At 41.9% G+C, this 128,592-nt stretch overlaps 2 protein-coding genes across 4 annotated transcripts; both read left to right on the forward strand.

Annotated features, from left to right (window-relative positions):
• Window positions 1-17,374: 17,374 nt before the first annotated feature.
• LOC309533173 (cytochrome P450 2J2-like) lies at window positions 17,375-35,230 on the forward strand. Of its 3 annotated transcripts, XM_082224380.1 has the most exons (9): window positions 17,375-17,657; window positions 18,556-18,718; window positions 25,492-25,641; window positions 25,844-26,004; window positions 26,686-26,862; window positions 28,293-28,434; window positions 32,628-32,815; window positions 33,453-33,594; window positions 34,763-35,230. In XM_082224380.1, the coding sequence occupies exons 1-9, from the start codon at window positions 17,490-17,492 to the stop codon at window positions 34,948-34,950; spliced, it is 1,479 nt and encodes a 492-aa protein (XP_082080506.1). In that variant the 5' UTR covers window positions 17,375-17,489; the 3' UTR covers window positions 34,951-35,230. The 3 variants fall into 3 exon arrangements, with proteins under 3 accessions (XP_082080506.1, XP_082080507.1, XP_082080508.1); XM_082224381.1 differs by lacking the exon at window positions 32,628-32,815 and having other exon boundaries at window positions 28,293-28,517; XM_082224382.1 differs by lacking the exons at window positions 17,375-17,657; window positions 18,556-18,718 and adding an exon at window positions 24,838-24,997.
• Window positions 35,231-68,847: 33,617 nt separating this feature from the next.
• LOC309533179 (cytochrome P450 2J2-like) lies at window positions 68,848-100,616 on the forward strand. Its single transcript, XM_082224392.1, has 9 exons — window positions 68,848-69,112; window positions 70,097-70,259; window positions 86,085-86,234; window positions 86,439-86,599; window positions 94,673-94,849; window positions 96,272-96,413; window positions 98,076-98,263; window positions 98,556-98,697; window positions 99,865-100,616. The coding sequence occupies exons 1-9, from the start codon at window positions 68,945-68,947 to the stop codon at window positions 100,050-100,052; spliced, it is 1,479 nt and encodes a 492-aa protein (XP_082080518.1). The 5' UTR covers window positions 68,848-68,944; the 3' UTR covers window positions 100,053-100,616.
• The last annotated feature ends 27,976 nt before the right edge of the window (window positions 100,617-128,592 follow it).

A 128,592-nucleotide genomic window follows, 5' to 3' on the forward strand; every position in this document is an offset into this window, starting at 1 on the left:
GCAGCCAACGATTCAACAGTGGGTCCTGTGTCCAAGATGGGTCAGTATAGCCTCCTGTGCCCTGCAACCCACAGGCCTAGTCAGTGTTTCCTCTGCTTTTGAAACCTTTTACCAACAACTCAGGTCCCATGGTCACTGCGGCCTCTTCCCAAGTAGTGAGTACTTCCGTCCATCAATGAGTAGCTCCTTATTTAGGGTTCCACATTCGGGTAGCAATCCATTTATGCATCCTCACACATAATTACAATCTAAGGATCCCGAGTTTCCAATGACAGATCCTCGGGAGGTAGGGCTCATGTTTACAATTATAACCTGTCTGCCTCTCAGTATACCCCAGACTTTCCCAGTATTCTACAGCATTCACAACCTCAGTCTTTACCGCGGAAGGGGGATCCGAAACATCATCGGAAGAAAAGACGCAGGGGCAACAGGAAGTGGCAGCGGCTGCAGAATAGCACCAGTCTCCAATGATGGCAAGGGCGAAAAGTCTAAGTAAGAAAATCATTAGGCCAAGAAGAGCAAAAGTAAGCTTTCTGATGCCAAGGACGATTCAGGAAGGCTTCCTGCTGCCCACCACCTGCTGGGTTCCGAGCGTCCAGAATTACTGGATGGAGCATATGGGTCCCTATGTGGAAGGAAAGTTTGAAAATTTGAAGCTAAGCGAGTCCCTCACCATGAGGTTTGCTGGGAGTACAACACGGGTGTGTGCCAGGGGCCAAATTGTAAGTATGCGCATGAATGTGAGAAGTGCCTTAGGTAACCACCCAGTCTCTCCAGGTTTTAAAGGTAAACAGCCTTTCCGGTCATCAGGGGGCATTTCCACCAGGGGTCTCGAAAAGCTCACAGACCTGCCAAAAAGAGCAGCCACTAACTGGTATGAATTTGGCCCTTGACTGTGATGTTCTCTTCTGTTAAGCTCTCACCTCTTAGAACCCTTCTTGATAAATACCCTAAAATAGAGGCAGCAAAGTACCCTGGGATAGAGTTTCTCTTATGGCTTCAAGATCCCCGTTTCACTACCCCCAACTCAGGGAACCCCCCCCCCAAACCAAAGAATCAGTTTGGGAAATGCCAGCTATTGCAAAAAAAGAAATTAAAGAAATTTCTGGCCGTGAGGGTGGCCGGCCCCTTCAGGGAGCCACCTATAGCGGGGTTTACTCATTTCACCTTTAGTCATTGTCCCCCCATAGACTCCAGTAGAGTATCCTGTGATCCACAACCTACCCTGCTCTAGAGGTGGCTCAGTCAATGACGCAATACCACAGAAGCCTTGTTCTGTGATGTATGTCTCTTTGAGCTGGCTATAAGCGTATGCGCAGGTTCGGCAGGGGCGCGCTCTTGGCTAAGTGCGACATTTAGTCAACTTTCCGTCTCCTGCCAATTCACCCGGAGGAATTTCTGTGGCTAGGTTTTAGATTTGAGGGGGCTTATTCCATAGACAAATCTATGCTGATAGGGTGCTCAGTAGCTTGTGCAGCCTTTGAGTCATTTAGTGCAATTTTGGACTGGGCTCTTCGCTTTAGAACTGGTTCTGAAGGGGTGACCCATTACCTCGATAACTCTTCCCCGCCCCCATCATTAGTAATAGCCCTGATTGCGCATCTCCTTTAGAGGCTTTCACCTCCCTGGCTGAGGAGCTTGGGGTACCTTTGGTGGCAGACAAAACATAGGGTCCAGTTTTGACCATAACCTATTTTGGGTATAGAATTGGACACAATTGCACAGACATCCCGCCTACCAAGGGCGAGGCTAGCATTATTTCTGCAACTTTTTCCCCTCAAGAAGATCACCCTTGGCCAGGGTCAATTCACGCTTCGGTCACCTCAACTTTGCACGCTGGGTAGTGTCCCCTGGCCGCCCCTTTCGTGGGCGATTGGCTAAGCTGTCAGTGGGACTGCGTGCTTCGCAACACTGGGTGCGCCTCTCTATAGTGGTCAAGTCAGACTTGAAGGTTGGGTTGAAGTTCCTGGAAAAGTACAATGGCATTTGAGTGCTGACGAGTTCAGGAATCACCAGGTATGTGTCGGACTGACAATCAAACGGTTGTCAGTGTCCTGTCAAAGCAATTATCGCACTCTCCTAGATCTGCCCCGGACCTTTGCCCTTTTGGGCTTAGAATTAAACATCTATTTCTCTACCAAATTTACCCCTAGGGTTGACAACGACATCACAGATGCTAAGGCGCAGCAAATTGCCACAGCCATTCCGGGAGCACCTTTGGAGCCTTGGGAACGTTATGTCCTGAAGGGAGTATTAGACTGATCAGCTTGGCAAGGGAGCCTTGGTTCGCCTCCAGGCATCCCAAAGGGCGGGCCCTTGCCCCGTAAAGGATGCTAGAAAATACCTGTGTGTAAGACCAGAATCTAGTGGCCCCTTTTTTCTTGCATTCCGACGGTTCCTCCCTCTCAAAGCAGCAGTTCACGAGGGTCATGCGCAAAGCAATTGCCGCTATCGGACTTCCCCAAGAGGAGTACGCCGCGCACTCCTTTCGCATCGGGGCGGCGATCACCGCCGCCCACATGGGCTTACCGGCTGAAAGAATTATGGACATGGGGCGCTGGAAATCTAACACATTCCAGGGTTATATTCGGAAGCCCTTTAAAAAAAAATAAAAAAAAATAAAATAAAAATAAAAATAAATAATAATAATAATAATAATAATAAAAATTCCCCTTAGCTTTCCCCCGGGCACTCCTCCCGATCTGGTTCTCCGATTCTCTCTTTTCAGGTTATGGTGAGGTTCGCCTGTGGATCCTTGGCCACAGCATCGTATATTGGGCAAAGCGGCGCGCTGAACAAAGGGGCTGGGAGAAAGAGCTACGGCTACCCAGCAGGGTCAAATTGTCATGGATCACCAGGAGGGGCATGCGCTGGGAAGAATTTTTCCCAGTGGTATTCCAAAAAAAAAAAAAAAAAAAAAAAAAAAATCGCTGCTGAGGGCCCACCCAGTGCCCTGGTCATTCAACTGGGAGAGAACGACTTGGCTTATAGGAAAGGGGTGAACTTGATGTGGAGCATTATCAACGACTTGGAATTGCTGAGGGCATCCCATGAAAATATTACAATAATTGGGTCATCCCTGCTTGAAAGGCGATGTTGGCGGGATGCGGAGAAACCCGTGGCCGTGAATAAAGCTAGGAGGATTGTGGAGCGCACGGTGGCACGCAGAGTGGCCGCATGGGGCGGTCGGGTCATTCAGCACCCATGCATACGGTTTGACAAGGAAATGCTTTATCGCTGGGATGGCGTGCATCTATCCGATGCGGGAAATGATATTTGGTTGGCTGATATTTTTCAAGGTGTTAGGGATTGGTTACAGGTCTGAGGGTATTGGCGGCGAGCCGGCTTGCGGCTCGGTGGCGGTAGGCATTGGCCGGGGTATTGTCATGCAGAAGAGGTTGGGGGGGAGGAACGCCATCACCTCCCCCAATGCTTGAAGGGTAGTTCGTTAAAGGACTCCGAGGGGCGACGCCTCGTCCGAAACCTACGGAGGCTAGGGCCTAAAGCGCGCCCCCGAGCGGTAACCCCTCGGGGAGCGCCTAGGGATACGCATCTCGGGTGGCTCCCCCTGTTGGTGTTTAACCCTTCCCGGTCAGACCGGATAGTCGGTTAGGGGCCAATGCCTAAAGCCAATACCCTTCATTTCCTGTAATCAATAAAGTTGTGGCCATTTTCGCCCATTAACTTAAAACGCTGTGTCCGTTGTCTTGATTTATTCCACCTGTGGGGGGGGGAGGGAATAGCCACGCAATGCCCATTCCGACCATCAGGAGGAGGGGGGGTTGCGGGATCACGACCCCCGCCCACACTCACTCTCGCGAGGCTGGCGCCAGCCTCGCGGGAGGCAGGGATTCCCCCATTCTGTATCCCCTGTGGCGCCAGCCAATCGGCTGGCGGCAGGGGCGGGCCTTAGAAAGGCCACTTAAGGTCGGGGCAGCCCTCGGCTTGCCCCCTTTTCACCCCGGAGACGACGCGGTTTCCCACCCACCCGCCCTTTTTGGTTTTGCCACTGACCTTGCTATGGGCTTCGGCTGGTCGCCGCAAGGGGCCTGGTAGGAGTTTTTCCATTTGGCTAATTGGCTGGTTTTGTGAGCCACTTGGTTTTTTCGCCTACCTCGTAGCAAATCGTCACAACTTCCTCGGTGTTGGCGGTAGGCATTGGCCGGGGTATTGTCATGCAGAAGAGGTTGGGGGGGAGGAACGCCATCACCTCCCCCAATGCTTGAAGGGTAGTTCGTTAAAGGACTCCGAGGGGCGACGCCTCGTCCGAAACCTACGGAGGCTAGGGCCTAAAGCGCGCCCCCGAGCGGTAACCCCTCGGGGAGCGCCTAGGGATACGCATCTCGGGTGGCTCCCCCTGTTGGTGTTTAACCCTTCCCGGTCAGACCGGATAGTCGGTTAGGGGCCAATGCCTAAAGCCAATACCCTTCATTTCCTGTAATCAATAAAGTTGTGGCCATTTTCGCCCATTAACTTAAAACGCTGTGTCCGTTGTCTTGATTTATTCCACCTGTGGGGGGGGGAGGGAATAGCCACGCAATGAAGCAGGAGCACATCAGCCTTTCTCAGCAGCAGCTCACGTGTAACTAGAGAAGACAAGAGACAAACAGAACAGGCACCTTTCCATTGCCTCCTCCGCAAGCATTAACTCTTTGTCAGACCATAGTTTAGTTTATTTGCTTGTTTCTTAAATACAATTCTGAGCCTTTTTTCAGCGAAAACGCTTCAAAAAATACAAAATTACTCAACCATCGGATATGAACATATTAACTTTTAAAACATTGGAATTGGTAATATTCTCTAGCCCAGACATGTATCATCTGAATTCCTTGCCATAGATTTGCATGGTGGTGATGCTCCTGCTGTGACCCACCATGGGTCTGAAACCTGACCCAGGACTCTAGCCCAGCCTATGCTAACCTGGTACCCTCCAGATGTTTTGGACTACAATGCCCATCTGCCCCAACCACCATGGCCAATAGTCAGGGATGGTGGGAGTTCTAGTTCAAAAGCATCTGGTGGGCTACAGCTTCCACATCCCTGCACACACAAAGATTGTGGCAAGATCATTTTCTGGCAGTGACTTGTGCATTTACTTGTCTGTCACAGGAGGGCTGGTCACTATGAAGTGTCTCTGCTGCTCTGATCCTAGGCAGAGGCAACATGGCTAGGAGGGAGTAAAACAAATGGGTTGGAATTATGGGAGGGAGGGAGGGAGGGGAGGAGGAGGAGGGGGGAAGATGATAGCAAGAGGACTGCACATAGTGAGAAGCTACAGAGGTGAGGGATACTGAAGCTCGCTTCAGTTGAAATATGCAACTGTGTTTTTTGAACACATCATTCCTCTCCTCTCCTTTGACCCAAATGGTAGCTGGCAAAGCAACATGGAAATATTTTCACCCTATGGATAGGACATCTACCCATTGTAGTACTGTCTGGATTCCAAGCAGTGAAAGAAATGCTCACTGACCACTCTGAAGAGTGAGACAAGCGACCAGAGCCTCCTTTCCTTAGGGCTATGGCAAAAGGAAAGGGTAAGTAGTGAAGAATAAGAATTTCTCCTGGTATTTTCCCAAGAGAAAACATTTAAAGGGCTGTCCAGAACAAAGGTTCTCTATTATTGTTGCACTCAACAGGGAATGGGTTACCTAGAAGCGAACAATTAGGGGTGAGGTCCCTTCAAAGCTTCCCCCTAAAATATTTGAGGGGACCACCAGGCTCCCCCTAAGTTCATGGCAATTGCCACTCTAATGGTTGGGCATGAGCCACATCATGTGATTGATTATGTGAGGTAGGGCTCACTTGCCCCCTTCCCCATATTTTATTCAAGTTGGCACCCCTGATGGATTGCAACTCTGTGGAAATAGCAATTGTGCTGCACTGTGGTGAGATTCAACTGCAGGTAGAAGTTTGTTGCCTGCTGCAATTGTAATGCATATACTATCCTGGCCCTCAGTGCTGAATGAAGAGCTTGAACTCAGAGTTCTTTCTGTTGAAGGCTTTGACGCCTACATCAGATTGGTACTTTGTCAAGGCACAGGTTACAAGGAGTAGCAATTCCTGTTTAAGAGGAGACATGACGAAATTGTCTGACATGACTAATTTAGGTTAGGTTAACAAATTGCCTTTGTTGGCAAGGTGATGTCTTTGCTTTTTAAGATGCTGTCTAGGTTTGTCATTGCTTTTCTCCCAAGAAGCAGGCGTCTTTTAATTTTGTGACTGCTGTCACCATCTGCAGTGATCATGGAGCCCAAGAATGTAAAATCTCTCAATGCCTCCATTTCTTCCCCTACTATTTGCGAGGAGGTGATGGGCGCAGTGGCCATGATCTTCATTTTTTTGATGTTGAGCTTCACTTTCTGCCATCAAGGTTGTGTCATCTGCATATCTGAGGTTGTTGATATTTCTTCTGGCAATCTTAATTCTGTCTTGGGATTCATCCAGCCCAGCCTTTCGCATGGTGAATTCTGCATATAAGTTAAATAAGCAGGGAGACACTATACAGGACAATATACAGTAATTGGTAATTACATTTATTGTGATGATGGGTTTCAAGAGTAACTCTCACTGGTTGAAATCAACAGGGGGGCAGAATTTGTAAACTAATGGGAGGCCAGAGCAAGTAAACTGAGGGGAGTAGAAAAGAGGTGTGTATGTGTTTGTGTACAGCATAGTAACAGCTAACCCTATTGCACCATGTACAAGTCTTTAAGTAAATGTGGGAGGATTATAGAGAGCATAATCCTGTTTAAGAGGAGACATGACGAAATTGTCTGACATGACTAATTTAGGTTCATTAATTCCAATGAATGTACTGTGAGCATGATCTTATTTAAATAAGCCCCAAAGATCCCAAATTTTGTTGTTAGACTTGCTGCTTCTATCACTCCTGTGATTGAATCACAATAGGCTGAGAATCCCCCAACTGTCTCAGGATGTCTATTCCTCATCAACAGAAGCATGTAGAAACCTTTTTGAAATTATGATTTAATCATAGACGTGCATTACAACTCAGTTGCCAGTAATGGAAATAATAATATCAACACCAATCATTCTGTGTAACTTCAAAGAGCAAGAAGGCATGGCAGAAAGCCTGAGGAGCAAGTGCAGGATGATAATTGTTTCTTACCCATGAGAAATGTTTACAAAGAATTGACTAAAAATTTAACTGCTAACAAAATAAGGTTTCGATGGGAGTACCCAGAAGATGTGTCATGTTACTACAAAGGCAAGAAATTTAAAATTAAGAGAGTACAAAAAATGCAGAAATTTGGGAAAAGATACAAGGAGTTGGGGAAGATGGAGAGAGGGAAACAGGAAAGTGAAGAGGACAAACAAGAACAAGAGGGAGAAGAGGGAGATATTTAAGCGTAAATAATAAAATAAAACTGTATTTAATTAAATAAATAAATCAAAATGACAATAAAAATTATATCATGGAATGTTAATGACATGAATAATAAAGCCAAAAGAAATAAAATCGAACATGAGTTAATTTTAAAAATGTAGAAATAATCTGTTTGCAAGAAACGCACGTAACATGGAAACATAATTGAGTCTTAAGGAATAAAAAATTGGGGAATGAATTTATTTCTTCAGATGTGCAAAAGAAGAGAGGAGTTGTTATATATGGCAAGGTTGTCAGGCACAAAGCCAGATTGGTCACCAGAAGTTTTTCACAGGTACCAGGACAGGATTACCATGAAACCTACTTACCCACCATCAAGTATGAGAGCATTAGGTTTCTCTTCAATATTGCTGCAGAGGAGAAACTGCACGTTTCTCATCACGATGTGAACACAGCTTTTTTTTGTACGGGATTTTGGGGGAGGAACTGTACATGCTTCCACCTGATGGAGTGCAGGTACAGAAGGGAATGGTCTGTAAACTACGGAAATCCCTATATGGTCTCAAGCAGAGTGTCAGGTGTTGGAACACAAAACTCACTGATACATTGCTTTCTCTAGGTTTTCACCAAGGAAAAGCTGGTCCATGTGTGTTTGTCAAAGAGGAGGGGCAGAACAAACTGTATTGTTTACGTTTTGTTGATGATTTCCTTTTGTTTTGGAAGAATCAGGCTTTGTACCAAAGCACCCTAGCTCAGCTGAAGGAGCACTTTGACATGAAGGATCTTGGTGAGGTATCCAACTATGTTTCTTTGTAGGTTCAGAAGGACCAAGCAGGTAATTTTCTGGTACACAAAACACAGAAAATTGCAGATGTATTAACCAGGCTGAATTTGGCTGATGCAAACCCAGCAGACACACCGATGGTGACAGGTTACCAGGTAGATAGTACTGCTGAAGCATTTTCTGACACCACACTGTACAGATGCATTCTAGGTAAGCAGTTTTAAAGACTAAGGAAGCTGCTTCTGATCTGGCTGGTGGAAAAGAGAGAAACTGTTTTTCTCCATTATTGTGGCAGACTGTGTGACTGACCTTGACATTCTTTAGCTATGACATCAGAAATAGAAAAGCCCAGACGTGGCTCTAAAGCACTAACACAATTTGAGGAGTCGGTATTGTCAGCGTTTAATGATATTAAAGAAGGATTAGATCGCAACACAGTCGCTATAAATAAATTGGAAAAAAGGATTGATCATTTAAGTACCGATCTTAAAGATGTAAAAGAGGAAATTAATTCACATGATGCAAGATTGACACAACTGGAGAATGTCAGGGTGCAGGATTTGGAATGATTGCTATATGAAAATGAAAATGCAATAGCTTATCTGCAATTGAGTGTGAATGAATCTTATCTGAGATTGAGAGGGCTCCCTTATCTGGATCAGGATCAGGATAAACTCAGATAATCTTTGATAGGATATTTTGTGGAATTCTGGGATCTGGGTGGAGAAAGCTTACAGATTTGGTCCTAAAAAAGAGACTAAAATAACCTACGATTGTATTTTGGTCTTTAAGACTAGGGAACAAAGAGATATCATTCTGGGACATCACTATAAAAAAGGCCTCAAAGTTCTCGATAAATCCATTGTGCTCTTCAAAGAGGTTCCTAGGCATTTTTTGAACCTGAGATCCCAGTATAGGGACCTGACAGATATTCTGAGGAGAAAGAACATCTTTTTTAGGTGGGAATTTCCAGAGGGCCTATCTTTCAAATTTGAAGGAAGAAAGCAAAAGATTAAGAACCTTGAGGAGAAGGATAGATTTATGCAAAAGCACTCGGTAGAACTTGGATTACAAAGCCCACTGTTGCTGGGAACGGAGGCAGTGTCCTCGTAAGTAGACAATATGGCACTGAGAATTTATTTATGGAACGTACATGGCTTGAATTTACTGCAAAAAAGGAGAAAAATTTATCACATTTTGGAAAAACAAAACTTAGATATAACTTGTTTACAGAAAACTCACATTACAAGACTACACAGAAAAATTTTAATAAATAAAAGATTGGGCCAAGAATTTATTTCTTCTGACAAAGTTAAAGAAAGAGGAGTGGTTTTCTACATCAAAGATAAATGGAATCCAAAATTTGCTTTCAAAGATGAGGAAAGAAGATACATAGTAGTTAAAATTTCAGCACAAGGTGAGAAATATTTGTTACTAGGAATCTACACACCTAATGATGGCAAAGCGGAATTTTTTCAAGAACTTGGAAGCAAGTCTGTTGGAATATATGGATTATAAAATTATATTGATGGGGGACTTGAATGGAGTCACATCTAGTTTGATGGATAGAACTCAGAGATCAAAGGTTACGAACTCTGGCAGACTACCGAAGACTTTCTTTGATTTAACTGAAAAGTTTGGTTTGTCAGATATATGGAGAATTAGAAATCCAATGGAAAGAGACTTCACTTTTTTCTCAGATGCAGACCAAGTATTTTTGTGGATAGATTATCTTTGGATATCCAGAGACTTGGTTCCTAAGGTAATAAAAACAGAAATTTGCCCTAAATCTTGCTCGGACCATAATGCAGTTTCTATGGACTTGAAAATGTATGTTCAGGGCTCCTTCAGATGGCGAATGAATGATGATCTGTTGAGAAGTTCATTAATTGTCAATAAGGCCCCCAAAACCCTAAAGGATTATTTTGAATTTAACATGAATCAAGGAACGGAAATAAGGGTGATTTGGGAGGCCAGCAAAGCAGTAATGAGAGGGTTTCTGATACAACAAAATGCAATTAGGAGAAAGTCACAGAATGAGACAAAAGATAAAATTATGGAACAACTGAAAGATAAAGAGAAGAAGCTTAGAGGAAACCCAAAGAATTTGCAGATCCAAAAAGAAATTAAAGCCCTACAGGTTCAATATTCACAGTTAGTAAATCGAGAAATTGAATGGAAGATAAGAAGGATGAGACAAAGAAATTTTGAATCTGCAAATAAATGTGGGAAATTATTAGCCTGGCAACTAAAGAAGAGACAAAAACAAAGTACCATTACAAACATTGTTGCAGAAGGAAAATCTGTAGAGAACCCTGCAGACATTAGAAAATGCTTTTATAAATATTATAAACAACTGTATAAAAAGGATAAAGAAGATATAGGGAAAATCGAGCAATTTATAAAGATTAATGGGATGCAACAGATTCTGAAGGGCAAAAAAAAATCTACTAAAAGGTTTAATTACAAACCAGGAAGTGGAACAGGCAATAAATTCAATGCAACTTGGCAAGACACCAGGACCCGATGGTCTATCAGCGAAATATTATAAGACATTGAAAGAATGGCTCATTCAACCTCTGGTAGAAGTATCTAATTTGATTTTGTGAGGGGGCAAAGCACCTGAAACCTGGAAGCGAGCTTATATTGATTCCTAAACAGGGTCAGGATAGATCCAACATTAAAAACTACAGACCAATCTCCCTACTCAATATGGATTATAAAATTTTTGCAAATATACTGGCCAACAGGCTAAAGAAGGTTTTATCTGAGTATATTCATAAAGACCAGGCAGGATTTCTTTCTTTTTTCTCTTTAAATAATATTTATTAAAAGTTTAAAAATTACAAAAAGAAGTAAAAAAGAAAGAGAAAAAGTAAACAATACAAATCAATACATTACAATACATATAAAAAACAAAAAAACAAAAGGCACAATACATCAAAGCAAAAGCAAAAGCAAAAACAATTAAAAACACATCCAACATTTCCATATCTTTATCTTTCATTAACTTATTTCATCGACCTCCTCACACCTCCCTTTTTGTGTTCTAGTTATTAATTATTTCAGCAAATCCTTTCCATCTTTCACTGTTTTCTGTCATTTAATTGTCTTAATTTATTTTAACCTTATCTTACCATTAAAACCCTAAAACTTATTTATACTTAACTCCTTATAACATTTCTACTAAAGCCGTATAATTTCATTCCAACATTTTTGTAACACTCATTAATTTTACAGTATTTCTCTAAATAAATTTTTAAACTTTTTTCCAAGCTTCTTCCATCATCTCTTCTCCCTGGTCTCGGATTCTGTCAGTCCTTTCTATCAATTCCATATGGTCCATCAACCTGGTGATCTTCTATCCGAGGCTCTTAACTCTTTTCCATGTCCCTTCTGCAGATCTTCTTCATATTTATACATGTACTTTACTTTGTCTTCTGCTGATCTTGTTCTTAACTTCCTTCCTTTGGCACTGAGGAGTAGATCTCGGGGAAACTCCAACCTAAATATGTCTTTATTCCTTCTCGACAGGTCAGCCCATTCTCCATAGTCAGAACTAAAGTCCAAAAGATATTTCAGAGCGTGTTTCAAAATCCCTCCAAAGCTAAAGGCCCCCACAACTCCATCTCCCCCTGACCCAAATCCAGATCCCAAAAGCCAGAACATCCCTGCATAAGGGGATCTATCCAACTTTCCTTCTCCAATCCAAGCGGGACTCCATCCCTCCAAATCTGACTTTCTCTGAATTCAGTAGTAAAAAGCAACAGCTTATGTTCATCAAATTGCCTCTGTAAGGCCGGGGCTCTCTCCACTTGAATTACTTGAGGTTCAACAACAGCTTTCTCCTTCTCCACAGCTTGCCATGTCAAACAGATTCCTGAATCAAATCCTGAGTTGTTTCTGTATAGGTATTCACTTTTTGTTCTAAATCAGTCATTTTTTGTCCCAAATTGTCAATTTTAATAATCATCACATCAGTCTTCTCATGAAGCTGTTCCAATAAAGCACTTGTCTTGCAAAATGCAATCACTAAGCCTTCTTCTGTCAACATTCTTGTCCAAGGTCAATCTCTGATTCTCACGGTCTTTAATCTCTACAGCTGGAAAATTCCCCAGCTCCACTCCTGCAACAGTTACAAGAACTCCCTCTAGGGGAAACAATTTCTATTTGTATCCGTCCTTTTAAACGCATATCCAGCAACAAAGTTAGTTCGATTTTCAGTAACTTTTGCTCCTTTTTAAATGCAAAAGGAAACAATGGAAACAATATATTTCTCTTATTTAACTATCTGTCAACATATGTTTTATTCACAGTCAATGAACTTTCCCAAAACGTAGATCTTATTGGCAGCCCGTTCCCAGGTTCAGAACGGTGGTAATTTATCTTTCTTCACTCTCTCTCCTGCAGGCTTAGGCGATCTAAAATTACCCCCGTCTTCTCCTGCATCCAAGGGGGGTTTAGTAATTTTAACCAATGGAGATTTAATCCTTTACAAAAGGCTTTCCAGACTTTAGTTTGCAATGTCTTTGCTTCAATCTATTTACAAAAGAGGAAGGTGGAATTCCTGTTTGAAACCTTCCTGTTTCGATGCGAAATTAAGATGTTTAAAGATCCAATTTTCCGTTCTACTCACGGGTAGTTGTTTAAAGTCCAATTGTCCACAGGAAAAAGTCAGCGCTCTCCGGCAACAGCAATGCGGCTTCACTCTGTGAAAGAAGCAGTCGATTCGAAGCACCGCACCACTCACCCCACGTCGCTCCGGAACCCCGAAACTGGGTTTCCCCGCGAGTAGGGGAGGCGCAAAAGGTGCCAGCCGAATCCCACGTCCACAGGCTTCTCCCGCCTGTGGTTTTTAGTGGGTCTCCGCCTCACCGTGGTGGTCCTGACCCTGATTTCCACGGAGTGGATTTCTCCCGATCAGAGGAAATCCGCCATTGCCGGAGGCGCTAACCCGGAAGTCTCAAGACCAGACAGGATTTCTGCCTGGAAGACATATGAAAGACAACATTAGAAATGTTGTGGATATTTTGGAAAAGTTAGAAGCAAGAAAGAGATGTAAAGCAATGTTAATGTTTATTGATGCAGAGAAAGCCTTTGACAATGTTTCTTGGAGTTTTATGTTACATAATTTAGAGAGTATGGGGATAGGTCAGGATTTTTTAAATGGTATTAATGCTGAGATAAGATGGCGCCCGGCACACTTCCCCTGTGCTGATGGATGCCTGTGCCGATAGAAAAAACTTGAGCTCTTATTGAAGCTCTTAGCAGAGTTCTGCAGTGGTAGAAAATGTTGTCTTGTGTGTGGATAATAAATCAGACTGAATGCAGGCTTCTTGCTAATCTCTAACAGCCTTTAATGAGAAGAAAAACATCATAAATCAGTCCCGGCGAGAGAGCGGACATTCCTTTTGTCTCTCAGCCAAAAATGAAAGGAAACTCACACACAAAGATTCCCGTATGTGAACCAAACCACGCCTCAGAATGTGAGACGTCACACAGAACTGTTTAACCCTGTAAGTTCTGGTTCTCCTCACAATTAAAGCGATCTATCTAGAACAAAAAGCTAAAATTATTGTAAATAATGTGGTTTCAGAGGAAATTAGAATTGAGAAGGGAACCAGGCAAGGGTACCCCACTTTCCTCTCTGCTGTTTATTTCAGTACTGGAGGTCTTGCTAAGTATGATTAGAAAAGATGAACAAGTTAAAGGTATTACAGTAGGTTCGAAACAATATAAATTAAAAGCCTTTGCTGATGATCTAGTTCTGACATTATAAGATCCAGAATCCAGTGCAGTCAAAGCACTGGAGCTGATACAAGAGTTTGGTCAGGTAGCAGGATTTAAATTAAACAAGAGCAAGACCAAAGTAATTGAGAAAAATCTGGATAATGAAGAAAGGAAACTATTACAAGAAAAAAACGGGCCTAGACTTTGTGAAAAAAAGTTAAATATTTGGGGGTGAACCTGTCTGGAAAAAAATTGAACTTATATAAAGATAATTATGAGAAATTATGGAATGAAATTAAAAGAGATTTAGAGGTATGGTCAAACCTAAAATTGTCGTTAATGGGCCGGATTTCTGTGATTAAGATGAATGTGCTGCCAAAGATGCTTTTCCTGTTTCAAGCCCTCCCAATTATAGATAATACGAAATGCTTTAAAGAATGGCAGAAAGCACTCTCTAGATTTATCTGGCAGGGGAGGAAACCCAGAATTAAATATAAATTACTAACAGATTCTAAAGAAAGAGGTGGATATTCCCTGCCAGATTTAAAAATCTATTTTGAAGCTGCTGCACTTTGTTGGATTAAAGAATGGATGCAATTAGAAGATACAGATCTATTAGATTTGGAGGGATTTGACAATGTGTTCGGTTGTCATGCATATTTATGGTATGACAAGGTAAAGGCCCATAACGCATTTAAAAACCATGTAATTAGGAAATCGTTGTATAATGTTTGAATAAAATATAAAGATCTCTTAGAGAGCCAGTGTGGTGTAGTGGTTAAGAGCGATAGACTCGTAATCTGGGAAACTGGGTTCGCGTCTCCGCTCCTCCACATGCAGCTGCTGGGTGACCTTGGGCCAGTCACACTTCTTTGAAGTCTCTCAGCCCACCTCACAGAGTGTTTGTTGTGGGGGAGGAAGGGAAAGGAGAATGTTAGCCGCTTTGAGACTCCTTTGGGTAGTGATAAAGTGGGATATCAAATCCAAACTCTTCTTAGAAAGAAAGAAAGACGCCCAGATGGCTTTCACCAATGGAGGTAAAGGCCCAGAAAAAATTAAATATGGATACCAAATGGTTGAGATATTATGATTTATTAATAGAAGACGAGGAAGGTTACGAATTAAAACCATTTGATCAAGTTAAAGATAAGCTAAATTGGTTACATTACCACCAGATCAATGAATTATATAAATTGGATAAGAAAAATGGTTTTGCTTTTGAAAAATCTAAGTTGGAGACAGAGTTGTTGGATACTAAAGGTAAAAAATTATCTAAAATGTACAAGCTATTGCTGGAGTGGCATACAAAAGATGAACAAGTTAAATCTGTGATGATAGATTGGGCAAGAGATGTAGGACATAATATAATGTTTGAGGATTGGGAAAGTTTGTGGAAGAAAGGGGTCAAGGTCATGTACTTTGTTAAAGGAAAATATAATGAAAATGATGTATAGATGGTATTTGACTCCTGTAAAATTAGCAAAGATATATCATAATTGTGGCAATTGGAAATGTAAAGAAAAGGAAGGAATTTTTTATCATATGTGGTGGACCTGTCCCAAGGTGGAAGACTTCAGGGAAAAGATTTATAATGAATTGGAAAAAATGTTGAAATATGCATTTATAAAGAAACCAGAGGCCTTCTTGGAATAACAGGTTTGGAATTGCCCAGGAAAGATGATAAATTATTTTTGTATGACACAACTGCTGCTCGTATTTTGTTAGCTAAAAAATGGAAAACCCAAAAATTACCAACAATAGAAGAATGGCAGATGAAGATGATGGATTTTTCGGAGCTAGCCAACCTAACCGGAAGAGTCTGCGACCAGAAGGAGGAGGAGTGTCAGGAAGAATGGAATAAATTTAATGATTATTTAGTTAAATTTGTTAAGTTAAACTAACCGAAAATAGCTTGCAGATACTTAATGGGCTTAGGATTTTATTTATGTTGAGAGATGAATTAATGTTTAACTCTATAAGGTGAAAATCTAAGGATGTTAATTTTTAAGTTAAATTTCATAAAAATTGGGATTTGGAAAACCGTTAAAAGGACATGCAATGAAATTCAACCAAGGGGAAGCGAGGAAGTCACTTGACAAAGTTAATAACTGTAATTTTCAATAAGGCTATGATTTATGTTTGTTTGTCTTGTGTGTGTGTGTGTGTGTGTGTGTTTGTTTGTTTATAATATTGTGAAAACTAATAATTTTTGGGGGGGAAAAAGAGAGGCAGAGATGAGTCAGGCTAGTGAAGGAGCCAGGGTGTCTCCCTCTCCTGCTGCAACATGCTCCCCTCTCGGCAATTCAGTGGAGTTTCATTCCTTTTTTATGGTCTTATCTGATGCTGTTCTTATATTATGTTAGTTCACTTGGCACTCTTGGAGGAAACAGATTTTCTAGATCCATTTCTAATCCAAATTTAAGCCCAGTTTTGGAACACCAACTGCTTGGGTCGCCCTGTATGACAGTGGAAATGAGTCTCTGTTAATTCTCCTTGACCACTCCTTGACTTTCTAGGTCATCAAGACTGCTTCCTCCACCCTTCCCCTCCACTGCACCCACAATTGTTGTCATCATCATAATCATCATTATTAAATTTCTATGCCACCCTACACCCAAAGGTCTCAGGGCAGTTCACATAAAATATCAAATACATTAAATTTTAAAAAAACCAACAACCCAATAACACCCCCCCAAAAAAAGATCCAGCATTTTTCAAAAGGGTATAAGATATAGATCAAGTCAGGTAAAGGCCTGGTTGGAAAGGAATGTTTTTGCCTGGCGCCTAAAGGTGTATAACTGAACATGGGTGGGGATCCAATAGAAGTTGGCACCTACACTTCTTACCTATTGTTTCCCTAAACTATTTTAATATCAGCAAACATTTTCTTCTATTTTGAGACAGAAGCCTTGACAAATAAAGAATATTCAGAATCTTGGTGTAAATCATGATTTTTTATAAGGAGTTAAATTATTCAGGAGTGTTATTCTTTCACTTACAAGCAGGCACCATACATTTGCGTGAGTCCTCACTCTCCCAGATGAGCCCCCTGAGAGAGGGGGGAGGGAGGGAGAGGGAGAGAATGAGAATGTACACATGCACACTTGGCTTTTCCTAAGAGTGTGGGTAAAAGTTGGATCCAGTACATATAGATCATAAAGAGGAAGCAGGAAAGACTATCACTCTTTCAAATTCCTCCTCCAGCTCTATGCACTCTTCAAGGGAGAAAAGAGGTAATCGGTATGATCCAGCGGGGCTTTTCTCATATTCATTTTTTATTTTATGAATATTTGGTACAAAATTCTTTCCCAAACATTTGTGTCACAAAATCAGTCTTAAGATAGCTTGGATTCTAATTACAATTCATCAAACACCCTCTCATTTGCATGACCCATATAGGAATGATTATAGTGTTCAGTTGTATTACATGACTTGCAATCACATTCCAAGGCTATTACCACATGGTATCACACCCATTGTTGCTTATTTGTTTTCAGTAACTGAGCATATATAAGCAGAGAGTACTGCTGATGTCTCTGAGGAAAGCAAAAAGCCCTTAGAGAAAGAGAGTTGAACCTGACCAGGCAACCTAGAAAGAATTAAGGAGAAAGAGACAGCAAGAGAAGGATGGAGATATGGGCACTTTTGATTGCTCTGCTGGTGGTTCTTCTGATTCTGAACTTCAAGAAACTGCTCTGGTCAAACAGACATTACCCTCCAGGCCCTCTTAAGCTTCCTCTCATTGGATCCTTGTGGATCCTTGGATTGAAGATTCATGAAGATACTTTCATTAAGGTACTTACATCTTAGTTATAATTCAGTCTGATTTCAGCAATTGCTTTATCTATTTCCCTCAACAATTGTGATATTTCAGCTTAAACAATAGCATCAAATGGTAAATGATAAACGCCATAAGCCTCCTTTGTAAGAAACTGCAATATATACAAATAATAGGGATAATACAAAGAATATTATTATTAATACTGAAAAGCACCCTCAAAGAAAGAATGGTTTATGAAAATCTTGGAATATGCAAAAATGGCAAAAATTGATAAAATATACTGATTTAGAATCTTGTAAAGAAGATTGGAAAACATTTGCAGCCTATATAAAAAGTTATTTCCCATATGTAAAGACCACAGCATGGTTTGAAGTGTAAGAAAACAGCAGAATATATTAAGAAACATGTTGGAGAGGATGAAATTAGATACGATGGAACTTTAAAATGCAATTGTATGTAATTCAAGTTATAAACAAGATGTTGGGTGAGTGGGAAGTCACTTGTTTTGTTGAATTGGAATATAATTGTTGTGCAACAATTATAACTTTCTAAATGGAAAAAAGAATAAAATATTATATTTTTAAAAAGACTGACCACATAGGTCCTCAGCATTCATTCATGGCAGCCTCTCAACATGGAATTAACCTGCAGGTGCTATTCAATTTCTTAAGCCTGGTGTCAGTGATGTTGCTTCACTGACAGGGAATGAGAATGCAGGCATAGAGAGCAAACATATAAGAGTGGTATGAAGAGGGAAGGGAGAAGCAGCAGGGAGCAGCCATAACTTGAGCTCTGGACATATGGAAGAATCTACAGAGGTGAGGGAGACTGAAGCTCTTGTATTAAGTTGAAATATCCAACTGCAGGTTTTGAACACATCTTTCCTCTCCTCTCTTTTGACCCTAATGGTAGTTGGCAAAGCAACATGGAGATATTTTCACCCTATGGATGGGACACCAACCCATGGTAGTACTGTCTGGATTCCAAGCAGTGAAAGATGCACTCACTGACCACTCTGAAGAATTAGACGAGCGACCACAGACTCCTTTCCTTAGGGCTATGGCAAAAGGAAAGGGTAAGTAGTGAAGAATAAGAATTTTTCCTAGTATTTTCCCAAGAGACAATGTTTAAAGGGCTGTCCAGAGCAAAGGTTCTCTATTATTATTGCACTCAACAGGAAATGGGTTACCTAGGAGTGAACAACTAGGGGCTGAGGTCATTTCAGTGCCCCCCTAAAATATTTGAGGGGACCACCAGGCTCCCTCTAAGTTCATGACAATTGCCATTCTAATGGTAGGCGTGAGCCGCATAATAATAATAATAATAATAATAATAATAATAATAATAATAAATATTATTTATACTCCACCCTCCCCAGCCAACACCAGATATAAAATAATTGGTTGAACTACAACTTAAAAAACAAGATTAAAATACAACATTAAAATGCAGCCTCGTTTCAGCAGAAACTCAGAAAGGGATTACACCCAAGGATTACACCCAAACTCTTAACAGAAGGCAATGGCACTAATTGGGCCCCTGCAAGAGAAGGGAGTTGGTCCCTCATCCCCATGCCATCATGATCCAGCCATAGGACCTCTGTCTTCGAAGGATTTAGTTTCAAACGGCTCCCACAAAACCATCCAGCCACAGTTTCCAAACATCTGGTCAGTGTGTCCGGGGCCGAGTCGGTGTGGCCATCCATCAGCAGATAGCGCTGAGTGTCATCAGCATATTGGTGACAACCCAGCCCAAAGCTCCAGACAATCTGGGCAAGGGGGCGCATAAAGATGTTAAAAAGCATCGGGGAGAGGATTGCGCCCTGTGGCACTCCACACCAAGGAGTGGCGTGACAAAATCTTCCTCCCTGGCGCCACCCTCTGTCCCTGGTCAGAGATAAAAGAGCACAGCTATGCCCTGTATCCCCACATCGGCGAGGCAGTCGTCCAGAAGATCATGATCAACCTTGTTGAAGGCTGCTGACAAATCTAAGAGAATCAGCGATCCCGACCCACCTCAATCCAGTTTTCTATGGAGATCATCTGTTAGGGCAACCAGAGCCGTCTCGGTACCAAAACCAGGATGGAACCCGGACTGAAATGGATCTAAAGCCAATGTTTCCTCCAGAAACCTACCAAGCTGTTCACAAAAGAAGACTCTACACATGGACATCACCAGATGGGCAGCATCAAAATCAGATTGATTATATTCTCAGCAGCCAAAGATGGAGAAGCTCTATACAGTCAGCAAAAACAAGACCCAGAGCTGACTGTGGCTCAGATTATCAGCTTCTTATAGCAAAATTCAAGCTTAATGAAGAAAGTAGGAAACCACTGGGCTGGTAAGATACAATCTAAATCAAATCCCTTATGAATACACAGTGGAAGTGAGGAACAGGTTTAAGGACTTAGATTTGGTGGACAGAGTACCTGAAGAACTATGGATGGAGGCTCACAACATTATACAGGAGGCAGCAACGAAAACCATCCCAATGAAAAGGAAATGCAAGAAAGCAAAGTGGCTGTCCAACGAGGCCTTACAAATAGCAGGGGAGAGAAGGCAAGCAAAATGCGAGAGAAATAGTGAAAGATACAGGAAATTGAATGCAGATTTCATAAAAACAGAAAGGAGAGACAAGAAGGCCTTCTTAAACGAGCAATGCAAAGAAATAGAGGAAAACAACAAAATGGGAAGAACCAGAGATCTGTTCAAGAAAACTGGAGATATGAATGAAACATTTCGTACAAAGATTACCATAATAAAAGACAAAAGTGGAAAGGACCTAACAGAAGCAGAAGACATCAAGAAGAGGTGGCAAGAATACACAGAGGAATTATACCAGAAAGATATGGATGGCTCGTAGTGTGGTTGATGACCTTGAGCTAGACATCCTGAAGAGTGAAGTCAAATGGGCCTTAGAAAGCACTGCTAATAACAACGCCAGTGGAAGTGATGGTATTCCAGCTGAAAAGATGATGCAGTTAAGGTGCTACACTCAATACACTAGCAAGTCTTGAAAACTCAGCAGTGGCCAGAGTATTGGAGAAGATCAGTCTACATCCCACTCCCAAAGAAGGGCAGTGCCAAAGAATGCTCCAACTACCGCACAATTGCACTCATTTCACACCCAACAAGGTTATGCTTAAAATTCTACAAGGAAGGCTCAAGCAGTATGTGGACTGGGAACTCCCAGAAGTGCAAGCTGGATTTAGAAGAGGCAGAGGAACCAGAGACCAAATTGCAAACCTGCGCTGGATTATGGAGAAAGCTAAAGAGTTCCAGAAAGACATCTACTTCTGCTTCATTGACTATGCAAAAGCCTTTGACTGTGTCGACCACAGCAAATTATGGCAAGTTCTTAAAGAAATGGGAGTGCCTGATCACCTCATCTGTCTCCTGAGAAATCTCTATGTGGGACAAGGAGCTACAGTTAGAACTGGATATGGAAGAACTGATTGGTTCAAAATTGGGAAAGGAGTACAACAAGGCTGTATATCGTCTCCCTGCTTATTTAACTTATATGCAGAATTCATCATGCGAAAGGCTGGGCTGGATGAATCCCAAGCCGAAATTAAGATCGTCGGAAGAAATATCAACAACCTCAGATAGGCAGATGACACAATATTGATGGCAGAAAGTGAGGAGGAATTAAAGAACCTTTTAATGAGGGTGAAAGAGGAGAGCGCAAAATATGGTATGAAGCTCAACATCAAAAAAATGAAGATCATGGTCACTGGTCCCATCACCTCCTGGCAAATAGAAGGGGAAGAAATGGAGGCAGTGAGAGATTTTACTTTCTTGGGCTTCATGATCACTTCAGATGGTGACAGCAGCCACGAAATTAAAAGACTCCTGCTTCTTGGGAGAAAAGCAATGACAAACCTAGACAGCATCTTAAAAAGCAGAGACATCACCTTGCCAACAAAGGTCCGTACAGTAAAAGCTATGGTTTTCCCAGTAGTGATGTATGGAAGTGAGAGCTGGACCTTCAAGAAGGCTGATCACTGAAGAATTGATGCTTTTAAATTATGGTGCTGGAGGAGACTCTTGAGAGTCCCATGGACTGCAAGAAGATCAAACCGATCCATTCTGAAGGAAACCAGCCCTGAGTGCTCACTGGAAGGACAGATCATGAAGCTGAGGCTCCAGTACTTTGGCCACCTCATGAGAAGAGAAGACTCCCTGGAAAAGACCCTGATGTTGGGAAATTTGGAGGGCACAAGGAGAAGGGGACGACAGAGGATGAGATGGCTGGATAGTGTTCTTGAAGCTACCAGCATGAGTTTGACCAAACTGCAGGAGGCAGTGGAAGACAGGAGTGCCTGGCGTGCTCTGGTTCATGGGGTCACGAAGAGTCGGACACGACTAAATGACTAAACAACAACAACAATAAAACTGTCAGGGACTGCATCTTGTGTGGGAGAGCCTACCAACCTGACAGCTTGCCAAATCTCTCTTCTCTCACACACCGAGGGACGATAGAGAGCAGAATGGAAGGGCAAGTACCTGAGGGTGTGGACACAATGGGGGCTGGAGCAGGGGGAGTGGGGGCAGGAGAGCCCAGGGGTGTCATAAATGAACTGCAGCAGTACAGCTGGCAGCTGAAATCACAGCTAGATACCCTCACCGGCGAACAAAGACTGCATTTAGAGGCAGAAAGAACTCTCAGAGCCAGTAAAATGCCTTTTTTCCAACCCCTCTAAATACGCAGGTTACCTGGCGAACTATCTAGTCTTTAAAACATGCTCTCTATTTTCTGGACGTGAGAGCAGTGGATTTTAAGTCTGATAAGGACAGAGTGGCATATTTAATTGGCATGTTAGAAGACAATGCTAAAGGATGGACAATTCTTCTAATGGTAGCCAAGCACAGCACCCTCACAAACGTTATGGGCTGCATTCAACTTGTTAGTTCAAAAGCTTGGGTGGCAAGCAAACAGTCAGCCTTTGGCAGCCATGTACTGGGTGGGGTTGAATGAATTGATGTCATGTGAACTGGCAAGAATGCTGCCCATGGACTCTTTGGATGATGTGGTCTGAGCTTCACTGAAGCTTGGACTGAGGCAGCAGCAGTGGAAGTTGAAGAGGCGGCAAGGATGGCCCATGTTTGTAAAAAGCCACATTCCCAACATGTCTGAGCAGAGAGTTGGCAGCATGCCCAGACAAGGAGACCTTCCAGAGCAGATGCAACTGGGCTCAGCAGGGAGGGGGAACCCTGGAACAGCTTGAATGGCGGGGGGCCAATGTCACAAACGTTGCTTTGCATGTGAGCAATCTGGACATTTGGCAAGACAGTGTCCAAGCAAGAAGACTGGGGGTTTTCCGTCTGGGGCTTATGTAGAGGGACGTCCAAAATCTAAGGAAGCACTGGCAGGAAACAGGAAGCCCGAGTCCATGAAGGAGGCCGGCAGCTGGGAAGGAAGTCAGTAATTGAGCCCTCAGATTGAAACGGCGGTTCCTGGGATCACGGTGCCAGTGACACTACAACTCCCAGGCAGCTGCAGGGTGCAGGGCCAGGGACTCATAGACTCAGGGGCTTCCGTGGACTTTTTAGACTCAGACTTTGTGGAGCAGCAGAAGCTGGGCACGCAGAGTCAAGACGCCCCATTGGAAGTGCTACCAATTTATGGCAGGCCGTTGGGGGGGGGGGAGGCAAGTTGCCTATGCCACATGGCCCATGGGGGTGGAGTTGTCAGGCCACAAGGAGACAATGATGTTTCACATCACCACGTTAGCTCACAAAGCATGATCCAGTAATAGCATGGGGGCAGCGTTCTTTAACGTTTGATTCAGCTTACTGCCAAGCACACTGCCTAGGGTTCGAAGCGCCAATAGAGGTAGGAGCCAAGGGGGCAGAGGTGGGGGGGAAGTCATGGGGGGGGGGAGAGCTCCATACCCCCACAGTATAAGGCCTATAGGGCTGTGTTCTGTGAAAAGGAGGCAGAAGGTTACCCACCCCACAGACCTTATGACTGCAAAATAGACTTGGTGCCTGGTGCCAAGATACCCACCTATACCCATCTATATTCCATGTCGGAAGCAGAATTAGCCAACTTGCGGGAGTTTCTGAAGAAGAACTTGGAACGTGAGTTTATTAGGCTGTCATGAGCACCTGGTGGGTCACCAGTGTTCTTTGTGAACAAGAAAGACACCCCAGAAAGACGTCTCATGGTGGACTACAGAAAAAACAACAGCCTCATGATTCCTAGTCAATACCCCTTGCCACATATTGGTGACCTGCTGGAGAGGTTACAGTCGGTGAAATTTTTTACCAAGCTGGATCTGAGGGGGGCATACAATTTGATACATGTTAGACAAGGGGACAAGTGGAAAATGGCTTTGGAAGCTTTGAATACTTAGTTATGCCTTTGGGGCTACAATCGGCCACGGCCACATTCCAGGTGTTCATCAATCATGTACTGGCAGATTTATTGGACAATACAGTTTTGTGTTACCTAGATGACGTGCTTATCTACTCTGAGAACCCAGAAGAGCACGTGCGACACGTGACAGAGGTGCTGCATATACTAAGGACACACCACCTCTAGGCGAAATTGGAAAAGTGCCAGTTTCATGTCAAGGGCATGGAATTTGGGGTTATCACGTCTCTCCTGAAGGAGTGTACATGGACCTAGCCAAGGTGCAGGCGGTGTTAGATTGGCAGAAGCCAAAGACTAAGAAAGATGCACAGAGATTCTTAGGCTTTGCTAATTATTACCACAAGTTCATGCCCAATTATTCTTGGCTCATGGCTTTCCTTACAGACTCCTGGAGGAGCAAGAAGCCGTTCTTCTGGACAGAGGAGGCACAAGATGCATTTGAGAAGCTCAAGGAGATGTTCACAGCGGAGGAGTACCTGCACCACACAGATCCACATTGGCCGTTGGTGGTGGAGACGGGGGTGTCAGAAAGTGCCATAGGAGCTGTGTTGCTACAAGAAGACCGTAACAGAGATTTGAGGCTGTGTGCCTTCCACTCCCAAAAGGTGAATGCTTCAAAATGGAATTGCACCATTTGGGAGAGAGAATTGCTTGCCATAAAAGAAGCGCTGGGGGTGTGGAGACATTTCCTCAAAGGAGCACAACACCAAGTGGAGGTACACGGACCACAAGAACTTAGAACACTGGCAAATGGTGAGGCATCTTAATCAGAGGCAAATTAGATTGGCAAAGTTTTTTTGCTCTTTTCAACTTCCGAATCTGATACATGCCGGGGCACCAGAACCAGAGGGCGGACGTCCTGTCCCGGAAGCTGGAGGGGGAGTCAGACACCAGGCTGAGGCATATTCTGAATCCGGAACAGTTATAGCTGGTGGCAGCTCCCGTAGTTGAAACCGCAGATTTCAAGAGACAGATGTAAGTGGATCGAATAGTACTCTTCCAATCCTGTATGATGACTTTATCTCCCCCCAAAAATTTCCAACCGTTCCTCCATGTTTAAAAACAATAAATCCTTCATTTTTATTTTAACAGGAAACTCTCCTCTGTAGTCTTTTATTTTTAAAAAACCCATAGTTATTTACTTGTATATTCATTATTTTACACCCAGTTGTATTTCTTGCCATCACATTTCCGGTAGGGAAATTTAGCAAGAGGGGGGGGGGAGAACTTCCATTTCTACCACTTGCATTCTTTTCCCACTAGCATCACCAGAAGCTTGATAGATTTTCCCTTTAAATTCCCTCCAATTTGTACTCAGAATCCTTTCTGCATCATCTTGTAATTCTTTGCTTTAGAGAGACTAAGCAGCTCTTACATGCAAGGATATGAACTTCAGTAAACATTGTTCTGAGATGGCAACTTTTTACATTGATTTCTGTAAGTAATAATTTCTCATTGATTTTCCATAGGTATTATATTGTCAAATGGTCACACCTGGAGGCAACAGAGACAGTTTGGTGTAGTTACTATGCGGAAGCTGGGGCTGGGGAAGAAAGGCTTGGAGCACCAAATAGCAGAGGAGGCTCATCAGCTGGTGGAGGTTTTTGCACGTTCAAAGGGTATGTGATACTAAGTGATGGTGCTGAGCTGGCGTATGAAGATTTATTTGTGTAGTACCTCTGTCCATTTTAGAAAGGAATGTGATATGTTTTTCTTGCTTCCTAAAGGAGATCCCAGCAGTTTCTGTTGGCCACCATAAAATCCCATTCTCAGTATGAACATGAGCAGCTGAACTAACATTAGTATAACTTTATTTTGCAGGACAGCCACTTGACCCCTCCATGCCCATCGCTAATTCAGTCTCCAACGTGATATGTGCTGTGGCTTTTGGGCACCGGTTTCCTCTTGAAGATGAACGGTTCCAGAAGCTGATAGAAGCCATGGATTTTGTCCTAACATTTGTAGCTAGCTTTGTTCATGGTGTGAGTAGTCATTTTCATTCATACTATGCCAAAGAGGTCTCCCTAAATACCACAAATCAGTATTTTGAAATTGATCTGAGATAAGGGCCACTTAATGTCTCACAGCCTGATCAATTTCTCATGATTACCATTGAGATTTTTTTTTTAAAAAAAGGAGTAGGAAGAGTTTCGTTTTTTGTGATGAAAGATCAGAATTACTTGACTGGCAAACTGGAAGATTTAATAAAGACAACTAAAAATTAAAAAAATGGAGAAGTGTACATTTTGAACGATGGCTGTCTTTCCATTTGTGTATTAGGGAAATTTGCTTTTAAATGCGAACTTACTTGAATTCCCCCCACACCCTATTCTCCACCCACACCCACCTACCATAAAAGCCACTAACGTGTTCCAGGAGGGGTCCTCTGATTGTGCCCAGTTTTGGAATGATGCCTGGGAGCTGGGAAAATATTTTGAGCCATAGTTTTCTTTCTCATTTTCAGCTAGGGATAATTCATAGAACCCAATCATTGTGAGATTCGAGAAAAGCGATGGACACCTTCCTTCTTCTTAGTGAGAAACTAATATGCTAGCTCTGGAGAATAATGCAGATCATGTTTTTTAAAGTGCCAATCCAAAGCACAAACAGTGTGACCAAGCTTCCTCGTGGTAATGGCAGCATTTCTGCTATCTTTCCTTTAGCTTTATGAAATTCTCCCATGGCTCATGAAACATCTCCCAGGGCCCCACAAGAAGGCCTTGTCCTGCTCAGAGATGGTGCTTTCATTTGCAAAGGAGGAGATAGAGAAGCATAAGGAGAATCAGTCTCTGCATGATCCACAGGATCTCATTGATTTCTATCTGCTTCAGATGGAGAAAGTAAGTATCTGCTTTGAAGCTGAATACTGCTCATCCAATGAATCATTATATTCCCTTTTATAAGTGAATACTAATCTCTTGCCTGGAAACCAGCATCTTTTTTCCTGAATCTCAGTTGAAAATGGCATTGAGTTCCCCCCAAATATTTCTCAAAGTCAATTTAGTTGCTAAAGTGGGTTGACATCCATCCATAAGAATCTATAGAAATGGCTAGGAAATGTGAGCTTAAAGGACGGGAAACTGAAGTGTGTTTAGGGGTCTTGCTTTGGAGCATTCCTTCTGTACATAAATTTCTTTGGATTGATGTTCATCTGACATTCAAATGTGGACTGAAAAAACAGAAAATCCTAAACAAAATGCTCTTAAACTAGAGGATGACTTCAAATCCCCATCTCATCCATCTTCACATACTGGAAAGGCCAAAATATATTTTCATCCTTCCCTCTTTGAACAATGCTTATCATGATGACAAACAAATGGTTAAATATGTTTAGTGTTAAGCACCATATTTCACCATAACTTTTATGCCAATTATTATTTTCAAAAAAGGGGTGTGTGACGATTATTGGTGAAAAACCAAAGCATAACTCTTAATCGAGGAAACAGTGTTTATGTAGAAACATAATTATGTTTATATTGCTTATTACTTGTTAGTAACTGTTTTTGGTGTGATTAGGATGCACAGAATATGTGTGAACAGGTACAGGAAGGATAATAGGTAGTCTGAATTGGGGCAAGGCATTCTCATGCACGCTTACAATGCCCTGTGACCATTATGTGGTGAATGCTTTGGGACTGATTTGAAAAAAGGAGCTTGACTATTATATGGTGGTGACCGTTAGGCAGTGAAATATGTAGCACACATTTTGAATATCTGCTGCCAGAGTTTCCATTGGATCCCTCTCTTCATGCCAGTATTGGGTTATTATGCCAACCCACAGATCCTGAAATCTAGCACCAGCAGCTGTAAATACAGGAAAGTGTGTGTGGGTTTCTCATCATAACCAGCTATGAAGCAGAGGGCCGGTCCACCCACAAGGCAGGCTGTGAGAGCTGCCTTGGGCAGTTGGATGCCAACAGGAGGCATCTCTGGGGGTGTGCTGCCTAGCCAGCTGCTAGTGGAGAAGCAAAGGGGGCAGCTTCTGTCAAGATTTCACCAAAATCTTTCAAGATCTCACCTAGTCCCCAGTTGCTGTTGCCACTTTGTGGGCACTGCTGTGCAATCTAGGTAAGGCAGGTGGCAGCGACAGTACAGCGATGGTGGCAACATCTTCTCATTTCACCTCAGGCAGTGTAAGAGGACACCCCACCCCTCATGAAGCATGTGTGGGTGGTATGGTAATAAGTGTGTGTGGGAAATAAAGTAAGTGCTGAAGGACAAACTGGAATGTGTGTAAATGACTTTTCACTTTCCCCATTTTCAACACCAGAGCAAGAATGACCCAGAGTCCACCTATAATGAAGAAAACTTGGCCCAGTGCATTTTTGACCTCTTTGTAGCAGGGACAGAGACAACCACCGGTTCTCTGAAATGGGCACTTCTCCTCCTGGCAAGTCATCCAGATGTCCAAGGTGAGAGAGGAGAGCCAGGACTTCTCTTGATCACTAGGGTGGAGCATAATTCTTTAAAGCTTTCATATTGGAAAGAGTTAAAAGTGAGTTTATGATGTAAGTTTTGGAAGCCAAATATTATTGAAATAAGCTAAAAGTTTTTGACTTACATATCTGGAAAGATCATTCTCCCCCACCACTTTTATGGAACCTATAATTGTAGAGTTGGAAAGGACCCCAAGGGTCTGCTGCCTCTCCGTGCTCCATTACATGAGGGACACGGGTGGCGCTGTGGTCTAAAGCAGTGAGCCCCTTGTGCTTGCTGATTACAAGGTTGGCAGTTCAAATCCGTGTGACGGGGTGAGCTCCCGTTGCTCAGTCCCTGCTCCTGCCAACCTAGCAGTTCGAAAGCACGTCAAAGTGCAAGTAGATAAATAGGTATTGCTGCAGTGGGAAGGTAAACACCATTTCCATGCACTCTGGCACTCATCATGGTGTCCAGTTGCACCAGAAGTTTTTATATATATATATATATATATATATATATATATATATATATATATATATGCTTTCGTAGATTTTCACGGGTACAGGAATGCAGGTTTTGGTGTCTTCGGGTGTCTTCCCGTGTAAGAGTCGGGGTGTCTGTGCGACGTTTCGACGAGGTCTCACTCGTCATCTTCAGGCTGGTGCTTTCGGCTTCTTGTTACTGGAACAGAGCAGAATCTGGTGTTTGAGTTCCTATAAATACTGTTGAGGGGTGTGGTGTATAGCCTCCAACGTTCTGGGCAGAGAGGAAGTTCCTAGATTAGTGTGCCTCTTCTTCTTTTGTTCCTTAATTACTTGAGGGATATCTTGAGTGATTTCATGAGTGATATTCTGAATACCACTGGGTGGGTCATTAAGTGTAGATTAGTTGCTAAAGCTTTTGTGTCTTGACCTCTTGAGCTTGTGAAGAGTTTTTCTGAGAAGATGGCTGTGCTGCATTTAGTTGTGCTCTGGCTTGGCTTCGTGTATAGGGGCGAGCTGTGGTTTTGTGCCTTGTGCCAGCCAGATCTGTGTAGGGATTGCAGGGGGGTGCAGCATCCGGAGGTGCCACTATAGTTTGGCTACTGGATGGAGTCTGTAATATGTCTGTGGAGAGGGTCTGGGTTTGGGTCTGGTGTGGTTGATTGGTGACGGCGTTCTGTGTGCCTCTGGTTCTGGTGTCGGTTTTTGTGGGGAGGGCTAATTTCCAGATGTCTGGCAGGCGGGACGTGTCGTCACGCTTGTTCATGTTGTGAGGGTGTTTCTCTATCTCGATGGCTTCCATGATTATTCTCTTGTGGTGATGTTCCATGTTAAAGAGCAATTTGGAATCTGCAAAATTAATTTCGTGTCCTGTTTCTTTCATGTGTTGGAAAAGAGAGGAAGTTTTTTCTTCTTTTTTGACGGCAAACAAACAAACAGACGAATAAATGCACGTATCGCAGAACACAAGAATGCCGTCAAAAAAGAAGAAAAAAAAAACTTCCTCTCTTTTCCAACACATGAAAGAAACAGGACACGAAATTAATTTTGCAGATTCCAAATTGCTCTTTAACATGGAACATCACCACAAGAGAATAATCATGGAAGCCATCGAGATAGAGAAACACCCTCACAACATGAACAAGCGTGACGACACGTCCCGCCTGCCAGACATCTGGAAATTAGCCCTCCCCACAAAAACCGACACCAGAACCAGAGGCACACAGAACGCCGTCACCAATCAACCACACCAGACCCAAACCCAGACCCTCTCCACAGACATATTACAGACTCCATCCAGTAGCCAAACTATAGTGGCACCTCCGGATGCTGCACCCCCCTGCAATCCCTACACAGATCTGGCTGGCACAAGGCACAAAACCACAGCTCGCCCCTATACACGAAGCCAAGCCAGAGCACAACTAAATGCAGCACAGCCATCTTCTCAGAAAAACTCTTCACAAGCTCAAGAGGTCAAGACACAAAAGCTTTAGCAACTAATCTACACTTAATGACCCACCCAGTGGTATTCAGAATATCACTCATGAAATCACTCAAGATATCCCTCAAGTAATTAAGGAACAAAAGAAGAAGAGGCACACTAATCTAGGAACTTCCTCTCTGCCCAGAACGTTGGAGGCTATACACCACACCCCTCAACAGTATTTATAGGAACTCAAACACCAGATTCTGCTCTGTTCCAGTAACAAGAAGCCGAAAGCACCAGCCTGAAGATGACGAGTGAGACCTCGTCGAAACGTCGCACAGACACCCCGACTCTTACACGGGAAGACACCCGAAGACACCAAAACCTCACACACACACACTATATATATATATATATATATATATATATATATATATGCTTTCGTAGATTTTCACGGGTACAGGAATGCAGGTTTTGGTGTCTTCGGGTGTCTTCCCGTGTAAGAGTTGGGGTGTCTGGGCGACGTTTCGACGAGGTCTCACTCGTCATCTTCAGGCTGGTGCTTTCGGCTTCTTACTGAAGCCGAAAGCACCAGCCTGAAGATGACGAGTGAGACCTCGTCGAAACGTCGCCCAGACACCCCGACTCTTACACGGGAAGACACCCGAAGACACCAAAACCTGCATATATATATATATATATATATATATATATATATATATATATATATAATTTTTATTTATACCCCTCCCCTCCCCAGCCAAGACCGGGCTCAGGGCGGCTAACAACCAATAATAAAAACAAGTTGATTAAAATACAATTTAAAAGATTAAGATACAACATTAAAACAATTAGGGAGCAATCTCTTCATAGGAGGAGAAAGGAAAAAGAAAGAGGGGGAAGGAATCAAACTTATTCTGAGCCAAAGGCCAGGTGGAACAGCTCTGTCTTACAGGCCATGCGGAAAGAGATCAGATCCTGCATGACCCTGGTCTCAAGAGACAGAGCATTCCACCAGGCTGGAGCCAGTGTTGTGAAGGCCCTGGCTCTGGTTGAGGCTAATCTAGCTTCCTTAGGGCCTGGGACCTCCAGGGTGTTGCTATATATGGACCTTAAGGTCCTCCGTGGGGCATACCAGGAGAGGCGGTCCCGTAGGTACAAGGGTTCTAGGCAGTGAAGGGCTTTAAAAGTCAAAACCAGCACCTTAAATCTGATCCTGTACTCCGCTGGGAGCCAATGCAGCTGCAATATATATATATATATTATCCAGTAGCACCTTATTAGCGGGACGCGGGTGGCGCTGTGGGTAAAAGCCTCAGCGCCTAGGGCTTGCCGATCGAAAGGTCGGCGGTTCGAATCCCCGCGGCGGGGTGGGCTCCCGCTGCTCGGTCCCAGCGCCTGCCAACCTAGCAGTTCGAAAGCACCCCCGGGTGCAAGTAGATAAATAGGTACCGCTTACCAGCGGGAAGGTAAACGGCGTTCCGTGTGCTGCGCTGGCTCGCCAGATGCAGCTTTGTCACGCTGGCCACGTGACCCGGAAGTGTCTCCGGACAGCGCTGGCCCCCGGCCTATAGATGTGAGATGGGCGAAAAAACCCCAGAGTCTGGCAAGACTGGCCCGTTCGGGCAGGGGTACCTTTACCTTTACCTTTAGCACCTTATTGGCCAACTACATTTGTTCTTGGTATGAACTTTTGTGTGCATGCACACTTCTTCAGATACACACAAAAGCTCATACCAAGAGCAAACTTAGTTGGTCTCTAAGGTGTTACTGGACACATGACCCAGAAAACTATCTGTGGACAAACACTGGCTCCTTCCACTCCTTCCTATGACTGCACTTAACCATCCAGAGGTCCTTTACTTTTACCTTTACATGCATAACATTAGCCAAAGATCAGGTGAGGAAATGAGGATTAATGAAACTAAGTAGGAAATATTGAGAGCCAGGGATGGAGAATACACACACACACAGGCACATGCGTGCGCACACACACACACACACATTACAGACAGCCTTTGATCCCAGCCCTTCAGCAAATCCAGCCAGCAGAAACATCTGAGATAAGCTTCACTTTCAAAGATTTCACACCTGGGATCTAGAGTGGGGAAGAACCACGTACACAGATGAGCTCTTTGGAGGACCAGGCGAGCTGAAAATGCAAGAACCTGGGACTCATTCACAGAGATTTATGGAATATGTTCAAGGGAAATAAATGTCCATCTGAAATAAAATGCAGTATTCACAGTAAACCTTCTGTTTCCATCATTCTCTTCAGATAAAATGCACAAGGAAATAGAAGATGTCATAGGTTCTGCTCACTCAATCTGCTATCAAGATAAGAAGAAACTGCCCTACACCAATGCTGTGATTCATGAAATGCAGCGCTTTAAATATGTCCTTTTTTTTGGGTTACCTAGGCAATGTACAAAGGATGTGAAGCTGCGTGGTTTTCTCATTCCCAAGGTATAACAGTGTGATACAGCTGCACTCCTGTAGCCCAAGAGCAAAGAGCAGCAGAAGGTTTCATATTGAGAGATGCAGCCAGCCATACAGGAACTTCCTGTCTAGTCAAAAATCTGAAGGGCAAGAGCAGGAGCTCCATCTGCAGACATGTTTCACCATTGGCAAGTGCCATTCCATGGGGCAATTGTGGCAGGGGAGGAGCATGTAGTGGCCAGAGGTCTCTGCCTGGTTGTGAGCTTTCATTTTAAAAGAGGTGGGGGAAATTCCTCTTGTGGTCCTGCCTATTCAGAAAGTTTTTCAAGGTGAAGAAAACACCCCCCAATATCTATATATCTATATCTATCTATCATCTATCTATCTATCTATCTATCTATCAATCATCTATCTATCATCTATCATCTATCATCTATCTATCTATATCTATCTATCATCTATCTATCTATCTATCTATCTATCTATCTATCTATCTATCTATCTATCTATCTATCTATCTCTATCATCTATCTATCTATCTATCTATCTATCTATCTATCTATCTATCTATCTATCTATCATCTATCTATCACACATGTCTCTGCATGGAATAGTGTGGGACAATCCAGAAATGCATTCCAAGTCACTTGTTTCTTATTTGCAGGGGACTATTATTGTTCCTGATCTACGCTCTGTTCTTCTTGATCCAACACGATGGGAGACACCTGCAGAGTTCAACCCAAATCATTTCTTGGACAAGGATGGACAATATGTGGCTCGAGAAGAATATCTCCCATTTGGTGCAGGTAAACGCAGAAGACCAAGCTACGTTGTGATCTGTAGATGTGCTTACTGGTCTGCTTCCAGGAAATGACATCAGCAGCAGCACATGAGGGAGTGGGCCGGAGCAGTAGCAGCGTCTTTCTGGCTGGAGTGGCAGCGTTGGTCAGTAGAATGGGCCAGGGCAGTGGCAAGTTAAGGGCATCTCTGGGTTGGTGGCTTGGGACCCATACATGCACATACACTTATGTGGCCTCCATCTGGACCTCCCAACATTTGCCACCCCTGCCCTGTCCCTGAGAGAGGCAGTACTGCCAGCACCAGGACACTGCTGTTCCCCATCTCACATCACACTGCAAGCCATCCAACTTCTTTTCAGGCAGCAAGGCTAAGGCTATCTTTTCATGGGGTACTATTTAGCCTGGTTTGAAAGCACACTCAGAACTGATGAAACTGTGCCACTTCGTTACTTCTCCTACTCTGAAATCAAAAGAATATTATTCCTGCAGAAATTCAGCAGACATCATCACTGCTAACTTACAAATTCTCCAAAGGTCAGATTCATGTGCTTTACCATACAGCATTCAGAAATCTAGTTCCTACCAATGTGAGAAAAGTCTGACAGGAAGATTACTTTATGCTCTTAACCTCTTTCTTCATTGCAGATTTGGACAGTTGACAAAAGTTTTCCTTTCATTTTTTAAAGTCAAGTTTTAGTGAAAGTTTTATACATAAGACACAATAAACATCATGACAATCTAAAAAGGAAAATAGAAAAAAGATGAGGAAAGGAAGAAAAGAAAGAAAAGAAGAAAAGCAAATTACCTCTGTCAAAATTAAATATTCACCTTTATACTGCACACAGAAAAGTGAGCCCTCCCAGCTCCCACTTGGGACCTAGACCCTCTTTCCCCAATTTCTAGCCCTTCATCTTCAATCCATCCCCTTCCTCAGTCTATCTTCCTTGACATGAGATAGGGAACTTCAAATTACAGAACAAAACATAAGTATAACAAGAGGAAAGAAAGGTTAGCACTAACCAGGCTAGGAAATTGCAGGAGCCTTGATGATTTTGCTATCCTATCTATGTCTAGTTTTCCAAAGTATTAAGGAGAATGTTTATAGATACAAAGCAATGAACCTTGGAAAGTAAATTATTGCTTACTTACTGCCTTCTTCTTATCTCCTCTTCAGGGGCTCGCATTTGTTTGGGAATGCAGCTGGCAAAGATCGAAATATTCATCTTCCTGACCAGCCTGCTGAGGGCATTCAGTTTTCAGCTGCCAGAAGGAGTCAAAGAACTCAATCAAGAGGCTATAATAGGGACTACAGCACATCCCCAGCCTTATAAACTCTGTGCTGTTCCCCGTTGCAACACATAAGAAATTAGGAAAATATTAGCAGCTGCACTCCTGCTTCCTGCACTCGGTGACCCCTTGGCCACTCCTGACACATGAACCCCCTAGCATTTCCCCTTCCCTTCCCATCTCATCCCATGCAACTTCTGAGGTCTCTTTTCGCCTTTGCAGCTCCATTTCTGAAGCCACTTCTCTCTTATCTTCTGCAGCTCTGCTTTGCATCCGTTTTCCCCTTCACCCCATTTCCTCCTTTTCTTCAGGCCTTTCATGCCCCTGTTTTCATCTTCATCCCTCTCCCAATGCCTCCTTAAAGGTAAAGGTAAAGGTACCCCTGCCCGAACGGGCCAGTCTTGACAGACTCTGGGGTTTGTGCGCCCATCTCACTCTATAGGCCAGGGGCCAGCGCTGTCCGGTACTCCCTCCTTTTTGACAACTTTCCTTTGCATCCCCACTCTTACTCTCACACCCTTTCCCCCTCCCCTCTACTTTCCTCAAATCTCCCTTACACACACATTCCCACACCTCCTTCTCTCTCCTGCTTCTGTAGCCCCCTTTCAACACACACTCCATGCTATGTTATTGTATCTTTAAGATGAGTAGACTACTAAGAGCAGGACTGTCTGTTTGTCCTTTGATGGATACTGCACATGTATGCTTGTTAATAAAATATCTCTTCTAAATCAGTACATTGAACCCAGAACTTCATGTTGAGGACAAGACATGGTATCAGGAGTGAAATAGGTTGTGTGGAGGCACTATGGAATATTTGAAGGCTTCACATGCTTTATCACAGCTAAGAAATGAAAGAGGGAGAAGCTTAAAACAGACGTTCCCCTGACTTTCACTATCCTTTTTTCTTTTTCTTTTTAAAATAATTTTTATTTGGCTTTACCAATATAAAATTATAGTAATACCACAACACACATCCACAATTAAGATTCCTCCAAATCTCTGAACTTTCCACCTTCCCCTCCATGGGTTCTGTTATTACACCTTCACTTGGGGTCTTGGTGGACAACAAGCTTAACGTGAGTCAGCAGTGTGATGCAACAGCAAAAATGCTAATGCTGTTCAAGGCTGCATCAACAGAAATATAGTGTCCAGATCAAGGGAGGTAATAGTTTTCTCATGGGACTCAGCTACATTTGTAAATATAAAGCTCCTTATATGCATTATAACACTATGACACCAGATGGCGGAGTGGAGTCCCATTTTTTTCCAAAGGAACTTCCCTGTATGAAGTTTACAATGCATTTAACTGGGGAAGGATATCAATAATAAAAATGAAAAAAAATTGAGGATATAAGACATTTAGTAACTGATTGTTTACAGCATCACCAATTAAATGATATATTCAAAATGGATAAAAGAAATGGATTTAATATTATATATTTAATATTATATGATGCAGTTGAAAATGATTAACAATGGAACCCCTGGAGAGGTGGGGGGAAGTCCAAGGATTCAGAGAATTCTATATGTTTATGATTACAACTATTATTTGAATGTAAATGTTAATTGTAATATTGAATAATAATTTTAAAAATACAATGCGTTTAACTGAATCGCTTCTTTGATGTGTCTTGATCCAGCCCTGCTCTGGAGGGTAGGACTCAAATCAATGGCTTCATGTTACAAAAAAGAAGATTCAGAATGTCTGGATAAGATATAAAGATTTGTTGGAAAATAAGACCCCTAGATGGTTGTCACCCTTGGAAGCTAAGGCATTGAAGAAACTCAATATGGAGGCCGGATGGCCAAAGTATTGGGAAATTTTGGAACAGGAGGGAGATAAATTGAAATTACAGAGTCATGAGAAATTGAAACCTAAAGTACAAGACTGGCTTCAATATTACCAAATAATGGAGATTTATAAACAGGACAGGAAAACTGGCTTTCAGGTGGAAAAATCAAAATTAGAGACTGAACTGTTAGAACCCAATACTAAGAACTTGTCAAGAATGTATAACTTGCTGCTGAAATGGAATACACAAGATGAGACAGTTAAATCGGCTATGATTAAGTGGGCACAGGACATTGGCCATAACATTATGTTTGCTGACTGGGAATGGTTGTGGAACACCGGTATTAAATTTACGGCATGTAATGCCTTAAAGGAAAATATTATGAAAATGATTTACAGGTGGTACATGACCCCAGTCAAGCTAGCAAAAATTTACCATTTGCCTGATAATAAATGTTGGAAATGTAAAGAAACTGAAGGTACTTTCTATCACCTTTGGTGGACATGCCCGAAGATAAAGGCTTTCTGGGAAATGATATATAATGAAATGAAAAAGGCACTTAAATGTACTTTTTCTAAGAAACCAGAGGCCTTTCTCTTGGGCATTGCCGGCCAATTGGTGCCAAAGAAAGACAGAACTTTCTTTATGTATGCTACAACAGCAGCAAGAATACTCATCGCAAAGTATTGGAAGACACAAGATCTACCCACCCTGGAAGAATGGCAGATGAAAGTGATGGACTATATGACTTTAGCCGAGATGACTGACAGAATCCGCGACCAGGGAAAGGAGACGGCAGAAGAAGAATGGAAGAAATTTAAGATCTACCTTAAGGACTATTATAAACTTGATGAATGTTAGAATGTCGAGGTTTTGAGTAAGAAAGGGTTACAGCGATATAAGACTAGACTGAAGGAAAGATTAAGAGGACAGAGGACTGACAGAAATATTTAGAGTTGCTAAAAACTTTTGGACATTGGGATGCAGAAAGGGGAGGTATGGGGGAGTCTGAGAAACATGGTTTATGAAAAAAAAGGTTATGAAACTATACGTGTTTGTATGTCTTTTTATATGTTTGTATTGTTTTTTAAAAAATTGTAAAACCAATACTTTTTTAAAAAAAAAAAACAACAACAAAAAAGAAGATTCAGAAATAAACATATGGAAAAACTTCCTGACAGTAAGAGCTGTTTGACAGTGGAATGGTCTCCCTCGGGAGATTGTGGACTCTCCTTCCTTGGAGGTATTTAATCAGAAGTTGGATGACCGTCTGTCATGGATGCTTTAGCTGAGATTCCTGCATTGCAGGGGGTTGGACTAGATGACCCTCAAGGTCCCTTCCAACTCTACAATTCTACAATTCACTGCGACCCAGGTGAATGGCATGACCTAGAACCAAATGTAGACACCCACTGGGGTCAGCACAGCATGTAGGCAGTTCGGATCATACATTGTTTTCACAGAATGATTACAGTACTAATATTTCTTCTCTAAATCTGTTCCTAAGAAGCACTGTCCTTGTCATTCTCCACTGCTAGTACTCTAATTTGGAGTCAGAGGCACTTTCCACCCACAACCCATCCCAAGAACCAGATTTACAAGGATTAAGAAGACCCGTGGCATTCAAGAAGGCCTCTAGCTGGCCACACTACCAAATCAACATGACAAATTACAGTAGAATTTGATCTATAAGATGCAAGGCCAAAATGGAGGAGGTGCAATAATAATAATCAAAATATCTTTCAAACGCAGATGTCCCGCCCCACAATGAAGTAGTAACCATAGTCGTCATTAGTACAATCTCTGTTTCTCATTGGAACCTAATGAACCATGAGTCAAGCACATATGTTATGGCCACAAGTCCATATGCCAGGGATCATTGAGGGTTTTGAGGCATGATGGCATGCACTGGCTGAACACCAAGGAATGGTGGGAGGTACAATCTGGGGAATTTCCAAGGGATGAAGACTGAGAGCCCAGGAATTGATGATCAGACAGGGACAGTGTGTGGCAGAGAGAAGTCCAGAAGCAGAAACAGAGGCAGAAGTAGGAGATAGGAGAGGCCAAGAGGCAGAGATGAGTCAAGCTAGTGAAGGAGCCAGGGTGTCCTCCCTCCTGCTGCGACAAGCTCCCCTCTCCCGGTGTCTCCAAGGACCAGAAGAGGGATGAAGAGGGAGGAGCAGAGAAGGGCAATTCAGTGGAGTTTCATTCCTTTTTTATGGTCTTATCTGATGCTGTTCTTATACTATGTATGTTCATTTGGCGCTTGGCCCTATACCCAAAGGTCTCAGGGCAGTTCACATAAAATATCAAATACATTAAATGAAAACAAAACCAACAACCGAATAACCCCCCCCCCAAAAAAAAAGATCCAGCATTTTTCAAAAAGGTATAAGATGTAGATCAAGTCAGGCAAAGGCCAGGTTGAAAAGGAACATTTTTGCCTGGCGCCTAAAGGTGTATACTGAACATGGGTGGGGAAGGTCCCCCCAAATATTTTATTAGGGGGTCCAAAAGAAGTTGGCACCTACACTTCTTACCTATTGTTTCCCTAAACTATTTTAATATTGTAGCCTTATTAGACTTTACCGATTGGTGGGCTCTGCGTTGCTCCTGGACAGGAGGAAGGAAGTCAAATGACACCGAGGGTTGGTTCAGAGAAAGAGTTCTTTTATTCTGCTCTCCGGATAGCAGAAGGCACTTGCGTGGTCAGTCCACAGCAAGTCCAAAGAAATGAGAGATTTCATGCAGTATATATATCCTCCAGGCACCCTCTCCCCCTTCCCCAGGAATCCAAGCACATCAGCTTGTACACGCAGGTTGACATCACAGATGTTCCTCCTCCAGCACTCTTAACCATAAAAGGGTATTCCTTCCTGTACATCTGACCATAAAAGAGTATTCCTTCTTGTACTTCTGACCATAAAAGGGTATTCCTGTTCTTATACTCTTATCTTGGAGCAAGAGGTCACCAACTTCAAGAACACACTCTGGCACTGTTCCCGGACTAGGTCTGTGCGTCTTTGTGGTCTTTGTGGTCAGGATGTAAGATAAGGCCCAGAGTGTCATCCCTGTTCCACTTTGGAGTGGTCAAGGCCATCCGTCATTACCGAAAGGCCTGGTTAAAGAGATCAGTTTGGCTTCCAGTTTGGATCGCAGACGGCGAGGAAGCGTGGAGAGCCTCGTAAGGGGCTTTCTGAGCAGTTCAGAGGCTTGGGGGAGTTGCAAGGGCACTGCACCCCCCATAAATCCCAGGGGGGGAAACCCTGGGGGATAGGCTTCCCGGCAGCGTGGGAGCGGCTTTTGCACAGCTTGGAGTTTTTTCGCAACAGTGGAAAGACGCCCAGGGTGGAGCCGCGAGCGCAAGAAAGGGAGTGCACCGACTCCGTGCTGCAATGCCTCCAGCTTCTGCCGAGAAGGGCGATAAATCTTCGTCAGATAAGAAGGGACTCTCCAGTGTGTGGTGTGCTGAGGTATTTAGAGAATTTGGAAACTAAACTGAGAGAGCCCAGGATGATTAAGGATTTACAAAAAGGAATACACCCGTTGGTGAGCAGAAAATGGCGCAGATAATTATATCGCAGACAGTTTAAAAGGGCAGTATTTACAAACGGCCGGACTGAGTGAGTAGTGAATGCTGCAGCAATTCTTGACAATTTGAAATAATTATTGGCCATAAAGTTGGCCTAAAAAGAAGATATAAAGCGACAAAAGAGGGTGCCAGTTGGATGAGAAGCTTGTCGGATGGGTTTTTCCTTTTTAATGTTTTGTAAATACACTGTTTCTTTTTACTGAGGACAAAGCCGCAGAGAAATTTTGGACTTAAAATTTAGGAGAAGGGGACCGAAGGCGGCATAGAGATAGAGGGACAAATAAGGATACTTTAATAGGAGCTCCGGGGAGAAACCGTGGAGGAATTAAATAAAGCAAAGAGTACTAAACGTTAAGGGGACTCCCCCACGTGGGTTCTGCTTCCCTCGCCCATTTCCTCCCTAGTTGGATTTATTGTTTGCTGCTACCCGACGTCCTCGCCCACCCTGCTGGACCTTTCTCCTCCTCTGCTTTGTCCCCCTTGCCCCTCACTTCTATACTCCTCTTCCTACATTTGACTAAGGTAATGGACAGATTGGTGGACCTTTCTTTATTTGCTGAGGAAAGAGAAATGGATTATAAAACCTAAAAGTGGCTTTGCCTTTTAGACTGGAAGGAAAATAGACTTTTAACGCGACAACATTGGCTAAACAGCTAATCTAAAACGGTCTCATAGCCTAATAGACTTATTGGCTCTCACCTTAATAGACTCTGGGGAGCTTTCACCTAATATAGTAAGCTTAATAGTCTCATTTGTTTATTATTGGTTTAAGTGGACTACTCTAACAAGGGACAAAGTACCCCGGTTTGAGAGTTATCACCAAGATTTACAACACCTTCCTTTACACGGATTAGGCCAGCAAGTGGCTGAAGCTTGGAGAAATCAAATTGGATCGATCAGAAGGAGATAAAAAGCATAGATAAACTTGAGAAGACACCTTAACATCCTAAGTGTTAAAAACCCACATATATGTTAAAGAAGGCTTAGTTTGATTATCTGAAGAGAAGGAGATTGTGAGCCCCTAAAGGGGAGAGACCTAGTGACAACACAAATAGTGGAAATAAGGTTTAAGATGTTGGGGGAAAATGGGAAAAAGGGGGGAGGAACCCCAACGGATAGAAAGACATCTAGACAAGAGGAAATTAAAGACCTTGATTGTCGAGAACCAGCTCGACATCAGTAAGAAAATCAGTCTCAGCCGGCTTCAGCCGTAACGTTTATTGTGTGCAGTAAAAAATAGATCATCCTCTCTCCTCCAGCACAGCACTTGCTCTGCCTGGTACTCAAAAGTAACAATCAAAGGAATGCAACCTTGCCCTTGCCCACACAGACAAAGAGAGTGTTATGCTACGTGAGCCAATCATTTAGTCTAGCATGAGGTGTTCACATGCTCATCATGCTCTTAACAATATCTCGTGCTGTAAAATCACTCTGCAATAATAAGAACTCTGCTCATGCTCTTATGTACAAGCAATCATTTTCCCACATGCCCTCTTTTCTTGTTTATAAGAGGGACGCTTAATCAAAATTGCATTCCCATTACCTAAGCATTTATATTTTGCAACATAAATTCCCCTTGTAATCTCTGTGGTGGGCCGTGGTCGAAACCACCATGAAATACATTGGGAAATCAAAAAAAAAGCAAGCATTGAATACAACAGCACATCATAATAAAACCAACAATACATGCAATTACAATCAATAATATTTTTCTTAACCATAATCCATTAAGTAACCAAGAAAATAACCAATCCCATGGATCAAAACCTTCAGGTGGATTCAAAGGATTATGGGTTATCATTTGTTCCATATAATCAATAATAGCGGAAATATTGGTCGATTGATCAGTTATATACATACAACAATGAAAATGAATTAAGGCATAAATTCCACCTTTAGAGGCAAAGATTACATTTAAAACATAAAAAATTTATAAAACAACTTCTCTTATTTCTGACTTTTTCTGTGTTAATCATTTTTAAAGCCAATATAGTAGAATTAAACAAGGCTTCGGTCGAATTTGCCAATCTATGCAAATCACGGTAATTCATCCCTACACCTAAAGAGGGAAAAAGGGATCTAGAGATGGCTGTTCCTGTATAATGAGAAATAGGTGATTATACTTCCCTTCTGTTACGCAAACGAACCTCTGGGAGCTTATCTATCAGGGGTATCAATATTCCTAGAGTATAGGTTCCAGAAAAGGCAAAGGGGATTTCTTTGTAGGCCCTTGTGCCACAAAATAACCATAAATCAGATTGAAGCAAACATGTAGATTTACTGCTCTTTCTCATCCAGTTGAACCAAACATAAAAATCTATACACGCAGCCTGTTAGTCATAAGTCATGTAGGTTGTGACATTATTAACTAAAACTTTTGGCCTGTCACTCATAGTGGTAACATTAAGAAAACAAGAAGATCCATTAACATACTCATAGGTCCAATTACAATATGGATAATGACCTAAAAAAAATTTTTTTTTTTTTTTGCTATCATGATTAAAACGAAAACAATAAGGCACTATTTCTGCAAGCAACAAAACACAGGTGATAAACTTATACGATTGTCCTTCATATTATTGCTAATCTTATATGAAACATTTACTGGAATGCTAGAATACCACCACCAAAAAAAAAAGCTCAAAGCTTTTTAAAGCTTTTCAAAATCATTTTTCTCAGCAGCTAAAAGGCAATAGCCAAGCATATTTTTTTTTTGCTTCAAGCATATTCCACTTGCTGTAACTAAAAAGCTTGCAACAAGGTCGAGAACAGAGCCCATTGTCTTCGCAAGCCTTGCTAAAGAACCATACTGCAACTTGCTTTCTGTCCGGGAACCATGCCAAAGCACAAAAATGAAACAACTGGAACACACTGAAATCCCCTCACCCCTCCCCTGCCAAGAGTCCACAATAGTTCCAAGACAGCCCTCTGTACATGCTCAGGGGAACACATCATAGGGCAGGACTCCTGAGGGAGGAGAAAAAAAAAAATATCTGGGGGGTAAAATCCAAGCGATGCCAATAAGGATGAGAATGGTAAATTAGTCCAAAGGCCACTTCCGAGCAACCTGTGTGATATTTCATGGCTCGATTATTGGCATGTAAAAACCACAATCCAGAAGAAGTCACACAACCATTTCTGCAGATACAGGAGCCCATTTGCTGTAAATAAGTCTGATGTATTGCTCCTTGTACTGCTGAGTCAAAAGTCCAAGCCCAATGAAGCGTGGTGACACAGATGGGATGGTTGCTATTAGGAGGCAAAACCCAAGCGATGCCAGTCCAGCAAGGACATCTTTCAAAGCCAGGCTCACTTCCCAAACAAGAGGCAGCAAAACTGTAATGATGTTTGGTGGTTGAAGTGGCTTCCCAGGGAAAAGGGGGGCCAATGCAGTAGGGGTGAAGATGGCCTTTCAGCGTGCCAGGAAACACTGGAACAGCTGTGGAAGAGCCTCTTCCATTGCAGAGGTGATTGTGATCTTGTCCACTGGATTCTTGTGTCCTTTAAGAGCAGAAAATAGTGGAGACAAAGTGGAGGTGGGCAGGTCCAAATAACTCTTTATCCAATTCAGCTGTCCAAGAATTTGTTGTAAATCCACCAATCTAAGATAACCAGGAAACTGTAGTTGAGGCGTAACTGGAATGGCTGCAGATGCTGTCAGCTTGTGTCCCAGGTACGTAATGGGTAAAGTCCGCTGGATTTTTTCCTTAGCCATTGTCAATCCAACAGGTTTTATCCTTTGCAGGATTTTGGGACACGGCAGAGGACAAGGCCGTGGCTAGCAGGCCGTGGCTAGCAGTGCCCACTGACTGGCAGGCTTTAAGCATATCAGCAATGGCTATATTTGATGTTGCCATTAGAAGGCTCAGTGCTTGCTTATAGTCCTCATTTGAATTAGCAAACGCAAGCTGGCGTACAGTCAGTTCTTGTGCTGCCAGGTCCTGAACTTGCCGCTTGAGGGTATTGTACAAGCAATCAACAAATTGTCCATAGGGCTTTGCAGGGCCCTGTCTGATGCTGTCCCATCGGCCATTGCGCTCATTCCTGTCATCAGGGACAGAGGCCAGAGCCTCTCGGGCTGAGGCTGTGGTGGCTGCCCAGTACATAGGATCAAGGGCCAACTGTTGGGCAATAGGAAGAAAATTGCCTACTCCCGTCAGCCCATCGAGAACATCAGTTTTGGTCAGCATGACGGGGGCTGGGAGTGCAGGAGCAATCACAGGAAAGAGATTTGGAGTATCAGAATCAAAAGGCAGCAACGGAGCGGCAGCACTGAGAGATCTTTGAAGAGAAATGGTAGGAGCGGTGCCAGATGCCTTGGGTGGAGGAGGTGGAAGTGTGGGGGGTGCTGAATGCGAAGAATGCAGAGGAGGGACGACAGGAGCCGAAGGAGGAAAAATGTCTGCCTGTTTAGGAGGCTGATAGGACGGTACTTCTGAAGGCAGCATGAGGACTGGGAGGGGGGGGCAAAGGAGCTGAAGCAGCGGCCAGGAGGAGATTTGTAGGAGTTAAGCTTGAGATAGCCTTATAAACCTTACAGCAGGCATGCAAAACTTTGACATCAATCTGAGGATGGTTTTGGGAAAATTGTCCTATTTTTTCCCAGTCTTTTAAATGATAATTCCCATTCTGAGGAAACCAGGGACAGTGGGTATCCAATGCTTCTATAAGAGACACGATATCAGCATCTGAGACAATGAGGCTGTTGCTGGTCAAAAGAAATTTAAGGTCTTCAAAAAACTTTTTCTGTGGTGCAGATAGAGACGTCCCCATGATTGCAAGAGTTGCAAAAAGAGCAGGGAGCACTTACCAGGGATCCTTAGAAGGATGAACGACGCGTCTGCAGCCCTTGCCGGGCGAGATAAGTGCTGATAAGTCCTTAACGTAGTCCAGAATCACATACACGGGGCAGCAAGGGAGCACTCACCGGGATCCATAGCGGATGAAAGACGTGTGGTGAGCGCTGAACGATGAGGAACAACGTGGAGTCCAAAGGTAGTCACACGGGGCACCAAATGTCGAGAACCAGCTCGACATCAGTAAGAAAATCAGTCTCACACCAAGATGACTTGAAGAAAAAGCTTTGGCTTCAGCCGTAACGTTTATTGTGTGCAGTAAAAAATAGATCATCCTCTCTCCTCCAGCACAGCACTTGCTCTGCCTGGTACTCAAAAGTAACAATCAAAGGAATGCAACCTTGCCCTTGCCCACACAGACAAAGAGAGTGTTATGCTACGTGAGCCAATCATTTAGTCTAGCATGAGGTGTTCACATGCTCATCATGCTCTTAACAATATCTCGTGCTGTAAAATCACTCTGCAATAATAAGAACTCTGCTCATGCTCTTATGTACAAGCAATCATTTTCCCACACTTGATATTCTATGGCTTAAAATCAAAGAGGAGTTTAAACAAAATGAAAGCCATCTAGAAAGTAAACTAGAAGAAATGCAGGAGATGATAGATAGGAGGATAGAAGGAGCAGTAGGAGAACTCTCCATAAAAATTCAAGAACTATCCGCCAAATCCAAAGCATTTGAGGAAACCAATAAAAAAACTGCAAAAAGACATGAGAGAACAGAAAAAAGAGACTGAAAAAATAAAGGAAGAGATGAGAGAGGTGAATAAAACGCAAGAACAAATCTGGGATAATATTGCTATGACAGAAATGCGACAGAAACAATTACATCTAAAATTTAGAGGAATAGAGGAAGAGACAAATGAGAACATAAAGGAAAAGATGATCAAAGAGTTAGCAAAATGGTTAGATCTGAAAGAGGAAGATGTCGCATACACAATTGAAAACTCTTTCAGAATAAAAATGAGAATAGCCCAAAATAGGACAAAAAGACCTCTTGGAGACTGTTTAGTAATATTTAACTCAATTGAGATGAAGAATTTAATATTAAAAACGAGTTATCATAAAAAGCTAATAATTGGTGGCAGGCCAATAATTGTTCTGAAGGAAATCCCAGTTAGAATTTTACGCAAAAGGGAGGGATATAGACAAATAGTGGCAGTCCTGAAAAGAAACAGGATACGATACAGATGGGTATTTCCTGAAGGAATTGCTTTCTTCTTTAAGGATAAGAAATTCAAGTTGACAGACCAACAGGAAGTGGAAAAATTTATGAGGAGATATGAGAAAGAACTTGGTAAGGCAGAAGACAATACCAGAGACAGAGAAGGAGGTGGGGGTGGGAGGGGGAGGGGGGAGGGAGGGAGGTTGGGAGGGAGGAAGGAGGGAGAGGGCGGGGGGGGAGGGGAATGAAGAGGGACTAGAGAGCGGCGAAGAAGCGGAGGAAGCGGAGGAAGAAGGTTAGGAAGAGAAAGAGGAGCAACCAGAACTTAGTTTTAGTAATGTCTTTGAAGTTTTTGTCCTGGAATGTAAATGGCGTAAATGAAAAATCCAAAAGGAATAAAATAATGAAAGTTTTGAGGAACAAAAATTATGATGTGATATGCTACCAAGAGACTCATATAGCTAAAAAACATAAACATGTATTGATTAATAAAAAGTTGGGGTGGAATTTATTAATTCTGATGTCAGTAAAAAAAGAGGACTGGTGGTTTATGTTAAAGAGAAATGGGAACCGACACTCATATGCAAGGATGAAGAGGGAAGAATTCTGGGAGTTCAAATTAATCACCAAGGAGAAAAATTTAATGTAATAACGGTCTATGCCCCCAATACAAAAAAACCCACAGAATTCTTTAAAAAATTGGAACAAATGTTATTAGAATTAGAGAGCCACAAATTAATTCTTTTAGGAGACCTAAATGGAGTCCCCGACCCTGAAATGGATAGGAGTGAAAAAAAGAGAAAGACAAACCAAGGGAAACTCCCAAAATCTTTTAAAGATTTACAGGAAAATTTAGATCTGATTGATATTTGGAGGTACAAAAACCCAACAATAAAACAATTTACACACTTTTCAGATGCACATCAGAGTTGGGGCAGAATCGATCAGATTTGGATTTCAAGAGAGTTATCATTAAGAACAAGGAAATGTGAGATAGAACCTAGAACACTCTCCGATCACAACCCAATTATTTTGGAAATAAAAGGTAGATCATTGGGACAGTACAGGTGGAGAATGAACGAATACCTATTAGAAAACGAAGAGATTATTGAGAAAGCAAAAAACACCCTGAAAGAGTATTTTGAATGGAATTTAAACAAAGGAACCAAAATTGACATAGTCTGGGAAGCAAGTAAAGCGGTCCTCAGGGGATTCTTGATTCAGCAGAATAGTTATAGAAGGAAGTTAAGAGAATTAAAAAATGAAGAAATAGTGAAACAACTGAAAGAATGTGAGGAAAAATTTATAATAAACCCAGAGGATGAAAAGATGAAACAAATATCTAAAGTGCTGCAAACTCAATACTCAACATTATTAGGGCAAGAGGTAGAATGGAGGATAAAATCAATGAAACAAAAATACTTTGAGTCTGCAAACAAGACGGGGAGATTGTTAGCATGGCAACTAAGGAAAAGGAAAAGACAAATGGTGATTAATAAGATTAAAATAGAGGAACATATAATAGAAGACCCAAATGAAATAAAGGAAAAGTTTCTTCAGTTCTATGAAACCTTGTACAAAAGAAAGGAGGATGAAGATACAATAGAAATAGAAAGATATTTGGAGAAAAACGGGGGTGAGCGGCTGACAGACGATGAAAAATCCCATCTAAATAAACCAATAACGACCCCTCAAGAGCCAGAATATACAAAGCAACCAGCAGCCAGCAAGTGCACACAAGGATCAGCAGCGGAAAATCATTTACACCAAGGAAAAGACATAGGGCTGTATGTATCTGCCCCTAAAACTGAATTTCCTATCGAAGTAAATCAAAAGAAGCGAGGCATTAGTAAGAGATCCCATAAGAAGAAAGCTGAAACTAAAAAGAAAAGTAAGAACATAAAAACTGCAAGGAAATCTGTTACAAACTGACGTGCATGCAAAGTATGCTGGAAAAGACTATATAAGCTGATTCCAACAAAATCAAAAACAAACTCTAACAAACCTGCTACACATGGCAGCAGAGAGAAAAACAGTGTGGATCCAGGAAAAAAGACCCAGCTGAAGTCTCTGAAAGAAACATCATTGCTGCCTAATAAAACAAGTGACGAAACGGAATCACTACCCGGGTGCTCTATGCTGAAACCCCAAGGATCCATAAATATTAAAGAAGACTCACCCCACACTATTGATTATGGCAGATTTCAAGATGAGCCAGTAGCAGGGCAAGACTTGCCCCAGGATAAAGGATGGAAACTGATGTTGGCAGATAGGAAGTTAGCTTTTCTTAACTACCCGAAGCCAAAGGGCTTCCTTACACAGGAAGAACGCTCGGTGCATTTTGTGAATATTTTAGATGATATGCTGCCAGGGAAAATAAAATTAAATGACATTACCTCAGTAGATTTCATATTCTACAATGGATATTCTCTGCGAGTGATTGCCTCCTTCAAAGATCAAAACTTGGCTAAATATATATATAGATCAAGACATCTGCTGTCAAAGAAAAGGATAACGGTAACAAGGTTTTTCGAAAACAGCACATGTTTGAAATTGTTCCCTGATGAGTTTACGACAGCTGAGATAAGATTTACTTGTAAACCAAAGGAGGAGAGAGGACACTCAAAAGACAAACTGGAACATACTGAGCAAGGGCCCTTGAAACTAAGACAGGAGATGAGATTGCCTAATGAGGGGATGGATAACTTCTATCCAGAAGAAAAGGCATTAATAAACCAGTTTGGATTGTTGCCTTTCTTTGCCCAATCTGAGATCTTGAGAAGATTGGAGACCCTTAGAAATAAGTTAACAGAGATGAATGCTCAGGAAAAAGTAAGAGAGAAAGAACCGGCAACGGACCAATTGAAGAAAGAGAACCTCTCTGAAAAAGCTAAGACAGACCTCATGAAAGATTACTTTTATAATACCTCTACAATTGCGGAGATAAACCTGTTAACAACAGATCCAACACAGTGCGTAAGGGACAGCAACAATCTACCACCTAAGAAGGAAACCATCCCTATGGCAACCACGAAAGACTACCCTTATATTACCTCTGCAGCTGCAGAGATAAACCTGACAACAACAGATCTAACACAGTGCGTAAGGGACAGCAACAACCTACCATCTAAGAAGGAAACCACCCCTATGGCAACCACAACGCGCTCTGGGACCAGCATGAGATACCTGGATGAGGATGAACTTGGCACCAGTCAAATGGAACACCTCAAGGTGGATTCGTCAAAAAAAGGAGTACTGATCACTAACGTTAGCACGCTGCACCCTTCAACTGATTCCATTGAGTACCTGGGCGATAATACATCTATGGACATTGCCAAAATGAATGAAATCCAACTAACAGATAAAAAGATAGGCCCAAAAAATCTTTCAAAGGCAAATTGACTAAGACCAATTTTTGGCAAGACAACGTGCAACCTTGCCTTGCTAACTTGGAATATTGCAGGCTGGCAAAAGAGGCGTTCTGACCAATCCTTTGCTAAATATATCCAGAGACATGACATTGCGTTTCTCCAGGAGACCTGGAGCACAAGTGAAGTGGAGTTAAATGGTTTTTCTGCGTTCTCCCTCCCAGGTCTTTTAAGTACTAGAGGGGGGCGAGTTAAAGGTGGGTTAGTTACTTTAATCTCAACAAGGCTAAGGGCCACATTTAAAAAACTAGACCCACTAGACCATCTGGCCACAGCTGTGCAAGTACAGTGGAGAACCCACAGCTGGCTGTTGATTAATGTATACCTACCTCCACAAAGAGAGAAAAGATTGATAAGAAATACTTGGGCTCAGTTAGAACAGTATCTTGACAAACTACTAAATCAATTTCCTGATGCCTCTGTAGTGGTGGCAGGTGACCTAAATGCCAGAACTGGACAATCTGATGAGGCTTTGTGTGCCCATTTCCACGAAACAGTCCCCATTATAGAGGAAACCCACCCAATACCAGCTAGAATCTCAAAGGATAAAGGCTGCAATTATGCCGGCTTATGCCTACTACACTTGGTCAACAAGTTGGACCTGGTTATATTAAATGGCCGCACAGAGGGGGAGAAGGTCGGAGAATTCACATTTATATCTAACAATGGCGCCTCCACAATTGATTATATAATTGTGTCGTATGATCTTCAAAACAAAGTTCTGGAATGTAAAGTGGAGGAGCGCTTAGACAGTGATCATCTGCCATTAAGTGCACTTGTAGCTGCGGGAAAGGATTTATCCTGCGCTGAAAAAATCGAGCATTCGAGCCCTACAGCTTTGGAGCTCAGATATTCGCGCATTAGATGGACAGATGAACTGCATAAGGAAATTTCAAGTAGGCTATGCTCAAAGGAATTCCTCATTAAGAGAGAAAACCTTATAACTTCCTCAAGCCATGAATTAAAGATAAATTTATTTCAGGAGCTAATTTTACTCCTTCAAGATCCCCTGAAGGAAAAAAGGAACAGGCCAAGTAGGCAATCCTCAGTATATAAAAACTCCAAACCCTGGTTCGATCAAGAATGTCAGGATATGAAGCTAAATTTACTGAAAAAATACAAGAATTATAGATCTGCCAATTTACCCCAACTCCCCACGGGCTGGTTTGAAGATAAACGGAATTATAAAATTTTGATCAAAAACAAAAAACTCCTGGCACAGAAAAGAGAATGGAAATGCCTAATAGATGCATCCAGAGAGAGAGATTCGGCCACCTTCTGGAGACTGGTAGCAAATGGAGTGCGACCTACTCCCTCAGAAGTGGAGTATACTATACCTGCAGGGACTTGGGAGGCATTTTTCCAATCTTCATATTCAGCTCTGCCTTTGACACAGCCACTAATACAGTGTGCGGCAGGTGATGAGTGGCCTCCGGTGTCGGTCGCGGAGATTAGGAGGCTTATTCAGGCACTCAAACACAGAAAAGCCCCGGGAGCAGATAACATCTCTCCTGAACTTCTCAAAGCCAATATTGACTGGTGGGCCCCAGTCCTTGCCTCCCTTTTCACCAGCATAGATCAAACAGCAATAATACCAGAGGACTGGGGATTGGCAATCATCGTTCCCATATTCAAGAAAGGCTGTAAACTTGATCCAGCCAATTACAGACCAATCAGTCTCTTGAGCATCATCAGCAAACTTTATGCAACTCACTTACGTGAAAAGTTTGCGGACTGGCTGGAACAGGAGCACATCCTAAAGGAAGCCCAGGCTGGTTTCAGGGCACATAGATCAACTCTAGACCAAGGATTGGTATTGCAACATCTAGCGGAGAAATACACCTCAAAGAAAGGAGGCTCTCTCTATGTAGCCTTTATAGATTTCAAATCAGCCTTCGACTCGATACCCCGGCACAGACTTTGGGAAAAACTAAATGTCACAAACATCGATAGACGTCTTTTGCTTCTTATCCGTAGACTACATGAAAATACTCGGATCCGTGTTAGATGCGACCGTTATGGGAACCTATCAAAGGAAATCCAAAGTTCCCATGGTGTCAAGCAAGGCTGTGTTCTTGCCCCTATTCTTTTTAACTTCTATATAAACTCCTTAGTCGGAAAGATGGAGGAAGCAAGTACTCATTCCCCAAATCTAAATAATACACCAATCCCGGTCCTTTTGTACGCGGATGATGCGGCACTTATTTCCTTCTCTTGTGTGGGTCTAAGAAAACTTTTACGAGCTCTTACAGAGTATTGCGAAGCTGAACACCTAATAATAAACTACACCAAATCAAAAATTATGGTGTTCTCCAAGAGAAAACTCCGACATAAATGGAAAATTAATAACCAACCTATTGAGCAAGTAACATCTTTTAGATATCTTGGAATAATTTTTGATGAGAAGGGATCTTGGTGCCATCAGATTAAGAATTCCATTGTAAATGCGCAAAGATCTTCCAGAGCTATCATAAGATTCTTTTACAGAAAAGGAGGTCAATATGTTCCTGCTGCCTCCCAGGTCTTTGTTGCAAAAATACTTCCACAATTGACGTATGGCACCCAGATATTTAATTGTCGAAAACTCAAGTCCCTGGAATCTGTACAAACTAAATTTTATCGTTCCCTACTAGGGTTACCTACCTGTGTCTCTAACACTGCCGTTAGGCTGGAGGTTGGCCAACTCCCTATTAATGCCAGGATATGGATCCTGAAGATTCACTTCTGGCTAAAACTCATATTTTTCCCAGTGGGAGTGGCTCCATTGACTCTACTAGACCCGTTCCAGTCTAAATGGAGATTGTCGCTTTATGAAAAATTGAGGGGCCTGGGGCTTTCCTCACAAGAACTCATAGCCTCAGGCTTTGAAAAGGCTAAAATGATGGTGAGCCAGCGAATAGGAGATGTAGAGCTTCAGGACCATATGAGCAAGATAGATAAATATCCAGCTATCCAAGATTATGGAAAAGGGTTTAATCTAACCCCATATTTGATGGACTTACAAATCGCAAAATATAGGCGGGCGTTTACCCTTACTAGATTTGATGTATTGCCATCTGCCTTACTAAAGGGCAGATACGAGGGCACACCCTATGCTGAACGAGTTTGCCCATGTGGTCTGAAGGAGGTGGAAACGGCTTCACATGTGCTGTTACACTGCGACCTTTACGGGGATATCAGGTTACTGTTTATCTCCCCTATCGTTCAGAAATTTCCAGGTCGATCTGAATCTCAGCGGCTGAAAATCCTACTAGGAGACAAAAACCCAGAAGTAACATTGAAAGTGGCCAAGTTTTCTGCGGCCGCGATCAAGCGGAGGGCATTAGCTGTAAAAAAGTAAAAGATCTGACCCCTGGATAAGCCCCCCCCTTTTTTAAGCCCATACATATACTGTAGTGCATATATGAGTATGTATATGTGTGTGTGTGTGGGTGTGTGTGTGTGTATATGTGTATTGTTTTTATGTATAATTTTACAACTTTTAACTGACACCATCATTCCCTTGTAAATTATTGCTGCCTTTTATGGTTCCCCCCCCTTTCTTCTGGTCTATGACCGTAATAAACTTATTCATTCATTCATTCATTCAATAGAAATAGAAAGATATTTGGAGAAAAACGGGGGTGAGCGGCTGACAGACGATGAAAAATCCCATCTAAATAAACCAATAACGACAGATGAGGTTAAGGAGGCTATTAAAAAAATGAAACCAGGAAAAGCTCCAGGTCCAGATGGTCTGTCACAAAAATATTATAAAGTCCTGGAGGAATATGTAACACCTGTCTTATGTGACGTATTTAATAACATCTTACAGGGAGGGAGGATACCGGACTCGTGGAGAGAGGCCCATATTACCCTAATACCAAAACCGGAGGCGGATAAACTTGACGTAAAAAACTATAGGCCGATATCACTACTCAATAACGATTATAAAATATTTGCTGAGATAATGGCAAAAAGACTGAAAAAATATTTGACAAAATCAATTCATAAAGACCAAGCCGGTTTTTTGCCAGGCAGACAGCTGAAGGACAACATAAGAAATATAATAAATATCATTGAATATTTAGAGTTTAAAAATGAAATTCCTGCAGCTCTGGTATTCGTCGACGCCGAAAAAGCTTTTGACAATGTATCTGTTAGGATATTTCCGTTCCACCTTAAAAGGGAGCAGGCTTTGGGGAGTCACAGAGTCTGCGCATGTCCTGTTGACAGGATGTTTATGTTCTGATATTCCTTTCGATTTCAGACAGTCAGAGACGCTGACTGAGAACGGACGTGTTTTCTTTTGTTCTGTTCATGTTCTAAATAAAGTCTGTAAATATGCTCTACTGCTCTTCTGCGGTGCAAGCTTTTGACTGTGCTTTCTGCTGAAAGAGGGTGCACCAAGCCCTGGAATGTGGCTAGGAATTTCTAAGGCTTTGTGCCCCTAACTGTTGGATCTGCGTGACTACGGGAGGCCGATGGAATCTCCGAACTCTGGCTTGGGGGCCATGATGGACGTTATCTCCCTGGCAGTTTCCCAACAACAAGGTTTCGGGTCCAGATTCACGGCACCTACAGGAGAGTAATGCTGCAACAGACTGCGTTTGAGGTACGTGGGAAAGGCGAAAGAAATGAGGGACGCTTTTCTGTTTTACCTCGGCAAGGAGTCTTTGATCTCCGGCAAGGCTTAATTGGCCTGGGAGCCGAGCCAAAGAGTTCGTGATTAATGGCTGCCAAGATAACGAGTCTTTGAAGGCATAAAAAGACTCACGGCTAATGCCAAAAGCTGGAATGGAGTTTTTCCAAGCTTATGGAAATGCTGAATGCCCTAAGTTGGATGGGCAGAATTATGAAACCTGGGCAAAATGGTGTGAGAGTTTGCTGCATCAGTTTGGGGTATGGCATGTTGTTTCTGAAGCCCCCCCAGTTCCTCTGACAGAGAGATGGAAATCGCATGATTCGAGAGCGATGGACGTAATAGTCCTATCCGTATCTCTTGAGGAAATTAAGACGCTGGCTGGCAACACCACTGCACGTGGAATGTGGACTGCTTTGATGAAAGCTCACAAGCCAATAATCCCAGCCCAGAGTTTGACTGCACCGGAGGTCCTAGCTGTTTCCCAGAATGCGAATGAATGTAGGGATGCTGAGGGCACCGGTTGCAAGCTGCAGGGGGAGCTGACCGTCACGTCATCCCAGGCAGCATTCCAGCCTCAAGGGGGAGCCAAGGAGTCGGCAGCTGAGAGCTCTGTTTCTCATGGGAACCAAGGCCATCGCCTTTGCAGAGGCCGGAAAGGCAAAGGTAAACACAGGCAGCTTCCTGCAGATGGCCAGGAGCAGAGGGAGGGTGAAGAGCCCGCGCAAGGGAAAAACAAAGCGTTGTTTGCTGGCACAGCTTCACCAAAGGCTAAAGGCACGTCTGCTGACCAGAAGCAGGGGGGCAAGCTGCAAAAGCCCACACCAGTGGAAAGCAAGGTTTTGCTTGCTGGCACAGCTTCACCAAAGGCTAAAGGCAAGTCTGCTGGCCAGGAGCAGCAGGGGGGCAAGCTGCAAAAGCCCACACCGCTTGTGGAAAACAAGAGTTTGCTTGCTGTAAAGACTGCTCCAACAGCCAAAGGCAGCTTTGTTGTTGATTCAGGCTGTACGCGCCACATTTCGAAGGATCGCCATCTCTTTATCTCCTTCAAGCCTCAGGAAGGTGAGATCCACCTGGCTGATGGAAGGACGTTGCAAATTGCAGGAGAAGGGACTGTGAAACTTGCAAGTCTGCACACTACCATCAGTAATGTACTTTTTGTTCCAGGAGCGGCAAGCAACTTGCTGAGCGTCCCACAGCTTACTGGGCGTGGTTTTCAGATTTCCTTCAAGAAGGGCGTCTGTGTCATCAGTAAAGGCAAAGAGGACTATATGCATGCAAAGTTTATGGATGGTTTGTTCCATATAACTTATGATGACACTGTTGTTGTGTCTAAAGCTGATTCTTGTTGTGTTGCACAAACTAACAAAGTTCTTCATGCAGGTTGCATTCATGATGCGCATCGAAGGTTTTGTCACCTCTCTTGGAAGGCACTGGCCAAGATGCCAGAGGTGGTTGAGGGTTTGAACATCAAACCCTGTAAATTTCACATGAAATGTGTATCTTGTGCAGAGAACAAGGTGAAGGTTGCTCCAAAAGGCAAGGAGTCTAGCAGGCAGGCTTCCAAACCCTACCAGCTAGTGCATGCGGACCTGGTTGGGCCACTTGCGCCCTCTTTAGGAGGAGCAAGGTACAACAGGTTACACGGTAAGGGGGAGGATGTTAGGGTATTTCTGTTCCACCTTAAAAGGGAGCAGGCTTTGGGGAGTCACAGAGTCTGCGCATGTCCTGTTGACAGGATGTTTATGTTCTGATATTCCTTTCGATTTCAGACAGTCAGAGACGCTGACTGAGAACGGACGTGTTTTCTTTTGTTCTGTTCATGTTCTAAATAAAGTCTGTAAATATGCTCTACTGCTCTTCTGCGGTGCAAGCTTTTGACTGTGCTTTCTGCTGAAAGAGGGTGCACCAAGCCCTGGAATGTGGCTAGGAATTTCTAAGGCTTTGTGCCCCTAACTGTTGGATCTGCGTGACTACGGGAGGCCGATGGAATCTCCGAACTCCGGCTTGGGGGCCATGATGGACGTTATCTCCCTGGCAGTTTCCCAACAGTATCCTGGTGTTTCCTTGTAAAGTGTATGGAAAGGGTAGGGATAGAGGGGCCCTTCTTGGAGGGTATCAAAGCAATTTATTCGAGCCAAAGAGCGAAATTAATTATTAATAATAACTTAACAGATTCATTTATGATATCAAAAGGTACAAGACAGGGGTGCCCTCTGTCCCCCCTCCTGTTTATTATGGTATTGGAGATAATTGCAAATAAAATAAGGGAAACACCGGAAATAAGAAGAATTAAACTTGGAGTGAAAGAATATAAATTAAAGGCATACGCCGATGATTTAGTGATATCATATAATGATTTTATTGCATTAGCCATGCGGCCATAGCATAATATACATAGAAATAACAACATAAAATGGGGGTGGGGAGATAAAAGTGTATGCCGTTCTGGGCGAATACTTTGAGAAAATGGGGATAACAAAGGTAACGGGAGATTTAAAACATTGAGTGACAGAGAATACAAAAAACAGGTTTGATTGTGCGGCGTATCGACTACATCTGTGGTATTGAGGAAGGAGTTGGTGCCGCTTTCCTCTTCATCACACTAAGCAGGAAATTAGCTGTCATCTCGGTAATCCAACGGTCAGAATCCTGCAGAAGAAGGGACACTATCCAAGGCTGGATTGGGAGATGAAGCTTGTTCACAAGAGGAGTTAGGAACCGAGATCTTTCATCTGTCCAGTTGGGACAGAAGAGCATTACATGTTCCATAGTCTCCAGAACCGTGTCATTGCAGGAGCATGTTCTATTTGCGCTGGGAACTCTGGAGTAACGACCCGACAGAACTGCTGTAGGAAAACAGTTGAGACGGGCACAGGTAAAGGCCCTTCGTTTAGCCTCCAAAGGAATTGTAAAGCAGTATAGAGGTATCCCTTCAGGGGGTGGAATAGCTAGGGCTAAGCCTGAACATGGCCCTCTTGCATGGGAAGCTGTGTTAGAGAAGACAAGTTGCTGCAGCTTCTTTTTGATTAGAGGTAGGGCTGCCGGGCTTATACACTCTAAATTAAAAACAGTTTTGCGGTTCAAATTGAGAAGAGAGCGGAATTTGAGATTAATTGTAGTTTTCCAAGGAGAATTATGAATATCTCTTAGGATCAGATTGGAGAAACCACCTCTAATTCGAGCATCCGATGGTAGTAGGTGGGAGCTGTAGGAAATGGCTCGATTCCATGCTCGTTTTACAATTGAGGGCTGGGCGAACTCAAGACGTAAGGCTGCACCTGAGACACATCTTGGGACGCCGGAAAGAGATCTCAGAAACATGTGAAGTGGGCGATCCAAGTTACCTGATATTGCTGTAGTCCATACTTCGCAGCCATATAATAGTTTAGGGACAACTTTGGCATTAAACATTTGAATTGCTGCTGGAAGGTGTTTGCCGCCCTTCTAGTGATAAAATCGGACAATGGCATTAGAGGTTGTAGTTGCAGCAAGAGAGGCAGATTGTAGATGGGTGGTCCAGGAGAGATTATAAGTAAATATTAAGCCTAGATATTTAAAGGCTTTTACCTTTTCTAAGTAGCCACCTGTGATCTTAAGCGGCTCCAGCTTGAGTTTGCGGGAACGAGTGAAGTGGAGAACTTTCGATTTTTTATAATTAATATTAAGAGCTTCCGCCTTACAATAGGCGATAAATGCATTAACTGCATTTGCTAGGTCCGCAGCTGTTCTGGATAAGATGACGGCATCATCCGCATAGAAAAGGGAAGCAACGGGGTGGCCTGCTAAGTGAGGAGGGTACTTAGTTGCTAGCTTCAAAGGGGAAAGGGCGTCATGAAGATAAAGATTAAACAGTAAAGGGGCCAAGAGACAACCTTGTCGGACGCCCCTGGCCGTTGGGAATGGGGTGGTAAGGTAGCCGTTAGGACCAATTCGAATGCGAGCTGTGGTGTTTGAATAAAGGGAAATAATTAGGGAAAGGAGGTGTGGATCAATTCCCAAATGGGCAAGTTTGGACCATAATCTCTGTCTAGGAATGGAATCAAAGGCGGCCTCCAGGTCCATGAAAGCGGCAAACAGGTGGCCTTGCCTTGGTGCAGTGTATTTACTGGCAAGGTGATAAAGAGTTAGACAGTGGTCCATGGTTGATGCTGACTTCCGGAAGCCAATCTGTTCTGGCGGTAGAATGTTTCTCTCATGGACCCATGAAAGAAGTTCTTCCAGTAAGACAGCGGCAAATATTTTCCCCGGAATAGATAGTAAGCTGATGGGGCGATAGTTCCTAGGGATGTTTGGCTGGCCGCCTTTGAAAATCGGGACTATTGTAGCTTCTCTCCAGGAGTCGGGGATGTCTAAGGCGGAGGAGATAGCGGTGAATACAGAAGTCAGCTGTTCACTCCACCAAAGAGGATCAGTCAGGAAAAGGTCCAACGGGACCATGTCTGGGCCGGGGGCCTTATTCCTACGCATGGACATTATGATGTTGAAGATGCGGGTTGAGGTAAAATTTACTGAGGAGGTGGAGCTAGGAGAACGGGAACAGAGGTCCGACGGGGATTGAAGGTGATCTGTAAGATTATTTGGAGAAGCGAAACTGGCCGAATAATAAGCGATCCATTCGTCAGCGGAAATCAGGATAGCTGAATTGGGTGGTGCCGAAGGCCTAACTAAGCGCCAAAAGGAGCGGGAGTCATGCCTCTCTACAGCTGAACGAAGAGTGGACCAAGCCTCAAGGATGTGTTGCTGTTTCTTGCAATGAATCATGTTTCTGTATGTCCTTTTAGTAACTAGAAGCTCTGCACGGGTTTGGGGGTCGTTGGAAAATTTGATGATTCTGACCATTTTCCTAATTCGCCTTCTTAGGACTTTACATTCCTTGTCAAACCAGGGTGATTCGGAGAAGAAGCGTTGGTGGGTAGGCGAGATAATGGTTATGTAAGTTGTTGAAAAAGCATCAATTAATTTCCGGTATTGGTCAGCGGGCGGAATTGAGTCAGAAAGAACTGTAGGCATATCAAGTGATTTTTGTATGTCCAGGGCAAGAGAGGAGCTGAGGCTTGTCCATTTCTTTGTTTTATATACAGGGTAGCTTTGTACGGTGGAACTATAGTTCGAGGGGACTGAGAATGGCTCTATTAGGCTTAACATTAAAGTCAATGGAAGGTGGTCACCACCAAAATATTCAGCCACTTCCATTTTTGTAGAAATTGAGAATAGCTCCGGCGTCAATAGAATGTAGTCGACAACACTGGTCCCCCGGGAAGAGATGCACGTTAACTGCTGCGAGGACAAGGGAGTAACGTTGCCATTTGCGATGCAAAGATCGTTTTCGATGGCCAATTGGGCCATCAGCCTCCCCGACGCATTTGTTATGGGATCAAGAGAGCATCTATTTCCCCAGGGGTGCTGCAGGGGATTGTCCAGAAGTGCTGCGGAAGATAATATAGCATCGTCGTTGGGACCTATTCTTGCATTAAAGTCACCTAAGAGGATTTGAGGAAGTCCTGGGTTAGTTGTTTGAAGGTCATGAAGCCAAGACGAAAGTTCAGACCACCTTTCATTACGGTCGGAATCATTAATTGCTGGAGGCAGATATACTGTAGTTATCAACCATGGGCTTTTGGTCTTTGGAAGGTGGATCTTTATAGTGAGAAAGTAAGGGGAAGATTTAAGTTCCTCGCAGATAGTGAGGGATAAGCTGGTTGAGATAAGACAGGCGAGGCCAACTTGAGGGCGACCCCTGTTAGCTAGTTTGCGAGCACAGGAGCTAAAGGAACAATAATATGGGAGAGTGATACTTTGTTGGGACCAGGTCTCTTGGAGGCACACAATGTCAAAAGAAGAGATAAAGTTTATTGCCTCAGGATCCATTTGCTTTGTCGCCCAGCCGTTAACATTCCAGGAGACAATTTTAAGGCTCTGGGGTGAGTTGGATGCGCCTTTCAGGGAAAGAACTACTTTTGCTTGGTTTGTAGGTAAGGATTGAGCCTGTTTGTTTCTAATGGTGTCGAATTCCCGCGGAGATAGGGAGCCGGCTGGTGTTTGCCTCTGGTCTGATCTTTGTCAATTATTTCCCAAGGAACTTTTAGTGATATCATTAGAAGAGCCATTAAAAAGCGTGGAAAAAGTCTTGGAAGTGCTTGAAGAGTTTGGGAAGTTATCTGGGTTTAAGTTAAATAAAAATAAGACAAAAATACTGACTAAGAACTTGGCGGAAGACTTAAGAAATCAATTAGAACAACAAACAGGAATTAAGGTAGTGAAAAAGGTGAAGTATTTGGGTATTTGGGTAACTACAAAAAATATAAATTTAGTGGAAAATAATTACAAAAAAAACCTGGAGTGAGATTAAAAAAGATTTAGACATCTGGAGTAGATTAACACTCTCCTGGGAGGGACGAATGGCAGCCATAAAAATGAACATCCTTCCAAAAATATTATTTTTATTTCAGAATATTCCAGTAATTAGAAGAACAACAATGTTTAAGGAATGGCAGAGGACCCTGTCCAGGTTTATCTGGCAGGGGAAGAGAGCAAGAATTAAGTTTAAACTGCTCACAGACAGGAGAGAAAGAGGGGGGTTTGCCGTCCCGAATTTGCAATTATATTACGAGGCTGCATGCCTATGTTGGGTTAAGGACTGGATAGTTCTGGAAAACTTAGATGTGTTAGACCTGGAAGGATTTGATGCTAGATTTGGCTGGCACGCCTATTTATGGCAAGATAAAGACAGGGTGCATAAGGGTTTCTCCCACCATATTGTTAGAGGAGCGTTGTTAGAGGTTTGGAATAGAACTAAAAGACTGTTGGAAAAGGGCATACCTTGGTGGCTATCTCCAGTTAATATCTCATCCCTTAAAAATTTAAACACGAGAAGCCAAAGATGGACTTACGAAGATCTCCTGACCAAATCGGATAAGGGGTGGAGAATTAAATCATTTGAAGAACTAAAAGATAAGTCAATAGGGTGGTTACAGGTTCACCAAATTAATGCCCTATGGAATGAACACAAAAAAATAGGGATGAATGAGAAAAAATCAAAATTCCAAGTGGAAATATTAGAAGGAAAGAGTAAGCTTCTATCCAAAATGTACAATCAATTATTGGAATGGGATACAAAAGACGAGGAGGTGAAGGAGGTCATGATAAAGTGGGCCATAGATTTGGGATATAGTATAGAATATGAGAGATGGGTGAAACTTTGGACTAAGGACATGAAATTTACAGCATGCGTTAACCTCCGTGAAAATATGGAAAAAATGATGTATCGCTGGCATATTACTCCTGTTAAGCTTGGAAAAATGTACAAGACTGGAGACAAAAGATGTTGGAAATGTAAAAAAAAAGAGGGCGACTTCCATCATATGTGGTGGTCATGTGAAGAAGTGAAGAGGTTCTGGGGTTCTATCTATAATGAATTGAAAAAGATACTGAAATACACATTTCCTAAAAAACTAGAGGCATTTCTTCTGGGAATGGTCGGTGAGGAGATTAGAAAAGAAGATCAAACCATGTTCGATTATGCAACAACAGCAGCTAGAATACTGTTGGCACAGAACTGGAAATCATCTAAAATTCCAACTATTAGTGAATGGCAAAACAAGCTATTTGAGTACTCTGAGCTAGCAAAAATGACACAGAAGATCAGGCATCAGAGTAATAAAATCTTTATTAATGATTGGAATAAATTTATATCATATATGGAGAAAAACTTAGGTAACATTAAAATAACAGTAGGTGAATTATAGAATCTGCGAAGTAAAGATAAAGGTAGAAAGAAGGAACTGCAAGAAGGGTATCAATGGAATATAGCTTAAATCGTGGTGGAGGGAAGTCAGAATGATGTTATGATAATTAATACTTTTGGAGAAATGTATTTACGTCTTGATATTTTATTGTCTACATCTGTTTATTTTGCGATGTCTTTTTTTTACTTTCTTATTGTGATTTTAAAAGAGTGAATATTGGAAATAAAAGTTTATTTAAAAAAAAAAAAGGCCATCCGTCATTACCAGCCTTCATGGACTGATAAGGGAGAGAGCTTTGGGCACTAGTTTATACAGCTGGGTTTTGGCTCAAGAGCTCAAGTTAAATCATATTAGAAATGCTCCCTTGGAAAAGGAAAAAAGTGGATTTTAGGTCCCGCTTCAAACTGACTGCACAGAAGCCCATTCCTTCAATATCAGCAAACATTTTCTTCTATTTTGAGACAGAAGCCTTGACAAATAAAGAATATTCAGAATCTTGGTGTAAATCATGAATTTTTATAAGGAATTAAATTATTCAGGAATGTTATTCTTTCACTTACAAGCAGGCACCATACATTTGCGTGAGTCCTCACTCTCCCAGATGAGCCCCCTGAGAGAGGGGGGAGGGAGGGAGGGAGAGAGAGAGAATGTACACATGCACACTTGGCTTTTCCTAAGAGTCTGGGTAAAAGTTGGATCCAGTACATATAGATCATAAAGAGGAAGCAGGAAAGACTATCACTCTTTCAAATTCCTCCTCCAGCTCTATGCACTCTTCAAGGGAGAAAAGAGGTAATCCCTCTTTTTGCGCAAGAGAGGGTTTCGGTGTGATCCAGCGGGGCTTTTCTCATATTCATTTTTTATTTTTATTTTTTTTGAAAATAATTTTTATTAACAGACCAATCAAATCACATCACATTAATTCCAAATTACAAAGCCAAATTTTAAATTTTTGTTGGGGGTACCCATATTTCAAGTTCCGAAAGGGATCCAATCATCTTGTTGCTACTGCTTTAATGTCCACAATTCTGTCCAAATGATGTTCACAATTCTATCCAATCCTTTCTTCTTGTTTTCCACATCTCTTTTTGTTGTTTTCATATATTTTTCCTTTCTCTTTGTGACCTCTGATAGTCTCCGCAAGCGAGTTGAAACAAATATTTTATAATCCTGTGTGAGTTTTTCCATTCATCCAAGAGTCATACTCAGACGGCTGCCTCTTTTCATCACCTCCATAAAAAAACACTCTTACCGTCGTTAATCTTCGCAGGTCTGTCACTCCCTTTCTCAAACTTCTGAGGAGGTTCTGCCAGGAATCCAGTATAATAACAAATCCTTAACTTCCTCCTCAGCCATCAGTCTTTCGACATAACCTGCCAACATGGCGACTCTCTTTTTATTGCTGCGTCACTCCAAAAGCCCCCACTCTTCTAGATCTCCATGAGCCAAGCCTTTGGTTATTAATTCATTTTCACACAGTTTTTACTCATCCCGCTAATGTCAATTATGCAACTGTTCTTTCTTGGGGAGGGGTTATTAGGTAATCACATAAAAGAGCAAAAGGAAAGTCCCCCCCATCCAGTCCCATTCTGACAAACGGACCCTTTAATGTTTTCTTCCTGATATATTCCTGTTAAATCCAACCCGTTGCTCTACTTCACAGAGGTCACTTCAATTAGCAGTCTTAACTCCCGTTCTTCACTTGAAATATGTGCATTTGCTTCTCCTAATTGTTTATATCAAACTCCTGCAACCAGTTCGCGCAATCAGAGACAGCGTCCGGGAGAGCCAATCCATGCAGGGGCTATGTGCCTAGTGCCTTCACCCCCGTCTTATGAACTCGGGGGTGATTTATGGCAACAGCAGGCAAGGCAGTGTTTCCCCATTCCCTTTTTTTATATATATAAATTTTTATTGGTTTTACAAAATTTTTAAAACAATACAAACATATAAAGAGACATACAAACATATATAGTTTCGTACCCTTTTTTTCATAAACCTTGTTTCTCGGACTCCCCCATACCTCCCCTTTCTGTATCCCAGTGTCCAAAGTTTTTCAGCAACTTCTAAATAGTTCTGTCAAACCTATGTCCTCTTAATCTTTCCTTCATTCTAATCTTATATCGCTGTAACCCTTTCTTTCTCAAAACCTCGACATTCTAACATTCATCCAGTTTATAGTAGTCCTTAAGGTAAATTTTAAACTTCTTCCATTCTTCTTCCGCCGTCAGCTTCCCCTGATCACGGATTCTGCCAGTCATCTCCGCCAATGTCATGTAGTCCATCACTTTCATCTGCCATTCTTCCAGGGTGGGTAGATCTTGTGTCTTCCAATACTTTGTGATAAGTATTCTTGCTGCTGTCGTAGCATACATAAAGAAAGTTCTGTCTTTCTTTGACACCAATTGGCCGACTATGCCCAAGAGAAAGGCCTCTGGTTTCTTAGGGAAAGTACATTTAAGTACCTTTTTCATTTCATTATATATCATTTCCCAGAAAGCCTTAATCTTCGGGCACGTCCACCAAAGGTGATAGAAAGTACCTTCAGTTTCTTTACACTTTCAACACTTATTATCAGGCAAATGATAGATTTTTGCTAGCTTGACTGGGGTCATGTACCACCTGTAGATCATTTTCATAATATTTTCCTTTAAGGCATTACATGCCGTGAATTTTATACCGGTGTTCCACAACCATTCCCAGTCAGCAAACATAATGTTATGGCCAATGTCCTGTGCCCACTTAATCATAGCCGATTTAACTGTTTCATCTTGTGTATTCCATTTCAGCAGCAAATTATACATTCTTGACAAATTCTTGGTATTGGGTTCTAACAATTCAGTCTCTAGTTTTCATTTTTCCACCTGGAAGCCAATTTTCCTATCTTGTTTATAAACCTCCATTATTTGATAATAATGGAGCCAATCTTGTACTTTTGGTTTCAATTTCTCATGACTCTGTAATTTCAATTTATCTCCATCTTGTTCCAAAATTTCCCAATACTTTGGCCATCCGGCCTCCATATTGAGTTTCTTCACTGCCTTGGCCTCCAAAGGTGACAGCCATCTAGGGGTTTTATTTTCCAACAAGTCTTTATATCTTATCCATACATTAAACAACGCTTTTCTGACAATGTGATTTTTAAAGGCCCTATGTACTTTGATTTTAAAGGTAAAGGTAAAGGTACCCCTGCCCGAACGGGCCAGTCTTGACAGACTCTGGGGTTTGTGTGCCCATCTCACATCTATTGGCCGGGGGCCAGCGCTGTCCGCAGACACTTCCGGGTCACGTGGCCAGCGTGACAACGCTGCTCTGGCGAGCCAGAGCCGCACACGGAACGCCGTTTACCTTCCCGCTGGTAAGCGGTACCTATTTATCTACTTGCCCCCGGGGGTGCTTTCAAACTGCTAGGTTGGCAGGCGCTGGGACCGAGCAGCGGGAGCGCACCCCGCCGCGGGGATTCGAACCGCCGACCTTTCGATCGGCAAGCCCTAGGCGCTGAGGCTTTAGCCCACAGCGCCACCCGCGTATTGATTTTATCATACCATAAATATGCATGCCAACCAAATGTATTATTGAAACCTTCTAAATCCAAGATATCTGTGTTCTCGAGGAGCATCCACTCTTTCAGCCAGCAAAACGCTGCTGCTTCATAGTACAATTTTAAGTCCGGCAGGGCAAATCCCCCTCTTTCTTTTGCATCTGTAAGTACTTTAAATTTTATTCTGGGCTTTTTGCCCTGCCAGACAAATTTCGCAATGTCTTTCTGCCACCTCTTGAAACAGTCCATCTTGTCGAGAATCTGCAAAGTTTGAAACAAAAATAACATTCTAGGCAATACATTCATCTTAATAACTGCAATTCGGCCTAACATTGACAATTTCAAATTTGACCATATTTCTAGATCTTTTTTGATTTCTGACCAACATTTTTCATAGTTGTCCTTATACAAGTTCAAATTTTTAGATGTCAGATAAACCCCTAGGTATTTCACCTTCTTAACCACTGTCAAACCTGTCTCTTCTTGAAATTTCTCCTTCTCCATGACTGTTAAATTTTTTTCTAATACTTTAGTTTTTTGTTTGTTCAGTTTGAATCCGGCTACCTGGCCAAATTGTTGGATTATCTCCAACACCCTTTTCGTACTAGTGTCTGGCTCTTGTAAAGTCAGTACTAGGTCATCTGCAAAAGCCTTTAACTTGTAATGTTTAACCCCGACCTGTACACCTTTAACCTGCTGGTCATTTCTAATCATATTCAGCAACACCTCCAGGACAGAAATAAAAAGCAATGGGGAAATTGGGCACCCCTGTCGTGTTCCTTTTTCTATCTTAAGTTCCTCAGTTATCACATTATTTACAATCAGCTTAGCTTTTTGTTCAGAATATATCGCACCCATACCATTCTCAAATCCTTGGCCTACCCCCATCCCATGAAGATTCTTTTTCATAAAGCTCCAAGAAATATTGTCAAAGGCTTTCTCTGCGTCCACAAAAATCAACACTGCTTTGGTGTTTATGTTCACCTCTAGCCGTTCCAAAATGTCTATTATATTCCTTACATTGTCTGATAAATGCCTCTTTGGGAGAAAGCCTGCTTGGTCCCTATGAATCTTCTCCATCAACACTCTTTTAAATCTTTTCGCCAAAATGTCTGCAAAAATTTTGTAATCCACATTAAGTAATGATATTGGGCGGTAGTTCTTAAGTTGAGTCTTTTCAGTCTCTGTCTTTGGTATGAGTGAAATGTACGCTTCTTTCCACGATTCTGGTGCCTTTTTTCCCTCTAAGATCTCGTTGCAGACTTCCTTTAACGGTTGAACCAACCACTCCTTCAAAGCTTTGTATTATCTGGAAGTCAGTCCATCTGGTCCTGGAGATTTGCCCAATTGCATGTCCTGAATGGCACCCTCTATCTCTTGTTCTGTTATTCTCTGGTTTAAATCCACCTTGCTTTGATGAGAGATTTTTTTGTAATCCATATTTATTAAGGAATTTATCTATGTCCTCTTCATTTTGTGGCCCTTGAGAGTAAAGTTTTTTAAAATAGCTCAGAAAACAGTTTCTAATCTCATTGGGTTTAGATATATTCTTTCCATCCACTTCTAGACTTGTAACTGTATTTAATTTCTGCCTTTTCTTCAATTGCCATGCCAGAAGTTTACCACATTTATCTGCCGATTCAAATGTCTTTTGTTTCATTTGCTTTAGCTTCCACTCAATCTCTTGATTCATCAATTCCATATATTGTGTCTGGTATAACTTAATCTCTCTCAAAATCTCCTGGGACTTTGGTTTTGATCTTAATTTTTTCTCTCCTTCTTTTATCTTTTCCAAAATCTTTTCCTTCTTCTCATTCTGCTTTCTCTTTTTTATTGAATTTTGTTGAATCAGAAAACCTCGCATCACAGCTTTACTTGCGTCCCAGATCACTCTTTTTTCCACATTGGCCTTTAGATTTATTTCAAAATAGTCCTTTAGAGTTTTTTGGGCCTTCATGTGGATCTCCTTGTCTCTAAACAGGGTGTCATTCATCCTCCATCTAAATTGACCAGTTGTTGTAAGTTTCATTTCCATCTTTACGGCGTTGTGGTCGGAGCAAGTTTTTGGGCAGAATTCTACCTTCTTAATCTTTGGAGCCATCCCACTAGTGATCCAGATTTGATCAATTCTGGTCCAGGTCATCATTGCTTGAGAAAAGAATGTTCCTTCTCTCTCAAGAGGGTTCCTCGTTCTCCATATATCTATTAGGTCCATGTTTTGGGTCATTTCAAAGAAGGTCTTCGGAAGTCTCCCTTCCTTTGAGATTGTCAGTCTTTGTGCCTTGTCCATATTTGTAGAAACCACACCATTCATGTCTCCCATAATTATCACATTGTAATCCAGATAGTCCATCAAAGTTTCATGAAGCTTCTTAAAGAATTCCGCCTTGCCTTCATTTGGTGCATAGACTCCAACTATTAAATTTTTTTCTCCTTGTGCTTGTATTTCAACTGCCAGGTATCTTCCTTGTTCATCTTTAAACATCATTTTTGGAACCCATTTCTCTTTTACATAAATCACAACTCCTCTTTTCTTAACTTTGTCCGATGAAATAAATTCTTGTCCTAGTCTTTTATTTATAAGTAGTTTCCTGTGTGCTCTGGTTACATGGGTTTCTTGTAAGCATATCAAATCCAATTGTTCTCTTTTCAAAATATGAAACACTTGACGTCTCTTCAAAGGCTTGTTGAGCCCATTACAATTCCAACTAAGGAATTGCAGGGCCATCTTGTTACTTTTCCGTTGTTCCTCCAACTGCTCCCAGTTGTTGCTCTTCCTCTGATGGTGGTGGATTGAGTCCAAACGGTAGGTTCAGAATATCTAGTGCTCTCCTTTGTTCTGCATTCCCTGGGGTAAACAAGGGACGCTGCATACTCCCATATCAGCCTCTTAATTGTCCCGTGTGAGCTGGAGAGATGGTATTGTCGGCCATCTTCCAATGCGCCCCTGGCGGCCCCCTATTCATTTTTTATTTTATGAATATTTGGTACAAAATACTTTCTCAAATATTTGTGTCACAAAATCGGTCTTAAGATAGCTTGGATTCTAATTACAATTCATCAAACACCCTCTCAATTGTGTGACCCATATAAGAATGATTATAGTGTTCAGTTGTATTACATGACTTGCAATCACATTCCAAGGCTATTACCACATGGTATCACACCCCTTGTTGCTTATTTGTTTTTAATAACTGAGCATATATAAGCAGAGAGTACTGCTGATGTCTCTGAGGAAAGCAAAAAGCCCTTAGAGAAAGAGAGTTGAACCTGACCAGGCAACCTAGAAAGAATTAAGGAGAAAGAGACAGCAAGAGAAGGATGGAAATATGGGCACTTTTGATTGCTCTGCTGGTGGTTCTTCTGATTCTGAACTCCAAGAAACTGCTCTGGTCAAACAGACATTACCCTCCCGGCCCTCCTAAGGTTCCTCTCATTGTAACCTTGTGGAACTTTGGATTGAAGATTCATGAAGATACTTTCATTAAGGTACTTACATCTTAGTTATAATTCAGTCTGATTTCAGCAATTGCTTTATCTATTTCCCTCAACAATTGTGATATTTCAGCTTAAACAATAGCATCAAATGGTAAATGCCATAAGCCTCCTTTGTAAGAAACATTAAGATATACAAATAATAGGGATAATACAAAGAATATTATTATTAATACTGAAAAGCACAAAATCATATAAAAATTGAAAATATGCATTAAAAACTACTGATCAAAAATATTTAATGTATACTGTTAAACTGAGGAAGGAGGAAAGAACACCCTCAAAGAAAGAATGGTTTACGAAAATGTTGGAATATGCAGAGATGGCAAAAATTGATAAAATATACTGATTTAGAATCTTGTAAAGAAGATTGGAAAACATTTGCAGCCTATATAAAAAGTTATTTCCCATATGTAAAGACCACAGCATGGTTTGAAGTGTAAGAAAACAGCAGAATATATTAAGAAACATGTTGGAGAGGATGAAATTAGATACGATGGAACTTTAAAATGCAATTGTATGTAATTCAAGTTATAAACATTGATGTTGGGTGAGTGGGAAGTCACTTGTTTTGTTGAATTGGAATATAATTGTTGTGCAACAATTATAACTTTCTAAATGGAAAAAAGAATAAAATATTATATTTTTAAAAAGACTGACCACGTAGGTCCTCAGCATTCATTCATGGCAGCCTCTCAACATGTAATTAACCTGCAGGTGCTATTCAATTTCTTAAGCCTGGTGTCAGCGATGTTGCTTCACTGACAGGGAATGAGAATGCAGACATAGAGAGCAAACATATAAGAGTGGTATGCAGAGGGAAGGGAGAAGCAGCAGGGAGCAGCCATAACTTGAGCTCTGGACATACGGAAGAAGCTACAGAAGGGAGGGAGACTGAAGCTCTTGTATTAAGTTGAAATATCCAACTGCAGTTTTTAAACACATCATTCCTCTCCTCTCTTTTGACCCTAATGGTAGCTGGCAAAGCAACATGGAAATATTTTCACCCTATGGACAATACATCTACCCGTTGTAGTACTGTCTGGATTCCAAGCAGTGAAAGAAGCGCTCACTGACCACTCTGAAGAATTAGACGAGCGACCAGAGACTCCTTTCCTTAGGGCTATGGCAAAAGGAAAGGGTAAGTAGTGAAGAATAAGAGTTTCTCCTGGTATTTTCCCAAGAGAAAACGTTTAAAGGGCTGTCCAGGGCAAAGGTTCTCTATTATTGTTGCACTCAAGAGGAAATGGGTTACCTAGGAGTGAACAACTAGGGGCTGAGGTCCTTTCGGTGCCCCCCCTAAAATATTTGAGGGGACCACCAGGCTCCCTCTAAGTTCATGACAATTGCCATTCTAATGGTGGGCATGAGCCGCATAATAATAATAATAATAATAATAATAATAATAATAATAAATTTTATTTATACCCCACCCTCCCCAGCCAACACCATATATAAAATAATTGATTGAAATACAACTTAAAAAACAAGATTAAAATACAACATTAAAATGCAGCCTCATTTCAGCAGAAATTCAAAAACTTTTTGGGGATGAAAATGTCAAGTCTGGTTGGGGGGGAAATCCAGACTAGTCCTATGTTGGCCAGAAAAAAGCCAGGGAAGTCCCCAAGTAGGAGTTCCATCACAGAAGGAAAAAGGGGAAAGTAAGAGGGGGAGGGAATCGACTTAATTCCAAGCCAAAAGCCAGGCAGAACAACTCTGTCTTACAGGCCCTGCAAAAAGAAATCAGATCCTGCAGGGCCCTGGTCTCATGAGACAGAGCGTTCCACCAGGCCGGAGCCAGTGTTGAAAAGGCCCTGGCTCTGGTTGAGGCTAATCTGACTTCCTTAGGGCCCAGGACCACTAGGGTGTTGCTATTTATGGACCTTAAGGTTCTCCGTGGGGCATACCGGGAGAGGTGGTTCCGTAGGTATGAAGGTCCAGGGGCCAGTGTGTCCGGGGCCAAGTCAGTGTGGCCATCCATCAGCAGATAGTGCTGAGTGTCATCAGCATATTGGTGACTACCCAGCCCAAAGCTCCGGACAATCTGGGCAAGAGGCCGCATAAAGATGTTAAAAAGCATTGGGGAGAGGATTGCGCCCTGTGGCACTCCACACACCAAGGATTGGCGTGAGAACATCTCCCTCCCTGGCGCCACCCTCTGTCCCTGACCAGCCATTTACGGGCTATGCTCTGTATCCCCACGTGGGTGAGGCGGTGGTCCAGAAGATCATGATCAACCATGTTGAAAGCTGCTGACAAATCTAAGAGAATCAGCAGTCCCGACCCGCCTCAATCCAGTTGTCTACGGAGATAATCTGTTAGGGCGACCAGAGCCATCTCGGTCCCGAAACCAGGACGGATCCCGGACTGAAATAGATCTAAAGCTGATGTTTCCTCCAGAAACCTACCAAGCTGTTCAGCAACCGCTCTCTCAATTACCTTACTCAGATATGGAAGATTTGAAACTGGGCAGTAATTGGATAAATCTAAAGGATCTAGTGAAATTTTCTTTAAGAGCAGACACACCACTGCTTCCTTCAGCTGCCCTGGGAATGTCCCCATGCCAAGGGACAAATTGATAATTTCAACCAGGGGGATCCATGCAACATCTGGGCACATCCTAATCAGCCAAGACGGGCATGGATCAAGGAGACAAGTGGTGGGCCTACCAGCTCAGAGGAATCTATCCACATCAGCAGGGAGTATGCAATCGAAATGATCCAACACTGGACCCAAAGACTGTCAAGGGGCCTCCAGTTCTGTCACTGTATCTAAATTGGCAGGGAGGTCATGGCGGAGCAACAGGACTTTCTTTTTTTTATAAGATATTTATTAAAGTTTCAGCATATTACAAAAATAAGAGAAAAAAAGTAAAAGAAAAGAAAAAAATGAAAACGAAAATACAAAGTAAAAACAGTTAAAAACAAATCAATCTTTCCATACCTTATCATTCATTTGCTTGTTTCCCTGACCTCCTCACACCTCCCTTTTTTGTATTCCAGAACAATTAGTTAGTTCAGCAATTCCTTTCCCTCTTTGATTTTATCTTAATCTTTTATCTTAGTATATTATAACTTTAGATTATCATCTGTTAACAATCCATTTTTACATATTCCTTTATAACATTGCTGCTAAAAACCACTTAACTTCAATCCAACATCATTCTAACATTCTTTAATTTTACAGTGTTTTTGTAAATAGTTTTTAAATTTCTTCCAATCTTCTTCCACCAACTCTTCTCCCTGGTCTCGGATTCTGCCAGTCATTTCCGCCAGTTCCATATAGTCCATCACCTTCATCTGCCATTCTTCCAGAGTGGGTAAATCTTGTGTCTTCCAATACTTTGCAATAAGTATTCTTGCTGCTGTTGTAGCATACATAATGAAAGTTCTATCCTTCTTTAACACCAATTGGCCAACCATGCCCAGGAGAAAGGCCTCTAGTTTCTTCAGAAAGGTATATTTAAATACCTTTTTCATTTCATTATAAATCATCTCCCAGAAAGCCTTAATCCTTGGGCACGTCCACCAAAGGTGAAAGAATGTACCTTCAGTTTCTTTACATTTCCAACATTTATTATCGGGCAAGTGATAGATTTTTGCAAGCTTGACTGGTGTCATGTACCACCTGTAAATCATTTTCATAATATTCTCTCTTAAGGCATTACATGCTGTAAACTTCATACCTGTGGTCCATAACTGTTCCCAGTCAGCCATCATTATGTTATGTCCAACATCTTGTGCCCATTTAATCATAGCAGATTTCACCGTTTCATCCAGAGTATTCCATTTCAACAGCAAGCTATACATCTTTGACAAAATCTTGGTTTTGGGGTCTAACAGTTCTGTTTCCAATTTTGATTTTTCCACCTGGAAGCCAATTTTCTTATCCAAATTATATGCCTCCATTATCTGATAATAATGAAACCAATCTCACACTTTATCTTTTAGTTTTTCAAAACTCTGCAATTTCAATTTGTCTCCCTCTTGTTCCAAAATTTCCCAATATTTCGGCCATTTGGCCTCCATATTGAGCTTTTTCTGAGCCTTCGCTTCCATCAGTGACAGCCACCTTGGGGTTTTATTTTCAAGTAGGTCCTTATATCTTATCCAGACATTAAACAATGCTTTCCTGACAATATGATTTTTGAATGCTTTATGTGCTTTGACCTTATCATACCACAAATATGCATGCCATCCAAATACATTATTAAAACCTTCTAAATACAAAATGTCTGTGTTTTCAAGAAGCAGCCATTCTTCCAGCCAGCAAAAAGCTGCTGATTCATAATAAAGTTTAAGGTCTGGCAGGGCAAACCCACCTCTTTCCTTTGCGTCCGTTAGTATTTTAAATTTTATTCTAGGCTTCTTGCCCTGCCAGACAAATCTAGAGATATCTCTCTGCCACTTCTTGAAACAATCCATTTTATCCAAAATTTGCAGTGTTTGAAACAAAAACAAAATTCTAGGCAGTACATTCATTTTTATCGCAGCAATGCGGCCTAGCAGTGAAAGCTTCAAATTTGACCAAATTTCTAAATCTTTTTTCACTTCAGTCCAGCATTTTTCATAATTGTTTTTAAATAGGTTCCCATTTTTAGCTGTCATGTTAATCCCCAGGTATTTCACTTTCTTAACCACTGTTAAACCTGTCTTATTCTGAAACCTCTCTCTCTCAATCGCTGTTAAATTTTTCTCTAAGATCTTTGTTTTTAACTTATTCAGTTTAAATCTTGCAACCTGACCAAATTCTTGAATCAGTTCCAAAACTCTTTTAGTACTAGATTCTGGCTCCTGTAATGTCAATACTAAGTCATCTGCAAATGCTCTCAATTTGTACTGTTTAGCTCTGACTTGTATACCTTTAACCAATTGGTCCTTCTAATCACATTCAGCAGGACCTCCAGGACCGAAATAAAAAGCAATGGGGAGATTGGGCAACCTTGTCATGTCCCTTTTTCTATCTTAAATTCCTCCGTCACCATGTTATTAACAATTAAGTTAGCCTTTTGTTCTGAATAAATTGCACTCCCAAAGCAATTGGGAACCTGTAGGTTCTTCTTCATAAAACTCCAAGAAATGTTGTCAAAAGCTTTCTCCGTGTCCACAAATATCAGAACTGCCTTGGTATTAATATTCACTTATATTTTTTCTAAAATATTGATTATGTTTCTCATATTATCAGACAAGTGTCTACCCGGGAGAAAGCCTGCTTGATCTCTATTTAGCAAAAATATCTGCAAAGATTTTATAATCCACATTAAGCAGTGATATGCGGCGGTAGTTCTTGAGCTGCGTCTTTTCAGTCTCTGTTTTCGGTATAAGTGTGATATACGCTTCCTTCCACGACTCTGGTGCCCTTTTCCCATCCAATATTTCATTACAGACTTCCTTTAAATGTTGTACTAACCATTCTTTTAAAGATCTGTAGTACCTAGAAGTCAGTCCATCCGGTCCTGGAGATTTACCAAATTGCATATTCTGAATGGCACCTTCTACCTCCTGTTCAGTTATTTTATAATTCAACATTAATGTGTTTTTCTTTTTTTTATAAGATATTTATTAAGGTTTTTTGAAATATTACAGTAAAAATGAAAAAGAAAAGAGAAAAAATACAAAATAGAAACAGTTAAAAACACACATATTTTCTATTACTTATTTTCCTTTAGCTTGTTTCCCGGACCTCCTCGTACCTCCATTTTTTGTATTCCACTTCAATTTATTGGTTCAGCAAATCCTTACCATTAGATTTTAACCCATTTATAACCCTTTTTTCATATTCTCTTAGAGCATTACAGCTGGAAACCGCTTAATTACTATCCAACATCATTCTATCATTCATTAATTTTACAATATTTCTGCAGATAGTCTTTAAATTTCTTCCAATCTTCTTCCACCGACTCTTCTCCCTGGTCTCAGATTCTGCCAGTCATTTCTGCCAATTCCATATAGTCGATCACCTTCATCTGCCATTCTTCCAAAGTGGGTAGATCTTGTGTCTTCCAATAATTTGCAATGAGTATTCTTGCTGTTGTTGTAGCATACATTAAAAAAAATTCTGTCCTTCTTTGGCACCAATTGGCCGACAATGCCCAGGAGAAAGGCCTCTAGTTTCTTCAGAAAGGTATATTTAAATACCTTTTTCATTTCATTATAAATCATCTCCCAGAAAGCCTTAATCCTTGGGCACGTCCACCAAAGTGAAAGAATGTGCCTTCAGTTTCTTTACATTTCCAGCATTTATTATCAGGCAAATGATAGATTTTTGCAAGCTTGACTGGGGTCATGTACCACCTGTATATCATTTTCATAATATTCTCTCTTAGGGCATTACATGCCGTAAACTTCATACCTGTGGTCCATAACTGTTCCCAGTCAGCAAACATGATATTATGTCCAACATCTTGTGCCCATTTAATCATAACAGATTTCACTGTTTCATCCGGAGTATTCCATTTCAACAGCAAGTTATACATTCTTGACAAATTCTTAGTTTTGGGTTCTAACAGTTCTGTTTCTAGTTTTGATCTTTCCACCTGGAAGCCAATTTTCTTATCCAAATTTTATGCCTCCATTATCTAATAATAATGAAGCCAATCTCTCACTTTGTTTTTTAATTTCTCGAAACTCTGCAATTTCAATTTGTCTCCTTCTTGTTCCAAAATTTCCCAATATTTCGGCCATTTGGCCTCCATATTGAGCCTTTTCAGAGCTTTTGCATCCATTGGTGACAGCCACCTTGGGGTTTTATTTTCCAATTAATCCTTGTATCTTATCCAAACATCAAACAGTGCTTTCCTGACAATATGATTTTTGAATACTTTATGTGCTTTGACCTTATCATACCATAAATATGCATGCCATCCAAATACGTTGTTAAAACCTTCTAAATCCAAAATGTCTGTATTTTCAAGAAGTAGCCATTCTTTCAACCAGCAAAAAGCTGCTGATTCATAATAAAGTTTAAAGTCTGGCAGGGCAAATCCACCTCTTTCCTTTGCATCAGTTAATATCTTAAATTTTATTCTGGGCTTCTTGCCCTGCCAGACAAATCTAGAGATATCTCTCTGCCACTTCTTGAAACAATCCATTTTATCCAAGATTTGCAGTGTTTGAAACAAAAACAACACTCTAGGCAGTACATTCATTTTTATCACAGCAATACGACCCAACAATGAAAGCTTCAAATTTGACCAGATTTCTAAATCTTTTTTCACTTCCATCCAACATTTTTCATAATTATCTTTCAATAAGTTCCCATTTTTGGCTGTCATATTAATCCCCAATGTCAGGGGTTCAGGAGCAGAGGCGCGGGAAAGGGAGGAAACAGAGAGCAAGGGGGAGGAGTCCGAAGGAAAGATGAGTGATGACGACGACCCGAGATCTCCGAGTCTTTCCAGTGAATCGGAAGATTCACAGAAAGGGGCGCCAGTGGCCAGAGCAAGGGGGGAGCCTAGGGGGACACCCCAGGAAGAAGGGACCAGAGGGGAGTCAGAGAGCAGCAGTTGGAAGTCGGGGCCAGCGTCCCCAACAGAGCGCAGTGGAGAGGAAGGGCGCCAGGTATCGGGATCCGGCGGCTCGCCGCAGGGGGGAGGGTATGAGTCAGGAGTGGCTACACCTCCATCAGGGAGCGAAGAAACGGTCAAGCGGAAAGTGGAAGGTTGGGCGCGCGCGCCAAGTTCAAATGCACAGGAAGGCGGCACAGTAAGCAGCCCGGAAAGGGAGCCAGGTCCTAAAGCCCGCCGCAAGGAGACAGAAGGGTCCGGGGGGTCAGCGTCAGAAGAGTCTAGGAAGGAAGAGACCACGGGGGGCAGAGGGACCCAGAGAAGGAAGGAAAGGCGGAAGAGGTGGAGCAAGGCTAGGGTATTAAGTTGGTGTACAGGAGGTGGGGACTCAGACGGAGCTTCGCCGGTCTAGCTTCTAAGACGTAGAGCTGCACGCTGCAGCTTGGAAATGGAAACTGTAACTCAATAAAGACTTTTATAAAGTGAACGCTGGCTAGCGTGATCCTCTGTGAGCTGGGATCTGGAAGCAGCTCTGACACCCAAGTATTTCACTTTCTTAACCACGGTCGGGCCTGTCTCATTCTGAAACCTCTCTCTTTCAATCAGTGTTAAATTTTTCTCTAAAACCTTAGTTTTTAGCTTGTTCAGTTTAAATCCTGCCACTTGACCAAATTCTTGAATGAGTTCTAAAACCCTTTTCGTACTAGATTCTGGCTCCTGTAACGTCAATACTAAGTCATCTGCAAATGCTCTCAGTTTGTACTGTTTGGCTCCGACCTGTATACCTTTAACCAACCGGTCCCTTCTAATCATATTCAGCAGAACCTCCAGGACCGATATAAAAAGCAGTGGGGAGATTGGGCACCCCTGTCGTGTCCCTTTTTCTATCTTAAATTCTTCCGTCACCACATTATTTTACAATTAATTTAGCCTTTTGTTCAGAGTATATTGCACCTATACCATTTTCAAAACCTTGGCCTATACCCATCCCCTGTAGGTTCTTCTTCATGAAACTCCAAGAGATATTGTCAAAAGCTTTCTCCGCATCCACAAATATCAGAACTGCTTTAGTGTTTATATTCACTTCTAGTTTTTCCAAAATATCAATTATATTCTTCAAATTATCAGACAAGTGTCTTCCCGGGAGAAAGCCCGCTTGGTCTTTATGAATCTCTTCCATCAATACTTTTTTCAATCTCTTGGCCAAAATGTCTGCAAAGATTTTGTAATCCACATTAAGTAGAAGAAGAAGAAGAAGAAGAAGAGTTTGGATTTGATATCCCGCCTTTCACTCCCCTTCAGGAGTCTCAAAGCGGCTAACATTCTCCTTTCCCTTCCTCCCCCACAACAAACACTCTGTGAGGTGAGTGGGGCTGAGAGACTTCACAGAAGTGTGACTGGCCCAAGGTCACCCAGCAGCTGCATGTGGAGGAGCGGAGACGCGAACCCGGTTTCCCAGATTACGTGACTACCGCTCTTAACCACTACACCACACTGGCTCTCTAAGTAACGATATAAGGCAGTAGTTTTTAAGCTGAGTCTTTTCAGTCTCTGTTTTAGGTATAAGTGTAATGTACGCCTCTTTCCACGACTCTGGTGCCCTTTTCCCCTCCAAAATTTCATTGCAGACTTCCTTCAAAGGTTGCAATAACCACTCTTTCAAGGATCTATAATATCTAGAAGTCAGCCCATCCGGTCCTGGAGATTTGCCCAATTGCATGTTTTGAATGGCACCTTCCACTTCCTGTTCAGATATTTTATAGTTCAGCATTAATTTACTTTCTTGAGAGATTTTTTGTAATCCATTTGTCTTCAAGAATTGGTCTATGTCCATTTCTTTCTGTGGCCCTTGCGTGTATAGTTGTTTAAAGTACCTCTGGAAACAGTTTCTAATCTCAATTGGGTTGTGTATATTCTTTCCTTCCACTTCTAAGTTTGTAATAGTATTTAATTTTTGTCTTTTTTTCATTTGCCAGGCCAACAATTTCCCACATTTATTAGCTGATTCAAATGTTTTTTGTCTCATTTGTTTAATTTTCCATTCTATTTCCTGATTCATCATTTTCATGTATTGTACTTGATATAATTTTATTTCTCTCAGAATCTCCTGAGACTTTGGTTTTGCTCTCAATTTCTTCTCACTTTCTTTTATTTTCTCCAAAATTTTATTTTTCTTCTCATTCTGACTTCTCTTCTTTATTGCATTCTGTTGTATCAAAAACCCTCTCATGACCGCTTTGCTTGCGTCCCAAATTACTCTTTTTTCTACATTAGTGTTCATATTCATTTCAAAATAGTCTCTCAAAGTTTTTTGGGCCTTTTTGTATACTTCTTCATCTCTAAATAAGGTGTCATTCACCCTCCATCTGAAGGATCCGGTTGATATTTGTATCATCTCCATCCTTACAGCGTTATGGTCGGAGCAGATTTTTGGGCAGATTTCTACTTTCTTTATCTTTGGTGCCATTCCTCTAGTTATCCATATTTATTCAATTCTAGTCCATGTCATCTTGGCTTCAGAAAAGAAGGTTCCCTCTCTTCCCAAGGGGTTCTTTACTCTCCAAATGTCCACTAAGTCCATATTGTCTGTCATCTCAAAAAATGTTTTTGGTAGTCTACCATCCTTGGTAACTACCCGTCTTTGTGCCTTATCCATGTTTGTAGATACTACTCCATTCATGTCCCCCATCAAAATCAAATTATAATCCAAATAGTCCAGTAAAGTCTCATGCAACTTTTTAAAGAATTCAGATTTCCCCTCTTTCGGTGCATAAATTCCTACAATCAAAAATTTCTCTCCTTGTACTTGAATTTCAATTGCCAAAAATCTGCCTTGTTCATCTTTAAAGATTAATTTCGGTAATAGTCTCTCCTTTGCATATATCACAACTCCTCTTTTTTTAACTTTGTCAGATGAGATAAACTCCTGTCCCAATCTTTTATTAATCAGTAGTTTCCTGTGTAGCCTTGTTATATGTGTTTCTTGTAAACAAATCAAGTCCAATTGTTCTTTTTTTAATAGATGAAAAACACTTTTTCTCTTTCGAAGGGAGTTCAAACCATTACAATTCCAGCTTAACAGTTGCAGAGCCATGATGGGGTTACTTCACTTTACCTCCAATTGCACCGAGTGTCTGTTCTTATTCTGTAGATGGTGTCTATTTCTCTGGGCCGTGCAATCCCAAAGATAAATTTGCTATGTCTAGTATGCCTTTTGGCTCTTCTCCAGATTCCACTTCTTTCTGTAGGTCTTCTTCGTAATCTTTCAAGAACCTGTCTTTGTCATTGACTGATTTTATTTTTATCTTTCTTCCTTTGTATTTAAAGGAGAGGCCTTGAGGAAATTCCCACCTGAAAAAAAATCTATTTCTTTTCAACAGGGCAACTAGATCTCCGTAGTTAAACCTTAAGTCCAAAAGATGTTTTGGAATGTCCTTAAATATCACCACACTTGAGTCGTAAATTTCCAAAGTCTTATGATAGTGCAAATTCAAAATTTTGTCTCTCTCTTCTTTTGTTCGAAAAGTAATCAAACAGTCCCTCACCTTGTTCCTGCTTTGTTCTCTTCCAAGTCTAAATGCCTTCACTATCTTAAATTCTTCCTTCCCCAAGTCCTGTTGCCAAAAGTCTGTAAATTCCTGTGTAAGAAAGTCAGCCAGGTTATATTTCTCCCGTTCTGGTACAGCCCTGATTCTTAAATTTCTTTGTCTCTCTTTCAATTCAATCATAGACAATGTCAAATCGTGGTTCTCCAATTTCTTATATACTGGTGGTATCTTCTCTTGAATAGCAGTTGCAATATCTTTTGCTTCTTCAGCTATCTTTCAGGTCGAAGCAGATTCCTGTAATAATTTTTCAATAGACTCTGTGTTGGTGTTCACCTTCTGTCCCAAATTATTAATACTTGTAGTATTCAGATCAATTTTACCTGATGCTTCAGCTACTTGTTTATTTGTCTCTGCTACCTGCTTAGCTAAATTTTCCAAAGATTCATTAATTTTTCCAAGTGCATGTGCCAAAACATCTTTGGACGACATAACTTTTGGTTTGACCTGTAGGAGTGTGGCCCCTGATGTTCCAGATGCTCCAGATGTTGAAGCCCTTCGCTGCTGCGCAGTATCTATCCGATAGTGTCTGCCAGACCTAGTAGTTTTTTCCTGCGCCAGCTCTATCTTTCCTTTTTCATCTGCCATAACACTCTCATAAGAATTCAAGGTCGCTCCCACAGTTGAAAGTTTGTTTTGGAATGGAATTTTCCTCTAACCCAGTTGTTATTGTAACAATATCCAGCCTCCTCTAGGGGGACACAGTAACAGCCAAAACTTGCAACTTTTAAGAACAAAGATGGTCTTTATAAGTCCCCCAATTCACTTAAAAACAACAGTTTCAGTGCACCTGAACAGTTACTTTAAAGGCAGGAGAAGTCCAGAAACACTGTATCTCTTCTGCAGAGTTCGCTGTCAGAAATCCTCTGCTTACCGCTAGGCTTTCCAATGAGCGGCATTCCTTGTCTAGGGGCAGTCCGTTCCCAGGTTTTAAGCAGCAGATTTTAGCTAATTCAACATTACTTTGTTTTCTTGAGAGATTTTTTGTAATCCATTTATTTTCAAAAATCGATCTATATCAATTTCTTTCCGTGGCCCTTGTGTATATAATTGTTTAAAGTACCTCTGGAAACAGTTTCTAATCTCACCAGGGTTCTGTATGTTCTTTCCTTCCACTTCTAGATTTATAATAGTGATTAGTTTTTGTCTTTTTTTATTTGCCAGGCCAACAATTTCCCACATTTATTAGCCGACTCAAATGTCTTTTGTCTCATTTGTTTAATTTTCCATTCTATTTCTGATTCATCATTTTCATATATTGTACTTGATATAACTTTATTTCTCTCAAGATCTCTTGCGACTTTGGTTTTGCTCTCAATTTCTTCTCACTTTCCTTTATTTTCTCCAAAATTTTATCTTTCTTCTCATTTTGGATTCTCTTCTTTATTGCATTCTGTTGTATCAAGAACCCTCTCATAACCACTTTGCTTGCATCCCAGATTACTCTTTTTTCAACATTAGTGTTCATGTTTGTCTCAAAATAGTCTCTCAAGGTTTTTTGGGCCTTCTTAGTCACTTCTTTGTCTCTAAATAAGGTGTCATTCATCCTCCATCTGAAAATGCCAGTTGGTGTTAGTTTCATCTCCATCTTCACGGCATTATGATCGGAGCAGGTTTTTGGACAAATTTCCACTTTTCTTGTCTTTGGTGTCATTCCTCTAGTTACCCATATTTGGTCAATTCTTGTCCATGTCATTTTGGCTTCAGAGAAGAAGGTTCCCTCTCTACCCAAGGGATTCTTTGTTCTCCAGATTTCAACTAAGTCCAAATTGTCTGTCATCTCAAAAAAATGTTTTCGGTAGTCTACCATCCTTAGTGACTACTTGTCTTTGTGCCTTATCCATATTTGTAGATACCACTCCGTTCAGGTTGGGGTGAGGCCACAGCTAACTGACCATACGTGGGCCGAATGGACTATACCATGGCCACAAATCCAGATGCTTCTGAGAACGGCTGAGAATAAAGGAAAGTAAAAAAATAAAAATAAAAAAATACAGATAAGTCGAGGTAAAGGAGCAGAGCGTATTCTTTTTTTTCTTCCATAAATTTTTATTCATATTTGCACATATATACAGGAAAAACATAAACAAAAAATCCACCACATACCTTATACAAATTATATCCACTTCACAAATCATAAATAAAATATATAACTGAGTTAGTCTCAACTGAGCCTTGGACTTCCCTCCACTCCTTTGGTAAGTATCGAATAAATTATATAGTCGCATACTTTTTAACTCTTTTACATAGGCCTTTCCCGCTGTTAGAGTTATTTCAACCCCGCCAGTGTCACCTGAGATTTAGATTCCATATACATTAAATATTTCTTCCAATTATCGTGAAATTTCTGTTCGTCTTGGTCCCTTAATCTTCCTGATATTCTATCAAGCTCAGCATAATTTATCATTTTAACCTGCCACTCACTTATGTTAGGTATTACTTCTAATTTCCTTTTGCAAATGAATTTTTATTGTTTTCCTTACATATTCTTTTCCAACAAATTGTAATAGCACCATACATTTCCTTTGACTCTGCCAAGTCACAACCCCCCTCCCCCCCCACAACTGGTATATTTATCCTCTTTCCATCACACACATCATTCTCAAGTTAGTACTATTATACATTGGAGGTATTATGTCAATCCTGCTAGTGTCTTGACCTCTTTACAATTCTTCTTTAAGTATTCAATAAATTTACTCCAGTTATTTTGGTATCTTTGATCTCCCTGGTCCCGGATCCTCCCTGACAGTTTGGCAAGTTCTGCATATTCTGTCAACTTCGCCTGCCACTCCTGTATAGTTGGTATATCTTGTACTTTCCATCTTTGGGCCAGAAGGGTCCTCGCGGCAGCTGTAGCATACATGAACAAATTTTGATCTTCTATTTTAATTTCTGTTCCTATTAAGCCTAATAGACACGCCTCTGGTCTTTTGGGAAAAGTATATCTAAATATTTTTTTTGAGTTCATTATAAATTGCTTCCCAAAATTTTTTTACCTTATCGCAAGTCCACCACATATGGAAATAATCCCCATCTGCCTTTTTACATTTCCAACACTTTCTTTCTTTTTTCCTATACATTTTAGCTAATTTTACTGGCGTCAAATGCCATCTATACATCATTTTTAACAAGTTTTCCTTCAACGCCATGCATCCTGTGAATCTCGAACCCTCCTTCCATAATCTTTTCCACGCATCCAATTCAATGTTATGCCCAATATCGATTGCCCATTTTATCATTGATTCCTTTACTTCTTCATCTTTTGTATACCATTCTAGCAATAAGCTATACATTCTTGATAAAGTTTTATCTTTACAGTCTATTAACTCGATTTGGAATTTCGATTTTTTATCTTCGAACCCATTTCTTTTTTTGTCTTCCTTTAATAGATCACTAATCTGATGGTATTGCAGCCACCCTGTTAACCTCTTTTCAATTTGGTCGTATGGTTTGAGCTTTATCCCTTGGGCTGTTTTCCTAGTAATATCCTCATATGTTATTCTTTCCCCTTCCATGTTTGCTTTTTTTGTTGTCAACACCTCAATTGGTGATATCCACCACGGTGTCTTTTTATCGTCTGTCTCTTCTCCTTCCCTCTCTTCTCCTGAATTTGTCTCCCTCTCTCCTTCTCCACTCTCTCCGCCTCCGTCCCCACTCCCCGATCGTTCACCCTCCTCCTCCCCCCCCACCATCTTTCTGAGTTTTTTCTCATATCTTCTTGCAAATTTTTCTAATTCTGAAGGGTTGGACAGTTTGAATCTTTTTTCCTTAAAATAGAATGAAATTCCTTCCGGAAATTCCCATCTATATAGGATCCCATTTTTCCTCAGTTGGTTAGTTAATTTTTTGTAGGCATCCCTCCTTCGAAGAAATCTCGAAGGAATCTCTTTGTATATGATAATTGAATTTCCTCCAATATATAACCTTTTGTTATAATTCTGTTTCAGTATTTCCAAATTACCTCATGTGGGTCGGAGAGATGTTATTGTCAGCCATCTTCCGATGCGCCCCCTAGTGGCCCCCCTAACTTGCGGGAGTTTCTGAAGAAGAACTTGGAACGTGAGTTTATTAGGCTGTCATGAGCACCTGGTGGGTCACCAGTGTTCTTTGTGAACAAGAAAGACACCCCAGAAAGACGTCTCATGGTGGACTACAGAAAAACCAACAGCCTCATGATTCCTAGTCAATACCCCTTGCCACATATTGGTGACCTGCTGGAGAGGTTACAGTCGGTGAAATTTTTTACCAAGCTGGACCTGAGGGGGGCATACAATTTGATACATGTGAGACAAGGGGACAAGTGGAAAATGGCTCGGAATACCAGATTTGGAAGCTTTGAGTACTTAGTTATGCCTTTGGGGCTACAATCGGGCACAGCCACATTCCAGGTGTTCATCAATCATGTATTGGCAGATTTATTGGACAATACAGTTTTGTGTTACCTAGATGACGTGCTGATCTACTCTGAGAACCCAGAAGAGCACGTGCGACACATGACGGAGGTGCTGCATAGACTAAGGACACACCACCTCTATGCGAAATTGGAAAAGTGCCAGTTTCATGTCAAGGGGGTGGAATTTGGGGTTATCACGTCTCTCCTGAAGGGGTGTACATGGACCTAGCCAAGGTGCAGGCAGTGTTAGATTGACAGAAGCCAAAGACTAAGAAAGACGCACAGAGATTCTTAAGCTTTGCTAATTATTACCACAAGTTCGTGCCCAATTATTCTTGGCTCATGGCTTTCCTTACAGACTGCTTGAGGAGCAAGAAGCCATAGTTCTGGACAGAGGAGGCACAAGATGTGTTTGAGAAGCTCAAGATGCATTTGAGAAGAAGCGGAGGAGTACCTGCACCACACAGATCCACATCGGCCAATGGTGGTGGAGACGAGCGCGTCAGAAAATGCCATAGGAGCTGTGTTGCTACAAGAAGACTGTGACAGAGATATGAGGCTGTGTGCCTTCCACTCCCAAAAGTTGAACGCTTCAGAATGGAATTACGCCATTTAGGAGAGAGAATTGCTCGCCATAAAAGAAGCGCTGGGGGTGTGGAGACATTCCCTCAAAGGAGCACAACACCAAGTGGAGGTACACGGACCACAAGAACTTAGAACACTGGTTAATGGTGAGGCATCTGAATCAGAGGCAAATTAGATTGGCACAGTTTTTTTGCTCTTTTCGACTTCCGAATCTGATACATGCCGAAGCACCAGAACCAGAGGGCGGATGTCCTGTCCCGGAAGCTGGAGTATCTGGAGGGGGAGTCAGACACTGGGCTGAGACATATTCTGAAACCAGAACAGTTACAGCTGGTGGTAGCACCCATAGTTGAAACCACAGACTTCAAGATACAGATGGAAGTGGATCGAATAGTACTCTTCCAATCCTGTATGATGACCTTATCTCCCCCCCCCCCAAAAAATTCCAACCATTCTTCCATGTTTAAAAACAATAAATCCATCATTTTTATTTTAAAAGGAAACTCTCCTCTGTAGTCTTTTATGTTAAAATAATCCATAGTTATTTATTTGTGTATTCATTATTTTACACCCAGTTGTATATCTTGCGATGGCATTTCCTGTAGGGAAATTTAGCAAGAGAAAAAGAAAAGTACTTCCATTTCTACCACTTCCATTCTTTCCCCAATAGCATTACCAGAAGCTTGATAGATTTCCCCTGTAAATTCCCTCCAATTTGTACCCAGAATCCTTTCTGCATCATCTTGTAATTCTTTGCTTTAGAGAGACTAAGTAGCTCTTACATGCAAGGATATGAACTTCAGTAAACATTGTTCTGAGATGGCAACTTTTTACATTGATTTCTGCAAGTAATAATTTCTCATTGATTTTCCATAGGTATTGCATTTTCAAATGGTCACACCTGGAGGCAACAGAGACAGTTTGGTGTAGTTACTATGCGGAAGTTGGGGTTGGGGAAGAAAGGCATGGAGCACCAAGTAGCAGAGGAGGCCCATCAGCTCGTGGAGGTTTTTGCACGTTCAAAGGGTATGTGATGAGGGGTGATGGTGCTGAGCTGGCGTATGAAGATTTATTTGTGTACTACTTCTGTCCATTTTAGAAAGGAATGTGATATGTTTTTCTTGGTTCCTAAAGGAGATCCTAGCAGTTTCTCTTGGCCACCATAAAATTCCACAGTTCCTGTATGAACAGGAGCAGCTGAACTAACATTATTTTAATTTTATTTTGCAGGACAGCCACTTGATCCCTCCATGCCCATCTCTAATTCTGTCTCCAACGTGATATGTGCTGTGGTTTTTGGGCACCGGTTTGCTCTTGAAGATGAACAGTTCCAGAAGCTGATAGAAGCCATTGATTTTGTCCTAAATTTTGCATTTAGCTTATTTCATAGTGTGAGTAGTCATTTTCATTTCTACTATGCCAAAGAGGTCTCCCTAAATACCACAATTCAGTATTTTCAGTAGTAATGGGGGACTTCAATTACCCGGATATTTGTTGGATGTCAAACTCAGCCAAGAGCTTAAGGTCAAACAGATTCCTCACTGGCCTTGCAGACAACTTCATTGTCCAGAAAGTGGGAGAAGCAACAAGAGGATCAGCCATTTTAGATCTGGTCCTAACCAATGTTGATGACCTGGTTAGTGGGGTAGAAATGGAAGGATCATGCTCTTCTGAAGTTTACTATACAGCGGAAAGGAGCAGCCAAGCATACTAGGTCTCAATTTCTTGACTTTAAGAAAGCCGACTTCATAAAACTTAGGGAAGTGCTGGGTGAAATCCCATGGACAGTAATACTAAAAGGAAAGGGAGTTCATGATGGCTGGGAGTTTGTTAAGAGGGAGATAGAAAGCACAATGTCAGGCAATACCAATGAGACGGAAACATGGAAGGTGCTTAAAGAAGCCAGGGTGGCTATCTAAAGAACTTTTAACTGAGTTAAGATTAAAAAAGGATGTGTACAAAAAATGGAAAAGGGGGGAACCACCAAAGAGGAATTCAAACAAATAGCCAGCACGTGTAGACACAAAGTCAGAAAAGCTAAAGCACAGAATGAACTCAAGCTTGCTAGAGAGGTTAAAAGCAACAAAAAAGGCTTTTATGGGTATGTTCGTAGCAAAAGGAAGAACAAAGAAACAGTGGGGTCACTCAGAGGAGAAGATGGTGAAATGCAAACAGGGGACACAGAAAGGGCTGAACTCCTCAATGCCTTCTTTGCCTCAGTCTTCTCCGATAAAGAAAACAATGCCCGACCTGAAGAATTTGGAGCAAATGATTCAGCAAAGGAAACACAGCCCAGAATAACTAAGGAGATAGTACAAGAATACTTGGCTAGTTTAGATGTATTCAAGTCTCCAGGGCCAGATGAACTGCATCCAAGAGTATTAAAAGAACTGGCAGATGTGATCTCAGAACCACTGGCAGTCATCTTTGAGAATTCCTGGAGAACAGGCGAAGTCCCGGCAGACTGGAGGAGGGCAAATGTTGTCCCTATTTTCAAAAAGGGGAAAAGAGAGGACCCAAATAATTACCGCCCAGTCAGTCTGACATCAATACCAGGAAAGATTCTGGAGCAGATCATTAAGCAAACAGTCTGTGAGCACCTAGAAAGGAATGCTGTGATTACCAATAGTCAGCATGGATTTCTGAAAAATAAGTCATGTCAGACTAACCTGATCTCGTTTTTTTGACAGAATTACAAGCCTGGTAGATGAAGGGAATGCAGTGGATGTAGCCTACCTTGATTTCAGCAAGGCATTTGACAAGGTGCCCCATGATATTCTTGTAAAGAAGCTGGTAAAATGCGGTCTTGACTATGCTACCACTCAGTGGATTTGTAACTGGCTGACTGACCAAACCCAAAGGGTGCTCATCAATGGTTCCTCTTCATCCTGGAGAAGAGTGACTAGTGGGGTGCCACAGAGTTCTGTCTTGGGCCCGGTCTTATTCAACATCTTTATCAACGACTTGGATGATGGACTCAAGGGCATCCTGCTCAAATTTGCAGATGACACCAAACTGGGAGGGGTGGCTAACACCCAGAGGACAGGATCACACTTCAAAACGACCTTGACAGATTAGAGAACTGGGCAAAAACAAACAAGATGAATTTTAACAGGGAGAAATGTAAAGTATTGCACTTGGGCAAAAAAAAAATGAGAGGCACAAATACAAGATGGGTGACACCTGGCTTGAGAGCAGTACATGTGAAAAGGATCTAGGAGTCTTGGTTGACCACAAACTTGACATGAGCCAACAGTGTGACGCGGCAGCTAAAAAAGCCAATGCAATTCTGGGATGCATCAATAGGAGTATAGCATCTAGATCAAGGGAAGTAATAGTGCCACTGTATTCTGCTCTGGTCAGACCTCACCTGGAGTACTGTGTCCAGTTCTGGGCACCACAGTTCAAGAAGGACACTGACAAACTGGAACGTGTCCAGAGGAGGGCAACCAAAATGGCCAAAGGCCTGGAAACGATGCCTTATGAGGAACGACTAAGGGAGCTGGGCATGTTTAGCCTGGAGAAGAGGAGGTTAAGGGATGATATGATAGCCATGTTCAAATATATAAAAGGATGTCACATAGAGGAGGGAGAAAGGTTGTTTTCTGCTGCTCCAGAGAAGCGGACACGGAGCAATGGATCCAAACTACAAGAAAGAAGATTCCACCTAAACATTAGGAAGAACTTCCTGACAGTAAGAGCTGTTCGACAGTGGAATTTGCTGCCAAGGAGTGTGGTGGAGTCTCCTACTTTGGAGGTCTTTAAGCAGAGGCTTGACAACCATATGTCAGGAGTGCTCTGATGGTGTTTCCTGCTTGGCAGGGGGTTGGACTCGATGGCCCTTGTGGTCTCTTCCAACTCTATGATTCTATGATTCTATGATTCTATAAGGGCCATTTACTGTCTCACAACCTGATCAATTTCTCATGTTTACCATTGAGATTTTTTTTTAAAAAAAAGGAGTAGGAAGAATTTGTCCACCACAGGAGACTCTTTGGAGGGAAGATGGGACAAAAATGGAACAATGAGCTTCAGAACAGGTCATCAAGAGCCCACCAAAGGGGACAGAGGCGAACAAAATAATCTTCTCAAGAAGAGAATTGCATAGTTTTGTGTGTTTTTTTAAATAGATATTTATTGAGAATTTTCCATTTTAGTACATTACAAACCAAAAACAAAAAACAAAAAAAACATATACAGTTTACAATCCTTATTTTTCTATGACATATTTCCCTGACTTCCCCACACCTCCCCTTCTTATATTCCAATTCGAATTGTTAATTCAGCAAGTTCTTATCCCCAATTTTTAACCTTTTTGTATTTAGTTGAATTAAAAAAAACCAATTTTACAACGTCTAAATTTATACATCAATGCCCATTCTTAAATCCTTTTTCTAAAGTCGACCCAAATTCCCTTCCACAAATTCCCCACTTTTCCTACTAATAACAAAACAGAATAAAGAGGAAAAAAAACAGATTATAATTATACACCCTTTGGATCCCCAAACCCCACCCCATCCCCTTTCCCGGTTTCAATCCCCAACAAATGTCCATCAGTCTTAATCTGCTATCAGCCTGGAGATCTCACGTCCGAGGCTCTTAATTCTCTCTCAATTCCTCTCTGCCGGTTTTTATGATAGTCCTTAGTATTAAACAGCAGATCTCGGAGACGCTCTGGCCCGATAGGGACAATGATTCTTCCAGCCAGACCTCCATACTTAAAAGTGGAGCCCAAATCTTGTTTCTTACTCCTTTCAAGTCCAAATGTCCCCAGAGCTCCAACTTTCACCTTAATCAAATTTGTAATCCTTAGGTCTTCAGATCTTGACATAAGAAGATCTCTCCATTCTTCAATCTCAAGTTCCGACCAGGTTTTCATCATCAAGTTCTTATTTTCCTTTATAGCCATCATGTCAGGCCTCTGGCTCTCCTTTGTCATCTGCATTACATCTCCTCCTTCCTTTTCCTCAAAAACAACATGTATCTCTTTCTCCGCACTGTCAAAGTTCTCAAATTTCTCCTCTTGTCCAGCTGCATGAACTTCCTGGATCAAGTCCTTATCAAATTCAATGAAATTGTTTACTGTTAAGTCCAGAGTTGCAACGTTGATAGCCAAAACATCAATTTGGCCTTGTAACTTTCCCAAGAGAAAAAAATCTCTGTCCAATTTAGCTTGAATTTTCCCTCCTTCAGCCATTCTTGTAATGTCCCAAAACCCCCTCTAGAGGGATTTTGGTTACTTAGTATTCCTTCCCGTTCAAATCCAAAAGTCAAGTTAGTTTGTATCAGTTTTTCCTTGTTTTCAACAAAATATAGCCAAATTGTAACGAATATCACCAGCAGAGACAATAGAAAACAAAGTTTTCTTTTCCCGTCTTGACAGCTAATTTGACAGCTGTCAAACTCTTCAAAATCTCGGACTTCCGGGTTGCTGCGACCAGCTAATGGCGGATTCCCTCCGAGCTCCGGAGGGAATCGGCTCGGCGGAGGAGGGGTCCTGCCGCGGCGACGACGCGGGGACCCTTAGAAACCACAGGCGCGGATGCCTGTGGACCTGGTGACTCGGCGGGCACCATCTGCGCCCCCCCGACCCACATAGAAGCCTTTTTAAAGGCTTTGGAGAGGGTACGGGGAGCGGCGTGGTGCTGTGAGTAGACCGCTTCTTCCGCGGAGTGAAGCCGCAAGCCATGGCTGGAGAGCGCTGACTTCTTTCATTGAATATTTGGACTTAAAACACAACAACCCGTGAGTAATACGGAATTTGGAATTTGGAACTAAAAATTTCTTTGAATTCGGTACGACCGGGGGAGGTGCCAAAAGGAAGTTCGCCTCCCCCCCCCTTGCAGGCAATCTAAAGCAAGAATTAAACAACTAAGATCGAGAGACTGTCTTTCTCTTTTCGAGATAAAATTCATAACTTTACGATTTGGACTTATAAGTTTATTGCTGGAGGATTTGCACTGGTCTTTAGAGTTGAAGTGCAACCCCCCCCTCCGGATCCGGGAGTGACCCACGAGGGAGCCTGTGATAGATATTTACAGAGTTTGACAGCTGTCAATTGAGCTGTCAAAGTCAAGAAATTCTGCTTTTTGTTATTTGTGTCGGTTATTCTTGTTACATTTGACTGTAAGCTTTTAAAATCAGAGTGGCAACAATAACAAAATATCTGGATTGTTGGAAAAAGAACACTTAGTAACCAAAATCCCTCTAGAGGGGATTTGGAACATTACAATGGCTGCAAATGGAAAACTACAAGCAGAGTTGAATAGGGTCTTTGAACTTCTGGGAAAGCTGCAAGAGCAGAGTTCTGTTATGGCTACGAATCTGACAAGCTTGAATTTTAAAATAAACAACTCTGCTGAAGTGGTGGACTTGACTCAAGAAGAATCTACAGCTGGGAAGCAAGATATATGTGCTGTTTTGGAGGAAAGTGAAGAAGGAGCAGAAATGATGCAAGGGAAAAAGGACAACCAGAGGCCTCCAAGGTCAGACATGGAAGATAAAGCTCGGATGTCAAAAATTCGGTTTGCAATTGAAACTGAGAATGAAGAGTGGGGATTTTTTCTCATGGGGAGTCCGAAAGACTTATGGATTACAAATTTAGTTAAGGTGAAAATTGGAACGTTTGAGGCATTTGGGACATTTGGACTTGGAAAGAACAAGAAGCAAGATTTGGACTCTTCTTTTGAACATGGAGGACTGGTTGGAAAAAATCTGGACCCTTTTGGGTCGAAGTTGCTCCGAGAGTGGATGTGCAACATAAAGGACTCTCAACAAAACCGGCTGAAAGGAACTGAAAGAGATTTAAAGGCCTCGCACGTGATAGATCCAGGCTGAGAACTGTCAGATAGAAAGACAATTTTGGGGGGATCAAAACCGGGGGGGGGAGGAGCTTTAGAATCCAAAGGGTTACAAGTATATGCTCTTATTTGTTAAGATTTTTTGCAAATATATATATAATTGGGAATTTCGTGAAAGTGAATATAGATCGATCTTAGAAAAGAGGTTGATCTGGGTATTAAAATAAGGTATAGAAGTTTGAAAATGGTTAATTAAGATGATTTAAATAAAATATTAATAAGGGATTAAGTTGGGTATAAAGAACTTGCTCGGCCAAATTTTGAATGGGGATGCAAGAAGGGGAGGTGGGGGAAGTCTGGGAAAGTGGTTAGGAAAATAAGATTTTGAAATTATATGTGGGTTTTTTTTTGTGTGTGTAATGTTGATGTTTATGTTTTTGTGTGTTTGTTTTAAAAAATGAGAAAACCTTAATAAAAATTTTATAAAAAAACAACAAAAAACAAACTCTTCAAAATCTCTTCAACAGGCTCTCTCGCGGATCACTCCCAGGTCCGGGGGGGGGGGGGTGGCACTTCAGCTCCCAAAATTAGCTCTTATCCTCCAGTAAAATTACTTAAACTGCCAAATCGTGAAATTAATGTCTTTACCCAATAGAAAAGAAAAAATCCTCTCGACCATAGATAGCTGGTCCTTGCTTTAAATTATCTACAAGACGGGGAGACGGACTTCCTGTTTGCACCTTTCCCGATCGTGCCTAATTAAAAAAAAGTTTTTTTTTCTTAAGTCCAATTTCTGTACTACTCACGGGTTGCTGCTTTAAAATCCAATTGTTCACAAGAAGAAGTCAGCGCTCTCCGACCATGGCATGTGGCTTCACTCTGCAGAAGAAGCAGTCAACTCTCAGCACCACACCACTCACCCTGTCCCCATTCCGAAGCCTTTAAAAAGGCTCCTTCGCGGGTCGGGGGGGGCGCAAATGGTGCCCGCCGAGTCACCAGGTTCACAGGCTTCACCGCCTGTGATTTTTAAGGGTCCCCGCATGGGAATTGCATAGTTTTGTTGCCATCATGGAAAACTAAATGTATCTGCTCTCTAGCCACTTAGCAGTGACAATGATGATGGTGTCCATGGTGAGGCCCCTGCAGCCAGCCTTGGCTGGAATTTTTTAAACATAAGAGAGACCTGCAACTCAAGCACTGTCCCTACTGCTAAGGAAAGCAGCTCCCTTCTGTATGACTCAACTAAACCCTTTTCCCAAACTTAAGTTGGGTTCTCCACATTTCTACATACATTCCTGATCTTTTAAAAAAAAAGGACTCATGAAACTTCATCAGCATTTTTCTGCTAATTTATCCTAATGCACACATTTGCTTGCAATTTTGCCCGATATACACATTTCTGCAAAGCAGTATATTGTAGGATGTGGGAGTCATATAGCCACGGTAAAGGCTTGTAATATTGCAGGGTGCCCCCTGACCTCGGCTGACCAGCACTCTGAGCTTTACAATGTATTGGAATGCATTGACCTTATAAGGAGTTATGTTCCCCCCTCTGGGCAGTGTAACCCTATATGGTTTGTGGGTGGGTTAAAGCCAGGACCGGGTGAGGTAACGTGAGACATTGGAATGCAGCCATGCGGCTGGGGAGAACAAGGGGTAATAAAAGGACTGGAGGGAGAGAAGAAGCATGAATGAGCTGCCCTCCGTCCATGGAAATATTGCTGGCTTCTGTGTCTTTATTTTATGCTAAAAAGCACCATTTGTAACGGCTGGCTCTGACAGTAGGATTGTATGTTATTTTCACTATTATATGCATTTTAAGGCACACAAAACCATATCATTGCATTTCCATTTTTGTAAGCATCACTTGACTGGGAAACTACAGGCAAATTTATATCAGCATTCAAGGCGCATTTTGCAAAAAGGAATTTTATTACTGTGAGCAGTTTCTGAGCTCTGGGCACAGTACTAAGCCTAAATGTTCAGATTAAAACTGCAGAATGGAAGGAAAGGAGGACCTTTTTCTGCCTCCTCACTTCCACCTTTCATATCTCAGTTTTCAACATTGCTTTATATTAGTCCAATTTTTATTTTCTAGCTCCTTATGTATTCAGAAAATGTAAGTAATTGATCTTTAATGAGAAAACAAGGAATGAGAAAAAACATCCTTCTTCAAGGTTTAGTTTTTGTAATGGAAGATCAGAATTACTTGACTGGCAAACTGGAATATTTAATAAATACAACTAAAAATAAAAAATGGACATTTTGAACAATGGCTGTCTTTCCATTTGTGTATTAGGCAAATTTGCTTTTAAATGTGAACTTACTTGAATTCCCCCCCACACCCACCTACCATAAAAGCCACTAACTTGTTCCAGGAGGGGTCCTCTGATTGTGCCCAGTTTTGGAATGATGCCTGGGAGCTGGGAAAATATTGTGAGCCATAGTTTTCTTTCACATTTTCAGCTAGGGATAATTCACAGAATCCAATCATTGGGGGATTCCAGAAAAGTGATAGAACCTTACTTCTTCTTAGTGAGAAACTAATATGCTAGCCCTGGAGAATAATGCAGATCATGTTTTTTAAAGTGCTAATCCAAAGCACAAACAGTGTGACCAAGCTTCCTCATGGTAATGGCAGCATTTCTGCTATCTTTCCTTTAGCTTTATGAAATTCTCCCATGGCTCATGAAACATCTCCCAGGGCCCCACAAGAAGGCCTTGTCCTGCTCAGAGATGATGATTTCATATGCAAAGGAGGAGATAGAGAAGCATAAGGAGAATCAGTCTCTGCATGATCCACAGGATCTCATTGATTTCTATCTGCTTCAGATGGAGAAAGTAAGTATCTGCTTTGAAGCTAAATACTGCTCATCCAATGAATCATTACATTCCATGTTATGAGTGAATACTAATCTCTTGCCTGGAAACCAGCATCTTTTCCCCTGAATCTCAATTGAAAATGGCATTGAGTTCCCCCCAAATATTTCTCAAAGTCAATTTAGTTGCTAAAGTGGGTTGACATCCATCCCTAAGAATCTATAGAAATGGCTAGGAAATGTGAGCTTAAAGGACTGGAAACTGAAGTGTGTTAAGGGGTCTTGCTTTGGAGCATTCCTTCTGTACATAAATTATTTTGGATTGATGTTCATCTGACATTCAAATGTGGAAATCCTAAACCAAATGCTCATAAACTAGAGTATGACTTCAAATTCCTGTCTCATCCATCTTCACATACTAGAAAGGCCAAAATATATTTTCATCCTTCCCTCTTTGAACAATGCTTATCATGATGACAAACAAATGGTTAAATATGTTTAGTGTTAAGCACCATATTTCACCATAATTTTTATGCCAATTATTCTTTTCAAAAAATGGGGGTGCGACAATTATTGGTGAAAAACCAAAGCATGACCCTTAATCGAGGAAACAGTGTTTATGTAGAAACATAATTATGTTTATATTGCTTATTACTTGTTAGTAACTGTTTTTGGTGTGATTAGGATGCACAGAATATGTGTGAACAGGTACAGGAAGGATAATAGGTAGTCCAAACTGGGGCAAGGCATTCTCATGCACACTTACAATGCCCTGTGACCATTATGTGGTGAATGCTTTGGGAATGATTTGAAAAAAGGAGCTCGACTATTATATGGTGGTGACCATTAGGCAGTGAAATATGTAGCACACATTTTGAATATCTGCTGCCAGAGTTTCCGTTGGATCCCTCTCTTCATGCCAGTATTGGGTTATTATGCCAACCCACAGATCCTGAAATCTAGCACCAGCAGCTACCGCTATAAATACAGGAAAATGTCTGTGGGTTTCTCATCATAACCAGCTATGAAGCAGAGGGCCGGTGCACCCACGAGGCAGGCTGTGACACCTGCCTTGGGCAGTGGAATGCCAACAGGAGGCATCTCTGGGGGTGTGCTGCCTAGCCAGCTGCTAGTGGAGAAGCAAAGGGGGCAGCTTCTGGCAAGATTTCACCAAAATCTTTCAAGATCTCACCCAGCCCCAAGTTGCTGTTGCCACATTGTGGGCACTGCTGTGCAACCTAGGTAAGGCAGGTGGCAGCAACAGTACGGCGATGGTGGCAACATCTTTTCATTTCACCTCAGGCAGTGTAAGAGGACATCCCACCACTCATGAAGCATGTGTGGGTGGTATGGTAATAAGTGTGTGGGGGAAATAAAGTAAGTGCTGAAGGACAAGCTGTAATGTGTGTAAATGACTTGTCACTTCCCCCATTTTCAACACCAGAGCAAGAATGACCCAGAGTCCACCTATAATGAAGAAAACTTGGCCCAGTGCATTTTTGACCTCTTTGTAGCAGGGACAGAGACAACCACCGGTTCTCTGAAATGGGCACTTCTCCTCCTGGCAAGTCATCCAGATGTCCAAGGTGAGAGAGGAGAGCCAGGGCTTCTCTTGATCACTAGGGTGGAGCATAATTCTTTAAAGCTTTCATATTGGAAAGAGTTAAAAGTGAGTTTATGATGTAAGTTTTGGAAGCCAAATATTATTGAAATAAGCTAAAAGTTTTTTGACTTACATGTCTGGAAAGATCATTCTCCCCCACCACTTTTATGGAACCTATAATTGTAGGGTTGGAAAGGACCCCAAGGGTCTCCTGCCTCTCCGTGCTCCATTACATGAGGGACACGGGTGCCACTGTGGTCTAAAGCAGTGAGCCCCTTGTGCTTGCTGATTACAAGGTTGGCAGTTCAAATCCGTGTGACAGGATGAGCTCCCGTTGCTCTGTCCCAGCTTCTGCCAACCTAGCAGTTTGAAGGCATGCCAGTGCAAGTAGATAAATAGGTATTGCTGCAGTGGGAAGGTAAACACCGTTCCATGCACTCTGGCACTCATCATGGTGTCCAGTTGCACCAGAGGTTTACACACACACACACACACACACACACACATATATATATATAAATTTTTATTTATTTATACCCCACCCTCCCCAGCCAAGACCGGGCTCAGGGCGGCTAACAACCAATAATAAAAACAAGTTGATTAAAATACAATTTAAAAGATTAAGATACAACATTAAAACAATTAGGGAGCAATCTCTTCATAGGAGGAGAAAGGAAAAAGAAAGAGGGGGAAGGAATCAACGTGATTCTGAGCTAAAGGCCACGTGGAACAACTCTGTCTTAAAGGCCCTGCGGAAAGAGATCAGATCCCGCAGGGCCCTGGTCTCGAGAAACAGAGCATTCCACCAGGCCAGAGCCAGTGTTGTGAAGGCCCTGGCTCTGGTTGAGGCTAATCTAACTTCCTTAGGGCCTGGGACCTCCAGGGTGTTGCTATATATGGACCTTAAGGTCCTCCGTGGGGCATACCAGGAGAGGCGGTCCTGTAGGTACAAGGGTTCTAGGCGGTGAAGGGCTTTAAAAGTCAAAACCAGCACCTTAAATCTTATATTATCCAGTAGCACCTTATTGGCCAACTACGTTTGTTCTTGGTATGAGCTTTTGTGTGCATGCACACTTCTTCAGATACACACAAAAGCTCATACCAAGAACAAACTTAGTTGGTCTCTAAGGTGCTACTGGACACATGACCCAGAAAACCATCTGTGGACAAACACTGGCTCCTTCATCTCCTTCCTTTGGCTGGACTTAACCATCCAGAGGTCTTTTACTTTTACGTTTACATGCATAACATTAGCCAAAGATCAGGTGAGGAAATGAGGATTAATGAAACTAAGTAGGAAATATTGAGAGCCAGGGATGGAGAATACACACACACACAGGCACATGCGTGCACGCACACAAACTTACACATTACAGACAGCCTTTGATCCCAGCCCTTCAGCAAATCCAGCCACCACAAACATCTGAGATAAGCTTCACTTTCAAAGAAATCACACCTGGGATCTAGAGTGGGGAAGAACCACGTACACAGACTTGAGCTCTTTGGAGGACCAGGCGAGCCGAAAATGCAAGACACTGGGACTCATTCACATAGAATTATGGAATATGTTCAAGGGAATTAAATGTCCATCTGAAATAAAATGCAGTATTCAAAATAAACCTTCTGTTTCCATCATTTTCCTCAGATAAAATGCACAAGGAAATAGAAGATGTCATAAGTTCTGCTCACTCAATCTGCTATCAAGATAAGAAGAAACTGCCCTACACCAATGCTGTGATTCATGAAATGCAGCGCTTTAAATATGTCCTTTTTTTTGGGTTACCTAGGCAATGTACAAAGGATTTGAAGCTGCGTGGTTTTCTCATTCCCAAGGTATAACAGTGTGATACAGCTGCACTCCTGTAGCCCAAGAGCAAAGAGCAGCAGAAGGTTGCATATTGAGAGATGCTGCTAGGCATACAGGAACATCCTGTCTAGTCAAAAATCTGAAGGGCAAGAGCAGGAGCTCCATCTGCAGACATGTTTCACCATTGGCAAGTGCCATTCCATCGGGCATTTGAGGCAGGGGAGGAGATATATCACACATGCCTCTGCAATGATTAGTCTTGGAATAGTGTGGGACAATCCAGAAATGCATTCCAAGTCACTTGTTTCTTATTTGCAGGGGACTATTATTGTTCCTGATCTACGCTCTGTTCTTCTTGATCCAACACGATGGGAGACACCTGCAGAGTTCAACCCAAATCATTTTTTGGACAAGGATGGACAATATGTGGCTCGAGAAGAATATCTCCCATTTGGTGCAGGTAAACGCAGAAGACAAAGCTATGTTGTGATCTGTCAATGTGCTTACTGGTCTGCTTCCAGGAAATGACATCAGCAGCAGCACAGGAGGGAGTGGGCCGGAGCAGTAGCAGCGTCTTTCTGGCTGGAGGGGCAGCGCTGGTCAGCAGAATGGGGCAGGGAAGTGGCAAGTTAAGGGCATCTCTGGGCTGGTGGCTTGGGATCCACACATGCACATACACTTATGTGGCCTCCGTCTGCACCTCCCTATATTTGCCACCCCTGCCCTGTCCCTGAGAGAGGCAGCACTGCCAGCACCAGGATACTGCTGTTCCCCGTCTCACATCACACTGCAAGCCATCCAACTTCTTTTCAGGCAGCAAGGCTAAGGCTATCTTTTCATGGGGTACTATTTAGCCTGGTTTGAAAGCACACTCAGAACTGATGAAACCATGCCACTTCCTTACTTCTCCTACTCTGAAATCAAAAGAATATTATTCCTGCAGAAATTCAGCAGACATCATCACTGCTAACTTACAAATTCTCCAAAGGTCAGATTCACGTGCTTTTCCATACAGCATTCAGAAATCTAGTTCCTACCAATGTGAGGTAAGTCTGACAGGAAAATTACTCTATGCTCTTAACCTCTTTCTGCATTGCTGATTTGGACAGTTGACAAAAGTTTTCCTTTCATTTCTTCAAGTCAAGTTTTATTTAAAGTTTTATATATAAGACACAATAAACATCATGCCAATCTAAAAAGGAAAATAGAAAAAAGAGGAAAGGAAGAAAAGAAAGAAAAGAAAGAAAAGAAGAAAAGCAAATTACCTCTATCAAAATTAAATATTCACCCTTATTCTACACACAGAAAAGTGAGCTCTCCCAGCTTCCACTTGGGACCTAGACCCTCTTTCCCCAGTTTCTAGCCCTTCATCTTCAATCCATCCCCTTCCTCAGTGTATCTTCCTTGATATGAGATAGGGAACTTCAAACAAAACATAAGTATAATAAGAAGAAAGAAAGGTTAGCACTGACCAGGCTGAGAAATTGACAGGAGCCTTGATGATTTTGCTATCCTATCTATGTCTAGTTTTCCAAAGTATTAAGGAGAATGTTTATAACTACAAAGCAATGAACATGGGAAAGTAAATTCTTGCTCACTTGTTGTCTTTCACTTTTCCCATCCTCAGGGTCTCGCATATGTTTGGGAATGCAGCTGGCAAAGATTGAAATATTCATCTTCCTGACCAGCCTGCTGAGGGCATTCAGCTTCCAGCTACCAGAAGGAGTGAAAGAGTTCAATCAAGAGGCTATAATAGGGACTACAGCACATCCCCAGCCTTATAAACTCTGTGCTGTTCCCCGTTGCAATACATAAGAAAATAGGAAAATATTAGGGGCTGCACCCCTGCTTCCTGCACTCGGTGACCCCTTGGCCACTCTTGACACATGAACCCCCTAGCATTTCCCCTTCCCTTCCCATCTCATCCCATGCAACTTCTGAGGTCTCTTTTCGCCTTTGCAGCTCCATTTCTGAAGCCACTTCTCTCTTATCTTCTGCAGCTCTGCTTTGCATCCGTTTTCCCCTTCACCCCATTTCCTCCTTTTCTTCAGGCCTTTGTTTTCATCTTCATCCCTCTCCCAATGCCTCCTTACTCCCTCCTTTTTGACAACTTCCTTTGCATCCCCATTCTTACTCTCACACCCTTTCCCCCTCCCCTCTACTTTCCTCAAATCTCCCTTACACACACATTCACACACCTCCTTCTCTCTCCTGCTTCTGTAGCCCCCTTTCAACCCACACTCCATGCTATGTTATTGTATCTTTAAGATGAGCAGACTACTAAGAGCAGGACTGTCAGTTTGTCCAGTTGAAGAAGGTCAGGTCCTTTGATGGATACTGTACATGTATGCTTGTTAATAAAATATCTCTTCTAAATCAGTACATTGAACCCAGAACGTCATGTTGAGGACAAGACATGGTATCAGGAGTGAAATAGGTTGTGTGGAATATTTGAAGGCTTCACATCCTCTATCACAGCTAAGAAATGAAAGAGGGAGAAGCTTAAAATAGACGTTCCCCTGACTTTCACTATCCTTTTTTCTTTTTCTTTTTTTAAAAAAATTATGTGGTTTTACCAATATAAAATTATAGTAATACCGCAACACACATCCACAATTAAGATTCCTCCAAATCTCTGGACTTTCCACCTTCCCCTCCATGGGTTCTGTTATTAAACCTTTTCTACTGCATCTTTATCTGTAAGCCATGTTTTTTATAACTCCATTGTCTCCATAGTTCTCGTTACTACATTACAAGTGTTATTGCAATCCTGCTAATGTTTTCGACTGCTTACAGTAGTCTCCAAGATTAATTATACATTCTTCCAATTCCTTATTGAAGTTTTGATCTTCTTGGTTGCCGAGCTTTGCAGTCAATTTTCCCATTTCGCCATAGTTCAACAGTTTAATTTGCCATTCTTCTCTATTAGGAACTTTATCTTCTTTCCAACTCTGGGCTAACAGCATTTGTGCAGCTGTTGTTGCATACATAAAAAAAAGTTTAAAATAACTTTTATTTAAAAAACCAGAGGCTTTTCTATAAAAATCCAGTGTAAAAACAGCTGCATGAGTTTTTTTGGAAGTGGCCAGCTTTTGGGGAGACCGTTCCAAGGGAGACTGTTACATTGTCAAACAGCTCTTGCTGTCAGAAAGTTTTTCTGTGTGTTCATTTTGGAATCTTCTTTCTTGTAACATGAAGCCACTGGTTTGAGTCCTACCCTGCAAAGCAGGGTTGGATCAATACACATCAAATAAGTGTTTCAGTTAAACGCGTTGTAAACTTCATACAGGGAAGTTCCATTGGCAAAGCAGCTGTGTGAGTTTTTTTGGAAGTAGCCAGCGTTTTGCCACACCATTAGCTTTCTCTCCATGAGAAGCATCAAAGATTTGGAGGGAGGGGAGGGAGGTTTCTGAGCCCAGAATTGTGTTTAGGAAAGCTCTCAAGATGCCCTAAGCAAGCAGTCAGAACCCCCCCTCCCCTGAAGACATTTGAACTGTACAGTGGTACCTCGGGAACTTAATTCACTCTGGAGGGCCACTCTTAACCTTAATTCATTCTGGAGGGCCACTCTTAACCTGAAACTGTTCTTAACCTGAAGAACAACTTTAGCTAATGGGGTCTCCTGCTGCCGCCGTGCTGCCAGAGCATGATTTCTGTTCTCATCCTGAAGCAAAGTTCTTAACCCGAGGTACTATTTCTGGGTTAGCGGAGTCTGTAACCTGAAGCGTCTGTAACCCAAGATACCACTGCATGTGCATACAGAAGGGGGAAGCCAGAGTTCTGGAGTACTGATCCAGAAACTGAATAGTTAGAGGAGGCCAACAACCTACCTCTTGAAAGACTGAATCCTGTGACTAAAGGATTAAAAAAAGCATCAGTTACTGCTCTCCTTGCAAAAAGCACCAAGACACTACTTAGTGTGCTTTGGCATGATGTTTTTCCACTTCCCTGTCTTCTGTTATAAGAACAAAACTGCTCCTTTTCTCTTATGGGGTACCTAAGAGCTTGTTAGTTTCTGTTTCTCACTGAGCAGCTGCTTAGAGTCACAGGACTCTGTTTACATTCCAGGGCTTCCAGACTGTTGGCAGTCTCATGGGAAAGGAGACAGGATGTGACATTAGTGGTTTCCTGTTTTCTTTGTTCCTTTGTTTGGTTGCTCTCTGCTTTCATAGAGAGAGGATGTGTTTTTTGTCTGCGTAGCTTAGAAATAAAACTCTTTGCAATGTAGCTATAAATCTCATCACTTCCGCATGCTGCTGGAAACGGAAACTCTGCTTAATGAATAGAATGTGCCTTGGAGCCTCATCAAAGGCTCAAGGTCGTTAATTATTCACCAGATGCGATTTCGAAGGCTCAGCCGGAAAATTGAGCTTTATCAGCTTGGCCGAGTGGAGATACCGACATTTTTGGTCCTGGGCCCAGAGGAATGGAATCCAGACAAACGGCAGAAGAACAGAATGCAGCTTATCTTCTCTGCATGTCAAGAAGATTGATGAGAGGTATGTGCTCGAGCCCCGGGAAGCCTCCAGTCCCTAATTAATGGCAATAAGCGGTGGACTTTGAACTTCTAGCCAAAGCACTTACCGGCAGCGGCAGGAGGAAGGCCTCAAGAAGTGTGTTTTTGGAATGCAGCTGGGAAAAAGACGCAGCTTGCTTTAAAAGAGAAAGACATGGTGTCAGAGCTGCTTCCAGATCCCAGCTCACACAGGACCACGCTAGCCAGCGTTCACTTTATAAGAGTCTTTATTGAGTTACAGGTTTCATTTCCGAACTGCAGCGTGCAGCTCTACGTCTTCTACGCTAGACCGACGAAGTCCCGTCTGACTCCCCGCCTCTTGCACACCAACTTAATACCCTAGCCTTGCTCCACCTCTTGCGCCTTTCCTTCCTCCGCTGGGTCCCTCTGCCCCCCGAGGTCTCCTCCTTCCTAGACTCTTCTGACGCTGACCCCCCGGACCCTTCTGCCTCCTTGCGGCGGGCTTTGGGACCTGGCTCCCTCTCCGGGCTGCTTACTGCGCCAGCTTCTGCTGCATTTGAACTTGGCGCGCGCGCCCAACTCTCTACCTTCCTCTTGACCGTTTCCTCGCTCCCTGATGAGGGCGTGACCACTCCTGACTCATGCCCTCCCTCCTGCTGAAAGCCTCCGGAACCCGATACCTGGTCCCCTTTCTCCCCGCTGCTCCCAGCTGGGCACATTGGTCCCGACTTCCAGCTGCTGCTCTCTGATTCCTCTCTGGTCCCTTCTTCCTGGGGTGTCCCCCTGCTTTCCCCCCTTGCTCTGACCACTGGCGCCCCTTTCTGTGAATCCTCTGACTCACTGGAGAGACTCGGGGATCTCGGGTCGTCATCATCACTCATCCTTCCTTCGTATTCCTCCCCCTTGCTCTCTGTTTCCTCCCTTTCCTGCGTCTCTGCTCCTGAACCCCTGACATCCATCCCCCCTCGAAGCCCCCCCTTCCCCCTCCCCTCTTTCAGGTGTGGGTGCTGGGTGCTCCACCGTCACGGGGGTGAATGCCGGATACAGTTCGCTCCCCGTGGCTGGCCGCCAACTGAAGACCTCCGGTTCTTCCTCCTCGCGTTCGTCGACGCTGATCTGCTCCGCTTCCATTTCTGTGCCGCCGTGCTCGAACCCAAGATCCTCCCCGAACACGTCCATGTCAGTCTCTGCGTCGGTCTCCCTTGTGTCCGTCGCTCGACCTGGCATCTCCAGCCACTTCTGGCGCCACTGCTCCTCCGGTCGATCGTCCCACCAATACGAGGTGTCCGATGCCGAACCCGCCGGTGACCCTTCCGGGGAACGGGTGCCCAGTGCGGGTTCCCCGTCCGAGTCGAATCCATGGAACGTGCTGGATGAAAGCGTGGGCGTGAAAAGCCAGTCGTCGAAGAAGCCTGCTGGCATGGGTCTGTGTGGGAAAAGGGCATGAAACTCGTCCTTGAGTAGAGGTTCCTCCAAAGCGTAGTCGTGCACCCAGCTATTGTCACTGGCCCGGGTGCCCTCTCTGGCCAGGAGGTATTCTACTCCCTCTTCCCCCCATCTGGAGTCCAAAATCTCCGTGACCACGTTGATGGGATCCTCCTGTACTACCCCCCCTGCTCGGTTCTCTCCTGGAGCGGACTCGGCGCCATTCCTGGCTCCTGGAATCTGTGAGGTGCCCTGTAGGGAGTGAGCACCGATCTGTGGAACACCGGATGCATTCTGGAGCCCTCCGGAAGCGTCAGTCGAAAAGCCACTGGGTTGACCTGTGCTTCGACTTGGTAGGGACCGAGTTGCTTGTGCCCCAGCTTCTTCTTAGCTAACGATCTAGTCGGCACTGCGTGTGCTGCCAACCAGACCCAGTCTCCCACTTGGATCTCTTCGCCAACCCGCCTGTGTTTGTCAGCTTGCACCTTGTATGCGTGCTTAGCTAGCTCCAGCTGCGGTCGGAGCTGATCGTGGACCTCCTGCAACTCAGACGCGAAGGCCTCCGCCGCCTGTGGTTCCCCTTCTTCCACTCTCTCCAGTCCCGGGAAGGTTCTGGGATGCCTCCCATTGTTGGCGAAGAATGGTGTCACCCCTGTGGACACGTGCTTCGTGTTGTTGTAGGCGAACTCGGCGAGCGGCAGGTAATCCACCCACGTCGCAGGCTGTTGATTTGCATAGCATCTCAGGTACTGCTGCATGATGGCATTGACTCGCTCCGCTTGCCCGTTGGTCTGCGGGTGTCTCGCTGACGCCAGGTTGATCTTGACGTTCAGGAAACCCATCAGCCTCTGCCAGAAGTTCGAGATGAACTGGCGCCCCCGGTCGGACAGTATAGACCGTGGCAGACCGTGCACTTTGAACACGTGATCTATGAACAGTTTGGCGGTTTGTTCCGCCGTGGCCACCTTCGCACACGGAATGAAATGTGCCATCTTGGTGAACAAGTCCACCACCACTAGCACAGCTGTCTTGCCTCTCGAGCTGGGTAGATCCGTGACAAAGTCCAGGGCCACCCTCTCCCATGGTTCAAACGGCGTTTGCAGCGGTTCCAGCAGTCCCGCCGGTGGTTTCTGCACCGGCTTGGCCCTCTGGCAGGTGTCGCACCTCGCAACGTAGTCCGCTACTTCCCCTTGCAGTCTGGGCCACCAGAAGTCTCTAGCGACTAATTCCACCGTTATCTCCGTGCCAAAGTGTCCGGCTGTGGGCGCGTCGTGTAACTGCTGCAGTACCTTGGCACGAAGTTCGTCTCCCGGCACGTAGATGGCCCCTTTACGGATGAGCAAGCCATCCCGTACCTGGAACTCGTCGCTCTTCGCCGTGCCCCTGTGCACCTCTGCCATCTTCGCTTGCGCGAATGAGTCGTCCTGCAACGCACGCCGCACCGCATCCAGGTCCACTGTTGCTGAGGCGCACGCCCACGCTGTTGGTGCGAATATGTGCATGGCCGCCGCTGGCGTCGCCTCCTCGAGGTATTGCGGTTTTTGAGACAGTGCATCCGCCATGACGTTGGTGTCGCCTGGGACGTACTCTATTCGGAAGTCGAAGTCCGCAAAGAACTCTGCCCAACGTATCTGCCTCTGGTTCAGGAACCGCGCCGTGCGCCAGTGCTCCAGATTTTTGTGGTCCGTGCAGACCTGCACTGTGTGCTTGGCGCCGATCAGGAAATGCCTCCACGCCTTGAACGCTGCATGAATGGCAAGCAACTCCCTGTCCCAGATGGTGTAGTTCTGCTCCGACTTGCTGAGCTTCCTGGAGTAGAACGCTCCCGGTCTCCAAACCCCCCGTGGGTCTCGCTGCAGCAGGACTTCTCCCACGGCTCTGTCTGACGCGTCCGTCTCTACTCGCATCGGTCTGCTGGGGTCGATATGCAGCAGTTGCTCTTCCGACGCAAAGAGACGCTTGAGTGCGTGAAAGGACTGCTCCGCCTGCTCCGTCCAGACGAACTTCTTTTTCTTGGAGCTGAGCGTGTCCGTAATGGCCGCCGTCTGCATAGCAAACCCCTTGATAAACTTGCGATAGAAGTTCGCAAAGCCGACAAACCGCTGGACCTCCTTCCGGTTGCGCGGGCTCTTCCAATCCAACACCGCGCGAACCTTGGCGCTGTCCATGGCTAGCCCCTTGTCCGACAACTTGTATCCTAGGAAATCCACCTCCGTCGTGTCGAACTGGCACTTCTCCAGCTTGGCATACAGTCTATGCTGCTGCAGCCTGCTCAGCACCTCCCGAACGTCTTGGTCGTGTGCTTGCTGCGATTCAGAAAATATCAGGATGTCGTCCAGGAAGCAGACGCACTTCTTGTAGAGGAGCCCCGCTAACACGTGATGCATGAAAGCTTGAAAACAGTGGGAGCCATTTTGTAATCCAAATGGCATAACTCTGTATTCGTAGGTGCCCAGGGGCGTGAACATGGCTGTCTTCCACTCATCGCCCTCCCGCATGCGGATGAGGTTGTACGCCCCTCGCAGGTCCAACTTGGTGAACACGCGTCCCTTGCGCACCGTCGCTAGGAGGTCGTCAATCCGGGGCATGGGGAAATCAGAGGGCTTGGTCATCTTGTTTAAGATGCGAAAGTCAACTACGAGCCTTTTTGGGGGCGTGTCTTTCTTCTTCACGAAGAAAACAGGACTGGATAGAGTCTGTCCGTACACCCTTTAAAGCCCACATCTTCAGCGTCTGCATGGGCTGGATGTCGGGAGCACCTTCGCTGACCCTCCAATCACAGGAACAGCAGAACACAGCATTCCTCTGGAACAGGTCCTGGTGCAGTGGACTCACATTTGCTATTGTGAGCACCTCAATAGCAGGAGAGTAATGGAAGCGAAATAGTGGAGGTTTTGTTGCATATCTAATTTTATTACTACTGGTTAAACAAAACAAAACAACATAACGGACATGCACGAGAGAGTCAGCTCTCTCATACTGCCACCTAGTCTCGAGGCAGACCAAAGAAAAACCAGGCACAGTGCTAGGGACGGAAGTCTGGAAGAGTGGTTTCTGTCCCCTCCTTTCTCTGAGACAGAAAGTAAAACAAACATGATCGGGTGATCTTTGCAATGGGAGGGATGAAAATACTGACAGAGTCTGCCTTATATATATTTAGATATGTAAGAATGTTAATTAATCATATATTTTGTAATCCATATGTTAAATATAAGCACGGTTAATATATGACTCAGGTTGGAGTGATAATAATTTTTAGTATATTTGGTTTATATTAGGCCTTCCAAACAATTTTGCTAAAGATAAAATAGAGGACAAGAAAACCTATAGATTAAAGCCATAATGAGAATTATAAGTATGAATGTCAAGGGGTTAAAGGAAAAGAAAAAACAAATCCTAACACTCAAATATGTAATATGATACATTGGAATTTAGTGGATTCATGGAGATTGCATCATCCTAAGGAAAAATCATATACATATTTTGCAGGAATTCATAATACCCAGCATAGAATTGATTTCTTTCTAACATCAGCATCATTACATCCCTTTACTAGCTGATGTGACATCGATAATCCCATTATAGCTGATCACTCAGCAGTAATGCTGGAATATAATTTATCTAAAACCCAGGAAGGTATGAGGAGATGGTATCTTAATATATCATTATTAAATGAAAAAAACTTCATTCAATATATAACCCAAACAACTCAAAATCTTCAACGTCGAGACTGGTGGAATTTAGTACATATGTTGATTAACTGCCCGATTATAAGATCATTTTGGTGCGAGGTGAGGATATTTATAGCAAGAGTAATAAAAAGAAATTGTTATTTAGGGGAAGTGAATTTAATTCTAAAATATATTCTGGAAACGTGGGAGATTTCAAGGGGTCAAAAAAAATGGATGTACTGTGCTATATTAGAAGCAGAAAAACTTCTTTTGATGAATTGGAAGAGCCACAAAAAGATTTCATTGAGCACATGGATTGATAATACGGACAGATTAGCGGCATACAAAAGAATTGCATGTCGATGCAAAATAACAATGGATAAATAAGAAGAAATTTGGAACGAATATTTAAGCAATAAGGTGATAAGGCGGATAGTAGTGGTAAGTAGGGGCAGGAGAGAGAGGTGGGAAAATATTGTTTAAAAAGGTGTGGTCATAGGTATATCAGTGTATTCAAATCTCAATTGTCAAATTGTGTTATTATTGTTATTATGGTTTTTGTTGTATGTTACTTTTGTGGTTGATGTATGTATCCAAAAAATGATTAAACAAATAAAAAACAATAAAAAAACACAGCAACCGCTGCCAGTCACAACTGTTCTGGGGTCAGAATGTGTTTCAACTCTTGTCTCTGTTCTCCCTCCATGTATTCCAGTTTCCAGGACAAGGCATCTGCCCCCTGGTTCAAAAGCCCTGGCACATATTGTATACGAAAGTTGAAATGGGCAAAAATCTATATCCATCTGATTTGTCTCTGGTTTTGTTGTCTCACAGTCTGCCAATATTCCAAATTATTGTGGTCCGTATGCGCCTCCACTTGATGTTGTGCTCCCTCTAGGAAATGTCTCCACGTGGCCAAGGCTTCTTTTATAGCTAGCAATTCTCTCTCCCAAATCATGTTGTCAGGGGTTCAGGAGCAGAGGCGAGGGCAAGGGAGGAAACAGAGAGCGAGGGGGAGGAGGCAGAAGAAAGGATGAGTGATGACGACGACCCGAGATCTCCGAGTCTTTCCAGTGAATCAGAAGATTCACAAAAAGGAGCACCGGTGGCCAGGGCAAGGGGGGAGACTAGGGGGACACCCCAGGAAGATAGAGCCAGAGGGGACTCAGAGGGGAGCAATTGGAAATTGGGACCAGCGTCAACGCCAGAGAGTAGGAAAGAGGAAGAGCGCCAGGGATCAAGCGCTGGCAGCTCGCAACAGGAGGGAGGGCACGAGTCAGGAGTGGCCACACCTTCATCGGGGAGCGAAGTGACGGTTAGACGGAAAGTGGAAGGTTGGGCGCGCGCGCCAAGTTCAAATGCACAGGAAGGTGGCGCAGTTGGCAGCCCGGAAAGGGAGCCAGGTCCTAAAGCCCGGCGCAAGGAGACAGGAGAGTCAGGGGGGTCAGCGTCAGAAGAATCCCGGAAGGAAGAGACCCAGGGGGGCAGAGGGACCCAGAGGAGAACTGTCAGGCGGAAAAGGTGGAGCAGGGCTAGGATATTAAGTTGGTGCGCAAGGGGCGGAGACTCAGACGGAGCTTCGCCGATCTAAGCATAAGACGTAGGGTTGCACGCAGCAGCTCGAGAATGGAGACTGTAACTCAATAAAGACTTTTATTTAACCATCGCTGGCTAGCGTGATCCTCTGTGAGCTAGGATCTGGAAGTAACCCTGACACATGTAGTTCAACTTCCAGGAGTAGAATGCGCACAGTCTTAGTTCCCCATTGCAGTCCTCCTGAAGCAGCACTGCTCCTACTGCCCTTTCAAAAGCATCCATCTCCACCACCATTGGTCAATATTGAGCTACATGGTGCAAATCCTCCTCTGCAGCAAACATCTCCTTGAGCCTCTCAAATGTGCGCTTTGCCTCCTCTGTCCAGGCAAGTGGCTTCTTACTGTTCAAGCAGTCCGTGAGGGGTGCGGTGAGTTGTGAGTAGCTGGGTGGAAGTCCAGGAAACAAAGTATGGTCAGTGTGTCATCCACTGAAGCAGAATTTGCAGCATTAAGTGAGCTCTGCAGTGAACTAGTGTATTACAAGCAGTTGCTGAGAGATTTGGGCATACAATGCAATTCTCCAATTCAAGTGTATGTTGACAGTCAAGCTTGTTTAACACTCGGTAAAAATGAACAGTTTAAATCCATGTGGCGGTAAAATACCAAAATGTTTTGTGTAATGTACAGAGAAATGTCATTGCATGTGAATATGTTCAGAGTGCTCAAAATGTTGTTGACATATTGATGAAACCGTTGTCATTTGTAAAAAAACAAGCAGATGTGTGAATGTTTGGGTTTGCAGAACAGAGTTGGGTAAAATACTTTGTATGTGCTCAGAAGTTAATTGCACTTTGTGAGCTGTGAGGGGGTGTTGGGATTCTGAATACATGCAGCTTCACACAGAGTCAATTAAGAGTTGGCCGACAGCCAAGGCCAAGGAAAGGAGTAAAATCTGCCTGGAGATATAGAGGCCTGGAAACATCTCTACCATTGGTCAAGCTCTCACACAGGCATAATGATTTATAACCTACGGACTGGAATGTGTTTTGTTGGTCGGTGTAGTTGTGTAGTGAGAGAGCTAGTTAAAGATTCGTGTTCTGTTCTGTTCCTGTAAATAGTTACTTGAAGTCCACTGTATACAATAAACACCTATAAGTAACAAGTTACTGGTTCCTGCTTCATCCATCCTGCCAGCAACCGATTGCCTTGTGAACTCTGCGTATGCTCTGCTAAGGCCTGGATAAGGTCCTGCAACAGGTCAGAAAGTTGCAAAACACCAACAGAGTCTCCTTATGCTTCTCTATCTCCTCCTTTGCAAATGAATGCACCATCTCCAGGCAGGGGAAAGCCTTCTTGTGGAACCCTGGGAGATGTTTCACGAGCCATGAGAGCATTTCATAAAGCTAAAGGAAACATAGCAGAGACTTCCTGGCATGGTGCGCTCAGCAACGGGTCAAGGAAAACACTCTGTTGCTGTAAGAGTGCTCTCAGTCACGGGTACAGGCATAGGCGCCGACTCCATGGGGCCTGAGGGGGCTCGAGCCCCCTCAAAAAAATCTCGGGCGCCCTTCCAGCAGAGCGCCGCCGCCGTCCCCCGCCTCCTCCCCACCTGCTCCCTCGCCAGCCAGCCAGCCAGCCAGCCGCGTGCCCTAGCCGGAGAGCCCCGGCCGTCCCCCGCGAGATTAGGGAATCCCCGGGGGCGGGGGCTCCTGCCTCGCTGCTTCGCAGCACCACCGCCACTGCCAAGGCACTGCCGGGGGGAATTTCCTTCCTCCTGGCGGTTTCAGCGGTTTAGGGCCGGAGCAGAGGGGGCTCGCCCTCTCTTCTCCGGCTAGCCCCACGTTTCCCGCATATCAGCTGTTCCGGAGCTGATTAATAGGCGCAGCACGCTCTCCCCTATTCGCTCACGAGGGGGCGGCGCCACTTTATTTGCATATTCATGAGCTTATTTGCATATTCATGAGCTTATTTACATTTCACGAGCTTTCCCGGGGCCCCCCCCAATATTTTTTATAAGTCCGCGTCCCTGGGTACAGGCTAAAAGGAAGGGGAAGTGAGGGCGACGCAAACCCTGAAGAGGTCTGAGAGGAGGTTCCAGACTGAAGAAAATAGATCCAAGCGGCGCATAAAGGGGTTTTCTGCCATTCCAGCACAAAAAAGTGGAGGAAGGTGGAATAACCTCAGCGCAGAAAGATCCCACACCTGACAGTGAGACGCCCCTTAGACCTGAATGAGAAATCAGCACGCTGTGCCAAACTAAAACTGTAAAATCAAGAGTACCCCTGAGGAAAGAAAGTAACAACTTTGGCTTAAAATAAAATGAGTATGGACTAATTTAAGATTATAAAGAACAGTAAAGCAAACTGAGAGAGGAGCTTCAGCGTTCTGAGACTTAGCAAGTTGTGGAAAAAAGCCTTGTAAAGAGGCAGGGAAAAAAACCTGAGACATACCAAATACCTGCTTCTATAGGGGGATGCACTGAGAGAGACAAAGAGCTGAAACAGCAAGCAGCAGCAACAGTGGTGACAACAAAGCAGCGGCCATTGAGAAAGAGATCAGAGTGGTGAGTGGGGAAAAAAAGAAGGAGGGGGAGGAACGTGGAGGATACAGTGGAGAACAGAAGGAGTAGAAAAGATTTGAAGACCAGGGAGTGGTGGGAAGATAAAGATAAAGAAGTGAAAGGGAAGAAGAAGAGATATGTGAAGGGAGAGAAAAAAGGAGGAAAAAGACGAGAATCGGAAAGAAAGGAGATGGCAAAAATGGCGCTGGGGGGAAGCATGAGTCATCGCCCTCAGAAGGGAAAATAAGACGGAAGAAGAATAGTGGCGGAAACAGTCACTGCAACAAAGAGAGGCTAGAGGAACAAAACAAGTAAATTGGAAAATCGCACCATCTAGTGGCAGAAAATAAAATTACTTCCACAATTTAAAAAATGCTGCAAAGACAAGGTTTGAAATACAACCATAAAGATAACTAGCTACACATGAAATAGCAAACTTAGCTTCTAGAAAATAAGTTCTTAATACAGATTTTAAGTACTGCAAATGAATTTTTTTTACAATTGCCAAAATAAAATAAAATATTCAACTGAATTTATATTAAAATTCTGACTAAAAAATTAAACATTTGAGATGAACTAGTAACGACATAGTAAAAAGCCACCGAAATCTTAACTGACTTTCAATCCCAACAGATGAAATAAAAGGACGGAAATATAAAATATAAACAGAACATGCTCAAAGTTTAGAAATCTAATACTCTTTGGCTGAAGTAAAGACATTTAAATCAGAACCAAAAGGAAGAAGTACAAACTATACTGACATCTGGGTCAGGGCTACAAGTGAGTAGACAATCAACAGCTGAAACAGACCCCAATGCTGACATAAAAGATCTTATAATGGGGATGGAAAAGAGCTTGAATGATAAGCTGGACGTATTAGCTGGCAACCTCCAACAAAACTCAAAGCTAATAATAGACTTAACAACACAAATAAATGACCTCTCACTTAAAAATAAAGAACTCAACACATCTGTACAAGAACTTAAAAGTAAAACCACCAAACAAAAGGAAATGATGAAGAAATTGCAAAATGAAAATAAGGACATTAAAAAAATCACAAGACTCCACGAAAGAAGAAATAAGCGACTTAAAGAGAGCCCATGAAGAGATACTCGACAACATATCATTGTTGGAGATGCATCAGAAGGAGATGGTTCTCTGCCTCTGAGGCATCCCACAAACTCATGATGAGCAAATTCAAAAGAAATTATCACACAAGATTGCAAACTGGTTGGAAGTAGAAGTAGAAGAGATGCTAATGGATATTGATAAAATTTTCAGGATTAAATCAGAAAGATCGGACACTTATAAAGGGCCAAGAGATTGCTTAATTTTTTTTCAATTCAAGACTTCTAAAGGACAAAATATTACAACAAAAGGGCCAAGTGAAGTTAATAATAGATGGCAGGCCCATCAAAATGTTTAAGGAATCCCAAAAAGAATTTTGAGAAAAAGGCAAAATTATAAGACAGTAACAGATGCACTCAAGAAGAATTTGATTAGATTCCGGTGGGAATTTCCTGAGGGTATCACTTTTACATACAAGGACAGAAGAAAAACTTTTAGATCAGTGGATGAGTTGGTCTGGAGGAAAACAAAAAAGAACTAACTGTCAAATCAACGTTGGAGCAAGAAGAAACAACACAGACACCACAAGAAGGATAGAGAGACAAGCAGGTATTAAGAGAGGGGGGGGGGGAGAGACTGGAAAAAACAGTATCAAAATTCACAAACGTCTGAGTTTTCCTTTCTTTTTCTTTTCTTTTTATTTACTCAGTGAAACCATTGTAGATAACAAATAAAGATTAATGAATTTAAAAATTATATATTTTGGAATGTTAATAGTTTAAATGATAAGAGAAAGAGAAAGAAAATAGAATATGTATTGAGGAAAGGACAATGGGATATCATATGCTTGCAGGAGACCCATGTGACTAGAAATCATAGAAGGGTTTTAGTAAACAAGAGATTGGGTCATGAATTTATATCCTCAGTTGTAAAAAAGAAAAGGGGAATTGTGATCTATGTAAACCCTAAACTAGATGCCAAGAAAATCTTCAAGGATGGTGAGGGTAGATTATTAGGGGTAAAAATAACAAATGGTAAAGAACATTTAATTATAGTAGGAATTTACGCACCAAATGGTAACAAAACAGAATTTTTCATAAAAGTAGAAGCTAATTTACAGGAATTTATAGAAGAGGAAACTATTTTGATGGGAGACCTAAACTGTGTTACATTAATAGAACTAGATAGGACAGAGAGAGAAAGAAAATCAAAAAAAGGTAGACTCTCAGACACCTTCTTTCAGAGGGTAGAAAACCTAAATTTGATTGACGCATGGAGATATAAAAACCCAGGAGAAAGACAGTATACACATTTCTCGGATGTAAAAAAATCAGCCGGCAGAATTGATGGAATATGGCAAACAAATAACTTATCAACTAAAATTAAAAAAGCAGAAATACAGACCAAAATTATTACAGATCATAACCCAGTCACATTAGAATTAAAGGAACATAAGAAAAATAATAAAAGATGGAGACTTGATGAAAGAATATTAAATGATGAAAAGACTGTGAAAAAAAGCACAAGAATTAATGAAAGATTTTTTTTTAATTAAAAAAAGAACAGGATACAGACACCAGAACAATATGAGATGTAAGTAAAGCTTTCATAAGAGGCTTTTACATACAACAAAGTGCAATAAGGAAAAGAAATAGAGAGCAAAAACTAGAACAAATAAGGAAAGAAATAGGAATAAATGAAAAATTATTAAGAAAACAACCAAAAAATGAATTAGTAAGCCACAAATTAAAAATACTACAAACAGGCATCAGCAATATTAAATAGTGAAATCAAGGATAATATAAAATGGATGAAACAAAGGTTGTTTGAATTTGCAAATAAACCCAAAAAGATGCTAGCCTGGCAATTGAAAAAGAGACAAAAAGAAAAGCTAGTTGATAAAATAGTGGAAGAGAGACTTCCGGTCTGATTGCAAGGTGGAAGCAAGCGGGCTTTCCCTCGGGAGGGGAGAGCCAGCTCCTAGAAGAAAAAAGGGGGTGCTAAAAGGGCGCCGTAGCCCCCCAAAACCCCGCTGAAAGGATATTCAGGGGGTCGGGATCCCAGCTCTGCGAAGAAGCGATTCCCCCCGGCCGCCAGGTATCCTCTTTAACAGAGGAGATGAGAGCGGCGGGGTAGAAGGGCTAGCAGCGGGACGCCGTTGCCTGCTTATAGGAGCGAAGCCCCAAGCCTGCCCACTAGAGCGATCGGCATTCCAAATTAAAAGGAATCGATTGGGGAACTTTGGAATTGACTAAAACTGGCTGATTTGGACCTAATTCCGTGCAGACAAAGGATAAACAGGAGGTCAACTTTGTCTGGAATCCGAAGTGTACACAAGGACTATTATCAGTGTGGAGCGTAACTGTGAGTAAAAAACAAATGGAGGCTATCTGGCAAGAAGAACTATCTTGTGTTTTGTTTCTCATTTTGGGTATTTTTAATGGATTTATATGGAAAGAAATACAGTGGGGGGAAGAAGACTGAGGAGATAGAGGAGATAACTTTCTTTTTTCGGTTTTGTGGAAGATTAAGATGTCGGGAAAGGATTCGAGATTGGATTATTTTACTTTCGATTTTAACAAACTGCGCAATGAACTGTGAAGCTCCCATTTTTAGCTGTTTTTTTTACCCTCGCCTTTGTGGCACCGTTTAAAGAGAAGATGTGAATTTTTTCTTCTGTGATATCTGTTTGAGAGACTGAATTTAGATAATTTGGGACATTCACTTTGATTATCGGCTAAAGCTTGGATAGCGGGTGAAAGCCTGCCCCCCATTAATATCCCCTTAGTTTAAGAGGAAGAAAGGAAACGACATTTTAACGTACTGGTGGACACTTGGGGTAGTTTGGATTTGTGCTTGGATTTGTGTTTTTCTCCCCCCCCCCCCTTTTAATCTCCTTTTCTGAATCTGGACTGACTTTACTCCTCCGGTGGTTATTTTTTCTTCTTGGTTGTTTTTTTTTTTTTTTTTTGCGGGAGACTCTTATAGGATTTATTTTTCCTTCGTGGGTTTTTTTATCAGGATTTAATGGACTTAAAAGACTTTAAATTGGAAATTTTTATGTTCGCTGGCAAAGTGGTTTAGAATTATAAACAGAATTGGATTTGGCCATCCAAGTGGTGAGAAGAAGTATTGGATTCTTATTTTTATTTTATTTTTTATTTTATTTTTTCTGTCTCCTTTTGGTCAACATCTGAATAGTGAAAGAGCACCCCTAGTGGATAATCATATATAGTATTTACAGAACTGAAATTGGATTTTAGGTTTGCACTGCCCCCTGCTGGATAATTTTATTGGTGCATTACTTTTTAATTTATAAGATGACTCACACGCAGAAGAAGGGAGAAGGGACACCAGGGGAAAGAAAGAGTTCCACACAAGAATCTGATATTAAGGGAGATTTAGTAAAGATGTTTGCAGAACTTAAATCTGATCTTAAACAAGAAATACAAACAGTGAGAAAAATATTGTGACAAAATTGGAGCAGATGGATAAAAAAATAGATGTGACTGTGAAAAAAATTGATGAAACAGTTAACGAAATAAAGGGGCAGGTGAAGGATATGACAAAAAGACACAAAATTTGGAAGAAGGGGCAAAAAAGATTAGAATGGAAGTTAAAGAGATTAGAAAGCAAGAAGAGAAAACCAAAGCAGAAGTAGTGGACATTAATAAGACACAAGAGGAATTGTGGGACACAATTGCGATGAATGAACTGAGACCGAAGGAAAACAATTTGAGATTTAGAATGGTCCCGGAGCCCCAAGGAGAAGAAATAAGGGAGAAACTGATTAAAGAAATTGCTATGTGGTTAGAGATGCAAGAAGAGGACGTCGCAAACACAATACAAAATGCTTTTAGAATTAAAGTAAGATCAACAAAAGCAAAGAAATTTCCAGGAGATTGTTTGGTTATATTTAAAGATACAGAAATGAAAAATTTAATTTTACAAAAGAACAGAGAGAAAAGATTGAATATCAACGGGAATTATATAATTATTTTTAAAGATGTCCCACTTCTGTTGTTGAAAAAACGGAACCAATACCAACAGCTGGTGCAATCGCTGAGGAAAAACAAAATTGAATTCAGATGGGAATTCCCAGAAGGAGTATCTTTTGCTTACAAAGGGAAAAGACATAGGTTAACAAGGTTGGATGAAATGGATAAATTTTTGAGAAGATATAAAGAGCTGGGAGGCAGCACTGGCGGAAACAGGAGCTGGAGGAGGAGGCCCACAAGAATCAGAGGAGGAAGGAGAGGAAGGGGCGGAAGAAGAGGAGAAATAAGATTTTAAGACTATAATTAAAATTAATTAGAAATCAATATGGCATTGAAAATATGGATGTGGAATGTAAATGGGATGAATGAGAAAAAAGAGAAATAAAATTCAACAATATTTGAAAAAACAAAACTTGGATATTATCTGTTTACAAGAGACTCATGATGAGGAAACAGAAAAAATTTAATAAACAAAAAACTGGGAAATGAATTTATTTCATCGGACAAAACTAAAAAGAGGAGTGGTACTATATATTAAAAATAAATTAGAAGCACAACAAATTTTTAAAGATGAGGAGGGTAGAATTGTGGCAGTACAAGTTAAATGGCAAGGAGAAAAAACAATAATTGTTGGAGTATATGCACCAAATGAAAACAAAATAGACTTTTTAAAAGATTTAGAGGAAAAACTATTTGAATATCTGGATCAAAAGATAATAATAATGGGTGATATGAATGCAGTTGTGTCAACGGAGATGGACAGATTAAGAGCAACAGGCAAATCCAAAGAAGGGAAACTACCAAAGACATTTTTTTCAATGGTAGAGAACTGCAATTTAATTGATATTTGGAGATTAAAACACCCATTAGAGAAACAATTTACTTATCAGTCAGAGGCAAATCAATCAATGTCAAGAATCGATCAAAAAGGATAACTAATGAGCTTACAACAAGAATTACAAAGATCGAAATTCAACCAAAGGTACTCTCGGATCATAATCTAATAAAATGTATTTTAAAAGGATATGAAGAAAAATATTTCCGGTGGAGATTAAATGAAAATCTTTTTGATGATCAAAAAGTTGCAGAAGAAGCACAAAAGTGTTTAAAGGACTACTTTTTAAATAACATGAATCAAGGAACTAAAATATGTACTGTTTGGGACACTGGTAAAGCGGTAATGAGAGGTTTCTTTATCCAACAGAATTTTATTAAAAATAAACTTAGAGAAAATGTGGAAAAAGAAATCTTAAAACAAATAATGGAAAATGAGAAGAAATTGGTTTCCAGACCGGAAGATAAAAAACTCAAATTGAACATCAAAGCATTACAAGCACAATTTTCAATGATAATAAATAGAGAAGTAGAATGGAACATCAAAAAAATGAGACAAAGGAATTTTGAATTTGCAAACAAATCGGGAAAATTGTTAGCTTAGCAGATAAAAAAAAGGAAAGAGCAAAATACCATACATAAAATAATTGCAGAAGATAGAGAGATTGATGATCCGAAGGCGATAAGAAAAGGATTTGTGGATTTCTATAGACAACTATATAAGAGAAAAGAAAGAGGGAATATTAAAAAAATAAAAGAGTATCTAAAAGAGAAAGGGGTGCAGAAGATTCCGACAAAAGAAAAATGTAAACTAAATAAGTTGATAGAATTAGAGGAACTAAGAACGGCAATTAAAGAATTAAAAAGTGGAAAGACACCAAGACCGGATGGATTTAGTGCAAGATTTTATAAAGAAATGAAGGACATCCAACTTGTACCATTGAAAGAAGTTATGAATAACATTTTGACAAAGAAAGAAATACCAGAAACTTGGAAAGAAGCATATATTACTTTGATACCCAAGCAGGATTCTGATTTAATGCAAGTTAAAATTTTTAGGCCGATCTCGCTTTTGAACAATGATTATAAGTTTTTTGCAAATATATTAGCAAACAGGTTGAAAAAAGTTTTGAAGGAGATTTTACATAAAGATCAGGCGGGTTTTCTTCTAGGCAGACAAATGAAAGATAATATTAGGAATGTAATTGATGTTATGGAATATTTGACTGCCAGGAATGATAAACAAGCTATGTTAATATTTGTGGATGCAGAGAAGGCCTTTGATAATATCTCTTGGGATTTTATGTTAAAAGATTTTGAAATGATGGAGATGGGACAAATGTTTTTAAATGGTTTTAAGGCAATATATATGGATCAAAAAGCTAAATTAATAGTTAATAATGTGACGACAGAAAACATAAAAATAACTAAGGGTACAAGACAAGGTTGTCCTCTATCACCATTGTTATTTATTGCGGTCCTGGAAGTCTTTTTAAGGGCAATTAGAAGTAATGATCAGATAAAAGGGGTAACGGTGGGTCGGAAAGAATATAAGGTTAAAGCTTTTGCGGATGATTTAGTATTAACCTTGGAAGACCCCATGAATATGGTAACAGATGTGTTGATCAGTTTGGTCAGTTGGCAGGATTTATTTTGAACAAGAAAAAAGCTAAAGCAATCACCAAAAATATAGATCAGGAGGCAAATAATAGATTACAGCAACAAACAGAGATAGAAGTGGTTAAGAAAGTTAAATACTTAGGTGTATGGTTAACACCCAGGAGTAATGATTTGTTTCAGGATAATTATGTTCCAACTTGGAATAAGATTAAAAGGAACCTAGAGGTGTGGGGAAAATTGAAATTGTCATTTTGGGGAAGGATTGCAACGATTAAAATGAATGTGCTACCGAAGATGTTATTCTTATTTCAAATGGTTCCAGTAATCAAAGGGGCAGCAATTTTTAAAAATTGGCAAAGAGAAATTTCAAGGTATATCTGGCAGGGTAAGAAGCCAAGGATAAAATTTAAGATATTGACAGATGTGAAAGCACGAGGAGGCTTCGCCCTGCCAGATTTGAAACTGTACTATGAAGCATCCTGCCTCTGTTGGTTGAAGTAATGGATGAAACTAGAAGATACTGATTTGTTAGATTTGGTAGGTTTTGATAATAGATTTGAGTGGCATGCGCATTTGTGGTATGACAAGAAACGTGTACATAAAGGATTTGAAAACCACATCATAAGAAGGTCTCTGATTGAAGTGTGGGAAAGATATAAAAACCTGTTGGAACAAAAAACTCCATATTGGTTATCGCCATTGGAGGCGATGAGTGTGAAGAAAGTCAATATGACTGGGGGATGGGTGACATATGAGAAGCAAATAGGTAAAAGAGAAGGTAAATAGAAAATGAGACCATTTGAAGAAGTTAAGGAATATGTTAATGACTGGTTGCATTTTTTTCAAATTAATGAAATGTTTACAAAAAGATTTGAACCAAAGGGGTTTTGCAGATAAAGAATCAAAATTTCAAGCAGAAATATTGAACAATGACTTTAAAATTCTAGCAAAAATGTATAAGATACTGTTAGAACGGTGTACAAAGGATGAAGAGGTAAAATCAGTTATGATTGATTGGGCCAAAGATTTAGGACATAACATACAAATGGAAGACTGGGAAAAATTATGGAAAGAAGGTTTAAGATTCACTGCATGTACAACTATAAAAGAAAATGTGATGAAAATGATGTATCGATGGTATGTAACTCCGGTAAAATTAGCAAAAATGTATAAGATAAGTAATAAATGTTGGAAATGTAAAGAAAAAGAAGGCACATTTTATCATATGTGGTGGGAATGTAAGAAAGTAAAAAGTTTTTGGGAAATGATTTATAATGAATTGAAGAAAATGTTGAAATATACATTTGTTAAGAAACCAGAAGCATTTTTATTAGGCATTATAGGTGATGAGATAAATAAGAAAGAAAATAAGCTATTTTTATATGCAGTGACAGCAGCACGAATATTGATGGCCCAGAAATGGAAACAAGAGGAGCTACCTACGTTAGAAGAATGGAGAACAAAAATGATAGACTATGCAGAACTGGACAGAATGACAGGAAGGATCCGAAACCGACAAGATCAAAGATTCACAGAAGATTGGGAAAAATTTATTGACTATTTGCAAAAATTAAGTGATAATCAGATTACGTTCGTAAGTTTTAATGAAGCATTGTGATGGGAAGTAAGTATTAAAATGGGATGAAGTTTACAGTAATAATATAAACAATAAAATAGAAATGTGTCTAAAGTTAAAATATGAAGGATTTGCAGACAAGTTGAGAGAAGTCGAAGAAAGAGAAATAAGATGTAACTAAGATGTATGGAGTGTATAAAGTTGTTTTGTATTTGAATATATATATATATATATATATATGCAGGTTTTGGTGTCTTCGGGTGTCTTCCCGTGTAAGAGTCGGGGTGTCTGTGCGACGTTTCGACGAGGTCTCACTCGTCATCTTCAGGCTGGTGCTTTCGGCTTCTTGTTACTGGAACAGAGCAGAATCTGGTGTTTGAGTTCCTATAAATACTGTTGAGGGGTGTGGTGTATAGCCTCCAACGTTCTGGGCAGAGAGGAAGTTCCTAGATTAGTGTGCCTTTTCTTCTTTTGTTCCTTAATTACTTGAGGGATATCTTGAGTGATTTCATGAGTGATATTCTGAATACCACTGGGTGGGTCATTAAGTGTAGATTAGTTGCTAAAGCTTTTGTGTCTTGACCTCTTGAGCACCAGCCTGAAGATGACGAGTGAGACCTCGTCGAAACGTCGCACAGACACCCCGACTCTTACACGGGAAGACACCCGAAGACACCAAAACCTGCATTCCTGTACCCGTGAAAATCTACGAAAGCATATATATATATATATATATATATATATATGCAGGTTTTGGTGTCTTCGGGTGTCTTCCCGTGTAAGAGTCGGGGTGTCTGTGCGACGTTTCGACGAGGTCTCACTCGTCATCTTCAGGCTGGTGCTTTCGGCTTCTTGTTACTGGAACAGAGCAGAGTCTGGTGTTTGAGTTCCTATAAATACTGTTGAGGGGTGTGGTGTATAGCCTCCAACGTTCTGGGCAGAGAGGAAGTTCCTAGATTAGTGTGCCTTTTCTTCTTTTGTTCCTTAATTACTTGAGGGATATCTTGGGTGATTTCATGAGTGATATTCTGAATACCACTGGGTGGGTCATTAAGTGTAGATTAGTTGCTAAAGCTTTCGTGTCTTGACCTCTTGAGCTTGTGAAGAGTTTTTCTGAGAAAAGCTCAAGAGGTCAAGACACGAAAGCTCAAGAGGTCAAGACACGAAAGCTTTAGCAACTAATCTACACTTAATGACCCACCCAGTGGTATTCAGAATATCACTCATGAAATCACCCAAGATATCCCTCAAGTAATTAAGGAACAAAAGAAGAAAAGGCACACTAATCTAGGAACTTCCTCTCTGCCCAGAACGTTGGAGGCTATACACCACACCCCTCAACAGTATTTATAGGAACTCAAACACCAGACTCTGCTCTGTTCCAGTAACAAGAAGCCGAAAGCACCAGCCTGAAGATGACGAGTGAGACCTCGTCGAAACGTCGCACAGACACCCCGACTCTTACACGGGAAGACACCCGAAGACACCAAAACCTGCATTCCTATACCCGTGAAAATCTACGAAAGCAAATATATATATATATATATATATATATGCAGGTTTTGGTGTCTTCGGGTGTCTTGACAGCCATTCAAAACAAATACAACCCCCCCAAATACATCCTGGACCTGACCAACCACTGCCTAACCAACACGTACTTCATCCACAATGGACAAAGATACAAACAGATAGAAGGAGCACCTATGGGATCACCCCTCTCACCGGTCATCGCAAATTTGTACATGGAACACTTTGAAACCAATGCTTTAGACAAGTCAGAACACAAACCCAAACTTTGGCTCAGATATGTTGACGACACCTTTGTAATTTGGCCACACGGGAAAGAAAAACTAGATAGCTTCCTCACACATCTCAACAGCCTACACCCCAAAATACAATTCACTATGGAAATAGAAGACAACAACCAACTCCCCTTTCTTGACGTCCTAATCTACAAAAAACCTGATGGCTCCCTAGGACACAATATCTACCGGAAAAAAACACACACCAACCGCTACTTACATGCACAATCACACCACCACCCTGCACAAATAAACTCCGTAGCCAAGACTCTCATCTCCAGAACCAAACGCCTGGCTGACAAAGACCACTTGACAACTGAGTTACAGAATCTCTCAAATGTGTTAATCGCCAATGGATACCAGAAAAACAGGGTTACGAAGCTAATCCAAAAAGAAACACCCCCCAAAAACCAAGACACAGAAGAAAACAATGGCATGGCCCTCCTTCCTTATATCAAGGGCACTACAGACAAAATCAGCAAAATCCTCCATAAACACAATATCAAAACAGCCTTCTGCACCAACCAAAAAATAGCCAATATCCTCAGAAACCCAAAAGACAAAATCCAGCTGGAAAACCAAGGGGTCTATGAAATACCCTGCAAAGTCTGCCCAGCCACGTACATTGGACAAACAAACAGACGAATAAATGCACGTATCGCAGAACACAAGAATGCTGTCAAAAAAGAAGAAAAAACTTCCTCTCTTTTCCAACACATGAAAGAAACAGGACACGAAATTAATTTTGCAGATTCCAAATTGCTCTTTAACATGGAACATCACCACAAGAGAATAATCATGGAAGCCATCGAGATAGAGAAACACCCTCACAACATGAACAAGCGTGACGACACGTCCCGCCTGCCAGACATCTGGAAATTAGCCCTCCCCACAAAAACCGACACCAGAACCAGAGGCACACAGAACGCCGTCACCAATCAACCACACCAGACCCAAACCCAGACCCTCTCCACAGACATATTACAGACTCCATCCAGTAGCCAAACTATAGTGGCACCTCCGGATGCTGCACCCCCCTGCAATCCCTACACAGATCTGGCTGGCACAAGGCACAAAACCACAGCTCGCCCCTATACACGAAGCCAAGCCAGAGCACAACTAAATGCAGCACAGCCATCTTCTCAGAAAAACTCTTCACAAGCTCAAGAGGTCAAGACACAAAAGCTTTAGCAACTAATCTACACTTAATGACCCACCCAGTGGTATTCAGAATATCACTCATGAAATCACCCAAGATATCCCTCAAGTAATTAAGGAACAAAAGAAGAAAAGGCACACTAATCTAGGAACTTCCTTTCTGCCCAGAACGTTGGAGGCTATACACCACACCCCTCAACAGTATTTATAGGAACTCAAACACCAGACTCTGCTCTGTTCCAGTAACAAGAAGCCGAAAGCACCAGCCTGAAGATGACGAGTGAGACCTCGTCGAAACGTCGCACAGACACCCCGACTCTTACACGGGAAGACACCCGAAGACACCAAAACCTGCATATATATATATATATATATATATATATATATATATATATATATGATAGATAGATAGATAGATAGATAGATAAAATAGTGGAAGAAGGGAGAACTTTAGATAATCCTGAGGAAGTTAAAAAGTGCTTTATAAAATATTATAACAAGCTATATAAAGTAGGAACTGAGACGGAGGATGAAATAAAAGAGTATTTGGGACTTCCGGTGGAGCGTGAGCCCGTCGCAAGCGAGGGATTTCTCCGTGAGAGGAACCCTGGCTATTTCAGCCAGAAAAGGGGGGTTTTAGGGCGAAATAACCCCCTACTAAACCTCTGGAGGGTGTCCAGAGGGTCAGGTTCCCAGCAGTGCCTAAAGCTACCCGTCTGGCCGTCAGGTAATCCTGGAAAAAGGGTGAAGAGTACGGCGGAATGGGATAGCGGGCTATCGGGAAGCCATTGCTACGGCTGAATAGCGAAGCCCTGTGCTTGCAAGGAACAGTACTCCGCTCTCAAATTTAAGAAATCCGGACCTATTACAACTATAATTTGTTCGATGTGGCATTGTGGAAGGTTCCGGGAATAAAAAGGAGAAAATTCAGCTTTTCAGCTGTCATCTGGAATCAGTGTAGACGCAGCACTACAAGCAGAGCTGGAAAATGAAAGTGAGTTGCCGCTAGCGGCTATTGTTTCCGTTTCTCCCTAAACTTTTAGGAACAAGGTTAAAAAGCATAAAAGTAACTTTAACAGAGGATTCAAAGAAACAGGAGAAGCAAAAAGGGGGAACAGAAAGTTATTATAGTGGCAAACATAAGTCTTAGATGTAACGGAGGACGTATGATGATCAAAGTGTTTTCCCACTTTCACTTCTAAAGAAAAAGAACTGTGCCAGAGGGAGAGCTTCCGACTCCATTACTAATTGTTAATAGAAGGCTGCAGCAGCAGAGAAGAAAGAGCTAATACACTTTGCCACTTTCTTTCTTTCTTTGGTTGATATTGACTTTTAAAAGTCTTAAAAAAATAAAAATTAATTAAATCTGGCATAATTTGAAATTGGGGGATTTTAAATTAAGTGAGACTGATAATTATTTGAAATAATTATCTGCCCCATTTAAACGTAGATTTCGGTTCCCTAGTGGATGGAATGAGATATTACAACTTTTTAAAATGATTTTTCCTTGCTAGAGGTGTATTTTGGAAGTGGAAGGAATATTCGACTTTTTGCTCCTTATATTATTGTGGAACGTTCTTTCTGGAATTATATAAGTTTATCCTCTCAGATACTTAATATCCTTTGGAATATCAAACTGACAATCTAGAACCAATTTTGGATTTGAAACTTGAGGATACAAATTGAAGTTATTTGGACTATAACTAGAAATTTTTGGGAAAAATTATTTTTGGAAAGTTATTTTTAGAAAATAATTACATTCAGACACTTTATTTGGATTACAACTCAAACTATTTGGATTACAATTTTATTTGGTTTATGAAGGGTGTAAGAGGATATTTAGAAAAAGAGTCTAACTGAGGATTAGCCCGATTGGGGGCAAGAAGATTGGTTTCTACTTTGGCTTTGGTTCAAGATTTGGTTTTCTTTTTATTTCCTGAAGTTACCAAAGGGGGAAAATTGACAACCTCCCATAAAATATACGGCCCTCTCCTTCCCTTTCTTCACTATCGTATTAATATTATCCAACAGTACTTTGCATTTTCGTCTTCTGGAAAGTGATAAACCAATAACTGAACTGTGAAAATTATTTGAATAACTGTGAAAATTGTTTAAATTATACTAACTAAATTTGATACATAACAAATTGAATATCAGTTAAATTGTGAAAATTGTTTCTGTATTGGGTTGTACTTTTGTGAAGGAAAATGGCGCACCAACAGAAGAAAGGGGCAGAGGGGGGGACGCCGACAGATAGGAGAGCACCATAGCAAGAAGCAGATTTCAAAACAGAAATATTGAAAATGTTTACAGAAATAAAACAAAGTGAAAAGAATTTGGAAACGAAACTAGAACAAGTAGACAGTAAAATTGGGAAAATGGACAAAAAAATTGATGAGACAGTTAATGAACTGAAAGGGCAAATAAAAGAGGTATCTAAAAGAACTCATTCATTGGAGGAGGGGATGAAGAGGACAAAATTGGAAATGAGGGAGGTGAAATGAGAGGAAGAGAGGATTAAGGTGGAGGTGGTGGAAATAAATAAATCAAAGGAAGAAATTAAAGATGTGATTGCTATGAATGAGCTGAGACAGAGGGAAGTGAACCTGAGGCTGAGATCTGTGCCGGAAATACAGAATGAAAATATTAAAGAGAGATTGATAATGGAAATTGCGCAGTGGCTGGAGCCACCAGTAGAGGAAGTTGCAAAAACAGTACAAAATGCATTTAGAATGAGAGTAAGAACAAGTAAGGCAAAGAAATTTCCAGGAGACTGTTTAATTACCTTCAAGGATAGAGAGATGAGAAATTTGATATTACAGAAGAATAGAGAGAAAAGATTATACATAGATGGAAATTATATAATCATCTTTAAAGATATACCAATAAGACTGTTGAAACGAAGAGACCCATACAAGCCACTGGTGCAGATTCTTAAGAAAAACAAGATTGATTTCAAATGGGAATTTCGTTCTTTTATAAAAGCAAGAAGCGCAGACTGACAAGGCCAGAAGAAATAGGGAAATTCACGAGAAGGTACAAGGAACTAAAAGAGGAAGAAGAAGATATCAAAGGTGCAGGAGGAGGAGCAGGATCTAAGGAAGAATCAGAATCGGGGGAAGAAGAAGAAGCGAACAGAAAGAAGTCTGAAGAAGGAGAAGAGGTAGATACGTTATAAGGAAACTAAACTAAATTTATTTAATTGGAATCTACCATGGCGCTAAAATTATGGAATTGGAATATTACTGGGATGAACGACACAAAAAACAAAATAAACAATTTTTGAAAAAGAAAAACTTGGACATTATATGCTTACAAGAAACACACGTGGCAAGGAAACAGAAAAATTTTGATTAATAAAAGATTAGGAAATGATTTGTATCTTCGGATAAAGATAAAAAAAGAGGGGTAGTTCTATACATAAAAAATAAAATTGAATCTCAACAAATTTTTAAAGATGAAGAAGGAAGAATCATAGCAGTCCAGATCAAATGGCAAGGTGTAAATTTGATAATTGTCGGGATCTATGCACCTAATGGAAACAAAACTGATTTTTATAAAACTTTGGAAGAAAAACTTTTTGACTACATGGATCAGAAAATTATAATAATGGGAGACATGAATGGAGTGGTTTCATTGGAAATGGACAGATTAAGAAATGGAATAAATAAAGAAGGAAAACTACCTAAGACCATTTTTACAATGACTAGGAATTGCGGTTTGATTGATATTTGGAGACTTAGACACCCATTGGAGAAGCAATTTACTTATTATTCAGAACCAAATCAGTCAATGTCAAGAATAGACCAAATACGGGTTTCGAATGAACTGACGCCAAGAATCCAGCAAATTGAAATACAACCTAAAGTTATTTCAGATCATAACCCGATAAAAATGGAATTAAAAGGTTTTGAGGAAAGGACTTTCAGACGGAGAATTAATGACTATTTGCTAGATGACCAGAAGATTGTAGAAAAAGCACAAAAGAAATTAACTGAATACTTTATGGACAACATCAATAAAGGTACAAAGATGAACACTGTTTGGGACACAAACAAAGCAGTTATGAGAGGCTTCTTTATTCAGCAGAATTCATTGAGGAACAAAAATCGAGAAAAAGGGGAAAAAGAAATCCTAAAGCAGATTATGGACAATGAGCAAAAATTAATTAAAAAACCAAATAATTTAAAAATCAAACAAGAAATTAAGGAATTAAAAAGAGAAAGGAGCAGAACACAATTAATAAAATTATTGTGAATGGTGAAGAGACAGCTAATCCGAAAGTAATTAGAAAAGGGTTCTTGGACTTTTATAGACAACTATATAAAAACAAAGAGAGGAACAATATGAAGAAAATAGAAAGATTCTTAAAAGGGGGAAAGGTGCAGAAGATCCCGACTGAACAAAAAGACCAGCTGAATGCCCCAATAGAAGTGGAGGAAGTAAAAGAGGTCATAAAAGAATTGAAGAGAGGAAAGGCCCCGGGACCAGACGGATTTACATCAGGCTATTATAAAGAAATGAGAAATGTTTTGATGACACCATTGAAAGAAGTGATGAATAATATTTTAAAAGAAAGAGACAATCCAGAAATGTGAAAAGAAGCATATATTACTTTGATTCCAACACAA

This window comes from Podarcis vaucheri, assembly GCF_965113315.1.
Source record: "Podarcis vaucheri genome assembly, chromosome: 5".
In the NCBI taxonomy this organism is placed as follows: Eukaryota; Metazoa; Chordata; class Lepidosauria; order Squamata; family Lacertidae; genus Podarcis; species Podarcis vaucheri.

Bases quoted from the DNA above. Each gene is read 5' to 3' on its own strand.
- LOC309533173 (XM_082224380.1), top strand. From the start codon at position 17,490: ATGGAGATATGGGCACTTTTGATTGCTCTGCTGGTGGTTCTTCTGATT. The intron at 25,642-25,843 runs GTATGTGATACT...TTTATTTTGCAG, and splicing joins GGTTTTTGCACGTTCAAAGG to GACAGCCACTTGACCCCTCC. The intron at 28,435-32,627 runs GTGAGAGAGGAG...CATTCTCTTCAG, and splicing joins AAGTCATCCAGATGTCCAAG to ATAAAATGCACAAGGAAATA.
- LOC309533179 (XM_082224392.1), top strand. From the start codon at position 68,945: ATGGAAATATGGGCACTTTTGATTGCTCTGCTGGTGGTTCTTCTGATT. The intron at 86,235-86,438 runs GTATGTGATGAG...TTTATTTTGCAG, and splicing joins GGTTTTTGCACGTTCAAAGG to GACAGCCACTTGATCCCTCC. The intron at 86,600-94,672 runs GTGAGTAGTCAT...TCTTTCCTTTAG, and splicing joins CATTTAGCTTATTTCATAGT to CTTTATGAAATTCTCCCATG.